The sequence below is a fragment of the Musa acuminata genome, chromosome BXJ3-5 (assembly GCF_036884655.1).
Source record: "Musa acuminata AAA Group cultivar baxijiao chromosome BXJ3-5, Cavendish_Baxijiao_AAA, whole genome shotgun sequence".
Lineage (NCBI taxonomy): Eukaryota > Viridiplantae > Streptophyta > Magnoliopsida > Zingiberales > Musaceae > Musa > Musa acuminata.
Genome location: NC_088353.1, coordinates 36,327,733 through 36,471,911, shown reverse-complemented (window position 1 = coordinate 36,471,911; position 144,179 = coordinate 36,327,733). Strand labels below are relative to the sequence as shown.

The following is a 144,179-nucleotide window of genomic DNA, read 5'->3' as shown; positions in this document are numbered from 1 at the left end:
ATTTCATCTTCGCCGGTTGGAGCTGCTCGATCTCAGCTTGAACGAGTTCTCCGGCTCGATTCCGGTTGATCTATACCTTCCTTCGATTCTGGTTTTCGATCTCTCCTATAATATCTTCAATGGCAGTCTTCCGGCCTTCACCGGATCAACAAAATTGATGACGCTCGATGTCAGCTTCAATGCGTTCTCCGGCAGCCTTGACATGTCAATATGCAGTTCTTCTCCTGGAATTAGAATCCTTCGGCTCTCGACGAACAACTTCTACGGCCAACTCCCGGAGGACGTTGCGAACTGCAATTCTCTCGAGGAACTCTACATTGATCTGAATGAGATCTCCGGGAATCTGCCAGAGGCGCTGTTCAAGCTGTCATCTTTGAGGACACTAAATCTTCAAGAGAATCAACTATCAGGCAGATTGAGCTCAAGCTTGGGAAATCTCTCTAACCTTGAGCAGTTGGATCTCTCACTGAATTCGTTCTCAGGTTATCTTCCGGATGTCTTTGACAGATTAAACAAGCTTCAATATTTGTCTTCCCATTCCAATGGCTTTGGAGGTCATCTACCTTCTTCCTTGTCGAACTTGTCATCTCTCCGAGTGCTCAATCTGAGGAACAATTCGCTCGCTGGCGAGATCACTCTCAACTGCACGATTATGACTCGCTTGAGCTATCTTGATCTCGGAACGAACTCCTTCACCGGCCCTATTCCTTATAGCATGCATCAGTGTGCGGCGCTGCGAACTCTGAATCTTGCAAGGAACAACCTGAGCGGCGAAGTCCCGATTAGCTTCAAGAATTTTGTTTGGCTATCGTACCTCTCTCTCTCCAACAACAGCTTGTCGAACATCTCCTCGGCCATGGAGACCCTGCAGGGTCTCCCGAGACTCACCGGTTTGGTCCTCACCATGAGCTTCCATGGCAGGGAGACGATGCCAGTGGACGGGATTCAAGGATTTCGACAGATACAGCTTCTTGTTATCGCAAACTGCGGCCTTTCTGGATCAGTGCCGCCGTGGCTGGCCAACTGCACCAAATTGATGGTCTTGGATTTGTCTTGGAATCATTTGGAAGGGACGATCCCTTCATGGATGGGGAATCTTCATCACCTTTTCTACTTGGATTTGTCTAACAATTCACTCAGCGGCGAGATCCCAGAAAGTTTGGCTTATGCCAAGGGCCTCATCTCCTCCAATACTTCACAGCAAGGACCTCCAACAGAGTATTTTCCCTTCTTCATCAAAAGGAACAACAGTAGGAAGGGATTGCAGTATAACCAACTCAGCAGCTTTCCACCATCCTTGATTCTGTGCAGTAACATGCTTGACGGACCAATCCCGCCGGGGCTTGGCAACCTGAAGAGGCTCCATGCACTGGACCTAAGCAAGAACAAGCTGTCAGGGACCATACCTGATGAGTTATCGGGCATGTCAAGCTTAGAGAGCTTAGATTTGTCGCACAATGACCTCACGGGACGAATCCCTCTGTCGCTAACCAGGTTGAATTTTCTTTCCAGTTTCTGCGTCGCCTACAATAATTTGAGTGGCTCCATCCCAACCGGCGGCCAATTCTCGACCTTCTCGAGCTCCGATTTCGAGGGGAACCCAGGTCTCTGTGGCTATCACTCGAACTCTTGTTCTCATGATCTACCTGAAGCTCCGGATCAAACAGTCGGCGGTCAAAGGCAGGATAGGGGTTTGATCATTGGAACAATCGCTGGAGCTGGATTCGGAACAGCTTTTCTTCTGGTTCTCATCTACTTGTTTGTCTCAAGGACTTGGTACCGCAGGAAGGAGGACACAGTAAAGCCAATAGCGGATTGCAATGGAAGCTTAGAGGCAGGGGGGCCGAGTTTAGTGCTCCTGTTTCAGAACAAGGACAACAAGGAGCTAAGCATCAGTGACATCTTGAGATCAAGCAACAACTTCGACCAGGCCAACATCATTGGGTGTGGAGGCTTCGGACTGGTGTACAAAGCAACTCTGCCAGGGGGGAGGAACGTGGCAATCAAGCGGCTCTCCGGCGACTACGGCCAGATGGAGAGGGAGTTCCAGGCCGAGGTAGAAGCTCTTTCCAGAGCTCAACACAGCAACCTGGTTCTGCTTCAAGGTTACTGCAAGATTGGGAGTGACAGACTTCTGATCTACTCATATATGGAGAATGGAAGCTTGGACTACTGGCTTCACGAGAAGGTCGAAGGAGGATCTATGCTGGATTGGCGCAAAAGGCTTCGGATAGCACAAGGAGCAGCAAGGGGATTGGTGTACTTGCACCAGTCGTGCGATCCCCACATACTGCACCGCGACATCAAGTCGAGCAACATCCTGCTCGACGAAATGTTCGAAGCTCACCTGGCCGATTTCGGCCTTGCTCGGCTCATTCTGCCGTATGACACGCATGTCACCACGGATTTGGTCGGCACTTTGGGCTACATCCCACCTGAGTATGGCCAGTCCTCGGTTGCCACCTTCAAGGGTGACATATATAGCTTCGGCGTCGTTCTTCTGGAGTTGCTCACCGGGAAGAGGCCACTGGATATGTGCAAGCCGAAAGGTGGGAGGGAGTTGGTGTCGTGGGTTGTCCAGATGAAGAAGGAGACGAGGGAAGCAGAGGTGTTCGATCCGTGTATCCACGAGAAGGCGGTCGAGCGCCAGCTGATGCAGATGCTTGAGATCGCTTGTCTTTGCTTGAGTGACTCCCCCAAGCTGAGGCCTTCGACAAAGATGCTTGTTCAATGGCTTGATAACATTGGTGTTTGAGTAAGGTTATCTTCTTCCATCATGCAGAATGGAGCTCTCTTTTTGTGCTTGCTGATCGCTTGAGAATGCTGGTGCATTATGTTCTGGAGTTGGATGGCTTGATAACCTTAGGTATGCACATATGTCTTTAGTTAAACATTTGATGAAATAATGAGGGGGCAGATACAGATTTTGGATTCATGGCCTGCCTTTAAGACCATGAGAAAGATCTTTACTGGGAGATCAGAAATCTTAAAAGCTCAATATAAACTTACAAGGCATTTTATCTATCTCAGTGATTTTGGTTAGGGAATAGTTACCTAGGTGGTTTCATTAAGGAACCCTTATTGAATGGGAAACCTAATATGACCTTTGATGATGATACTTTTGCAGGGGCAGGAGTTCCTTCATTACTAGTACAGGTATGTCGCAAGGAAATGATCCAAGTTACTCTCAGGAAGACGACAAAGTCTACACTGTTATCATTAAGCACTGATCTATGGTAATTGGTAGGAAGATTTCCATTAAGTAGGAGATTATAGTGACAAAGATGTTCTTCTTTGTATCTCATGTTTGGAATGTTCTTAGATTTTTTGTAATTAAGAATATCATGTAGCTTATGATGAACAAGAATATTAGCTGAAGTTGCATTCCTTTTCCTTCAATATTAAGGAACCATACTATACTATTATGTTATACTAAGTGCATGATCGAGCAATAATTAATATATATATATATACTATACTATACTATACTATACTATACTATACTATCATGTTATACTAATGTTTATAAGGACTAATAGGTAAGAAAGGTTTCTTCATTGCGTATTACATGCCCACGCTTTGTGCTGATGTGTTCGACCAACGGTCTGTGATCTTTGCGGGTACCACGTTTTCTAGTCAATCACGCTTCGGGTAGGTGAAGCGAGTAGGAAAATGAGTAATCCTCCGAATCCACCGGGTTTCGGCCGCCGCCGACCTTTACCCTTCTGTCTCGTGTTAATCGACCGGCGGTTTATTTGGTCTATCTTTTTCTGGTTTTCTTGGCGCCGCTGATCGATTGCTTTCCAACCATTGATTCGTGGAGATCTGAAACCCTTAGGAACCTTGAGGAACGAGTCCGATCGCCGCAGCCGTGCCGAAGGTGGCGGTTCCTATTTCTCAACAGCCCTAGAATTGATTGGACAAGGTTAACGACTCCGCTCTGTGGCAGGACTGGATCTTCCCGCTCTCATAATCTTCGAATCATCCTCTCTCTCTCTCTCTCTCTCTCTCTCTCTCTCTCGCTGGTTCGCTAATTCGACCAATCGGTGCCCCGTTGGTAATCTTTGAAAAGGTTTATCTTGTTTGCTTTTGAGATAATAAGGGATTGCTTTTGACAGTTCAAATACTCATTTAATCTTTTTTGGTGGGAAAACTCAAATTTTAGGATTTCGACAAGGAAAAAATGATTGAAGTTGTCGAAAGAAGAACGAAAGATTAAATCTTGCAGATTCAACTGATTTGGATCGAATGTAGGGTTCCAGTATATTGTTGGACGACGCAAAAGGTGTTCCATTTCTTGAATTCCTTGGTAAATGGTGGTGTGCTTTAGTGCCTCTTCATTTGTTTTCCGTGCAACTGGTTGTTTACACCTGAATGTGCATGCGTTATATTGTTTTGCTTGTGATAGTGTTGTTGCTTTGTTGTTTGATTGCAACGAGGTCGATCATCTTCGCATTTCTAAGTAAGGCCCAACAAATTGGAATTGAGGTCCCTTTTAACTTCATTCTTCTGCTGTCTCTGAGCGTCCAGTTCAAGGCAATGGTTGTAACGTTTCTATTTTTGAAGTCCTTCAACATATTCTTGTTGATTTACCAACCTTGCATTCTTCACAACTTATGCTTTTTCAGTACTTCTCTGGGTTGAGGTTCATTGTCAGGTTTGAAAATGATTAGTAAAGAAGTGGTCTTTCTTAATTTCCCTGTTTCTTGGTCATTCTTGTGCCTCGAGCACATTCAGTATCAACTGATGGATTCAAGCCAACTTTCTTTTAAATTAATAAGGTAGTTTACTCTCTACCAGTAACTTTGATTAAATCATAAAGCCTGGATGAAGTAAACAATATGTATGCCTCCTTTTTCCTTCTTGTAGAGTAGATTTATGGTTTACTTGCCTTAAATTTGTTGCTTAAATATTGCTCTGTATTTCTGATACTTCTTGTATGAGTTGTAGACTTTGTATATCATTGGAACTTCAGAAATTGAAAATATATATACAACAGAATAAAGTAGTTGTAGATCCTTTCTCTTTTCTGTAGCCAACTCATCTTTTAGGCTCGTGCAACAAAAACTACTAAATTATTTAGTCTCTTGGAAACATATTTTTCCATCCTCTGAAGTCATGAATTTTGAGCTTGAGATTTTGTGAGACTTTTTAACTTAATTCGTTGAAATATGGATGGAAAAGTATAATATTCCTTTTTTTTGGAATTTAAGTTTAGTTTTGTTGGAGTTCTGTTAGAATCCATCCTGTGCTTATCTTGTCGAAGCTGTATTTTTCAGGTAGTGTTTGATTACAGTTGTTGGTTTTATACTAGATGCAACTTCTACGAGTTGATGAATAAAGCAGGAAAATATGGATTATTAGGTGTTTCATTCTTTCCAGCCCTTGGGTTTCTCCTTTATTGAGGGAGGTAAGTTTTTTATCATACTCTTCCCTGATATGTGATCCATCCAGTCTTAATGTGTTTTCTTCAAATTTTTGTAATTTTCAGTCTCCTGTTGTTACTCATGTCCTTGTTGCAAATCAATCATAGAGTTCATATTTGATTAGCAAGATAACTCAAACCTAAAATATCATGCTCATTTATACCTTTATTTATCATCCTTGCTTCTGTTTTGATACGTAAGAATCATTTTGTTATATCTACTTCATCTGATGACGGGTGTTCTAAGATTTATACAATTCTTGTGGTGTCTCTGCTTGAGCTATATGGCCATTATGACTGGTTGCAGGTATGCTCTAACTTAGATGAGTGGGTTATCTCATAACATGTGTGAACGACAAGATTTAAAATCTCATGGTATACTACTTGTACCAGGTGGTATCTGCTGGAGTGTTACATGGTCAGTCTAGCGGTATACAGTGATTCAGGGCAAACCAGCCTTCAATGCCTTTAATGATACTGTTCAAGTATTGTACCGGTCCAGCTTGTGATTTTAATGGTATATTGCCTGTACCAGGGGGTCTATGCTGGACTGGTACATCGACAGTCAACTACCAGGTAATATTCAGTGATTCAGGTCAAACCAGTCTTCAATGTTTTATTTAAATCATACTAGTTAAACAGTTGATTAGTCCAGCTTGTGATTTTCAAACTGACTCAGTTGATTAGTTCAACTTAAGTTAGAATCTAGGGTTTGCTTCTGTTCAATCTTCCTTCCAAAGCTGTCAAGAAGTGGCCATCACTGAGAAGTGGAGAGAAATGTAGAACTGGAAAGAAGAGGATGAAAAAGGATGAAGAGGGTAGAAGACACTCGTTTACTGGAGGTTGTCCCTTTTTTAAGAAATGGTTGGCATAATTGGTAAATGTTACTATATTGGTCCAGCTAGGGAGCAGTATGATACCTGTGATGAAATATTAATCTTTGGCACAGGATGAATGTTTCAGATGCTCTGAAACATGAAATACTCCAGAAAATGTCTGAAACTGAAGATCCGTCTGTTGACCTACATGGATAATCTTGATAGTTGATACTAAATTATATTGTTTGAACTTAAATACTTTACCATTTCGGGTAAAGGAATTCTTCTATAAGGCTTGCCATGACTAACTATTAATTTTGGGGTCTAGAACTACTTTCTTTTCATATATTGAATATGTACATATTTTTTTTTCTTGGCTACTGCTTTTACTGGGCTTTATCTGTTGTCAGTTTTAAGCTTTCTCTAACATCAGAGGTAAAAAGACGCAGGAAGTATATACAAAATTGTGTCAGTAATTGCTTGTGCTTGCTTTCCCAATTTTTTTTTTTCATTTGTTTGTAGGTTGGATTTGCCACAACTGTATGTTTCTCTTGTTTCTTGCCGGGATGCATCTTGAAAGTTCAATCCCTGGAAAACAGTTCTTGGTTTAAATGCAATTGACAAAGCTATAAACCTCGACGTTCTCAGCATCATGGTCAGCATCAGAGTATCCAAACTCCATCAATTGAGTTCATGTGCTCATTCTCTGCTGGCTACACTGTTGTTGTTGATGCAGCTAAGGCGCACAAGACAGAGGAGCTACAGCTAAAGATGTGTCATCTTCAGAGTATCCAATCCCTGGAAAACAGTTCTTGTTTTAAATGTATTGGACAAAGCTGCAGACCTCGACGTTCTCAGCACCGTGGTCACCATCATAGTATCCAAACTCCATCAATCGAGTTCATGTGCTCATTCTCTGCTGGCTGCAGTGTTGTTGTTGATGCAGCAAGGCGCACAAGACAGAGGAGCTACGGCTGAAGATGTGGATGATGAAGCCGCAGCCACTGGGTGTCATCTTCACATGAACGTGAGACATGAATCCTTGTCCTTTTCCACAGTTTGCTCGTGCATTACAATTAACATGGCTGATGGGCATCCCCAGCGGTACGGCACACTCAATCCGAATAAAGATTGGAACATGGCTCACCACATGGTGGTCCTTTTTGACTTTGACCAGCCACGTGCACTCAAATTTTGCACGTCAGCACACACATTAAACGAACACTAGACTCTATTATCATTTTTATTTAAAATCCATAGGCCTTTATTTGTTGGAATAATTAGGTATGTCCCCAAACATGTACAAATTTTGATTGGAAGATATATATATATATATATATATATATATATATATATATATATATATATATATATATATATATATATATATATATATATATATATATATATATATATATATATATATATATATATATGGTGATTCTAAAAAAACCCATATTTTGGTTTTTTTTTTAATTTTTTTTTGTCTGTTATAGTGTTTTGGTTTGTTATAATATTTTTGGACTATTATAATGTTTTAGCCACTACAACAAAGACACCATAAAACTTCTTTTAAAATATTATAAAGAATTAAATCGATTTTAAATTTAATCGAACTAATTATAAGTTTAAAATTTTGATATCGTAATTGTTTGTAAGCAATAACAATAAAAAAAGCATGATATGATGTCATTTATGATTATTTTTTAATAATAGTTATAAAATATGATAAATATTATTAAAAAATCATAAACAATCGGAATGAAAATATTATAATAACTAAAAATAGATAAAAAAATGGTAAAAAACTAAAAAAATATTTTTGATTATTTTTAAAAATAAAGATATTATTAAAAAAATAAAAAAATATTAAAAAAATCTAAAATATTAATTTTTTTAAAGAAAATGAACCTATATAAAACTCAAATTAACATCGATATATAAATATATATGTATATATATGTATGTATATATATATGTATATATATGTATGTATATATATATGTATATATGTATATATATACATATAAATAAATATATATATACATATATACATATATACATATATATATGTATGTATATATATATGTATGTATATATATATATATGTATATATATATATATATATATATATATATATATATATATATATATATATATATGTATGTATATATATACAAATATACATATATATGTATATATATACATATATATATATGTATATATATATATATATATGTATACATATATATATATATATATGTATATATATATATATGTATACATATATACATACATATATGTATATATACATGTATAAATATGTATATATGTATATTTATACATGTATATATAAATATATGTATGTATGTATACATACGTATATGTATACATATATATACATATACATATGCATATATATACATATACATATGTATGTATGTATGTATGTATGTATGTATATTGTAAACGCTATGTAGTAAACTTTTGTATATGATATGCACACATTGCAAGTCGCAGGACCAGCAACATGCATCAACTGACACTTACGTCATCATCATTTACTTCCTCGGAAGGAGAACAATCCATCGATTCAGTCTCAATAGCAGACAACGACGTCAAGTAGCATTTAGGTTGAAGGCCACCACCGCCACCGTCGCAAGCAGCACAACCTCCCTCATCAGTTACTTCCTCGTAAGGAGAACAATCCCCCGATTCAGTCTCAATAGCAGACACCGACGTCGAGTAGCATTTACGTTGACGGCCACCACCGCCACCGCCGCAAGCAGCACAACCTCCCTCATTTCTTCTCCCAGTGGAGTACGAAGGCTTTCGCGAGCCCTTCCCTTCGCAGGTATACATAGATAGATAGGTAGTTCTTTTGTTCAATGATTGATCTCTGAGACTCCCAAAGCTGCTGTTTTGACCCTCGTCCCTTCGTTCTTGCTCCATCTCTTCAGTGCTTTCCGCCTTCGCTTTGCCCTGTTCGATCATCGTGCATTGTTGTTTATGACTCGGTCGTTGATGGAGTTCGGTAAGATCTTGATCGAAAATTGGGCTGATCTTTTCTAGAAGGGCAGTGGATTCTGCCCTGGGATGCCGAGCGCGATGCTTCTTGGAGCAGCGAGGAGGAAGGAGGAGAAAGGGCTCGACTTCGAGCCCTCGGATGACGACAGCAGGCGTAAAAATCTATCCTTGCTGTTGGGATAAAAAAGATTGGATCTTTCGTGTAAAGATTGAAGTGGAAGAACGAATTTCGCAGGCGCCGGCATGGCCGAGAGCTGCAAGAATGTCGAGAGCTCTATCTCCACGGAGGAAGAGTACGCAGTGGAGGTGCCAAAGTTTGGGGCTCAAGACAAGGATGGTTCCTGTAGGGAGAGCCTCGAGCTCCAGAAGTCGGAACGAGCGCCGCCGCACCGGCTGGCGTCGGCAATGGTGGTTCCTTTCTCGAGGCCGGCACCGTCGAAGTGGGATGATGCGCAGAAGTGGATCACAGGTCCGGCGTCGAACAGAGTCGGGAGCAAGGCTGGTGGTGGGACAATGAAGAAGAGCAGGTTGGCCGGCAACGGAGGCGGTCGTGGGACGACGGCGAAGGTTATCTTGGAAGTTGGGAGGCAAGCTAAGAAGGAAATTGGTGGAGTTAAGGGTGGGAATTGGGCGGCAGAGCCTTATGCTATGGTGGATTCAGGGATGAAACCTGCCACAACCATGGAGAATCCAGCTACTGAGATAGCTGGTAAGAAACCTCTTATGATGCTCTCTTTCTTCATTGTGTTTGATGGTGATGCTTTCTTAAATCTGCCTGCAATTTGTTCTTCTTCTCATATGAGGAGGTTGAAATCTAATGAATAGTTCAATGTGTGTCTTATCCACAAGGCAATCAGTGACCTCCTTCAGCTGGTTTGCAAGTTGCTTTGAAATAATTCTGACGATTGCATAGATTAGTCTAATTGAAATAATTTCTTTAGGAGATGAGGATTCTCTTTCTTTGGAACAAGTGTGACAAATGTATAATTAAACCTCTATAAATTAATTTGTTTTTCTGAAAAGACTTCAGAAATTCACTATAGATGTTTCAGAACTCAAGTTGGTAAAATTATATCTACCCTTAAGTTCTTGTGATGCTTGCTATATTTAAATCATGTATGAATCCTATGAATTAGTGCCAACTATAGATGCCTCAGGAACTCAAGAACACATCACATACCTTGATAATTACTCTTGCAAGCATGTTGAAAATGAGGTAATGATCTTTCTGTCTTCAAATTAGTGAGAAACTAGAACTTCAAAGGACAGCGCATTGCTTTGGATAGAGCTTTACCAAGTTGATGGAAATCCTTTCATGTTACTTTATGGTACAGTAGGTCCAGATGTATATTTAACTGATATGCAATAATAATTTTGCAGTTTGCATTAATATAAATAGCTTTCATTCTCTATTTGACTTCTGAGGGATTCTTTTATAATCAACTTTCTGCAGTCAGTCTTAGTCAGCATGATCCATTGGTGTCTGTCAAGAAAGTTGCAGCATTTATCGCTCCTACATTACCAATTAGGTCTGCGTCCATGAGGGATATGGGTACAGAAATGTTTCCTATTCCAAGCCAGGAGCCATTGCAGACAGGAAGTCCTGCAAGAGAAACTTCACCCCCAACTTCTTCTCGACCATCAACTTCAGGAAGAACAGTTCCAGCATCAACTGGCCAACTCCAAACTGCACCAGCTGCTTGCCATGATGATCTAAACAAAACACAGTCAGAAGAGGAAATATTAAAAAAAGCTTGCAGAGAAATAATGATTCTTGGCCGGCAATTGGATAATGAAAACATTGCAGCATGTGCTAGCAAAGAGGAGGAAACTGATGCATCTATTTCTCTCAAGACTATACCTCAGAATCAGTCCATGAGAAGTGTTATTGAAGCCCGTGCGGCAGCTTGGGAGGAGGCTGAACAAGCCAAGTATCTTGCTAGGTAGTTCATTGTTCAATACAAATAAAATGTCTGGTTTCTTAGAAAATCTCTTATCAAGTATGTGTTGTAGAATTAGTTGCCTTTCATGAGGATACGGATGCTGAATGCTAATTATCTCCTCAGGTTTAAACGAGAAGAGATCAAAATCTATGCCTGGAAAAATCATCAAAAAGCAAAGATTGAGGCAGAAATGAAGAAAATTGAGGTGGATACTCAGTTTCTCCACAAGATAGGGTCCTCTATAAAAACTTAATCTTACTCGAACATTTTTCTGCCAAATTAACAAATACTATGAAAAACTGAGTGCTACTTTTTGTTCTTTGTTTTAACCTCAGGATTTCACTATATTTATGAACTTTAGAAAATTCTTGTGTCAGATGTCTATAAGATTATTATTTGACTGTTTTTTTTTGTTTTTCAAAAGAAAAAATTTTCTTTAATTAAACATATATGGAATTTAGTTTGGCTGAGAATTTTCTGGACTGAGAATATATTCATTCAATCTGTTGTTTCTGGTGGCTGATCTTTCTGTTTAGCTCTTGAGAAATCCTTCCATGAGCATGTTGGATTGGATTCCAAAAACTTTGAAGGTTTTAGGTCCATTTAACTTCTGAACTATTAACAGATGTGGGAATTGCAATCTACCTTTTGAGGATGGTTTGCTCGATAGTAGTCTATTTTTCTATTTAGTCCCAAATCTGAAATTGAGGAGCTAATGGAGGTATGATTTGGTACACAGAACATAAATCTTCCGAACTAGATTTTATTCTAGTTTTACGTTCTAAAATGTATTTATAAGGAGATCTAGTTCTTGTTCAGCAGTAGATTGGCTTAGATTAATTTACGCAAATATTTTCAGCACCAACTATGTAAAATTCTTCTTATTAAGAACTAGTTTATAAGAAATGTTTCATTGAAAATACAGAAAAAAATGTTTCAAATCATCATTGTTTGTAGAATAACTGTTAGTGTAAATATTGCTGCTGCACATCTTCACAGGTTGAGGTAGAGAGAACAAGAGCTCATGCACTTGAGAGGCTGATGAACAAGGTTGCAGCAGCAAGCCACAGAGCCGAGAAAATGCGTGCCGCAGCACAAGCCCAAAGAAATTACCAAGATGCAACAACTGCAAAGCAAGCAGAGTACATTAGACGAACTGGTCGAATTCCCTCATTTTTCTACTGGAGTTGCTGCTTTAAGCCATCATCTTTACTGAAATATGATGTATTCTGATGTTATGTTCTACAGTAGAAGGTCGACCAAAAATTGTTCTTCGAAGTTTCTTATGCTGATCTTATCATAAACCACATGTTCTCTTATTTAGGAGGAGCCTTGGATTTTGCTTTTCATTTTTTTCTTCAATGGTACTTCGATTGTATTGTTTCATGAATTAGTAGTATATTTACCTTTTTTATTGTTCGAAAGAAAAATAAATAATTAAAAGGCAGTAGTGTATTTACCTTTTGCAGATGTGATTATTGTATGCCACACTGATGGTTGATGATAGCTTGATCTTATTCTTTTACTTGGTTCATTTATTCAATTGCTTGTCTGTTTACCATGGCAACTCCTTTCTGTGCAGGCTCTTTCATGCCTTCTATGTTTCTATTTTAGAAACTCAACCTTTTGTTCTTGCCTGCCAACTTTTGTTAGAAGTAAAAAATTTGTCAATTGGTGTTGATAACAATGTCAAGAGAGAGAGAGAGAGAGAGAGAGAGAGAGAGCTTAACTTGATGCATTGGGTGTATGATACTAGAAAATGAGTGAAAAGATATCGGATTCGCACTTGTATATGTCCTAATTGATGTAATGCAATCTACTCTATGCTACTGTATCATCACACGGAACATGGAGAGATGGGGGAGCTCAAGGGAGCGGGAGACGGAGGAAGAGAATCAAAAGGAGAAGATAAAGCAAAGGAAAGTTGATATGATCCATTTTTAAATAAAATTGAGCTTATGTTACGTTCAAAGGAAAAAATAGATGGAAACATCCGGTAATCGGTGTGCTTTGTGTCTCTATATATACTTAGATGAGTAAATATCAATTGATTCGAGCGACTTACTAATTTAGATTGTTCATTCTTTTACAACTTGATTAGAGCTTTGTTTCTTATTACAATGGCGTGTAACACTTTTGATCCTACAATCAAGTATAATATCATACGGTTGGTGCAATTTACCTCAATCTCTTAATAATATGGTCGATACTGTATAATAGACACCTCAAAGTCATCAGGGTGATACTTTATCATCATATTATAACTTAGTCAACATATAGAGATCCCACTATGGAGGCAATCATTTTGGATATTTTTTTGATGCGCATAACAATGCAAAATATCTATTATCTCAATACTTTAGTGTTCCTCGGGTGGCACATGATTACATGAGCCTTTGATGGCAAGTCTCATAGTCCCATATCGGGAAAATCAGGCTTGTTATCTCGTATTGAAATTATAAATAAGGGTCTAGGCTTTGAAGTTAGATGCACCACAAAAGCATCACAAGTGGCACCATAAGAAAAACCTAAGTGTTTGCTTTGGGTTTAAGTCCACACTCAGTTAAATAGTTTGAGCTTATAGTTGAGGTTTTTCTTGTTTAGTATTTTCGGGTGTTTTATGGCCTAGGAACATCTTTCTAGGGCATTTGTAATAGTCCATCTTTTATAGTAGTGATTTGCTCCTCTTTCGTTCGTAGATGTAGGTCAAGGTTAATTGATCGAACCACGTAAATCTGGTGTTCTTATCACTTTTATTCTTTTCGCTTTATTATCTTTATTGGGTTACCAAAATTATCCTTTGGTAAATTTCCTAGGGCTAGCTCTAACAAACTGGTAAATTTCCTAGGGCAACTTAAGATGGAGGCCATTCTGGTTCAAGATGGAGTTGATTTGGCATTACAGGGAGCTGAGAATATTCTAGATGGTACGTTAAAGGAAGATCTTACGGGTATGGATAAGAAGGCCCGATCCAGCATTATTCTAAATCTCTTTGACGAGGTTTTATGGGAGGTAGCTACGGAGACTACGGCTAAGAGCATGTGGGACAAGCTTAAAGCCTTGTATATGAAGAGAACAGTAGAGAATCGTCTCTACTTAAAGCAGAGTTTGTATATGCTTCGGATGACTGAAGGTACATCTATACTCTCACATCTTGATAAATTTGATTCCTTGGTTATGAATTTGGAGAATATAGATGCAAAAATTGATGATGAGGATAAGGCCCTATTACTTTTGTGTTCTTTTCCCCAATCTTTTAAGCATTTCCGTGATACTATGATTTATGGAAAAGAAATAATTTCATATTAAGAAATTAAATCTGCACTAAAATCTAAGGAGCAAATAGACAGAGATATCACTGGGGAAAGTTGAGAGAATCAGGCTGAAGGTCTGGTTGTTAGGGGGAGAATAGATAAAAAAGAATTTGACAGTAGTAGATCTAAATCCAGACATAGAAATTTAGAGTGCAGATATTGTCATAAAATGGGGCACATTTAGGCTGATTGCTTTAAATTGAAAAATAAATTAAAGCAAAAGAAAAAATTTGTTGAGAAAACTATTGAATCCCATGAAGCTAGTGTAGCAACTGATGAGAATGTTGAAAATATTTTCTCTGCTATTGATGACAGGACAAGGTCTAAAAATGAATGGATTTTAGATTCTGGTTGTTCTTATCACATGTGTTCTAATAGAGATTTGTTTTCCACGTATGAATCTTGTAATTGTGGAATTATTTTGATGGGCAATGATGTAGTATGTGATGTTGTTGGTAAAGAAACAATCCGAATTAAAATGTATGATAATATTATGAGGACGCTCACTAACGTTAGACATGTTCCTGATTTAAAAAAGAATCTCATCTCTTTAGGCACCCTAGAGGTCCTTGGGTGTAAATACACAACTGAATGTGGAGTTATGAAAGTTTCTAAAAGTGCTCTTGTTGTTATGAAAGCTTGTAGGTCTGGTAGCTTATATATTTTGCAGGGAACTACTGTCACAGGCTTAGTTACAGTCTCGTCATCATCATTATCTGATTTTAACATCACCAAATTATGGCATATGCGTTTGAGATATATGAGCAAAAAATGTTTGAGCATATTGAGCAAAAGGGGTCTACTTTGTAGACAGAGTACTGGGCCACTGAATTTTTGTAAACATTGCATTTTTGGAAAGCAGAAAAGAGTCAGCTTCAATTCTCCGGCAGTTCATAAAACGAAAGGTACTCTTGACTATATTCATTCAGACCTTTGGGGTCCAGCTCATGTTCAGTCTAAGGGTGGTGCTAGGTATATGTTGACTTTAATTATTCTAGAAAAGTTTGGGTTTATTTTTTGAAGCATAAAAATGATATTTTTTTAACCTTTAAACAATGGAAGGTTTTGATTGAGAAGCAAACAGGTAAACATATTAAGCAACTTCAAACAGATAATGACATGAACTTTTGTGAAGGTGACTTTGATGAATTCTGCAAAAATGAAGAAATTGTTCGGCAATGCACTGTTAGGATAATGCCTCAGCAAAATGGTGTGGCCGAACGTATGAACAGAACACTCTTGGAGAGAGCAAGGTGTATGATCTCAAATGCAGGGTTGACAAAGGACTTTTGGGCAGAGGCGATTAATATGGCCTGTTACATTGTCAACTGCGCTCCTTCTATAATACTTAACTTTAAAACTTCGTAGGAAGTTTGGTCAGGTACTCCTGTTGATTACTCTGATTTAAAAATTTTTGGGTGTCCAGCATACATGCATGTAAGTGAAGGAAAATTAGAGCCTCGAGCTAAAAAATACATTTTCCTTGAGTATGCTTCTGGGGTGAAAGGATACATATTATGGTGTTCTGATCCCAAATCCTCAAAATCTATAATCAGTAGAAATGTTACTTTTGATGAATTGTCTATGTTATCTTCCAAAGAGGATTCTACTAGTTGTACAAATGATAGTGTGCAGAAGTAGGTGGAGCTTGAGATTAGTAGTTCTAATTCTTTTAAGTCGAACTCTTCTACTCAAAGAATGCCAGTAGATGGTCCCGAGTCTACTGACGCAGATGATCCAGAGGAAGAGCAATATTCCATAGTCAAAGATAGACCACGGAGAGATATTCGACCACCATAAAGATATGTAAATTTGGTTGCATATGCTTTATCTGTTGCAGAAGAAACAAGTGAAGTTGGTGAGCCTACTTCCTACTCAGATGCAGTTTCTTGTGATAATTTCGCTAAGTGGTTGATTGCGATGAATGAAGAAATTGAATCTCTCCATCGGAATAGAACTTGGGATCTTGTGAAGCCGCCTTTGGGTAAGCAATTGTTGGATGCAAATGGGTCTTCAAAAGGAAGGAAGGTATTCCAGGGGTTGAAGATGCAAGGTACAAAGCATGATTGGTTGCAAAGGGCTATAGTCAGGTACATGGTGTTGATTTTAATGACGTATTTTCACCTGTTGTTAAACATAGCTCTATTCGTGTTTTGCTTGCTTTAGTTGCCATGTATGATTTGGAATTGGAGCAACTTGATGTCAAGATAGCTTTCTTACATGGTGAACTTGAAGAACAAATTTATATGGAGCAACCTCATGGATTTGAAGTTGATGGTAAGGAAGACCATGTTTTCTTATTAAAGAAATCATTGTATGGATTGAAGCAATCTCCAAAGTAGTGGTATAAGAGGTTTGATTCTTTTATGTTGGGTCATGATTACATAAGGAGCATGTATGATAGTTGTGTCTACTTTCGGAAGTTAACTGATGGCTCTTTTGTGTATTTTGTTGGGAAATCATGGGGGCGACATCACATGCGCAGCGGAAGAACAAGAAAATAAAATCCCCGATTCCCAAAAAGATATTCGTCGTCGTGCGAAGATTGGTGCGCAAAAATCCGCGAAACATGAAACTGCGTATAGAGTAGCTTGTGTTACCTAGGGAGATCGTATATCCCTGATTCCTTGCAGATCCTTAGGAGAGGGTAAAGGAGGTCAAGCGTCATTCTCTCTAGCGGTGATCCACACAGCAGGGTTGCGACGACGCTCCTCAAAAACTCCAGGCCTGATCTGAGGTGGAGAGGAAGAGGAGAATAGGAAAGGCAAGCAAAGGCTCTAGCCTATGAGGCTCTGAATCCCTCCTATTTATAGAGGTCCCTTGTCAAACCCTAATGGGTCCTCCCCTAGTGGGTATTGGATCTGCATCCAATAAGACAAGGGCTCCGTCGGATATCTCATATCCAAACCTCTACTCATTGCAATGCCTACATATATGTGTGACCCTCTAAGCCCAATATCGAGCTGGCCGTGAGTCATACCTGTTATAACTCCTTCTAACTCAGTGAATTATTATCTCTGTAATAATTCACTTGACTCATCGACTACAGAAGTACTAGGCCACTACGCCGTAGTCCCCAGATGATACAGGGGAATCCAATCCATTGGACCTGTTTGTCATCAGTTACCGTGTACCTATAATCCCTCATCCATCTAATATCCCAGAGACCGTATATCGAGCATGGTGTTGTCAGACCCATACGGTTTCTACTCGAGTCTCGCTCTTATCGGATTCTCCCGGAGAACTCTTTCTCTCTCAACCCGAATGACCCTGGCCAGGGATTTGTCTGAGCAAGAACACATGGGATATTCCTCTCATGACGCCGAGAGTAGATGATCCTCTATCGACACTCAATAGCCCTCGTAAGGTCGACTACCACTCCCAATGACCAGCTGTACTAGATTTGGGACAGCCAAACCTATAAGTCTGGTATCAAAGAGTGGAGCACTCATACAGGACATCCTTGGTGTCTTAAGTCTAAGGACCAAATACACCACTAGGACTACGGAATCGCTGTCTGACAATAAGGCATCATCAACCATCCAGCATTCCGTAAGCGGATCAATCAGTGAACTCATTCTCCAATGAGCACCTGTACTGTATCCCTAGTGTCCCTACACGAGCAGCTATGAGACCAGCTGCATCCATCATATGGATGGGTATACAGCACACCAGTCTATCCGGTTATCACGATGTCCCTCTCGAGTAACCTATGACCGGGATTATTTAGGATATGTATTTAAAGGTGAATCGATCTCATTATCGTGATCTCATCACGATCCGATTCCTATTGCATAAATCCGAGGACATCACAATATATGTATGCATTTATGCAATAGTTATAAAGTGATATACGCCAAAATATAATAAGCAAAAATATTATGTATCAAGTCACACGTGCCATCACTCACGTGATTGGCTTGCTGGGCACCTATGACTAGCAATCTCCCACTTGACCTAAAGTCAATCACCTATGTGTCTGATCCCCATCAGACCCCTGTGACGCTCAAAGACAAAATGAGACAACGGCTTTGTCAGTGGATCTGTAATGTTATCTTCGGATGGAACTTTTTCCACTGCTACATCTCCTCGGGTTACGATCTCTCTGATAAGTTGGAACCTCCTCAGAACACTTCTGATGAGACCCGGGTTCCCTTATTTGAGTAATCGCCCTATAGTTGTCGCAATATAAGGAAATCGACTTCTCGCTATCCGGAACGACTCCCAAATCTGTAATGAGCATCTTCACCCAGACTCCCTCCTTTGCTACATCTAATGCAGCAATGTACTTCGCCTCTGTGGTCGAGTCAGCAGTAGTATCTTACTTGGAACTCTTCCAGCACACTGCTCCTCCATTCAAGGTGTACACATACCCTAAATTCGACTTGCTATCATCGACATCAGACTGAAAACTTGAGTCTGTGTAGCCTTCAACCTTAAGGCTATTACCTCCATATACTAGTAAAAGATCCTTAGTCCTTCTCAAGTACTTAAGGATACACTTTACTGTTTTCCAATGCTCCAAGCCTGGATCCGCCTGATACCTGCTCGTGACACTCAGAGCATGCGCTATATCAGGCATAGTACATAGCATGGCATACATGATAGACCCTATTGCTGAGGCATAAGGTATCATATCCATGTTCGCCTTTTCTTGGAATTTTCAATGCCAAACATTTTGACAATGGTTTCTATGTACCTAGACTGGGACAAGCCAAGCATCCTCTTGGATCTATCTCTATAGATTCTAATCCCCAAGATATAGGATGCTTCCCCTAAGTCCTTCATGGAGAAGTGTCTAGATAACCAAGCCTTTACCGTGGATAGCATTCCTACGTCATTCCCAATGATCAGGATGTCATCCACATATAACACCAAAAAGGTGATAACGCTCCCACTTACCTTTCTGTATACACAAGGCTCATCTTCGTTCTTAAGGAAGTCATAAGATCTGATTGCCTCATCAAATCTTATGTTCCAACTTCGGGAAGCTTGCTTTAGTCTATAAATGGATCTAAGCAACCTACACACCTTATCTAGGCAGTTCTTGGACACGAATCCCTCAGGTTGCATCATATACACCTCCTCCTCGAGGTTCCCACTGAGGAATACGGTTTTCACATCCATCTGCCAGATCTCATAATCATAGTGTACTACAATAGCCAATAGAATTCTGATGGATTTTAGCATTGCTATGGGTGAGAAGGTTTCGTCATAATCAACACATTGCCTTTGACGATACCCCTTAGCCACTAGCCTTGCTTTATAAGTCTCTACCTTTCCATCTACTCCGATCTTTTTCTTAAAGATCCACTTGCAACCGATGGGTACAATACCTTCGGGCGCATCAACTAGGTTCCAAACCTTGTTGGAGTACATAGAATCCATCTCAGAATTCATGGCTTCTTGCCACTTCCCGGAGTCTATACTCATAATAGCCTCCTTGTAGGTCTGAGGATCAATATCCTCAACATCATCTCCTCTAATATGTCCCACATATCTCTCAGGAGGATGGGATACTCTATCAGACCTGCGTAAAGTTGAAACTTGTGTATTAGGTACCTGAACAGACTCGGGCTATAGAGTGGTGCTTGAGCTTGGTTCTATAACCTCGCTCAACTCTATCATTCTCCCACTATCTCCGCTAAGAATGTGTTCCTTCTCAAGGAACACTACTCTCTTAGCTACAAAGACCTTTTGGTCTTCGAGATGATAGAAATAATACCCATAAGTTTCCTTGGGGTATCCCACAAATTTGCATCACTCTGTCCTTGATTCTAACTTATCGGGGTTGTGTCTTTTAACGTGGGCAGAGCAGCCCCAAATCTTAACAACCTTAAGATCAGGCTTCTTCCCTTTCCATATCTCATATGGTGTTGACACTACCGACTTAGTTGGAATTCTGTTCAGAAGGTAAGCTGCAGTTTCTAGGGCATATCCCCAGAATGAGATGGGTAGGTCAGCGAAACTCATCATGGACCGTACCATATCTAATAACGTACGATTTCTCCTTTCAAAGACACCATTGAGCTGAGGTGTGTAAGGAGGTGTCCATTGGGATAATATCCCATGGTCCTTGAGGAACTGAGTAAACTCTGTACTTAAGTACTCACCTCCTCGATCTGATCGAAGAGTTTTGATACTCTTTCCATCTGGTTCTCCACCTCATTCTTATACTCTCTGAATTTCTCAAAGGCCTCGGACTTGTACTTTATTAAGTACACATATCCATACCTTGAGAAATCATCAGTAAATGTAATGAAGTAGGAGTAACCTCCAATAGCATGAGTTGATATGGGTCCACATACATCACTATGTATGAGTTCCAACAACTCAGTGGTTCTCTCTCCAGTTCAACTAAATGGAGAGTTTGTCAGTTTTCCACGAATGCAAGGCTCACAAGTTGTATATGACACATAGTCGAATGGATCTAGATATCCATCATTTAGCAACTTTTGAATCCTTCTTTCATGGATGTGACCTAGCCTACAATGCCACAGGTATGCACTGTTCACCTCATCTCGTTTCCTCTTAGAAACATTTACATTCATGATATGTGGAGTAGTGTCTAACATAAATAAACCATTATGCAATGTTCCTTTCGTGATGATCTTATCATCTAATAATATCGAACAACCATTGTTCTCAAAAACAAATTTATATCCACTAACTGTTAAACATGAAATGGAGATAATATTTTTGATAATAGAAGGAACAAAATAACATGCATCTAATGCAATAAAAGCTCCACTAGGCAGATGTAGGGAGACCTCGCCAACATCTAATACAGCAACTTTTGCTCCATTACCCATCTTGAGGTCCATCTCGCCTCTCTCTAGTCTCCTAGGCCTTGCCAGAACCTGCAACGAATTGCATATATGATAAGCACTACCGGTATCCAATACCCATGTGTTATCATAAGAGTCTGACAAATGGAGACTAATCATGAATGTACCTGAAGCTTCACCAAGCTTCTTGTTTCGCCCTTTCTGCAAGGTACTCTTTGCAGTTCCTCTTCCAGTGCCCATCTTTACCACAGTGGAAGCACTGGCCTTTGTCCTTTGTTGGGTCTTTCTTAGCAACCTTTGCTTTACCTGGTCTGCCCTTGCCCTTTCCCTTCTTAAGGGACCTTTCTGCTTTCCTTTTCTTTCTGGTCTCACCAGTGTAGAGAACTAGCTTCTCTTTCTTAATAGTACTCTCTGCCTCCCTTAACATATTGAGGAGCTCTAGGAGAGTCACCTCAAGCTTGTTCATATTAAAATTCATTATGAACTGTGAAAAGGAATCTAGTAGGGACTGAAGCACAATGTCCACACACAAGTTATCCTCTAGGACCATTCCTAGACCTGTGAGTTTCTCTATCCACTCAATCATCTTTAGGACATGGTTCTGAACCGATGTCCCATCAGTCATTCTAGCGCGGAAAAGGCTCTTGGATATCTCATATCGTTGAGTCCTTCCCTGTTCCTCAAACAATTTGCGGACATGTAGGAGAATGGATCTGGCATCCATCTTTTCATGTTGTCTCTGTAACTCAGGAGTCATAGAGCCCAACATATAGCACTGAGCAAGAGTGGAGTCATCAATGTACTTCACGTAGCGAGCGATCTCATCCTCGTTTGCCCCTTCTTCGGGCGTAGGTATCACTGTATCAAGGACGTACACAATTTTCTCTGCTGTGAGAACAATTCTCAAGTTACGGAGCCAATCTGTATAATTTGGACCAGTGAGGCGGTTGACATCAAGTATGTCACGTAAGGGATTTGAAAGCGACATTTTCTGAAAATAAAGATGCAGCAGAAATGAATAACATGTAGATTATGCAAGAAATAAACTATCAAGATATGAACTTCTATCTTAATATGCTCCCGCTATTTTACTAACGAGTCACGCGACACCCTCAGCACGTGAAACGGAAGTCTCCGGCAGACTTCTAGTGGGGATCACGATCCAATCAGCGTCTTAGTGTAACCTCGAGGGACTCGACCAATCACACTAAGCCTAAAAGGTAGGCAACTCTTACCAATCACAACTCCTTGTGATTCCCGTCCTGTTCGGCCTCCGAATCACCATGGCCTCGAGGGACTCGACCAACCATGATGCTCGGTTAAGTCAACACCTTCGTTACAAGATGAGTCTGATTTGATGATATACCCTCGAGGGACTCGACCAAGTATACCATGTTAGGATCGAGAGCACTAAGAGGGGGGGGGGTGAATTAGTGCAGCGGAAATCTTACAGCGATTAAAAAACCAAAAGCTGCGTTCGTTCAAAAAGTATTATGATGCAAAAGCAAATTCTCAGTTTGTATCTAAGTGCAGTTTGCGTCTAAGCGCAGATTGCGTCTAAGCGCAGTTTTGCGTCTAAGCGCAGTTTACGTCTAAACTTAGATTTACGTCTAAACGCAGTTTTACGTCTGAACGCAGATTTACGTCTAAACGCAGATTTACGTCTAAACGCAGATTTATGTCTAAACTCAGATTTACGTCTAAACGTAGATTTACGTCTAAACGCAGTTTTATGTCTAAACGCAGATTTACGTCTAAACGCAGTTTTACGTCTATACGCAGATTTACGTCTAAACTTTGAAACTCGTTTGTATACTCGCAGAAAGCAGTATGCAGTTGAAATCAAGACGTAAACGTAAACTGAGATATGATGATTGTGCGAGGAAAGCCGATTTACGTCTGAATGCAGTTTTACGTCTAAATGTTGAAACTCGTTCGTAAAATTGTAGAGGACAGTTTGCAGTTATCAATAGGATCAAAATGTAAGGGTAAACTGCAAAGAAGCTCGTTCGTAAAAGCACGGAAGACAGTTCTGCAGAATCAAACGTAAACGTAAACTGTAATGTATGAAAATACGAATTTACGTCTGAATGCAGATTCGGAAGAACAGCACTTAGAACTTGTTCGTGAAAGCGCAGAGAGCAGTAGTAATGAAGGAGGTTTGCAGTAATGATAAAGTGCTCGAGAATAAACGCAAACCAGAGATTTAAAGTGGTTCGGTCAGCCTTGACCTACTCCACTTTTGGCTTCCTCCACCGACGAGGTTGCCGACGTCAACTAGGTGCCTTCCTTCAATGGGCGAAGGCTAACTGCCCTTTTACAGTTTCTCTCCTTTTGACAGGCTCAGGAGACAACCTTTACAAACCTTTCTCTCCTCACTTTACAACTGAAAACTTGAAGAACAGAAGGAGGAGACTTAAAGGCTTTACAACACTTTTGAGCTCTTAGAATCACAGAAAAGATCAAGATTTCGGTGTAGGTCTGTCTCTTTTCAGTGCTGAATGGGTGGGGTATTTATAGGCCCCAACCCAATTCAAAATTCGAGCTCAAAACGATCAAATCGATCAAATCCCAGAATTCTGGGATCAGGCGGTTGCACCTCTTGACTGGAGAGGTGGCACCGCCTGGCAAAGCTCGAAGACTGAGCTCAGGCGATTGCTTCTCTCTGCCAGAGCTCGAAGACTGAGCTCGATGGTTCCATCACCTGGCAGAGCTCGAAGACTGAGCTTGGTGGTTGCATCACCTGGCAGAGCTCGAAACTGAGCTCGGTGGTTGCATCACCTGGCAGAGCTCGAAACTGAGCTCAGGCTGATGCACCTCTTTGCCAGAGCTCGAAGACTGAGCTTGGTGATTGCATCACCTGGCAGAGCTCGAGACTGAGCTCAGGCTGATGCACCTCTCTGCCAGAGCTCGAAGACTGAGCTCGATGGTTGCATCGCCTGGCAGAGCTCGAAACTTGAGCTCTGGCGGTGCTACCTCTTGGCAGAGGAGGTTGCACCGCCCAGTCTAGCTCGAAGACTGAGCTCTGGGCGGTTGCACCTCTCGGCTGGGGCGGTTGCACCTCCCAGCCTCGCAGCCCTGGCGGTTGCACCTCCTGGCTGGGGCGGTTGCACCTCCCAACCCCACAGCCCAGGCGGTTGCACCTCCTGGTGCAATCAGGGTCCGAATGGTTCGCTCCATTCGGCCCAATTTGAATCTTTTCAGGGGCCCAATTGCCCCAAGATTAAGCTAATGGGATCACCTCCCATTTTCATGCTTAATCATCATGCTAACTACGATTAACTCTAAGACAACTTCTGCAGCTTTGCTCCGATGCGTCAATCGCTTCTTCCGGCGAGTTTCCGGCCAACTTCCGTCGATCATCCGATAAACCCTCGGTGATCCTTCTGTGGACATCCGGCATACTCCTGGACTTTGCGACGATCCACTTGGTGGGTTCCGACGAGCTTCGCTTGGCAAGCTTCTGGACTTCTCGGATCTGTTCTCGCTGAACCTCCGACGACCGTCCGAACTTCCGTCGAACTCTCGAACTCCCAACGTGATCATGATCTTGACTCCGGCGCAACACCTGCTGCTTGTCTAAGTTTCATCGTAGTTAATCCTGCACAACAAAACAAAACTTCAATCGAGACAATTAATCCTAAGCAATTAACCAAGTTGTCCGACATGTCATTGGTCCCTCGACGCTTCGTCCGATTCTTCGGCGCATCGTCCTCTCGTGCAGCCTATTGCCCAATCGGCCAGTTGACTCCGCAACTCCGATATCCTTGGCACAATACCCGCTCTTCTTGGCCCGATGCCCGAGTCCATGACCCGAAGCCTTCTGTCGATACGTCGACCGATCCACCGGCCCGACGTCCAATCTTCTGACATGTTCCTTCGGCACAATATGATTTTCCTGCTTTAATTGTCTCATCCTGATCGAAGCATCCTGCGTCACTCAAAACGCAGATTAAATCATAAACATATATCAAGTAGTTTCATCATCAAAATACGAGATTCAACAATCTCCCCCTTTTTGATGATGACAACCACTTGATGACGGAGTTAAGCTTAACTCCCGGAGTTTAAACAAACTCCCCCTATCAATATGCCATATTGATAGAACCTTGAATTCAAACTGAATTCAAGTCATTGCAATATTCATCATGAATACTTGCAACACGACAACATGAACTTATGCATAAACTTATGCATCACATGTCATGTCATCAACATACTTCTCCCCCTTTGTCATCAACAAAAAGGAGAAGTACTACAATCAAGTGTGTGTGATATTGGTTCAACTCATTGCATGAAAATCATAATATCAAGTTTTATCATCATGCAATCTTGGAGCTAGAAGATTTAGCAAGTGTTATATCATGCTTAGAACATTCATGCTATCAAGTTTTAGATATGCAAGTTTTATAGCATATAAGATAGCACTTTTGGTAATGTTCAAGATAGCAAGTTCTATATCATGCAAGCTGGCAAATTAGAGATGTTCAAGAAGGCAACTCTTGCTTCTTGAAAATTTTGCTCACTTTGCTAGATGCGCAAGTTAGCATTTTTGCCTCTTGAGATAGGCAAGATAGCACATTTGCTTCTTTTGAGATAGCAACTTTTTGCTTCTCTTTAGACCAACAAGCTAGCAATTTTTATGATATACAAGTTTCACAATATATAAGCTAGCAAAAATTTCGAAAGCAAATGCAAGATAAATTTCTTGTGTAAGCTCATGATTCTTGCTTCCTATTGCAATGTGCAAATTGCAAGTTTTGCTTCTTGAGATATTCAAGATAGTGATGTTCAAGAAGACAATTTTTCTTCTTGAAATAAGCAAGTTAGCAATCTTTGCTTCTTAAAATAGGCAAGCTAGCAATCAAGTTTTTGCATCTTCTTGACTTGTACAAGCTAACTATCTCCCCCTTTGTCATTGTAAAAATGAAAGAGAGAATACAGTTTTGTAGTTCTCTTTTCCTTTTAGAATGATTTCAAAATCATGACAAATGATGAATAATCAAGTTATGAATGTCAAGATAATTTTTCATCATGAATATTTTATCATTGCATGTATTATTATCATAAATTGAAGTATTACATGCATGATATCATATCACCATTTATAATTACATTAATATTTCAATATAACAATTTCTTCTCAAAATGTGTAACTTGGCACTCATAGCATTTTAAATCATGATTTACATCACATCATATTTAGAAGGCACAAGTATTGCATGCATAATTGTACATCATAAATGTTTCATATCATGATGGTATCAATTTTGTCAAATTATATCCTACCATGCATGATCAAAACTTCTCCCCATTTTATCATTGAAAACAAGAAGAAAGTAGGGGGAAGAGCATAAAAGTGTTAAATATTTCAATCATTTCAAGGCATTTATATCATAGATCAAGTCATGATTCGTAATTCATCATAAAGCAGATTAGTTTTCAATCATCACATAAGGCATTTAAGGAATTTTTGAAACATAAGAGAATGATTAAATTAAGCATACAATGTTTCAATCCAATTTAAGTCATGAATATCAATGTTTTCATATTGTGAGTATCAATTCATGACTACCACAAGATATTATTTGTGACTTCAATTTTGCAAGATCAAAATTATGATTTAGATAAAACTTATTCAAATTAAATCATTAACTTGAAGTTCATAATCAAGTCATTAAAATTAATTTCGAGATTCATAAAATATCATGAAATCATTAATCTCGATCAAATGGGAAAAGCATTTTTTAAGAGATTCTTTTTCATCTAAGCATGCCTTAGTCTTTATATGCCAAATTAAGATAAGCATAAGGCAAAGAAATCTTGTATTATAAGATATATGATATCAAGGCTTATGATTCATTTGAAGAGATATAGTACAAGGAGCAACTTGAAACATTCTTATCAAAGATCACATTTTAAAATATTCCAAGTTTCAAGATATCAAAATGACACTTCATTGAATTGCATTTCATTTAAAAAACTCCTTTTTGATAAATGTAGGGAGCATAATGAACGATCTTGATTTATAAAGAGCTTCATGTTATAATTATCAAGATCATGATTATGATTATTCTCTTTAGCAAAGAATCACAAAAGCACTTCATTTTTGCATAAGAAATCTCATTGTATTATGATTTATAAATTCTTTTTCTGCACATGAATCATAGGAGATATGAATGTGAAACAAATCTTTACAAGAAAAAACACTATCATTCATATTTCAAGATGGAGTTTATAAGCATGAATCATTTCATCAAATCCATTTTAGAAAAATATTTTTCATAAGTGTATGAGAAAATCTGATTGTTAGGATATAAATTGTTAAGTGAATCCGAAAATGAAATTAACATTTTCATATATTCAGACATGATTTTTGCTATAGATCTTGAAATTAAATCAAGAAGATCAAACAAGCTCATGATCATGGATAACTTAAAATCACATGCATAAAATTGTTAATAACCATTTCATATTACATCTTTATGCATTACTTTAAATCAAACGTGATTTCATTCAACAATGTTAATTAAACATGATACACATTATTACTTCTTAACCATGATCAAAATCATTTTGTTTATCATAAAATATGCAATTATTTTCGAAATTATCAGCATGATCATAATTTTTGTATTTTTATTTTTAAACATGTAATTTTCAAGAAAATTAATTCTAAACTAAAAAAGAAAATATATCATGAAAGCATCAAGTAATTTCAAAATAAACCAAAGGCATTTTAATTACCTCGACGTCGTAGGCTGGTAAGGCGTATTTTGTCGCCTCGCTTTTGTTGACTTTCTCGTCTTCAGATGAGCTCGATTCATCCCAATTTTTGTTCTTCTTCTTGCGTTTAAAGCAAGTAGTTCGATTGCTTTTTAATTTTCGTTTCATTTGTAGTTTAAGTTCACTATCACTTGAGCTTATGCTCGAGTGGTCTTCAAATGTTCTATGTCCCAAATCCTTCCTGTTCTTTGGAAGGTTGGTTTGTTCATCATTGTCCTCATCACTTGAGTCATCGCTCAAGTGGCATTCATTTGTCCAGAGTTCCAAATCCTTCCTGTTCTTTGGAAGGTGGTTCTCAAGTTCTTCACGTGCATTGCACGTCATTTCATATGTGATCAATGAACCAATTAGTTCTTCAAGTGGTAAGTTGTTTAGATTTTTAGCTTCTTGTATTGTAGTTACTTTTGAATCCCACCTTTTAGAAAGAGAACGCAAAATCTTGTTTACGAGTTCAAAATCCGAAAAATATTTTCCAAGAGCTCTTAAACTATTGACGACATCCGTGAAACGGGTGTACATGTCGCCTATAGTCTCGCTTGGTTGCATTTGAAAAAACTCAAAATCATGCAATAAAAAGTTAACTTTCGAGTGTTTGACTCTACTAGTTCCCTCGTGCGTGATTTCAAGAATTCGCCAAATGTCAAAAGCCGTTTCACACGTAGAAATCCGATTGAACTCATTTTTGTCCAATGCGCAAAATAAGGCATTCATAGCCTTTGCGTTTAAAGAAAAATTCTTCTTCTCCAAAACCGACCATTCGTTCATCGATTTGGAGGGAAGTTGAAAACCGTTTTCAATGATACTCCATAAGTCTAAATTCGTAGAAATCAAGAAAACTCTCATTCGAGTTTTCCAATAAGTGTAGTCCAATCCGTTAAACAATGGTGGACGAAAGATCGAAAAGCCCTCTTGAAGAGCCATTTCTCTCAGGTGTAAATCCGAAATGAGAAATACCCCGCTCTGATACCAATTGTTAGGATCGAGAGCACTAAGAGGGGGGGTGAATTAGTGCAGCGGAAATCTTACAGCGATTAAAAAACCAAAAGCTGCGTTCGTTCAAAAAGTATTATGATGCAAAAGCAAATTCTCAGTTTGTACCTAAGTGCAGTTTGCGTCTAAGCGCAGATTGCGTCTAAGCGCAGTTTTGCGTCTAAGCGCAGTTTTGCGTCTAAGCGCAGTTTACGTCTAAACTCGGATTTACGTCTAAACGCAGTTTTACGTCTAAACGCAGATTTACGTCTAAACGCAGATTTACGTCTAAACGCAGATTTACGTCTAAACTCAGATTTACGTCTAAACTCAGATTTACGTCTAAACGTAGATTTACGTCTAAATGCAGTTTTACGTCTAAACGCAGATTTACGTCTAAATGCAGTTTTAAGTCTAGACGCAGATTTACGTCTAAACTTTGAAACTCGTTTGTATACTCGCAGAAAGCAGTATGCAGTTGAAATCAAGACGTAAACGTAAACTGAGATATGATGATTGTGCGAGGAAAGCCGATTTACGTCTGAATGCAGTTTTACGTCTAAATGTTGAAACTCGTTCGTAAAATTGTAGAGGACAGTTTGCAGTTATCAATAGGATCAAAATGTAAGGGTAAACTGCAAAGAAGCTCGTTCGTAAAAGCACGGAAGACAGTTCTGCAGAATCAAACGTAAACGTAAACTGTAATGTATGAAAATACGAATTTACGTCTGAATGCAGATTCGGAAGAACAGCACTTAGAACTTGTTCGTGAAAGCGCAGAGAGCAGTAGTAATGAAGGAGGTTTGCAGTAATGATAAAGTGCTCGAGAATAAACGCAAACCAGAGATTTAGAGTGGTTCGGTCAGCCTTGACCTACTCCACTTTTGGCTACCTACTCCACTTTTGGCTTCCTCCACCGACGAGGTTGCCGACGTCAACTAGGTGCCTTCCTTCAATGGGCGAAGGCTAACTGCCCTTTTACAGTTTCTCTCCTTTTGACAGGCTTAGGAGACAACCTTTACAGACCTTTCTCTCCTCACTTTACAACTGAAAACTTGAAGAACAGAAGGAGGAGACTTAAAGGCTTTACAACACTTTTGAGCTCTTAGAATCACAGAAAAGATCAAGATTTCGGTGTAGGTCTGTCTCTTTTCAGTGCTGAATGGGTGGGGTATTTATAGGCCCCAACCCAATTCAAAATTCGAGCTCAAAACGATCAAATCGATCAAATCCCAGAATTCTGGGATCAGGCGGTTGCACCTCTTGACTGGAGAGGTGGCACCGCCTGGCAGAGCTCGAAGACTGAGCTCAGGCGATTGCTTCTCTCTGCCAGAGCTCGAAGACTGAGCTCGATGGTTCCATCACCTGGCAGAGCTCGAAGACTGAGCTTGGTGGTTGCATCACCTGGCAGAGCTCGAAACTGAGCTCGGTGGTTGCATCACCTGGCAGAGCTCGAAACTGAGCTCAGGCTGATGCACCTCTCTGCCAGAGCTCGAAGACTGAGCTTGGTGATTGCATCACCTGGCAGAGCTCGAGACTGAGCTCAGGCTGATGCACCTCTCTGCCAGAGCTCGAAGACTGAGCTCGATGGTTGCATCGCCTGGCAGAGCTCGAAACTTGAGCTCTGGCGGTGCTACCTCTTGGCAGAGGAGGTTGCACCGCCCAGTCTAGCTCGAAGACTGAGCTCTGGGCGGTTGCACCTCTCGGCTGGGGCGGTTGCACCTCCCAGCCTCGCAGCCCTGGCGGTTGCACCTCCTGGTTGGGGCGGTTGCACCTCCCAACCCCACAGCCCAGGCGGTTGCACCTCCTGGCTGGGGCGGTTGCACCTCCTGGTGCAATCAGGGTCCGAATGGTTCGCTCCATTCGGCCCAATTTGAATCTTTTCAGGGGCCCAATTGCCCCAAGATTAAGCTAATGGGATCACCTCCCATTTTCATGCTTAATCATCATGCTAACTACGATTAACTCTAAGACAACTTCTGCAGCTTTGCTCCGATGCGTCAATCGCTTCTTCCGGCGAGTTTCCGGCCAACTTCCGTCGATCATCCGATAAACCCTCGGTGATCCTTCTGCGGACATCCGGCATACTCCTGGACTTTGCGACGATCCACTTGGCGGGTTCCGACGAGCTTCGCTTGGCAAGCTTCTGGACTTCTCGGATCTGTTCTCGCTGAACCTCCGACGACCGTCCGAACTTCCGTCGAACTCTCGAACTCCCAACGTGATCATGATCTTGACTCCGGCGCAACACCTGCTGCTTGTCTAAGTTTCATCGTAGTTAATCCTGCACAACAAAACAAAACTTCAATCGAGACAATTAATCCTAAGCAATTAACCAAGTTGTCCGACATGTCATTGGTCCCTCGACGCTTCGTCCGATTCTTCGGCGCATCGTCCTCTCGTGCAGCCTATTGCCCAATCGGCCAGTTGACTCCGCAACTCCGATATCCTTGGCACAATACCCGCTCTTCTTGGCCCGATGCCCGAGTCCACGGCCCGAAGCCTTCTGTCGATACGTCGACCGATCCACCGGCCCGACATCCAATCTTCTGACATGTTCCTTCGGCACAATATGATTTTCCTGCTTTAATTGTCTCATCCTGATCGAAGCATCCTGCGTCACTCAAAACGCAGATTAAATCATAAACATATATCAAGTAGTTTCATCATCAAAATACGAGATTCAACATACCATGCCCTCAGGTCACCGGTGACATCTCTATGTCGTAAGCAAGATAGCGAATCGCGATATAGGTGAGTCTCGAGGGACTCGACCAACTCAACCTACACTGGGAATCGGTTCCTACTTATAACGATGGAAGGCCACGTGGGTCAATCTAATTGCCTCACGTTTACCGACTTAATATTATCGAGAGATGTTTCTAAGATTTGGTCTCCTAATATGATATGTCACACATATACATATTTAATATATATCTACATCGCATGCAAATATATATACTTATCTAGTATGTGTATAAGCAATCACAACAGATGATCATGGACCACAACCTAATATGATTAGGCCCGAGCTAGTAGGCCTAATCACTCACATCAAGATCTATGTGTGCAATGGTGCATCTCCATGCCCTGTGATCATCCATCTCGTCCTCGTCGATATCTTGATGCATCTCCATACATCACGATCGTCCGTCTCGTGGGTCCCGCTATCGCATCCACACTCCTGTTGCGCCTCCTCATGTGATTACAACTTAATCATAGGCACGCAGGCTCGACAATAAACGAGAAATATAATGGAGGCTCGCAGACCTCAATAATAATAATCACAAGTATACACATCACACGGTCCATGATCATTCGTCCACACATCATACATCACATGTATAAATAATCATCATCATGTAGGACTACTAGATAATAATAAAAATAATAATCAACTAAACATTTTAATTAATTAATATTTTCTGAAATCAGGGATATGTAGGGAATTTTTGAATTTATAGGGGTATTTTCGTAATTTGGACAAAAGATAGAAACTGGTATTTCTCAAATTCCGAGGGGCAAAACTGTCTTTTGCCCAGAAAACCCTAATGCCCTACTCCCCTTTGCTGCCGCCGCCGCCACCTTGTTGGCGGCGGCCTGTGCGGTGGGGCGAGGGCGCTGCCCTCGCCTGCAAGTGGCTCGCCCGCTGGCGGCGCTGCTGTTGCGGGTGGGCGCCCCCTTCGGGCGCCGCTGCCTCCGCAGGGGGTGCTGTCCCGTTGGGCGGCCGCCACTATGGGGGGTGGGGGGGGGGGGGGGTTTCGCCCGTGGGAGCAGCGACGGTAGGTGCCGTTGCCCTACGGCGGCAGGCGCTGCTTCCTTGCGGTGGCTCGCGCCGCTGCCCGTGGGCTGCCAGCCCCGCCGGCAGCAAGCCTGCTGCAAGCAGGCCGCCGGCCGGCTACTGCAAACGCAGCCCCTGTGCTGCCTGCCTTCGGTTGCGCTTCACGCACGCAGATCGAGGGCAGCAACTGTTGCTGCCCTTTCTCGCTCTCGCTTTTGCGTCAACGATTTTGACGTCAATATTCTTCCTAAACATAACACACGCAGTTCAAAACCAATCATTCGCATGAACAACCTGGCTCTGATACCACTGTTGGGAAATCATGGGGGCGACATCACATGCGCAGCGGAAGAACAAGAAAACAAAATCCCCGATTCCCAAAAAGATGTTCGTCGTCGTGCGAAGATTGATGCGCAAAAATCCGCGAAACATGAAACTGCGTATAGAGTAGAATGTGTTACCTAGGGAGATCGTATATCCCTGTTTCCTTGCATATCCTTAGGAGAGGGTAAAGGAGGTCAAGCGTCCTCCTCTCTAGCGGTGATCCACACAGCAAGGTTGCGACGACGCTCCTCAAAAACTCCAGGCTTGATCTGAGGTGGAGAGGAAGAGGAGAATAGGAAAGGCAAGCAAAGGCTCTACCCTATGAGGCTCTGAATCCCTCCTATTTATAGAGGTCCCTTGTCAAACCCTAATGGGTCCTCCCCTAGTGGGTATTGGATCTGCATCCAATAAGACAAGGGCTCCGTCGGATATCTCATATCCGAACCTCTACTCATCGCAATGCCTACCATATGTGTGTGACCCTCTAGGCCCAATATCGAGCTGGCCGTGAGTCATACCTGTCAGAACTCCTTCTAACTCAGTGAATTATTATCTCTGTAATAATTCACTTGACTCATCGACTACGGAAGTACTAGGCCACTACGCCGTAGTCCCCAGACGATACAGGGGAATCCAATCCATTGGACTTGTCTGTCCTCAGTTACCATGTACCTATAATCCCTCATCCATCTAATATCCCAGAGACCGTATATCGAGCATGGTGTTGTCAGACCCATACGGTTTCTACTCGAGTCTCGCTCTTATCGGATTCTCCCGGAGAACTCTTTCTCTCTCAACCCGAATGACCCTGGCCAGGGATTTGTCTGAGCAAGAATACATGGGATATTCCTCTCATGACGCCGAGAGTGGATGATCTTCTATCGACACTCAATAGCCCTCGTAAGGTCGACTACCACTCCCAATGACCAACTGTACTAGATCTGGGACAGCTAAACCTATAAGTCTGGTATCAAAGAGTGGAGCACTCATACAGGACATCCTTTGTGTCTCAAGTCTAAGGACCAGATACACCACTAGGACTACGGAATCGCTGTATGACAATAAGGCATCATCAACCATCCAGCATTCCGTAAGCGGATCAATCAGTGAACTCATTCTCCAATGAGCACCTGTACTGTATCCCTAGTGTCCCTACACGAGCAGCTATGAGACCAGCTGCATCCATCATATGGACGGGTATACAGCACACCAGTCTATCCGGTTATCACGATGTCCCTCTCGAGTAACCTATGACCGGGATTATTTAGGATATGTATTTAAAGGTGAATCGATCTCATTATCGTGATCTCATCACGATCCGATTCTCATTGCACAAATCCAAGGACATCACAATATATGTATGCATTTATGCAATAGTTATAAAGTAATATACGCCAAAATATAATAAGTAAAAAGATTATGTATCAAGTCACACGTGCCATCACTCACGTGATTGGCTTGCTGGGCACCTATGACTAGCATATTTGTTGCTTTATGTTGATGATATGCTTATTGTAGCTAAGAATTTGTCAGAAATTCATACTTTGAAAATGCAACTGAGTAATGAATTTGAAATGAAAGATTTGGGAGCAGCTAAGAAAATTCTTGGCATGGAGATCAAAAGAGATCGAGGAGTTGGAAAATTATTTTTGACTCAGAAAAATTACCTCAAGAAAGTCTTAGAGAGGTTTAGCATGAAAAATGCTAAGCCAGTTCGTACTCCTCTTGCTAGCCATTTTCGGCTATCTACTGCTTAGTCACCACAGTCAGTTGAAGAGGAAGAATATATGGTGAAAGTTTCATATTCTAGTGCCATCGGCAGTATTATGTATGCAATGGTTTGTACTCGTCCAGATATTTCACAAGCAGTCAGTGTGGTTAGTAGATATATGTCTCACCTGGGTAAAATACATTGGCAAGCTGTGAAGTGGATTCTCAGATACTTGCAAGGGACTTCAGATGCTTGTTTGGAGTTTGGGAAAAATCGTGACACTTTGGTTGGTTTCGTCTGACTCTAATTATGCTGCGGATCTTGATAAACGAAGATCTTTGACAGATTATGTTTTTTGCGTTGGCGGTTGTGCAGTTAATTGGAAAGCTTCCTTATAACCTGTTGTGGCTTTATCTACTACAGAGGCAGAATATATGGCAGTGACAGAGGCGATCAAAGAAGTTTTATGGTTAAGAGGTTTGTTCTGCGAATTATGTCTATATCAAGGTGTTACTATAATTTACTATGATAGTCAAAGTGCTATTCATTTGACTAAAGACCAAATGTATCATGAGAGGATGAAACACATTGATGTGAAGTTTCATTTTATTCAGGATATCATTGCTGAGGGAAAGGTCCTTGTTCAGAAAATTCATACGAAGGACAATCCAACTTATATGCTTACGAAGCCTCTTCTGGTTTACAAGTTTAAGCAGTGTTTGAACTTGGTTAGTGTTTTTTATTGGTGATTGCCCATTGGGGCTTTTATGAAGACGGTGTAGCAAGTTTTGTTGGGACATGCCAAGGTGGAGATTTGTTAGTTTGGCAAGTCCCATAGTCCCACATCGAGAAAATCAGGCTTGTTATCTCCTATTGAAACTATAAATAAGGGTCTGGGCTTTGAAGTCAAAAGCACCACAAGAAAAACCTAAGTGTTTGCTTTGGGTTTAAGTCCACACCCAGTTAAATAGTTTGGGCTTATAGTTGAGGTTTTTCTTGTTTAGTATTTTCGGGTGTTTTATGGCCTAGGAACATCTTCCTAGGACATTTGTAATAGTCTCTCTTTTATAGTAGTGATTTGCTCATCTTTAGTCCGTGGATGTAGGTTAAGGTTAATTGACCGAACCACGTAAATCTGGTGTTCTTATCGCTTTTATTCTTTTCACTTTATTGTCTTTGTTGGGTTGCCAAAATTACCCTTTGGTAAATTTTCTAGGGCTAGCTCTAATAGGATCCCTAAGTATAATGCTTCTTCTAGCTTATATTATCTTTGGTAGTTTTTTAGGAGACCCTAAAAGGTTATAGGGAGGCTAAGCCTTTGCGGACGGACACGTAAAGGTACCACATAACTTAGATAAATCTAACAAATTTTGTGATAGATGGTATCAGAGTGGGATAAGTATCATTAGAAATACTTGGTATTCAAACGTAAGGGCCTTAGCAAGGTTATGTTGAGGGTAGCCAGTACGTGCAATTGTTTGAAGGAAAGATATGTAGAGATACAAGGAAAGAAGTTACTTAGAGGAGCAGATATTCGAGGTTGACATTAAGCGGAATGACTAACTCTTCATATGATAGGCACCATGAGGACATGTGAGTTAATAAGAACATATAACACACAAATATTGTGATGGTTGAATTCGAGTTATGACTTGATGTTTTCAAACAAACTTGATGGTGCTTAATACAAGTGGAGGGGCTTGACAAAGGATAAGACTGTGTAAGGAATGATGATTTACTTGATGACCGAAATAGTCTATGCAAAGCTTGCATAAATGAGGAGAATTACCGACTCAAAGTATCCGATACTTATGTAATGGTTTATATGTGGACAATAGAGTTACCATAGCCATCCCAAGACGATCAAAATTCAGTATCATAGATCATGAAAACGTTCTCTTTTGCATGGGATGGATGTATTTGTAAGATGCAAAATTATGTAATGACTTAAGCATGTTGCTAGACCTTGTAAAGTATAGTGGGGGCTATATTGACGAAGAGCTATAATCTAGTAAGTATATTGACAGTGGCAAAACAATGCATAGTTTATTCAGCAAGGTGGAGTAGTTCAAGGACATAATAATCTCTAAAACTTCTAAATGGAAAGACGCAAAAAGAAAAGTTATTCCAATGAGATAGATATGACTTCCGATCTTCCAAAGGGAGATTCATATACAATAGAACCATACATACGAGGGAGGTGCATCAAGATGGTAACTCTATAAAGCTCAATAGACTAAACAAGTGGTAAAGAGTTATCTCATAATCTTGCATGAGGTAATATGTTAATGATGCATTGTGAGAGCAAGTGAGGAAGCAGCCAAAGGCAATACCAAATGAAGACACACTTATCTCGATGAGGAGATCAAGCTCAACAATGGACTGACTCATGGTATGGTAGACACAAAGACCACCATCATCTTAATGCAAATCGCAGAGCGGAGCAACTTGGGTAGAACTTAGTAAAGTACCTAAGCCACATGAAAGAAGTTGATATAGAAGATGAAATATGAAGTAAAAGCATGAATCTTTCTTTGGACAAAGGCCAATAACATAAACTCTTATAGAGATAAGAGCAAGATCATATTATCCCTTGGGTTTCTCATTTTAATAAAAGAGATTTATCTTGCAAGATACCAAAGTCGAAAAGAGCTTCAAGGTACATGCACCTTATCTAAGTAAGGTAATTGATAGACAGACTAGGGGAGAAGCCAACTTAACTTGCAGAGATAAAGTTGGAGTCGAAAAGTTTTGGCATGGGGCAAGAGAATGTAGAGGCGAATACTCTTGAGGAATATGCCACTATGCTATCATTTAAGTTATTGCAAATGAAAGTTGTGTTCAGTAAGGATTGTACTAGGGTAGATGCCCAAGATCCAAACAATGGCATATCAATTTTTAGTGAAGTCGGTGGACTTCAAGATCTACTAGTGACAGACTATCCTAGAGTTGTGCTTCATCCGTAAGTGGCCCAAGTGTGGGTGAATGATGGTCCATTGATAAAAGAGCAAATATAAATAGAGGAGGCTAAGGCCCTATGATGTGTTGGTAGAGGTCACACATGGAAAGATTATAGTTTGAGTTCATCACACAAAGATCAAAATACAATAAAGATATTATCAAGATGTTATATAGTGTAGTGGATCATGGTGGAACAATTCAAGATAAACTAACATATATAAGAGAAGACTCATAAGAGACAATAATCTAAAGGGATGATTGAGAGTTGTTAAGAGCTCCACCTTAGTGAGAAATATAATGATAAGAAAGGTTATGGATTCAAGGAGTAAATAATATGGTATTATAGGGGTAGGTCTTCCGTACGTATATCGAATTTTGCATCAAATAGAAGCTTTGGTTATTAGTATATAGGGGTAGTATACCCTCGAGATGAATCTTCTTAGTGCAAGTATCAATGAATCCTAGGGGAGAGACTTGATCATATGAAGGTAGGTATGATTAAAACTGTTAGAGAGTATGACTATTCTAAAGCTCGTACTTGCTTAAGGGAGCCTGACATATTAGAGGACAAGGCTGAGTGAGTGAACATTAGTACCAAGGATTTAAAGGAAAACAAAATTGGCATGAGCCATACAATATAATAGCTGAGGTCATGTGTAAGAGTTATAATTTATCTTTTTATCGATCAAGGTGAACTGTATGGAAATATAAATGTGTTGAAGTAGAGGGTCAAAAGGGGTGAGAAAATACTGATGAGTTAAGATGGACTTAGCTACCCAAAATCAAGTATTAGCTAGAATAAAAATAGATTCGGAGAAGTGTCATAATACCATAAAGGTGGATCTACCAATTATGAAGACAAGAAAAGTGATACGGATATAAGACAACATATTATAATGCCACGGGCATGAAAGTGCCATAGTACCACAAAAATAAAATTTTTATGGAATCGTCGATTCCTTGCTCTCACAAAGGGAGAGCGCATGGTTGTAAAAGAGGTTGAGAAATTGAATAATGTAGTGACGAACTCTAAGTATCAAGACATGAAAAAGGACAGAAGCCAAGAAACCTTATAAGGTTAATGTCAATTGGTTTCTTATAAAAGTAGCCAAATAATATGAACTTTAAGTCAGTGTACGAGGGCTCGACCAAAGAATAAAGTTGGCAACTATTACGATCTTAATTGGGGTGGGGGGGGTGAGGAGGGGTGGGGGAAGGAGGCTGGGGAGATGGTGGGGGTGGGCGGGTGTGGTGAATTAGTACAATCGTATTTTCTAATCAATTTAAAAACTTGATAAACAAATTAATATATTTTATAAATAAATTAATATATTTTGAAAACTTGATTGATCATGTTAAAGTTGCGAATAAAGAGAATAAAATTAAGTCACAAGTAAAGAGCAAGTAAAGAGAGGCAAATTAATTTATAGTGGTTCGATCTTTCCGACCTATGTCTACTCTGATTCTTATTCCCTCAAGGTTATCAACTTTCACTATCAATCTTCTTACTAATGGGCAAATATCAACTACCATTGTTATAACTCTCTCCTTTTTTTAGGCTTGGGAGATAACCTTCACACACTTTTTATGTAAGATCTCGTAACTACTACAATTTAAAATTGTAACCATACTCAAGACGAGGAGGAGACTCATACTATGCTCAAAATGAGAGCTTATAATAATTCACTAGCTCAGGAATGGATGCTCTATCAACCAAACCTACGAGAGATACTTATGTGCCCCAAAAGCTTTAAAATTAGAGCCAAAAATTTAAATTCTCAAAATTTTTAGGTATAGGTGGTACTACTACTAACACTATGTGGTACTATTATCATAACTTTTGACACTAAAATGTACTTCTAGACTTTGACATTTTCAGCATCATAATATTTAAATTTTGGGTGGTATTATTGCTAGTTATATGTGCCCTACAAGCCAATCATGTGAGTAATGGCACGTGTGACTTGACATATAGTCTTTTTGTTTATTTTATTTTAGCATTTATTACTTTATATTGACTATTACATATATATACATATATACATATATACATATATATATACATATATATATATATAAATATATATATGTATATATATATATATATATATATATATATGTATATATATATATATATGTATATATATATATATATATATGTATATATATATATATATATATGTATATATATATGTATATATATATATACATATATATATATATATATATATGTATATATATATATTTATATATGTATATATATATGTATATATGTATATGTATATATATATATGTATATATGTATATATATATATATATATGTATATATATATGTATATATGTATATATACATATATACATATATACATATATACAAATATATATACATATATATACATATATATATATATTCATATATATACATATATATATATATATATATATATATATATATATATATATATATATATATATTCATATATATATATATATTCATATATATATATATATATTCATATATATATATATATTCATATATATATATATATTCATATATATATATATATATATATATTCATATATATATATATATATATATATATATATATATATATATATATATATATATATATATATATATATATATATTATGATATCCTTGGATCTGTGCAATGGGAATCGGATCGTTATGAGATCACGATAATGAGATCGATTCGCTTTAAACACAGATCCTAAATAATTCCGGTCATAGGTTACTCGAGAGGGACATCGAGATAACCAGATAGACTATTGTGTTGTATACTCGTCCATATGATGGATGCAACTGGTCTCATAGCTGCTCGTGTGGGGATACTAGGGATATAATACATGTGTTCATTGGGAAATAAGTTCACTGATTGATTCGCTTACGGAATGTTGGATGGTTGATGATGCATTATTGTCAGATAGTGATTCCGTGGTCCTAGTGGTGTATCTGGTCCTTAAACTTGAGATACTAAGGATATCTTGTAGCTAGGGTCATTCAGATTGAGAGAAAAAGAGTTGTTCGATTTTTAAGCACTTCATTTGAATCTCCGACATATTGCTAAATCCTCCAACATGTCGACTTCGCCATGATATTTAATATTTCAATACGATATCCAATCCTTCTAACATGATTGATGAACCTCTAACATGAAATCCATTCTTTAACACTTTTGACACAATATCCAACCCTCCTACTCGAATTTAGCCCTTCAGTGGTATGATTCTATGATCAAAGTTTTTTTCTTACGTCACTTATCTTAAATGCATATTAGTCCAATAAACTTAATTTTTATCATCAAAATTCAGGATTCAACAATCTTCCTCTTTTTGATGATAGCTAGGCTCCTCCTATCTATATATCATATTAAAAATATGATGAACTTAAATTTAAAATAATGATATTTTAGTACTAGTCTTGAATTCAAGTTGAAATAATTTGATCATAAATTCTAGTATTTTTAATAGTATTCATTACAAAATTCAGATGCATAATTTCATTTAAAAAGCATCATAAGGCATCATCATAAGTTAAAAGTATCATAACATAATTTTTTTTCTGTTTAACATCAAAAGGCAAAAACAAGCATAGTTACTACTTCTCCCCTAGAATATATAATCTATTCAAGTTGTGACAATCCAAAATACCTAAATAAAATATGAAAGTGTGCATAAAAAATGGTGAAATTCTAGTTCTGATAAAGCTTAAGACAATCCAATCGAGTTGTTATAGAATAAAAAGATGAAGAGAGTGTTGGATCTGCTAGAAGTCTTACCTTAAAGTGACTAGTAGGAGGAGAATGACTATCCCTATGTATAGGTGTATCTGGGACAAACTTAAGTGGAGGAGAGTTACTTCTCTTAGATAATCTAGTTTATATTCTATTAATTATAGTACACATCGATCTTCTTAATAGGTTTTTTTTAATAATATCAAATCCATCTAGTTTCATGAATTCTTCATATGAAAATTAAGCACTTTTTTGCTATCGTGAACGCACTTACTATATTACAATTCTTCATCCATATAGCTCATGCTATGTCCCTCAAGGTCTAGCAACATTCCGAATCTACTACATACTTCAGCCTTCTACAGACATATCCTTTTTATACTGAAGAAAAAGTTTCATGCTTCATGGTGTCAAGTTTTAATCACCTTAGGATAACCCATGGATAGTCCATTATCTGTATACAAGCTCTTATATGAGTACCAAGTTCTTCGAGTTAGTAATTCCTCTAATTTTTATGAGTTAGTATAACTCTTTTAGCCACTGAGCAACCCATCCCTTTTGTATGGTCTCATCCTTTAAATATTTGTGTATCTATCTGCAAAGGATCAACCTCCCTTAAACCTCTTATGGTCCCTTAAGGATTTACAAAAGAGAAGATGAATTAGAGCAAGTATTTAACTCATGATCCCACAAGTAGATATTTCAATAAATACTTGATAAATAATATAAATTACAAATATAGACTTTGGAAGTTTTGAACGGTCATGCAACAAATGTTCTAAAATAGTCCGACGTACCCAAAAGCCCCTATAAGTTTCCACATAACATTGCTACAAAACAATATAGTGAATTAGCCCTAGATACTATCCCAAAAACTTATCTAGTCATGTCCACCTGAGTAACTCTATGGTATTATGCTAGCTGACACTGCATCACTTTACGAAACTAGAAAATCCTCAAAATGACTGCTTGTATGATCTAGTTTTAGATAATTTTATCTATAGGTGATGATGACACACAATCATGTTTATAAGATTAAAGTAACCATAAGAGCCATTCAAAATGGAGCTGTCAAATCTACTACAAACCCTCTATATACTCTACAAAATATGAATAAAAGTAAAAGATAAAAACATACACAAACATTATATCGAAAACCTTACGTCGAAAACCTTACGTGACAATACCATGAGAATGCATATCGACCATTAAGACTTGGGTCGATTTGAGGCAATACTCACACTTGAGTGAGTCATTGCATGAGTGCAGATCATCTCCTTTGTTTCAATTCACTACAGATACTGTTTCGAGTTCATTACAGGTAGGAAAAATCCAACAGGTTTCGATGTCCACAGATCTTATAAGTTTGTTTCTCATGTCTCGTTGCATGTGCAAAAGGATTGAACTATAATCTTAGCACGTCCGAGTTGTTTCTAATACCAAGTACTACTATTATGAAGTAGCTGATGTATGTCTTTGTGAAACAGTCGGTGCTAAAGAACACTTGAACAGTGATATATAATGCGCATACCGATAACGTCGTTGAAAAATTTCTTTAAAATATGATGGAAATCAATAAATTATAGAGGATAACAGTAAAGGAGAATAGAAAAGATACTTCAAAACTAAAAGTTCATATTAAATAAGATAATAAACCTCGGATCTCTGACTTTCTTTGGGTTCTATCTTATTTCCTATCCTAATTGACTCACTAAAGCATTGCATGAGCCTTTAAAACATCGTCCTCACTCAAGACTTTTATTCGTTGACTAAGACTCTTAATCAAAAGTCTATCTATTAATATTCCAACATACTTTCTTAAATTAAACTTTATAAAAAATGAAAACCCTAAAGCTTGATACAACCTCCTTTGATGTCGTTATTGTATGTAGTGTTTTCTAGAATCTCTGAATTCTGAGTCATGCAATCTATAGCAGTCTTCCATATGTTTGATTTGTCTTATCTGTCTTAATTAATTATAAAACTCTAATTTGTTTAGAATCAATTAACAAATTTATTGAACTAATCTTGGATTACGAAGTTAATCTGATCAACATAATTATCTTCATTGATATCTAACCTCTTTATCACATAATATTCATAAGTTTTACAGCTTCTATATTTTGAATAATAATGATTTTTAATTTATCAGTACAATCTTCTTTCGAATCTTTGACGATTAGATATATAGATTTTTCTTTTTCATAGGGAGGTAAAAGTATCTGTATGCTTCTAATGAAAATAAAATCATTCATGCCAATAAAATCAATATTATCAATATGGGAGTTTAAATCGTGCTTTTTTTTGTGATCTCGTCATCTCTAATCTTAGTAAGAATACTGCTAAGGGATTTTGTTATATCCGATTAGGTATTATCTTCTTCTGCTGATAGATTTTCACTTTCTTCTAATTTTATATCATATAATGTTTTTGAATAATCTTTTAGTTTTATATCATGTAATTTTTTTATTTAATTTTAGTGTAAGAGGATTAATGTTACGATCCGATTCTGATGAGCTAACTAGTCTATCAATTTGGTTTAGTCTAAATCATTGATCAAAATATAAGTTGATAATAGTATACTCATTATGTCCTTATAAGTCAATTTTAATCTTATTCATTTTCAGACTAATCAGAGCGGTTAAAATTAATATCTATGTCTTTTATAAAAATGTTTTAAGATCTAAAAATCTATAAAATAATACTATTGTCTAGTATTGATTAAGAGATAAGATTCAGTGCTCGCTTTATCATTTTCTTTGTTAAAAACTATTTCTTCTTTCTGTCTTTGAAAGAGTGGCATAAAATCTCTATCATCTCTCATATTTTTTAAATCATACAGTATCATTTACTTTAAACATTTTGATCTGAGAAAAGTTTTCAGCATAATTTTTTATCTCCAATAATCTTTTCAGTCAAATCTGGTTAATAATGAGATCCAAAATAAATTATAAAATTATTATCCATAACTTTTTATTTTTTTGTTTCGAAGGTGACAAAACTTTTAATCTATCGATCTTTCTCTACCAACTAATCGATGACATGATGGTTCTTCCATCGATTATCTTTCTTTTGCTATAATATAATCGATCGTTTACTTTCTTAATCTTAATATCGTTATTACGATTAAGTTTGTGTCTCCTTAAATTTTCTTCTTATAATTTTTATCGCTTCAAATTTTCTATCTAAATTTTCTCTCTATTTCTTCCTCTAAACAACATTATTTCTTTCTTTAATAATCCTATTTTCTCTCTCTAGAGTACTATTTCTCTCTATAATATTATTTCTCTCTCTCAACAGTCATATTTCTCTCTACAATATTGTTTATCTCTATTTGTCTTATTTTCTCTCTCTATAGCATTATTTCTCTCTTGAAGTCTACTATTTCTCTCTATAGTAAGATCTAATCAAAGCTTTGATATCATGTTGAAATTTTTTTAAAAGGTGATGGGTATTAAGAGATCATAGAAGAATAACAATACAGGAGAATAGAAAAGATACTTAAAAACTAAAAACTCATATTAAATAAGATAACTTGTAATCTCTCATTCACCGGATCTCGAATCTTCTTTAGGCTATATATATATATATATATATATAATCAATATTCCAACAAACATGAGTATCCCCTCACAACATTGATATCTAATCAATAAATCTTTTATTATATATAATTAAAGAAGCTCTTATTCTATATTGTAAACCATTTGTACATAATAAATGTACAGAGAAAAAGAAGGCGACTAGATGTTGGGTGAAAACAAAGGGTGGATCGGCACCCACAACGGCGGCGAGACTCGGGACAGCGAGACGCCACCATAGTGTGGGGTGATGCTCCCATCGACCATGCTATAGATCCCCATGTCATGTCCGCCTCCCGGCGTGCAGTAAGTCTTGAAATCGCCTAGGTCGTCGGTGAAGTAAATGGAGTCCTTTTGGCATCCCACCAGCTTCGATGCCTCCACAGATATCGAGCTGTTGAGGCCCAAGAACAGCGATCGCCCACCCAGGCTGCTCATCTGCTGTAACTCGCCATCGGAAACGTTAAGCTTGTAGACGGTGAAGCTCTTTGTGTCGTATGTCGGCTTTCGCGAATACTTAACCACGCGCACCACGTACAGTAGATCGCCCGATGATTCTACCAGATATATTTGCCAACGGTAGTTGACCATACGTTGCTTCGGTTTGGTCGCTATCAGATGCACCTGCTGCTGAGACACATCCAACACCACCACGTCCCTTTTCCGATTGACGAGGTAGAACTGGCCTTTGTAGAATGAGGCGTCTAAGTAGTGCCACCAATCACAGTTAACTGTAGTCCATCGATCGTCACCGACCCTAGCGTAGCCCAGCATACGTCCGACGCCATAGAATGCCACCACATGGCAGTCCCTACCAGCGGAGGGGCTCGAAGACATGCACACCTTGGATACAAAAAGAGAGCGCCTGCTATCTGGTGACCAGTCTCCACTTTGATGCAAGGATGCGCCAAAGGTGTAGAGCGAAGGCAGCTCTACGCTGCCTCCGGTGAAGATGTTCACGAGTTGCATCCTTAAGTCCATGCCGACCGTCGCGATCCAACTGGCGTAGGAGCCACAACAGAATCTTCCCTGGGATTTGGGCACAGGGAGCTCGTAGATTTCGTTCTTGGAATGGCTATAGAAGCGACGACAAATATTGCTTCCCGAGGAAGGCGCGTCTATCTCCTCCTCTGCGAGCATCAGCCAAGGGAGCTGACGTGCCAGAGAAGTTTCTTCCTTCACGAGCAACCACCACGAGCGGCAGACGGATGCAAATCGAACCAAGTCGGCCGCATTGGGGAGAAGACGCTCTGCGATTTCCATCACGATGTCGACGGGGAGATTAGACCATGGTGGCCGAAGCGCCGAGCAAAGGCGTGGATCGGTGCAGCAACAAGAAGTAGCCAAGCCACTATCGCTGGACTTCCTCATCGCTGTGACACTGAAGGATAACAAGTGAAACATCTCATCGTTACCATACAAGTTATCTACATAGAGATAGAGATGGAAGCCTTTAGGAATAGTAGTTCCATTTTGAGAAGAAATCACAAAATTCTAAGTTGGTGGTAGTAGTACAATCACGCAAGCTTAATCCAACATGTAATAGGAATCAAAAAGTACTAAGATTTGCATCTCTGGTTCAGCATAGTGCCTACACCGCCTGTCTACAACTCCAAATCTGATTGTGATCTAAGTCTCAACCAGATATAGATCATGTTTCACCAATTCACTAGTTTTCTTAACCCTTCTATAGAAAAAAAAAATTATTCTTTTCTTTAGAGCCATTAATCAAATCTTCTCACCGCTTACCTAAAAAAAATCAATCGACCTTTCTTTCTTTTCAAGATCCAAAGCTAGCCAAAGATGAATGTGATCATCTCATTCACACCAAGCAAAAAATTATATATATAAGCTCAGATTCAAGGCTCACCATATAGATAAAGGGATCGAAAGATTAGTAGTAGAGTTTAAATTTCAGTAGTCTTTATCAAAATGACCTATTATGTGAAGACTCATAATGACAAACATATATAAAATTTTAGTAGGTAATGTTAGGATTAGTGAGTATTTTAGAAATCTTAATTTTATATAAACTACATGAGGAGTCCTAAATGGATCCTAACTCCTTAGTCGATTAGGATTTATATTAGGAATTCAAGTAGGAAGAATCATCAGGGAATTAGGATTTATATTAGGAATTCAAGTAGAAAGAATCATTAGAGAATTAGGATTTGTTCTTATAAATAAATCTTAAATCTTAAGCTTTTATTGAAAGGGAGAGGTAAGAGCAGTGCTCTTGAGGGTTAGATCTAAAAAAGTTGAGATAAGAAATTTTTGAATTTATATGAGAGGATGTATAAGGGGTTTTAAGCTTTTGAGTTTAAGTTAACTCAAGGGAAAGTGATTCCTTTTACTAATTTTTCTTATATAATGAAGAATTTTATTTTCTCTGTGGATATATAGGAAGTTGTCAAACCATGTTAAATCTTACCCTTTATTTTTTAATTTTTTTAATTTTTTTAATTTTTTATGTTATGCTCTCCTTTCCTAATAAAAGGAATTTTGTTTGAGTGGATATAACTCATGAGCCTTGTAATTTATCTCATATAATGAAGAATTTGATTTTCTCCGTGGATGTAAGCAAAAAGTGTTAAACCATGTTAATCTTGTATTGACTATTTGGTACGTTTTTTTATCATTTATCTTTATGATTTTTTTAATTTTGAAATGATCCTCTTCCTTCGATAATGAAATATTAGAGTAGTGACGATTAAAGATTAAACAAATATGAGCAATCAATATTAAAAGTAGCATGAGACAAAAGTATTTTTTTCTTCACAAGATACAAAAGTGGAATACTTATAAAGTGAGATATTATTGGGATTTACAAGTAATTTAGGATTCCTAAAGTTAGTTTCCAAGGGGATAAAGAATATTAATATAAAAAAGAGTATTTATGAATTTTTTATTAAAAATTAAGGTTTGATTCATTTATAAATATCTTATATATCTCTAGGTTTTCATGAGGAAAAGTAATGTGTGAGAAATATTTTGAGTATTTCTGGGTTTCTTTGGGGTGACTAAAGAGGGTGCCTTTTATGATTTCTAAAAAGAGTGAGTGAACGATGTAAACTTTTTAGAGTGAGAGTTCTACTTGACTGAGAATAAATCAAAAGTCTTGTAATTGATTTTATGTAGTAAAAATTTTAATTTTATCTATAAATTTAGATAATAAGTATTGAACCACATCAACTATATGATATTTTCTTGATTGTTAATCTCTATATTATTTTTATTTTGAAAGTCTTCTCTCCCTTCCTATACATAATGCATTCGATTCTAAGAAAACTAACTTAGGACTTATTTGATTTAAACTAAAATAGTTTAGAACAAAGATGGCTTAAACGAAGAAAGATATCTATTAACATATAATGAAAATAATGCTTCAATTGGGTGGGAGGATGACACAATTAGAGAAACCAGTACTATCGTTATTTATCGAGGGTCTAAATGCATGTAGGTATTATTTTTAGTAGCCTTATCGATCAATACAATTTTAATTGTCAAGTTAACTTACTCAACCTTAATTAATAGTATTATAACTATAAGCTAATTATGTAGTTAGATATTTTTAGCATTTCAATTTCTAAACTTAAAAAATTTATATTAAAATCCCTATAATTAGACTTTTTTAGTATCGTCGTAATCCCTAACTTAAAACATTTTATATTAAAAATTTTATAGTTATGAAAGTAAAATATTTAACCTTATTTACTATAATATCATCGGTTTTACCGACAAAAGATATAGATTGAGTTAAAATTATTATTTTTCATCATTTTCGTGTCATTCATGATATTAACAAGGCCAACTACTATGTCGATCTTGCTGACTACCACCACAATAGGCACCCACGGTGTCATCGTCTGTCACCATCATTGAAATTATTTTTTTATCCATTATTTTCTTGTCATTCATGTACGTGTTGTCATGTGCTATATCTTTCATCAGTAAACTCGATGACATTAGGATAAATGAGGCTAAATATTTTACTTTCAAAACTATAAGAATTTCAATATAAATTTTTAAGTTTAGAGACTGGGATGCTAAAGAGGTCTAACTATAGGGATTTTAATATAAATTTTTTAAGTCTAAAGACCGGGATGCTAAAAAGGTATAACTATAGGAGTAATATAAAATTAGTCCTACAACTCTCTGGTTCCAATAAACTAATTCACTAATTCAAATCTTTATCCATTTATGATGTAGGATTAAACTCAATGGGTATTATGATAATATTATTTTTTATTTTGAAAGCTAATATACTACTAATTAACCATGATTGGAATGGAATAACAATCTCATAATTACCATCAAAATCATCTATACATAATTATTTCGCTACACTAAGTTTCAAACATAGTTTATAAACATAATAACTAGTAATAATTAGTTATGTTCTCACATTTTTCTTAGTACAACTTCAACATTACTAATTATTATCACTTGAAACACTAATACTCAAGTATTCGATATGTTTCACAAGTCATTACTAACATGGAATTGTCTAATTTATTACAATTTGCTCATATAGACTTTGCTGATACTATAATACATTTTTCAGCTAATAATGTTATCTCATAGTTTTCAACTCAGCACACTCAATTATGACATCTCATGAGCATATTCCCTTCACAAAGTTACAGTTGTCTCAATATGTTTTTTTTCATAACTAAGAAATGCATTAAAGAAGTTGGTTACCAACTGTAAAACACTTAATTTCGAAATTCCGTATATACGAAGGGTTGTTTCATACACTAGTATTTATTTTGATGTTTAGGGTTTAAAAAGAACTTTAGAAACTGATGATATTTTGACAAAAACTCTATTGAAATGCTCTCTTAAACTTTGTATCCTTGGATGTATCCTTGAGTAGTGAGTTTTATTTTCAGTTCTATATCTTTATTTAAATATTACTAATTATTATCACTTGAAACACTGCTACTCAAGTATTCGATATGTTTCGCAAGTCATTACCGAATAAATTACATAACTAATATCAACATATAACACTTGAATGACAAAAGTACTTTTATATATAATAAGTAGACTATCGAAGCTAAAGAACTTAACATTATAACATAGTTTTGCTATATTATTTATAAAACACTTATTTATAGGTAATGAACAACACATTAATTTATATACACAATACTCTTTACAAAAGTACTACCAAGCAATTTAATATGACGCTATTATTATTATTATTATTATTATTATTATTATTATTATTATTATTATTATAGTTAATTTGAAGTAGTAATCAATACATTTCATAGGGTTGGATGATTTTTGAAAACTTTTCAAGGATAGTCATTGTTTTGATAATATTAATATATGAGAATATAAAATTTGAATGGGATGATAAATATGAATAAACTTATTGAGAACTTAAAACAAAGTTTACTAGGGCCTTTCTTTTGGTTTCCCTCCTATGAAGATGAATTTATAGTTTATACGATGCTTCGAACAAATGACATATAGGTGGTCAAATGTAAAATGAGAGACCTATAGCCTATGTGTTTAGACAAACTAAAAATAAATGAGAAAAGCTAATCTACTCATAATCTTGAATTGACATAAATTATGATTATGTTAATAATCTAGAGACACTCTATGCATGGACAAATATTTGAAATAATTACTCATTATAAAATTCTAAAATATTTGTTCATGCAAAAAAAATTAATATGTTTCAGAGGAGATGGTTTGATTTTCATAAATACTATCATCATATAAATGTTTATATGATCATAAATGTGTTGAGTAAAAAATAGGTTGAATATGTAGCTCATCAGTGTTCAAGGAATTTCAATGGAATTAAACTTAATAGATGTGGGATTGAAATTATTTGATAAGACATTTAAAAGATTTTTTGCTAGTATGATGACACAAAAACGTCATGAAGAAGTTCATACATTTAAGCAATAGCCAAAGAGGTTGCTCAAGGATTAAGACAAGGATTTCGAGAAGCATAAGATGATTCTCTTAAATTGCACATTTCAAATAGTCATTTGGTGAAGCAACAATTTGAAAGATGTGCATAAGTTTGAGATTTGTTATACATTAGGGAAGTATAAGATGTACAAACAGTTATGCCAAGGTTACTAATGGTGGAAAGTAAATGTTAAACACCAAGTATTAGTTGAAAAATTACAAAGAATACCTGTCCTATAAAGGAAGTGGAAGTATGTCATTATAGATTTTATAAATGGATTGCCCAAAACATAAAAAAATAATATGTTGAAATTTGAATAATTATGGATCATATCAATAAGTTTATCCACTTTCTCACTATTAACAGAAGTTATTCATTGAGAAAACTAAAAAAAATTTACTTTAGAGAATTCATTCACACCATGTAGCATCAGTTAGTATTCTATTGGATAAAGATATGAAGATCATATCTAAGTTTTAGAGAAGTCTCCAAAAGACTTGGGTGTAAAATTTGAGTTTGGTACAATTTTTAACCTAAAACCAATGAATAGTCTGAAAGGTTGAGCCAAACCAATGAACAATTGGAGAAGATGATATAAAACACTGGAGGATATCTTAGGAAGTAGGTTACTATGATCAAATATGATGAGTCTTTAACATTGTATCTTCAACAAACAATTTCCTAATTAATATAATCAATCTCAAACTCACAAATCAAAGTGAGTTTCATTAAACAATTTCTCCAACATTGTATCTTGAAATTTGAATATGATGCAATACTATATATACTTTTATTTCAAGATTAATATCATATGAATAATTAATCTTAACAATAGAAAATATTAAAATTTAAATGAATCAAATTATTAAATAAACAAGGTAGTGAAGAACCTACCCAAATTCTATAAGAAGATGCTACAACCTTCTTCTCTACCAACCTCGGTATCCTAAGCCAAGCTACAACTGGGTGAGGACCAACTTGGGGGATTTGTTAGCTTATATATAAAGTACGACTATTTAGGGTTTAAGTTATTGGGGCAAATCATAATTTGATTTAATTAATATTATATATAATTGATATAGACTAATTTAGAAAAATAATAATTAATATACATATGCATACATGTTTAAATTAGATATAAATTATTTTAAGAAATAAAATTTGATGATTACATTATCTCTATGTAATAAAAGGAATTTGGTCCTTTAAATAAAAGGGCTATGCTTACATCTTTGACCTCATCTTTTTTGGAATGATAGGATATATTTGTATATAAAAAATGGCTATGCAGAATTGAAGTTATTAGGGCATATGCTAATTTGATTTGATTTAGAATTGTCATAATGGTTATGGACCAATTTAGGAAAACAATTCATCTACATATGCATCATGTTTAATTAAATTTTGATGATTATATATTTTCTCTCATTTTCAAAAATAATTTGATCATTTTAGTAATATAATTGTAGATACATAGTTTTTGGTCTTGTTTTTTTTTTACTTTCATAGCTTTGCCCAATAAACTTTTGTCTTCCCAAAACTATTCGAGTATCTAAAATATGCCTCTTTAATATTGATAGTTTTATATGATATTATTATTTGTTGGTTATGATCCTACCTAATGGGATAAATGAGTAATTAAATTATTAAGCTTGAATTACTAATCCAAAATACTTAGTCTAAATTAATATTGATATACCCATCAAACCCTTATTGACTATTCCCTAATTTTGATGTAGAACTAAACTTGAAGGATGGAGGCTTATAAGCATAGTTTGATCTATCTCCAAGTTTTGTTACAATACAAATAAGTAGAGGTTTTTGTGATGCAAAATTACTAATCAATTTATAAATGATATTGACACAAACTCTTATTCATTTCAAGCCATATATTGATTTTCTTTTCTAGCTCTAGTAATTTACTTGTTTTTAGCTTTTTTAGCATAATCTTTTGAAAAAGATACGAGCAACTCTTGGAATATATATAGTGGATAAGAGTTTTTGTATTATTTTGGACCGATGTGAATAAAGAACTTAGTTCATGATGAAAGGACTATATTAGTATCTTGGAATATATAATTAATTTTAGAAAATAGGCTAGAATGTTGGAAAGAAGAAATTTCACATAAAGGAAAACATTTTGAGGAGAGAAGAGAGAAGAAGTAAAAAGAGACCCATGAAATATATACCTCTTTCATGTATATAATAAATAGACTACCTAATCTAATGAACTTTATAGCATAGTTTTGCTATATTATTTACAACACACTTATTTATAGGTAATTGTTTACAGTACAACATGAACAACATGTTAATTTATATATACAATACTTTGTACGAAATGAATACTAAGCAGTTTAATATGACAATATTATTAGTAGTAGTAGTAGTAGTAGTCATAGTTAATTTGAAGTGGTAATCAATACATTTCATAGGGTTGGCTGATTATTGAAAACTTTTCAAGGTTTTGACCAAATTAATGTATGAGAATATAATATTTGAATGGGATGATAAGTATGGATAAAGTTATCAAGAACTTAAAATCAAATTTACCAGGGCTTCCGATGAATTTATAGTTTATATGATGTTTCGATCTAAAAACAGGAGGTGTCCACGTATAAAATGAGAGGGTTATAGTGTATGTGTTAAAACAAATTAGAAACAAATGAGAAAAAGATATCCAATCCTGAATTAGCTTAAATTATGATTGTGTTAATAATCTAGAGATATTATGTATGGATAAATATTTAAAATATTTATTCATTATAAAATCTTCAAATATTTTTTTATGTAAAAAAAATTAATATGAGACAATGGAGATGGTTTTATTTTCTTAAAAACTATTATCCTACAAATGTTAATATGATCATAAATGTGTTGAGTAAAACATATGTAGTACCCGCAGGTGGCTCGCCTTACTTATGGGCGTAGTGGCCATCGTTGTAGTAGCATGTTAGGATCAAGAGCACTAAGAAGGAGAGGGTAAATTAGTGCAGCGGAAAACTTTCGATGATTAAAACTGCATTCGTATGATAAGAGCGATTTCGATAGAAAAGTCGATTCGTAAATCACTTTAACTTGTGATCAAGCAAGATGCAGTTAAAGCGAATCTATAAGGGCAGTTTGCAGTTATGATGGAAATCAGAATGTAAGCGCAAACTGAAATATGATGTTCATACGATAAAACTGATTTACGTCTAAACACCGATTCGAAAAATACTGAACTTTGAAACACGATCGTAAATTCGTAGAAGGCAGTAAGCTATTGAGGAGGTTTACAGTAAAGATAATATGCTCAAAGTAAATGCAAACCAGAGAGCACTACGATTTTAAAGTGGTTCGGTCAATCTTGGCCTACATCCACTTCTGGCTTCCTCCACCAACGAGGTCACCGACATCCACTAGAGGCCTTCCTTCAAAAGGCGAAGGCCAACCACCCTTTTACAGTTTCACTCCTTTTGACGGGCTTAGGAGACAACCCTTATAGAATTTTCTCTCCTCTTGAAAGATCAGAACTTGGAAGAAAAGAGGGAGAAGAACTTTTAACTCATACAACACTTTTGAGCTCTACAAATCATAGAGTAAGATCAGGATTTCGGTGGTTTTGGTTGCTCTTTCATTATTGAAAGAGTGGGGTATTTATAGGCCCCAAACCAATTTGAATTCCGAGCTCAAAATTGTCAATTCTCAGAATTTCGGGGCCTAGTAGTTGCACCGCCTGGCAGAGCTCGGAGACTGAGCCTCTGGGCGGTGCCACCGCTTGTTAGGGGCTATTGCACCTCTTGCTAGAGCTCGGAGACCGAGCTCAGGCGGTGCCACCGCCTGACTAGGGCAGTTGCACCGCCCAGCCAGAGCTCAGAGACTGAGCCCTGGGCAGTTCCACCGCTGACCCAAGCGATGCCACCTCTAGCCAAGAAATCTAGGTCCGAATGGGCTGATCCATTCGGCCCAATTTGGGTCTGTCAAGGGCCCAATTGCCCCAAGATTAAGTAAATAAGATCATCTCTCATTTCTAACTTAATCATCATGCTAACTATGAATTTCTTAAGACATTTACTACAGCTTGCTTCTGGTGCATCAATCGCTTCTTTTGGCAAGCTTCCGTCGATCATCCGATGAACCCTTGGTGATGCTCCTGTGGACTTCTGGAAAACTCCTAGACTTGCGATGATTCACTTGGTGAGTTCCGACGAGCTTCATTTGGCAAGCTCCTAGACTTCTCGGATTTGTTCCCGCAGAACCTTCGACGACCGTCCGGACTTCCGTCGAGCTCTCGAACTCCCAACGTGATCATAGTCTTGACTCCGGCGCAACTACTATTGCATGTCTTACTTTCATCGTAGTTAATCCTGCACACTTATCTCAACGTATGGATTAGATAACAAATGACAATTGACGTCATCATCAAAATCCAAGATTCAACATAACCCAACGGCCGCAAGTGCTCGCACGCAGTGGCAACGCTGCCATCTGACAGGGCAACAACAGTTGTTGCCTTTTCTCACTATTGCATCAATGATTTTGACATCAAAAGCTCATCTAGAATATAATATATACAGTTCAAAACCAATCTATCATACGAACAACCTAGCTTTGACACCACTGTAGGAAAATCTAGATATGACATTACATGCATATCGAAAGAACAAAAAACAAAAATTCTTAATATTTTTATAAATTATGTTTATCGTTGTACGAAGATTGGTGCCCAAAATCCACAAAACTGAAAACTATGTATATGAAATATTATGTTCCCTAGGGAGATTGTATATCCTTGAATTTCTACAGATCTATAAGAGAGGATGAAGAAGGTCAAGCGTCCTCCTCTCTAGTATTGATCCACATAGTAAGGCTGCGACAATGCTCCTCAAATCTCTAAGTCTGCTATTGAAGGAGGAGAATGGGAGAGGAGAATAAGAGATAACAACCAAAAAACCTCTAGCCTATGAGCCTTTGGTTCCCTCCTATTTATATAGGTCCCCTATCAACTTAACCCTAATAGATCCTGCCTTATTAAGTATTCTATCTCCATCCAACTATCTAATCATCTTAGATTAGTGGATCTTTATCTAATAATCTCTCATTGGCTCTTATTGGATCTCATCTATAGGATCCAATAGTTCAAAGGCTTATTGGATATCTAATAAGATAAGGGCTTCGACGAATATCTCATATTCGAACATCTACTCGTTGCAATACCTACCATATGTGTGTGACTCTCTATGCCCAATATCGAGATGATTGTGAGTTATACCTGTTAAAACTTCTTATGGCTCAGTGAATTATTATCTCCATAATAATTCACTCAATTCATCAACTACGGATGTACTATGCCACTACACCGTAATCTCCAGATAATACAAAGGAATCCAATCTATTGGACTTGCCTGTCCTTAGTTACTATATATCTATAGTCCATTATCTATCTAATACTCCAGAGATCATATACCAAACATGGTACTCTCATGCTTATATAGTTTCTACTCGAATCTCGTTATAATCGGATTCTCTCGAAGAACTCTTTCTCTCTCAATCCGAATGACCCTAGCCAGGGATTTGTTTGAGCAATAACATATGAGATATTCCTCTCATGACATCGAGAGCAGATGATCCTCTATCGATACTCAATAGCCCTCGTAAGGTTGGCAACCACTCCCGATGACTAGCTGTGTTAGATCTAAAATCTCCAGACTTATAAATCCAGTATCAAAGAGTAGAATACTCATACAGGATATCCTTAGTGTCTCAAGTTTAAGGATTAGATATACCACTAGGACTACGAAATCGTTGTCTGACAATAAGGCATTATTAACCATCCAGTATTCTATGAGCGGATTGAACTCATTCTCCAATGAGCACTTACATTGTATCCCCAGTGTCCCCACATGAGCAGCTATAAGACCAACCGCCTCCATCATATGTACAGGTATACAGTATACCAGTTTGTCCAGTTATCTCGATCTCCCTCTCGAGTAACCTATGATCAAAATTATTTAGGATCTATGTTTAAAGGTGGATCGGTCTCATTATCATGATTTCATCACGATCCGATTCACATTGCACATATATATGGACATCACAATATATTCAAGTAATATATAATAGAAAGTAATAAAATACTAAAATATAATAATAAGTAAAAAAATCGTGTCAAGTCACACGTGTCATCACTCACGTGATTGGCTTATAGGGCACCTATAACTAGCAATTATTTTATATCGGACTAAAAGCTAAAATTAAGAAAGAGTTAACCACACATGATATTGACTCTTAGGGATATACATATAATAAAACCTTTGTGTATGAGCAATATTGTAAGGTTTATATCCCTAGAAAGTTCAATTCTTAAGTGGAAGAGCTTATCCCACAAAGGGTCAGTGAAAATGATAAGCTTTCTAAAATTTTCAACACTACCTCAACTCATAATCGATTTAGTGATTCAACCATTAGACATCCGCAAGATAACAAAGGAAAGATAATTAGTATACCTTTGAGACAAAGCAACAACTTAGCTCGTTGCTTTAATTACCACAAGTTATGACACTTTGAACATCAATAACCATCAAGAGCCCTTAACATGAGAAATGACCTTGAAAATAATGAAATACTCAAAGATGAATCACATCTCTAAAGAAGTTGCTAGTGATGAAGACCATTTAGCTAATGAAAATGATGATGAAACTCTTGCTGTCATGAGACATATCTTAACCACACCTAAGGTAGAGAAGGATTGAAGATGAACTAATATTTTTCATACCTATATTAAAGTGAGCTACAAGAATTGAAAGGTAATCAATTAGTAGTACAAATGTCATATCGAGTCGTAAAAAGAATAAAATTAAAACTTGAAACACATCGTCAACTCTATAAGGAGGTAGCATGGGTAAATAAAGTCGCTATCCCTATTAACCAGTATTGTCTAATTCCCATTAAATTTGTAATTTATCAGGGATAAGTTTGGTATGATATCTTTTCTATGAAAGTTGATCATATACTTTTAGGACAACTATATTTCTTTAGCATGGATGCTCGCACCAACACTTATGGATTTAAACTTAAGGGAAAGAAGATTATATTAGACCCATGCAAGTCAAATAAGATTAATAACAGCTCACAAATATCACAAAAGGATAAACCCCTACATGTGTTAAATAAAAAAAATTTGAACATGAAAGCTAACAAGAGGTACTAATTTATGCTCTTATAACTAAGAAAATACAAAGATCATCACTTAAAAGGTCCTAAGACCATTTATAGGAAGTTGATAAGGTTCTTGAAGAATTTAAACATCTCACACATGAGGAATTGCCTAATGAATTACCCCCTCTTAGAGTCATTCAATATGTTATTAACTCTGTTCCTAGGTTAGCTCTTGGAAACTTGCTAGATGAACCTCGTAGAATTTATTGAGCTAAAAAGATAAATGGATGAACTCCTGCATAAAGGTTTTATTAGAGAAAGCTTTAAGTCCTTAGCTATCCTGACTATTTACACCTAATATGGATGGTAGTTAAAGAATGTGTGTAAATAGTCAAACCATTAATAAAATTATAATTAAAGTATAGGTTTCTCATACCTAGACTTGATGAAATGTTGGACATGATGGCGGGATCAAAATACTTCTCTAAAATTGATATAAGGAATGGTTATAATCATAATTATATTCATTAAGGAGATGAGTAGAAAATAGTCTCTAAGATTGGTTTATATGAATAATTAGTCATACCTTTCGGCCTTTCAAATGTACCTAGTACATTTACGAGAGTCATGACACAAGTACTTCATCTTTTCGTTATTTTCTTATCATCTATTTTGATGATATTCTCGTCTAAAGCAAAGCTAAGGATGAATATCTCCTTCACCTTCACCAAGTCCTAGAGGTCTTGAAAAGAAAACATTCTAAATCAATTTGAAGAAATATTTATTTCTATAATCTTATGCTATTTTTTCTTCGCTATGTTGTCTCTTTTGAGGGAGTTGTGGCTAACTCTGAAAAGGTTAAGGATATCAAAGATTGGCTTATCCCTACAAACATTCATGAAGTTATGAGATTTCATAGCCTAACTACCTATTATAGTGGGTTCATTTAGTCCTTTAGTACCATTATAATCCCTATTACAAATTGCATGAAGAATGATAAACTTTTATGAATCTCAAATTTTGATGATAAAATTAATTAATAAAGTTATGATCTAATGAGCGTTTGAGTGACGTAGGATTAACTTCAATCATAGAAAGGCAAATCGATTGAAGTAGGAGAATCAAACGTTGGGCCATAATGGATCATGTTAGAGATTAGACATCGAGCTGGAGGATCAGTCAATGTGCTAGAAGATGAACTTCGTGCTATAAGTTTAAGCATCGAGCCAGAAGGATTGGGTATTGCACCAAGAAGATTAGATATTGTAGGAGGTCAACATGTCGATGGATCGGGCAATACACCGAAGGAGAGGACTACTAGTCATAGGTGCCCTACAAGCCAATCACGTGAGTGATGACACGTGTGACATGACACGCAGTCTTTTTACTTATTATTATTATGGCATTCTCTCACTTTATATTACGTGTTGCATATATATTGTGATGTCCATGGATTATTATGGCATTCTCTCACTTTATATTACGTGTTGCATATATATTGTGATGTCCATGGATCTGTACAATAGGAATCGAACTGTGATGAGATTATAATAATGAGACTAATTCACTTTTAAACATAAACCCTAAATAATCATGGTTTAGGGTTATGGTATAAATGCATACCCATCCATATGATGGAGGCAGTTGATCTTATAGCCACTTGTGTGGGGACACTTGTTAGGATCGAGAGCACTAAGAGGGGGGGGGTGAATTAGTGCAGCGGAAATCTTATATTAATTTAAAAACCAAAAGCTGCGTTCGTTCAAAAACTATTATGATGCAAAAACAAATTCTCAGTTTGTATCTAGGTGCAGTTTGCGTCTAAGCGCAGATTGCGTTTAAGCGCAGTTTTGCGTCTAAGCGCAGTTTTGCGTCTAAGCGCAGTTTTGCGTCTAAACTCAGATTTACGTCTAAACGCAGATTTACGTCTAAACGCAGATTTACGTCTAAACGCAGTTTTACGTCTAAACGCAGTTTTACGTCTAAACGCAGATTTACGTCTAAACGTAGTTTTACGTCTAAACGCAGATTTACGTCTAAACGCAGATTTACGTCTAAACTTTGAAACTCGTTTGTATACTCGCAGAAGGCAGTATGCAGTTGAAATCAAGACGTAAACGTGAACTGAAATCTGACGATTGAGCGAGGAAAGCCGATTTACGTCTGAATGCAGTTTTGCGTCTAAATGTTGAAACTCGTTCGTAAAATCATAGAGGACAGATTGCAGTTATTAATAGGATTAAAATGTAAGCGTAAACTGCAAAGAAGCTCGTTCGTAAAAGCACGGAAAACAGTTCTGCAGAATCAAACGTAAACGTAAACTGTAATGTATGAAAATACGAATTTACGTCTGAATGCAGATTTGGAAGAACAGCACTTAGAATTTGTTCGTGAAAGCGCAGAGAGCAGTGGTGATGAGGGAGGTTTGCAGTAATGATAAAGTGCTCGAAAATAAACGCAAACCAGAGATTTAGAGTGGTTCGGTCAGCCTTGACCTACTCCACTTTTGGCTTCCTCCACCGATGAGGTTGCCGACGTCAACTAGGTGCCTTCCTTCAATGGGCGAAGGCCAAACTTCCCTCTTACAATTTCTCTCCTTTTGACAGGCTTAGGAGACAACCTTTACAGACCTTTCTCTCCTCACTTTACAATTGAAAACTTGAAGAACAGAAGGAGGAGACTTAAAGGCTTTACAACACTTTTGAGCTCTTAGAATCACAGAAAAGATCAAGATTTCGGTATTGGTCTGTATTTTTTCAGTGCTGAATGGGTGGGGTATTTATAGGCCCCAACCCAATTCAAAATTCGAGCTCAAAACGATCAAATCGATCAAATCCCAGAATTCTGGGATCAGGCGGTTGCACCTCTCAACTGGAGAGGTGGCACCGCCTGGCAGAGCTCGAAGACTGAGCTCAGCCGATTGCTCTTCTCTGCCAGAGCTCGAAGACTGAGCTCGATGGTTGCATCACCTGGCAGAGCTCGAAATCTGAGCTCGGTGGTTGCATCACCTGGCAGAGCTCGAAACTGAGCTCAGGCTGATGCACCTCTCTGCCAGAGCTCGAAGACTGAGCTTGGTGAATGCATCACCTGGCAGAGCTCGAGACTTAGCTCAGGCTGATGCACCTCTCTGCCAGAGCTCGAAGACTGAGCTCGGTGGTTGCATCGCCTGGCAGAGCTCGGAACTTGAGCTCTGGCGGTGCAACCTCTTGGCTGGGGCGGTTGCACCTCCCAACCCCACAGCCCAGGCGGTTGCACCTCCTGGCTGGGGCGGTTGCACCTCCTGGTGCAATCTGGGTCCGAATGGTTCACTCCATTCGGCCCACTTTGAATCTTTTCAGGGGCCCAATTGCCCCAAGATTAAGCTAATGGGATCACCTCCCATTTTCATGCTTAATCATCATGCTAACTACGATTAACTCTAAGACAACTTCTGCAGCTTTGCTCCGATGCGTCAATCGCTTCTTCCGGCGAGTTTCCGGCTAACTTCCGTCGATCAACCGATAACCCTCGGTGATCCTTCTGCGGACATCCGGCATACTCCTGGACTTTGCGACGATCCACTTGGCGAGTTCCGACGAGCTTCGCTTGGCAAGCTTCTGGACTTCTCGGATCTGTTCTCTCTGAACCTCCGACGACCGTCCGAACTTCCGTCGAACTCTCGAACTCCCAACGTGATCATGATCTTGACTCCGGCGCAACCCCTGCTGCTTGTCTTACTCTTATCGTAGTTAATCCTGCACACTTATCTCAACACATAGATTAGATAACAAATGACAATTGATTTCATCATCAAAATCCGAGATCCAACAATCTCCCCCTTTTTGATGATGACAATCAATTGATAAAGGAGTTGTCCTTAACTCCCCCTATCTATATGCCATAGTTGAGATAAGTCAACCTTGAATTCAAGACCTAAGAATTCAAGTGACGTATTGATAAGTTAGATCAGTTAAACTTATCAATGCTCCCATCATGATGCCCATCATGATGTATCTCTTCAAGAATTATGTCAAGGCATGACATACATCATCAAGTTTGTATGATAGTGTTTGTAACCATTCATCATGTAATCATATAAAGCTACGAAGGACTTTTTACATGATGCTCACATTTGAGATTTTCTAGCAAGTTTGCATTTTCTATAGAATATCAAATCAAGATATGATGCAAACTATAGCACATGTTCACATATCTCTTGGTGATGCAAGGATGGCATAACATTGTTTATAGCATCACTCAAGTATTTGCAACTATGACATATGATTATGGCAGTTCAGTTATGACATAGTGTTTATCAATTCATATGTTTATCAATTCATATGTTTCTCCCCCTTTGTCATCAACAAAAAGCATGATAGCATTATCAAGCATATAAAGGAAGTCATGACACATATATCTCTTTATTGTTTTTGCTTGACGGAGGAAAGTCATTTTCCAAAGAGTTTTCATAAGAGTGTACGGGAACATCCCATTTTTAGCATACAACCCGAAAAATGAACTTCTTACATGCATTTGGTTAAAAATATTTGTCACATAATTTGCAAAATGTTATTTGATCAAGCGTTGTCAAGGCATGTAATAGTAATAACATTCGAAAAATAATTTTGACTAGTTTAAGTATTCGGACACATCAACATTCCTAATCTCTTCTTATGTAATCAAATTATTCTTCATAGGGGTTTTGTGAAGATATCAGCTAGTTGATGTTTGGTATCAATAAACTCTATGGTTACATCATGATTAGTGACATGATCTCGTATAAGGTGATGTCTAATATCAATGTGTTTTGTTCTTGAGTGTTGTAGCTTTTGATGTAGTAACACAATTATTTCAAGTGCAGCATTATATCATATTGTATAGCAGGATTTTTATTTCAGCAAATTTTTGTTTGATATCTTGATGCATGGCATGATAGCAATCATATTAGCAATAGCAACCATATCAATGTCATACTGCTGACTTATCAACTTTCATTGGTATGTTGCTTCATATTTTCAAGGCATAGGCTTTTAGACCTTTTTAGTGTCAGTGCAAAAACCGAGATAAACAACAATAGATGTTTGCAAATATGCTTACACAAACAAAGATAATCATATCAGGGTAACATATGTACAGCATATCAGGTAACCATAAAGACAAAGTCCTTCATGAAAAACATAGGGAGTTTACAACATGTCATATCAAAAACATTAGATGTTTATACAAGCTTATTCATGAGGTGGAAGATTAAAGTGCCTAAGTAAAGAGTCAAATTGTCGATGGATTTGCTGCAGCTCGGTTAGGATTTGATCTTGTCGAAGTTCAAGCCGTTCTTGTCGTTGTTCAAATCGGTCCATCCGAATCCTGATATCTTCGATGGATGATGTGTGAGTTTGCTCAACCGGATGTATTTCCTCAAAGGGACAGATCGGAGGAGAGTGGGTACTGTGATGAGTAGAGGCTCAGATATGAGATATCCACCGGAGCCCCTATCTTATTGGATATCCAATAAGCCTCTAAATTATTGGATCTCATTGATGAGATTTAATAAGAGCTAATAAAAGATTATTAGGTAGAGACCCCACTAATCTAAGAGGCTTTGGGAATTGAATGGAGATCCAATACCGAATAAAGCATGATCCATTACGGTTAAGTTAACTAGGGGCCTCTATAAATAAGAGAGAACCAAAGGCCCATAAGCTAGGGCTTCCTGATTGTTACCTCATATTCTTCCCTCTCCTCATCCTTAGATAGCATGTGTGGATATTTGGGCAACGATTTGAGGAGCATCGTTGCAGCCCTATTGTGTGGACTACCGCTAGAGAGGAGGGCACTTAAACTCCTTCGTCCAATCCTATAGATTTGTAAGAATTCAGAGATATACGATCTCCCTGAGTAAAAATACTATCTCACATATGGATTTAAGTTTTACGGATTTTTGCATACCAACTTTCATACGACGACGAACACCTTTTCGAAAAATTTAGATTTTTTATTTTCTATTCTTTTGCTACACATGTGATGTTATCCATAATTTTTCTAATAAGGATGTTGCACCAAAAGTTTGGACAAAGCACCGAATGAACCAATAACGTGTCGAACAACATAGGATTCATGTTTGTAATCGTTTATGTCTTGATCAAAGTAGTTTAGGTTTTAATTGAGTTAGTTTTAGATGTAACCATGTTAATTTGATTATGGGACCATTAGGCTTGAATCAGGGTTGAATTAGGCATATTAAAAGGCCAATTCAGTGACCTAAAGTTGGGCCAAGCGATGGCACCGCAAGGCTAAGTGGTGGAATTGCTTGTGAGTTGGAAAGTACGAAATGTACTTTTTGTTAGGAAATATGGGGCAACATCATATGCGAAGTAGAAGAATAGAAAAATAAAATCCCAGAATTCTCGTAGAAAAGAAGGTTTTATCATCATGTAAAAATTGAGACGCAAAAACATGCGAAACCAAAAAACTACGCATAAGACAATTACCAAGGGAGATTGTATATCCCTGAAAACCTACATATCTATAGGAGAGGATGAAGGAGATCAACTGTCCTCCAGTCTAGTAGTGATCCACACGGTAGGGGCTATGAATATGCTCCTCAAATCACTGTCCAAAACTCTTCCTCGCACGCACCACGTAATCAAGAAGGGGCTACCTCTTCTTGTTGTCTACACGCCCCAAATAGGGGTTGTAGGATAAGGAGGAGAGGGAGAGAGGAGAATAGGAGGAGACAACAAGAAAGAACCTCTAGCTTATAGGTTTTTGGTTCCCTCCAATTTATAGAGGCCCCCTGTCAACTTAATCCTAATGAATTCTACCATATTGGATACGAGATCTCCATCCAACTACCAAAGCCTCTTAGATTAGTGGGTCTCTACCCAATAATCTCTTATTAGCTCTTATTGGATCTCATCCATATGATCTAATAATTCAATGGCATATTGGATATCCAATAAGACATAGGCTCCGGCAAATATCTTATATTTGAATCTCTACTCATCACAATGTCTATCATATGTGTGTGATCCTCTAAGCCTAATATCAAGCTGGCTGTGAGTCATACCTATCAGAACTCTTTCTGGCTTAGCAAATTATTATCTTCGTAATAATTCACTCAACTCATCGATTACGGAGGTACTAGGTCATTACATCGTAGTCCTCAAACGATACAAGGGAATCCAATCCATTTGGACCTGTCTATCCTCAGTTACTGTATACATATAGTTCCTCATCCATCTAATACTCCAGAGATCATATATCGAGCATAGTACTGTCAAGCCCATATGGTTTCTCCTCGAGTCTCGCTCTTATCAAATTCTCCTGTAGAACTCTTTCTCTCTCAATCTGAATGACCATATCCTCATCCATCTAATACTCCAGAGATTATATATCGAGCATAGTACTATCAAGCCCATATGGTTTCTCCTCGAGTATTGCTCTTATCAAATTCTCCTATAGAACTCTTTCTCTCTCAATCTGAATGACCCTAGCTAGGGATTTGTCTGAGTAAGAATACATGGGATATTCTTCTTATGACACTAAGAGTGAATGATTCTCTATTGACTTTCAATAGCACTTATAAGGTTGGCTACCACTCCCGATGACCAGTTGTGCTAGATTTGGAACCTCTAGACCTATAAGTCCAGTATCAAAGAGTAGAGTACTCATACAGGACATCCTTGGAGTCTCAAGTCTTAGGACCAGATATACCACTAAGACGATGAAATCGTTGTTTGATAATAAGGCATCATCAACCATCCAACATTCCGTGAGCACCTGCACTATATCCCTAGTGTCCCACATTAGTAGCTATGAGACCAGCTACATCCATCATATGGAAGGATATACAGCATACTAATATGTCCGATTATCTCGATGTCCCTCTCGAGTAACTTATGACTAAGATTATTTATGATCTATGTTTAAAGGCGAATCAATCTCATTATCATGATCTCATCATGATTCGACTCCCATTGCATAGATACATGGACATCATAATATATTAATGCAATAAGCAATATAAAATAATAATATATTAAATAATAATAATAAATAAAAAGACTATGTCAAGTCACACTTGTCATCACTCACGTGATTGGCTTGTAGGGCACCTATGACAATCACTTTTCTGAAAAACCCGATGGTGGTATCGCTCAATGTCAGGCAATGGTACCACTAGTGCATAGGGTGGCAAGCGGTGGTATTGCTAATACCCCGAAAACCCGAGGATTTGAATTTTTTGCTCTATTTCTAAAATCATTTTAGACCTATAAATACCCCACTCAATTTTGCTTGGGATAACAAGAAAAAGAGAAGAAAAAAAAATCTTGAGGATAAAAGTATTGTAAATTCTTTTAAAGTGCTGGGTTTCTTCCTCCTTAGTCTTAGAAGTCTACAAAGGAAGGAGTGAGGTCTTTTGTAAACGAGAGATATTAAAGTTTTCTCTTGAGCCTGTGAAAAGGAGAAAGAGTTATAACAAAGGTAGTTGATCTTCTCCCATTGAAAAGAAAATCGGTAGTGAAAACTAATGGCCTCGACGGAGGAGGGATCGAGAGTGGACATAGGTCAGGATGATCAAACTGCTATAAATCTAATTTGTATTTCAGTTTATATTTTTTCTTACGATCTTAGTATCTTTACGATCTTAAAAGAAAGAATAACACAACCACCAATTTTGTGACTTCCAAATTTTTTGATAATCATTTAAGGTTGCTTGTGATGCATAAGGGATAGGAATAGGTGAAGTGTTAAGTTAATAAGGATATTTTATAATATTTTTTAGCAAAAAATTAAATGAGACTTGATAAAAATATTCGATGATAAGGAGTTGTCCAAGCCTTAAGATATTAACAACATTACTTATTGCCAAATAAACTCATCCTATTTTCGTATCACCAAAACCTATGATATATTCAATTGCAAAGAAAATTAGGGTCATGACACATTAAATAGATTGAGTTCCTCTAAGAATATATATTTATCCCTAAACACTAACCAAGAGTTGAGAACAAAGTTACTGATGTACTTAGTTGAATGACACTTATCTTGCACTCTATCACCACTGAAGTAATTAGATTTGAACACATACAAGATGAGTCTATTCTTGTCCTAATTTTGAAAAGACCTATAAAACATTATTAGAAGAATCAAGATTAGACAACACACGCTTTACCATCCATGAAGAATTCTTATTTAATTAAGGGTGTTCATTTGTGTATTCCCAATGGTTCTCTTAGAGATTTCATTATTTAGGAAATGCATGTTGGAGATGCTGCAGGTCATTTTGGTCAAGAAAAAGTCATTGTCAGGATAGATTCTTTTGGCTTAGTCTCAGGGGAGATGTAGCTCGAATCATATCTTAATGTCATACCTATCAACTAGCTAAAAGAAGGAGACATAACACATGAATATATACACACCTTTGCTTGTATCTCATACTCTTCTTTGGGAGGACCTTAGCATGAATTTTGTCCTTAGGTTACTACAAACCACAAGCGATCATGATTCCATTTTTGTTATGGTGGATTGATTTAACAAAATGAGACACTTTATACCATGTAATAAAAAACTATCGAAGCTTCACATGTAGCCAAGTTATTCATAAAATAAATTGTTAGGTTACTCGATCTACCGAGTACCATTGTTTCCGATAGAGATATTAAATTCATATGTTATTTTGAAAAATCTTAAACACAAAGTCACACTCAAATAGATAGACAAACCGAAGTGGTTAATAGGATTCTAGGTCACCTTTTGTATTGTTTTATTAGTGATCATGAGTTTGTATATAATAGTTCTATCAATAGGTTTACTGATCTTAACCCTTTTGAGGTTGTCACTAGATATCAACCTCAAAAACCTATTGATTTTATTCCTATTCCTCCATAAGCTAGACTTAGTAGATAGACCTGCTAAATCCTTTGCTAAACACCTCCAAGACCTATCTATATACCAAAATTTGTAAAATGATTCATTTAAGCAATAAATTATATAAGTGTATTGTAAATGTTCATCACACATCACAAAAACTCGAGGAGAGAGGCATGATAACGATGAGTCCGACCCAAGAGATATTCGTAAGGAACCATAAAAAAGCTTTATGCTAAAATCTCTTATCCTTACAAAATCATATGAAAAATCAACTCCAATGCCTATGATCTTAATATTACTCGAGTTATCAATATTGAAGATTTGGCACCCTACAAAGAATTATAAGATAATACTTCACCTCACTTCCCAAGTATCCAACCTTCTACCTTATCACTTCTACAACCTATAATGTCTTTCCCATCTTATTATTTATAAGAGAAGAAAATAGAAAATATATAACATTTTGGATGAACAACAAGTCTCCACTCATAACGGGTGATATCAGACATTTCTTATCAAATGAAAAAAATAATCATACTTATATTGTAGATGAATACTTTCAAGATGAGAGTTGATGGAAACAAATTACATTTCAAAGATGTGAAAAGAAAAAGGATTGAACCGAATCACTTTGGATTTATAGTGAACTCCAGTTGATGTTTTAGGGTTACCATGTGGTAACATCATACACAATTAGCATCTTATCTTTTAGATCGACAATAAAATGAAAGAAGAAAATAAATGAGAGAATATTGTAATAATTATTATCTTACAAAAAAAAGAAGAGCATCATGCACAAAGAAAAAATATCAACATCATGCATAAAGAAAAAAGATTATTTTACAAAAATTTATAGGAATCTTACCTTCTCAAAACTAAGATAGATTAAAAAATATTTTAAGCAATAAAAAAATCCATCATAGTCTAACAAATTTATTCACTCTCATCTATTTATATTAATCTAAATCTTTATCTTTTGTTTCATCTAATCCTAACTATTTAAATTAATCTTATCAACGTGAACATAAAAAAAATAATTCGAATTAACTAATCTTCTATTAGACTAAACCATTTGTATCCGAATGTATAAAGAAAACGAAGGCGACTATATGCTGGGTGAAAATAAATGGTGGATCGGCACCCATAGCGGCGGCGAGACTCGGGAGAGTGAGACCCCATCATAGTGTGGGGTGATGCAACCATCCACCATGCTATAGATCCCCGTGTCACGTCCGCTTCCCGGTGCGCAGCAAGTCTTGAACTCGCTTAGGTCATCGGTGAAGTAAATGGAGTCCTTTTGGCATCCCACCAGCTTTGATGCCTCCACCGATATCGAGTTGTTGAGGCCCAAGAACAGCGACCGCCCTCCTAGGCTACTCACCTGCTGCAACTCGCCGTTGGAAACGCTCAGCTTGTAGACAACGAAGCTCTTTGTGTTGTATGTCGGCTTTGGCGAATACCTAAACACCCGCACCACGTACAGTAGATCGCCCGATGATTCCACCAGGTATATTTTCCGATGGGTGTAGTCGGTCATGAGTTGCTTCGGTTTGGTCGATATGAAATGCACCTGCCGCCGAGACACATCCAACACCACCACGTCCCCTTTCCAGTTGACCACGTAGAATTGGCCTTTGTAGAACGAGGCATCCAAGTAGGGACACCAATTGCAGCTTACTGTAGTCCATTGATCGTCGCCAACCTTAGCATAACCCAGCTTACATCCGATGCCGTAGAACGCCACCACGAGGCAGTCCCGACCAGCGGAGGGGCTTGACGACAGGCAAACCTTGGTTACAAAAAGAGAACGCTTGCGCTCTGGTGACCGGTTGCAACATTGACTGAAGGATGTACCGAAGGCGTATAGCGAAGGCAGCTCTACGCCGCCTCCAGTAAAGATGTTCACGAGATGCATCCTTGAGTCTTTGCCGACCGTCGCGATCCAACCGGCGTAGGAGCCACAACAGAATCTTCCTTGACATTTGGGCACGGGGAGCTCGTAGATTCTCTTCTTGGAACAGCTATAGAAGCGACGACAAATGTTGCTTCCCGAGGAGAGGGGGAAGTCGATCTCCTCCTCTGCGAGCATCAGCCAAGGGAGTTGACGTGCCAGAGAAGTTTCTTCCTTCACGATCGACCACCACGAGCGGCAGACGGCTGAGAATCGAAGCAAGTTGACGGCGTTGGGATGGCTCGGTGGTCGATGTGGAGATCAGACCATGGTCGCCAAAGCTCTGAGCGAAGGGATGGCTCGGTGCTGCAACAAGAAGTAGCCAAGCAGCTATGGCTGGACCTCCTCATCTCTTTGAAAGTCAAGCATGAGAAGTGACACATCTCGTCATCACCATACAATTTAGAGAGAGAGAGAGAGAGAGAGAGAGAGAGAGAGAGAGAGGCGGAAGTTGGAAGCCTTCAGGTCTACTTGTTCCTATTCGAAAAGAACTCAGAAACTTCACGGCTGGTAGGAGTAGCAGACTTCGTGGAAGCCAAATCCAACACGTTATGGGAATCAAAGAGTTGTAAGTTTTGGGTCTCTATGTATATTCAGGATTATAGTGCCCACATTTTATAGTTCATTGACTAATTAGGCTTAAATCATTGCTTAAAAATAATTAAACCTAAATTACTAATATTATATATATTAATAATTAAATTATTTTCGATATAGGGTAAATGGCTAATTATAGATTATCCATGTAATTTGACTTTATTTTTTCTCGCACTGAAAATACCGTAAGGTTTACGACTGAGTATATGCAGTATTTTCATCAGAAAAGTCAATGACATGAAGAGAAATTGAGTTAAATATTTTATTTTTGTAAGTCTAAAGATCTTAATATAACTTTTAAAAATGTCAAGATCAGATTGATAAGGATAACTAATTACAAGGATAATCTATAATTAGCCCTAGGCTAACCTTCGAGGGTATTACAATGAGTCGAATATTATATTTTGAATGTTAGCATACTAGTAATTGACTTTGATTGCTATATGATTATAATCTCACGAAACAAAAACTATCTTACCATCAAAATCATATGTGAGCAAAATTATTTTACTACATACTCAATTTCAAAGTTAGTTTAGAAACATAATAATTAGTTCTGTTCGCACATTTTGTTTATTGTAACTTAGACATTACTACTTATTATAACACTACTACCCGAAGTATTCAACATATAACACTCCAATGGCAATCATAATAAAGTACTTTTAAATATATTAAACATACTACACAATGCAGTGAAGTTAATTTTACTCTCTAAATTAAATAGCTATTGTAATTAAATTGCATCTAAGTTTTGATAGTGATTAACAAGAGAATGTTACAATTCTCTAAACCATGATTCCACTGTCTATTCGGGCTAATTATAGATTACCCTCTATAATTAGTTATCTTCAACACTCCAATCTATATACTTTCAAAAGTTATATTGAGATCCCTATGCTTATAAAAGTGAAACATTTAATCTCATTTCTACTTATGTCGTTGTCTCTATTGATGGAAAAACCATAAGGTTTAGTACTAAGTACTAATAACTTTGCCTCACTTCGATTTAAAATGGAGATACTAAAGATAGCTAATTACTTGTAATTACATCCTATAATTATAAGTATGATCTTAAATTTTGGGGATGTTACAAGCATGATCTTGATATAAGTCTTTAAGTTTTGTTGCAATATGAACAATTAGAGATTTTGTGATGCAGAATAATTGATGAATTTATATAAGATAAATTTTTTATTATAAAGATCTTATTCACTTCATATATAGATATTTGAGAAATTCATAAGTATCGCCATTTTTTATAAATATCTCACTAGGATGTTTGGATGTTTATAAATATCCCACTAAATTGATGGATCAAGGCAAATATTTCTGAGTATCCCTTAAGCTTAGGTGTAAAGTTTATTTTGTAAAAAGTACTTTCTTGAGTTGTAAGGTTTATTCTATGTAAAAAAGGAAATGCTAATGTTTAATCTTAAACCTTCTAAAAAAAAATTACAAGAGTAATTAATATTTTTTCATTGAAGGTATGATCGAGATAATAAAATTTGTATCTCTGTAGTATTTTCATAAAGAGATGGAGAGTTGACATTTATAAGAAAGATCCAACCCCTATAATGATTTGTATCTCTATAATATTTTGATCGATCTATCGCATGGAGAAGCGAGTTCAAATATTTTACTTTCATACGTATAAGAATATTAATATAATTTTCAAAACTAGAAGTATCAAGATGTCAAAAATAACTAATTACAAAAGATCAAGATCAGGACTTCAAGACTGCTGCATCATTTATAGATGGTCTCGTATCGTTCCATTTTATGATTGCACCTTCAAAAGAGTCACGTCGTCAAGACGATTGCGCTTTCAAGAGCACATCTTCAGCATGGTAGTCTTGGTAAGACGACCATGTTTGTTTCCCAGGTCTCTGCTTCGTTAAGATGGATGTACTGCTCCAAAAAGATCACACCTTACCAAGATGGCTATGCCCAAGATGAGCGTACCATCAAAACGACCATGCCATCTAGACAACCACATCGTCAAGTCGAGCGCGCCTCCAAGTTTCGTGCTTCGTCAAGATGGTCATCCCTTCAAGGCGATTCCAAGTCTTTACTGGCTACAACAGTACTTGTGTCCCCATTCACCGTACCCGCCTATGATACCCGGAGGATCTGCCTTCTTCCTCACCCCTCGGATGCCAGTCATGGCTTCGTCCATCGTTTGCGGTTTCATCCGCAGGCCGCGACGTCATCACCGCCCGAGGCTTCGGCAGCCGTCCGTTGTATCGTCGCCGCCCGAGGTCACTGCTGCCTGCGTTGCGCCGTTGTTGCCGCTACTGTGCTGCCTTGGCGGACACAACTGCTGCCAAGTGAGTTGTAATAGCTTTAGTCAGAAGGCCCACAGGTGGGACCGTAATGCCACCAAGCTTATCAAAATATTTAATGCCTCCCCAGATGAACTGATGCCCTGTTCTTGTTTCCCCTCTTCTAACTCTCTTTGTTATCTGCTCTCAGTTTAATCCTATTAAGTAGCCACTCTTCAAAGAGAAAATAAGAATTACGAAAAGTGACTTTTTTCTTCATCTTTTGGTCAGATTTTTATGCTTTTATATTGTTTGATACAGTCAAATTTGATTGACAAAATGACTTCAAGAGATTCATCTAACTTGACATATTTTTGGAGAATTGTTTCATAATAAGAAATTTTATGTAGAAAATGGTTTATTCATCTAACTCTTATGTTGTGTTTGTATTAAACACACACACACACATATATATATATATAGATGATTACTAGAATGGTAAAAGATCAAGACTTCAGAACGTTGACTTGGGTTGAAATCTTGAGGGGGAGAAATTAACCTTTTTTGAGTTTTGCTGTGATAGAGAAGGAAAGGGCGTGGAATTCTGACCTTTGTGGGTTAGAATCGATGAGCCTCCTGAAGAGGAGATCGGAATTAACTTGAAGGGGAGAAGGAAGGAGATAGAGATTGAAATGAAGTAGATAAGGAAGGAGAGTTCTTCACTTCATTGAAATGAAACATAACATTAGAACTGATCTATTCTATTTATATTCAATCTGAGTTCAATTATCTGCCTAAAGAAGTTCGTATTCTGACTCCCTGCAGTTGCTTATCCCGACCACCATCTCAAGAAGATCATCATAAAAATGCATCAGAGTCATCAGCTTCAGCTGGTACATTGTCCCTCTCAAAGTCATTCTAGACTCTCCAAATCAACTATCATCTTCACATAATAGTTTCAACATAATTGCTGCTTCTCCGATAGATCCAATCAAAGAAAGCTTCTTTATCTGTACAAACAGCTTCTGTATGTTGGCATCCAGTAGTCCGGTCTGTTGCTCTCTCGATGGACTTGAGGGATGGAAGCAACGGGAACCAAGCAAAGCCCTCTACTCCTCAGATCGTACTTCGCTTCTGCCTTCTCCTTCCTCTCCGGTTCTCCCCATGAATTCTGCTCCTGAAATGGACCACTACAAGATGAGCTATCAATGGCCTCTGTAAGAACTATATAGGATACTTATCTCTCTCTCTCTTTACTCTTTGGTACCTTACTAGCACTTGATTTCAGGTATGGTGCACTTAGCAACTGCATGAGCATGACCAGAGTTATTATCAGACTGATTCCTGCAATTTAGAGCTACGACTTGTATTGTTGAGCTTGAATCTCTAAATATTGGAGATGTTACCTGTACTTGCTTCTGTAAAACTGTGATGCAAGTGATGGTTTCCATTAGCACAGAAGCTTGATCTGTCTGATAAATGTCAGAAGAGAAGGTTGGATGAGTCTGTGGCATTTATATCTGCAGTTGAACAATCTGGTGGAATTGGTCTTTACCTTCCCGAATGGTGACACAAGCTGCTGCAGAGCACTCACCTTTGCTGCTATCTTTACTTTGGGCTCCTGCAACTGATTCCAACATCAGAACGTTACCTTCCAAGAACTTTGCTACTGAAAACCCCACAAACAAACATGTCGTTGTTGACTGACCTTTTGAGATGAAACCATGGAGCCGTCGGGCTTCGGCTTCTTGAGGTGTGTCTCTGAACTGTCTTCGGATCTTTTCTTCTTCCCTTCAGTTGCCCTACTGACCTTGCCATTGCCTGTTATCTGAAACGACGAACGAGGGTTTTACCTTGAAGCAGCAATGTTCGATCAATGGGAATTACATGAAGGACAGAAGAATTAGTGGGTGGGTGGAACTCACCGTTGAGCTTTGGCACCTGTTTCCGTCGCACGAATCCGAGCCGTTTACAGAAGGCTTCATGTTTAAGCATCCGGCAAAAGAGATTTGGTCCGACAGATTTCTCCTGTTCGACCATGGCATATCGGACTCGTCGAGGCCGATCGGCCTCCGAAAGAACGGCGTGTCTGTTCCTTTCATACTGTGGTCGTAAGATGGGGGATAGCTTGTACTGTTTCCTCCTTCGTGCTTGGCACGCGAAGCATCGGAGGCCGAGTGGTGAGCCACCGGAGGACGACGATCGATGGAAACTGCGCATGTCGATGGTGCGATGTACTGATGTAGTTGTGGGTTGGGAGGAGAGATGGACCAGTTGGTGACCAAATCTGACAGGTTATTTGGCAGTCCATCGCAGCTACTTAGATGCTTCTCCAAGCAGTTCAGCGAGGATGGACTCAGTTCCCAACTGGAACTCAGCACTTCAAGAGAGCTCTCTCCGTCTTCATGGCTGCTGCTGCGAGCCTTCCCGTTCGTTCCGACGTTTCTGAAACATCCAAACCTACCTTTTTAGTTCAAGAAGAAGATGAATTCGTTCCACCGATAGTAAGCTCAATCAGAAGGCTACAGCCACACTTACAGTAGAAGTTGGCTCCATGTATGGTTCTCCACCGGCGCCCCCACGAGTTCAGCGGATGAGGAGTCCATGCTGAGGGCAGAGTGGGTGGATGCATTGGTGAACGACGTGGTGTTGGAGATCGACGACCTATCAGCGTCATCATACGACGACGAGCTGGCGTGGACATACCCCTGCGGCAGCGGCCACCGCCTCATGGTATTCCAAGAGGAGAAGGGGCTCGCGTGGATCTCCCACCAGTGGCCGGCCGCCGTCACCGAGCTGGCCACCGAGGCCTCGGGGCCTTCTTCAGCCATGGCATGCATGCTTTAGCTGGAGACTTGGGTTTATAAGTAGAGAATAGCCATTCAAAGAGAGATAATGGTACTCCTGCGACACGAAATTAAGGGCTCGACGACTCACGAAAACATCTCCGAATATAGAGATAAGTATGTGGACATCCAAAACAATTGTGGCAGAGTGGGAGATGGAGGAGGTGGGACAGGGGAAGTGTGCAGAACTCGTGTTCTTCCCACTTAGCTTGTGAGGAATTATTATCGCAGGTTGGAAGGGGTCCATGAAGGTGTTAGCTCCATCGGGTTGTAGGTGGTGTTACATCTCTTTCTCCCACCCAACACACCTAAGGGAGAATATTATTAGCTTTCCATCCAACATCACTAATCTGATCTTTCTAACCAGTGTGCTCAGTTAAACGAAAATGATAACCATGAATAGCTGTGTTAATCTGATCATTGGTGTGGCGTACCTGTTGATGCCTTTAACCTTTTACTGTTGACAGCTTCAAGTGTTTCACATATATATACTTCCATTTCCTCTGAAACAAGAGATGGAGTTGAACTGCTTCCTTTACGAAGCACGTACTTGTACGTGCATGGGTATGTATGTTTATTATTGGCACGCAGACATTGCCTTGAGATGGAGTTGAACCTAACTAAGAAACCCTATCACAACCCAAAGTAAAGAAGCGAAGTACAAGATTGGAGTACGATTGACCGTTTGGTATATTACCACTCGCTCCAGGAATTCAAGAACAGCCTGGAAATCTGATGGTGCAAGTGCAGTTTTCCATGAGAAGTGGAGAAAGAAAAAGGCACGTCCAGAGAGAGCAGAAGAATCTAAGTTGAAGGTGAGGTGGTAGCTGAAAGGAGTGCAAGAATGATGCCGTATAATCCAAAGATCACTCCGAGTTCTCGTAGCAGCAAAATTATGGCACAAGAAGAACAACCTGCAAGCTTTGGAGATGAGTGACACTAATGACACTAATGACAGTCTTAACTCTCGCTAAAATTCATGGACAGAAGGACAAGATTTGCTGCAGAATAATACAACATAATCTCACCACAATCTAGTTATAGTCATCTCTGATGTTTCCTGCCGTGGAAGAACAGAGAATGAGACGAAGAAATGGGAGAGAGCTTTGAAGCTGCAGAATTCCTTCATGGACCAAGTGGCAACCATGGAGGGAGCAGAGCTTAGTGCAAGATGATGCTCCAGTTGGCCTCGCTTCGTTCACCTAGTCAATGTCCCCTACCAGAGGAACAAGTGTGACTCCTCCATTTCCCTTCATCACCCCATCAATCCACAAAGCAAAATGCTCAAAGTTAGGGGCAGCTTTTTTTACTTACTTTCATGCTAATATTCGCGAAGAACATCGAACCATGGGGGGATGATCAGTGAGCCCTAAAATCATAACTTGAGCATATGTTTATCTAAGTGTAAACCAAATTGATTTCTTTCTTTTCAATCTTTATATTAAGCAATGGCATGGCTAGGAAGTGGTCATAATTGAGTGGTGGCTTCCCACCTCAACCTTAGGCTCCCTGACATCTACTTCCACTAGAACTCGCTTTCAGACACTTGCAAGCTTCTGTCTCTCTCCAAAGGCAGTTTTCAGAGCCAGGGTTTCCAGCTTCTCCATCATCATCCACATGCATCGGTGCCCTAAATATTTTGTTAGAAGACAAAAGCCAAGCTGACTCTATTAATCACATCAGTTTAATGCAAGCCTTGAGGATGACTATAAGCTTGAACACCTCTGCACATACATTTCATAAACTAAACAAAAAGGAATGTTGTAATATGGACGTTGATAGAGAAATAATAGTGTTGCCAACTCACTCTGCCTCTAGCATGCGGAAGCAACCTAAATAAAGGGATGGGCAACTCCCACTAACCTCAGTAGCCACCAACAAGAGAACAATCCATCGACCCTTACTAAACCCCCGAAAAAAGGCTAACAAGGCTCATTTCTCGCCTTCCGTCCACTGACATCCTCAATCACAACTAGGGGAAGACTCGCATGCACAAATTAAAACTCGACGATATGGCTCGACTTTTCCAGCTTCTCCTTCCAAATGAACAGCACAGAGGGCCATCTTTGCTTGTCCCGAATAGGCCAATAACCCAAGCAAAATATGTCATCGCGATCATTCTATCATGATGCTTTGGAGGATATATCCATTAGCTGTCACCATTAATGATCACCGAAACAAGGTAAGGAGCACCGTAATTCATTATCGGCTTCATGCCATTAACCACTCAAGTATAAAAGCCAAAGCCCCAGAGCCAAACAAGGGCAAGCAAGCTCCACTTATACTCTTATGAGCTTTACTAAACTCTCTTTACTTCATCACATTACTAACTAAAGCATCGGAGGGGTCGGGTTGCCACTATTAATGATCACCCAAACAAGATAAAAAGCACCCTAATCTGTCATCGACTTCACGCCACCAACCGCTCAAGTATTAAAGCCAAAACCCCTGAGCTAAACAAGGGCAAGCGGGTTCTACCTGTACTCTCATGAGCTTTCTTAAACCTTCTCATTCTCAATACTACTGACTGAAATATTGGAGGGGTTGACTCACGACATCCCTGACGTTGACATTTATGCAAGACCTTAGCACTGCTAAGGTGTTTATCAGGAAGATACAGAGCACCCTTTGGACAGCTTCAGATCAATATAGGCCAACAACACCTCAGGAATCCATCTATCACTTCGACTTCTCACCCATGTCATACCCTTGAGACCCACATGGACCCCTCTAATGGACCGACACCTTCAAGACTAAACCAGGTCTTACTGATTCTCCAAGGCAATAACAAACGTAAACCCATCTCTCTCTCTCTCTCTCTCTCTCTCTAGTGTTCCACAATGGCTTGATGATATATATTGAGCATGCATAGCTTGCACTGCAGTGTGCATGAGCTGCTTGCATGGTGACTTGAAAACCATCTCATATTTGTCGAAGTTTGCATGACAATGATCAAGTTTGTTATGTTAGATCGACAAGTGGCAGCGTCGTCCCTCTAAAACATTTGCATCCATCCATGTCAAGCAATGGCTTTAGCAAGATAAACAACACAAAATCTCTCACCATCGCACCAATCCCTCGGCACATTAGGGCAAATTAATGCAACCAAAAGCCTAATGAGGCCATTATCTTCCTCAGTGGAACCCTTTTGTCGTGTAGTTCGAGCATTAAAGCTTGGGGAGCTTCACCCAGAGATGCACAACTGTCCACTGCAAGAGGTAGGAGGAAGAGACAAAGGAGGATCATACAGCAATAAGCACGCGAGACCTTCCAAAATGGAAAAGCTACACGACATATGAAATTAAGAGCAGGGGGAAGAGGAGAAGGTGTTGTTTACTTAATCACCAGCAACATAAGGAGAGCTTTATTCTAACACATGTTGACCCTGGTTTTAGGGTTTACAAAGCCTTTCTTTTGCTCATCACTTTGCCATTGGAGAAAGCATGGAAGGAGTTGTTTATCTCTGCAACCTTATCTTTTCAAATGCCGACTTCCCACTAAGGTTGGTAGGAGTGGGAGCTCCATGTAGGGTTGATGGAGACAAGAAAGGCTTCATGTGTGAGCCCGGTGGTGGTGGTGGTGGTGGTGGTGGTGTATGAATAGTGTTATTGTTAAAGGAGCTTTAATAGGTGGGATGACATAAAGGTGTGGATGTGGTGGTGAGATGATGAGGTGGACTTTGGGCTGAAGAGGGATTTGATGGTCTCAAGTGCATGGGTGAAGTCTGAGGGGAAGAAAGTCAAAAGGTCAAGTCGACATTTGGAATTGGAGTGATGAGTGCAATTAGTTTGCTCAAATTGATTAAGCCATCTATTGATTATAAGGGATTAACAATTTCCCATATCAGTATCAAATGTGTATATAAATACAAATTTGTGTGGCAATCCAAATTTCTCCAAATTTAGTGATTTTTGAAATTTTCTCATATTATTTTATATATGCTATTTTAGTTCATATATGTTAATTGATCATTAGCATAATGATGTTAAATATAAATTGATACTCATACCCCTTTTCAAAAATATTGAAATATATGATAGGTTAAATAATTGATGAAAGCAAAATAGAATATATTTCTTTTAGGTATTATAAAGTTTTAATATTAGTTAATGATTAATATTAGTTAATATAAGTGGGCTGAGCCTTTTCCTCTTCCGCTCTGCTCATTAAAGCTCAGAGGCTAAATTGAGCTGGGCATACACTCTAGAAAAGCCCAGCCCAATGAAGCACGCATATCCCCTTCCCTGAGCGTCTTTTGCGATGATTAATTTCGGCTCGGGCTAATTATAATCACTTTAAAAAATTATAATATTTATGTTTATAAAAATAAAATATTTAACCTTATTTATTCTAGTGATTGATTTTATTGATAGAAAATATAAATCGAATCAAAATTATTTTTTTATCATTATTTATATGTCATTAGTGATATCGATAAGGTCGACCACTACGTCGTTCTCGTCGATCACCACCACAATACTTACCCACAATATCATCGTTTATTATTATTATTAAAATTATCTTTTTATTTATATTTTTCATGTCATTCATATAGGTATTGTCACATATTATATTTTTTATCGGTAAAATTTAAATATATATTTTTTATAATCATAAAATTTTTAATATAATTTTTTTAAGTTTAAGGATGAGATAGAAAAGAGCATTAATTAAAAAAATAAATATAAATTTTTTAAATCTAAAAATCCGGAGGCTAAAAATGGTAATCAGCCCTCTTGGCGTCACCGAGCTCGACAATGGCGAGCAATGTTCCCGCCATCGAGGCACGCCTGCATACGCTCCTACCGTCCGTTGCTGTCTTTGGTTGGCATCATCAGCGGAGCAGATTTCGAAACCCTAATCGGCAGCCCCTCCCTTTTCTTCGACTACCTCGTGGGCCGATGACAATAATGCCGTGGCCCGAGGTGCCGCCCTGGACCCGTTCAAGTCCTCTTGCTCCTCGGTGGAACGTCGAGACCCACAAATCGGTCGTAGAGGGCTAGCGAGGAGGTAGAGGGGGATGAAGACGGCAGAGAGAGTGAGACCAAGGTCGACGACCCGGCCCTACCATCTCCGGCTATCGATTCCTCACCCACGTTAGGAGCTCTAGCAGCGGTTTCACCGCAGGATCGGCGGAGATGCTGTTGCTCCCGACATCTTTGGGGTTGGCCGTGAGGACGACGCGGAAAGGAGGTAGTTTTCTAAGCAGCGGGAATTGGAGAGGGCGGAAAAGCTGGAGGAGGCAAAGCGGGATCCGGAAAAGAGGCTCATAGTCTCCAAAAAGCATTCTTGTAAGGCTTCCATCAGCAGACTTTGTGGGCGTGAAGGTCCATGATGTGTTGAAGGAGAAGAGGAGGCAACAGAAACATGCTTAGAAATGGAAGGAGATACTCAAGAACACAGAGAGGTTAGGGTATATGGAGAAGAGGGATAAGAAGCTCTTGTGCCCGGGGTTCAAGAATTGCGAAGTGGAATATGCCAAAGAAAAAACTGTTGCATGTACAAATTGCCCATGGTTTTGAAGTCTAATAAAGAAGAGGTAATGCAGGCTTTTTCTTGTCTTTCTGCCATGTTATCTGGCAAGTTTCAGCATTTAACAGTGGATCCAAGTCAGTATTGTTATTAGCTAAATGAATTCGTGTCTGTTTGGTTATTATTGAAAAACTGATGCCAGTTCTAGTATTTACCTAGAGTTAATGTACTTTCTTAACCTGCAGTAGAAAAGATTCAAAATTTTTATTTTGTGTGACTTCTAGTGTTCTTGGTCTTGCTATGATATGTGGGAATATATATGGAATTAAAAATTACTTTCTCCCAATACAAAAAATTGAATGTTCTGTTGTAAATACTCAAGGCATGAGACCTTCGTACCATTGAATTCCATTTTTGTGTAGCTTATCTTTTGTGATTATAAGTTGATTGAGTCTCTTGCCATGACATGGAAGTGTTCAATTCGCAAGCAGCAGGAAGGTGTTGTTATGTTAAACTTAAAACTCATGTTTTAGACTTGTGATACCCATTAGTGAGTGAGGCCTGGAAGTAGAAGCTTTATACATGCGGCGAAGCTAGAGAGAGGTAGCGAATATGGAAATAGCTACTTAATCTTTATAAATGATTATCGTTGGTCATCGTTCTGATTCCAAGCATGGATGCCGAACCATTTTGTTAACTTGTATGTTCACTAGTCCACCTTGGCTTGCAACGGTTCCTGAGTCAGAGAAAACCAGGGAGGACTTAAACAAATGGCATTGGGATGACCAACTTCTATGGATTTTTGCCTCTAATGGTGAGAGTAGAAAAGGAAAACCCTGGGGAAACATTTGAAGACAATCGATGAGGTATTCATGGAGGACTTATTCTTCTTTTTCTTTCCTTTTTTTCTGATCTGGTTGGTCTGGTCTGCTTGCATAATTTGGCACACTGGTTTTCACTGGATCTATACCAATACAATTAGGGGCTGGGCATGGGTCCAGCACTGGTATTTGATACCTTGGTTTTAAGTGGTCTGTAAAGGTTCCTGACAAGGTTCGTCGTACCGTACCATACCGGCGTTTCGACCCGAGCTCGGTACCGGTACGGTACGGTATATCGCTCGGTACACCCAAGTGTACCGAGCGGTACACTCACGTGGACTGAGCAGTGTTACTGTACAGTACTCGATACGGTACGGGACGGTCCGCGTACCGCTGGCCTATCGACCGGTACGTACCGCCCGTACCGGGCGGTACAGTCCGGTACGGCAAACCTTGGTTCCTGAGAGTTGTTTTATTTTTTCTATAGCTTATAACACACTATGTTTATAGTCTAGAGGAACTTTACTGTTTGCCCCAATATGATTATTGTATGCCAAGAAGACGATACCTTATGCAATCAAACATTTAAATCCATCCATACAGATATTACATAAAATATCATAATTGTAGTTACATCTTTCTCAAATAACCACATTACATGAACAATTGAGCTCTCTGGTTATGCAAAATGTTGGCAGTTAGAACCAATTTTAGTTTATTATTCTAGCCTAAGATTTTAAGTTGTTTTTGGAATTGTTATATGAAATTAGGAATACTTGGCTATCATTTATTGTCAACGATCCTCTCTGCTTGCTTATGATATGCGGATGAATAAAATCGAGCTATTGCATTTATTGTCAAGGAGACACTGCAGTGGTGCTGGCCAATGGTTAATGAGATTCCATTTTATCTTAGCAGTACTATAATAGCAGTGTAGCAAATTGTCAAGGAGACACTGCAGTGGTGCTGGCCCACGATTAATGAGATTCCATTTTATCTTCTTCTTTTCTATTGTTTGTTCCCTCTTTCTTTTTCTTTTTCTCTCTGTTGACTTGCAAACTATACCTAAACAATTTGCTACACTGCTATTATAGTACTGCTACAGTGTCATGATAAGTTTCTATAGTACTATTTCTAGTACATTAGCTTTGCTATAGTACTGGTTATAGTGCTTTTCTTGTACCTTTTATATTACTGCTATAGAGTATCTATTGCAAAAAAATTTAGCACCATATTTTATTTTGTTTAAACTTTAAAGTTCGTTATCAGGTCTACTTTGATTAGTACTCCATCTCTCACAGAACCCTCCTCCATCCTGAAAATTTAACTAAGAAAGTCCAGCACAACCTTTCCAATCTTCCTCATGTATCTTGACTTGCATAGAAATCCTCTGTTACACTTTTATCTTGCATCGTTTGTGAATCCAAATTTTAATTTAGTATTACTCTACCAAAATCCTTGTTCTTCCTTTATAGTCATGCCAACGCTTGTGATTTTAGTAGCTTTTTTTAAGGCTCCCTTTCAGATGTCCTGTTTATTAGAGTTAGTTGATGTCTATATGAGTTTTATGTTGCACATCTCTTACGGTGAACACAAATAGTGATTGTCTTTTATGATACCATTAGTTTATCTATAAAACCCTAGCTTCTAAGAATTTTCTAGTGAAAGCTTGGTGATTGTTGTGATTTACCTCCCTCAGCATGATTGGTGCCTTTAGTTTTCTGCACTTTGGTGAAAATGCTTTATGCTGTTATGCTAACATTAAGCATACACAAGACACTAGTTTTTCTTTTATAAATTTCACTGGACTATTGGATATATGTGGTAACATTCTTTTGCATAGCCAAGAACCTAGTATGTCTTATATTAGTGCCTGTAGTGAACCAGATGGTCCCTCATGTGCTTCCATTTGTTTATCATAGCAAGACTATCGATCATATGTACCAGCAATAAATGGATGCATATATGTGGTGATATGGTGTATGAATACAGTTATGCCAAGAAAGTAGAGATCTCTCTTTTGGCTTGTTTCCAAGACTGGAAGGGAATCAGCAATGGTCACATTATATTGTGGTAGATACAGATGTTTGGATATAGGTTGGTAGATACAGATGTTTGGATTTAGGTCTTAGTGTTATGACAAGTTCCAAAGCATCATGTATTAGCCATGGCATGTTACTGTTCCTCAGATGTGCTGAAATTGAAAACTTCTGATCATGTGACAAGAGCCATATGTGGATTGATCAAGTCCCTGCAGGTACATTTCACATTGTACTGTGCAGGATGAACATAGACACACAGAGTATGAGTGACAACCTAATTAAACTGTGCTGTTCATAGGTTACATAGGTGGGTATAGTGCCAGTAAACTACCATAAATTAAATATATACTGTAGTATAATACTCTATCCAAACCCTAGGAGAAAAAGAAAAGATAATATTAATTATACCTATTATACATATCTGGTTGTTTGTTGCCCAGTATAAGCCGACAATAACTCAGATCATCGATTGCCAAGTCAAATCACCATTATTGATATGAGATCAGTCAAATTGGTAAGTAAGCACCATAAAGGAAGTCATGTGATGATGAATTTTTTCTCATACACCTGTTGTGAAATAAATTGACAGACATTTCTGAAAGTATAACTCAATTAAAGAAATTTGTGCCATATTAGGTGTAGGTTTATTCCTGTCAATGGTTTTCTCCTTTATTATAGACACCATGATCACTCTATTGTTCTCATGTAAAACTGGAAAACTATAGTTTCTTATTCTATTTTCTCCATTGTTAAACTGTCACCTTCTCTTTTACCAACTCTGGCTTTATATATGATGACAGCTATTTTAACTGCTTTGCTGATATTGAAAGCTAATGATGTTTGTGTTCAATAATGAAAGTCAGCAGAGCTCATGGAATAATCATGATTTGCAACACCAAATAAATGTCTGCTATTTTAAGAAACATTTATATTTCATTGACCATCTTTTTTCTGAGATAGTTGTGTATAACTACTGTGGTTTAGATTACTAATTATTAGTTGTTGTCTCATACAAGTTAAAATGAAACGACCACCCCTCATTTGTTTTGCAAGATCTTTTCTTATCCTTTTTTTTTTTTTGTGAACTTAGGAGTCTGGATTTCAAATTTCAAGGACACCATCTACAAGGACCAAAGAAGGGTTTGTCTCACCAGATAACCTTGACTCAGATAAAGCTGACTTAATGTTGTTATTTGGAGCATTGAGCAATCCAGTTTCACTTCAGACACATATGAGTAACTTATGACTTGAAGAAAATCAATCAAAAAATTAATGTAGTTAAGGAACAAGATGCAAAAGATTAATGTGGTTGAGATGGGAATGTTGAGGTAGATATATGTGATTAATAGAAAATATATTAATAAAAACTATTGTCATCAGTGAATAATTAGGTGCGATGATGAGATGAAATGATTCAAATTAATGGTGTCATAGGAGGTAGAGGAAGACCTAAGAAAACTTAGTTAGAAATGATAAAGAGATATTACCTCAAATGGAGCCAACACCAGAAGAAGATTCATGCACTCAACACTAAATAGTTGCGGATTACTGCTTATTGTTGTTGTTTGTAATACAAAGAAAGAAATGTTTCAATTGCATTAAGCCAAATTTTATGGTTTACATGACAGTTGCTATTGAGCTTTGTACGAATTTCTCTTGGCAGTTTTGAGAGATACAATCTGAAAATATGAATGACTCCAAAAAAAGTCTCGGCAGCATTGCAAATGTCTATCTGCACCTACTGAATTTCTGATTAGTGTGGTTTACTGCCTGCAGAAATCCATTGGCCCCATTTCCAGCAGCATCTAAAAGATGGTCAGAATCATTAACAATATGCGTCGTCATGTGTACATCTGACGATGCCCATGGAAGGTGATGGGTGGTCCTGAGAACTTGTGGCTCTGATCCTGCTTTGTGGTCCACATGTTGTTGCTTGTGTTGTTTATGAAACAACAAATCAGTACATCAGTTGCTCAGAAGGACATGTAATTTTATGTAGTCATTCTTGCCTTTCAGAACTGTCCTATGGCAATTTTTTATCTCAACAAACACTCTCTACCCTTCTCATCTTCCTCGTTATCCAACTAATTCCTCCAAACAGAGAAAAGTCATTGATCCTCTTTGAACGTTAGATGGTAGTTCCTTGGTTTAATCACTTGAACACAATCTTTTGTAACCTTGAACATTATCTGAACATGTTATTTCTTTTGAAGTTATAGTGGTTGGATATTCTGTGAACTGCCAAATAGTGTCTTACTAATTGATGATTTAGCAGGCAATATAGGGAATTTACCATGATTGAAGTCAACTCAATAGAATTTGCCATGGTCAGACATCATGTAGCCATTCTGAAGTAACAATAGAATGTTATCAGACTACTTACTTGTCTTTAAGTCGATTCGATAGTGAAGTGGTGCTTCTATCTGTTGCTCTGCGATTGAATAGCTTTTCTCTTGGATGTGTCTTTGCCTGGATGTTAAGCATACCATTGATGGTTGTTGATGGCTGGGAACAGCAACCTGTATACTGTTTCATGTCTCACTGATGTTTTCTGTGGTTGTTTAGATTCAAACAAGAACAGCCAAAGACAAAGCAGATAAAGGTTGATATCAAGTGTATTGATTTCACCAAATGGGTTATGCCAGAGGACAAAGCAGGAAGGCCAACAAGTAATTACTGTTAAACCAGTTTTATTAGGTTATATTTGATTTAGGAAGCTTCCATTTAGAACCACAGTTTGCTCATTTCCTTGTATGCTTTTTGACTGATTCCATGAAGATTGGCTACAGGGGGAAGAGGACAGCAGCATGAATGCACAATGGAGGACAGTCTTCTGAGCTGAGCTGAGCTGAGGCGAAGTCATGATGGCATTGTGGCGGTGGGGAGGAGCGGATTGCAGTGGCGTTCCTTTCGTTCCCACTCCGGGCAAAAAGCTTTGAGCCTTTGCTGTCGGTCTGTGAAAGCAGAATCGCAGAGAAGACACGAAGATGAAGGCAAACTGGTTTCCCGCTGCATGCACTCGACGATTTGTCGTCGTGGGGTCTCCTCGAGCCTCAGTGCCATGCAACGTGCTCTTCCATGTCTCTCGCCGGCCAACCTCTGAGAACTCTCTCTCTCTCTCTCTCTCTCTCCCACATTGCCATCTAATTGCTATCATAGCACCAAATCAGAATGATAAGTAGCCTTGTAGAATATTTCCCCAAACTGCATATGATTAAGGTCTTCCTACTATAAACAATTGTCGCTTCAAATACTATCTTGATTTTGGATATTTGTCGTTTTACTTTTTCTCTTTATACATTTATTTACTTGAGCATGAAAAGGAACATTGGCTGATGATCAATTTGACGTTAACAACATCATCGGATGGATTGGCAGCAGCTGCGACAATTCTCCTTTTGATTTGTTTTCCCAGCAATAGCCTGCATCCGTCCTGCCCACCATCACTCCCGTCTGCAGCAACTCCCATCATTCCTTCTGCTGCTGACCCCTCTTTAATGCCGACAAAAAGAACTATGCTCTGCACAGATTTAGGTTCATGGAAAGAACACCCAGCTTTCCTTTTTTCCCTCTCTTTTCTCTTTTCTCTTTCTCTCCTTCGTTTTAATTAATATGTCGAGATTCCCAGCTCAGTTTACTTGTTTCTCATGGCTCCCTTTAATGTCATTTAACACCTCTTTGATACATTTATGTATGTATATACACGCATATATCTATCTATCTATCTATCTATCTATCAGTAATTTGAGCCTCTTGGCAGAAACTATTTGTCCAGGGCAGTTCAAGGGCTAATGTCAGGGTTGGGTTGCGAAACCAGAGAAGGCATCTTCTTCTTCCCTTGTTTCAGAAAAGGAGGTTGGAGTACAGTCCTATCAACCTATCTGCAATGGATTCAACATGGTTGGCAATCAACAGTGATGCAGTTGCTGCTCTAATCCACCATGTGAGACTGCCCATTCAACGGATAAGGTAATGAGTTGATGAGCTAGATTTTGCTGTGGTTCACCCTTGGTTTCGGTCTCCTGCATGCATGCTTGCATGCAGTTCATGTTGCCCGGTGCTCCTCCCATACCTATCATGAACTTACAAGATGATGGATAGAGAGACATCCAAACTAAAGCTGTTCCATCTCATTATTATTATTATTCCAGTTTGCTTTCTTTTACCTCTCTCCTAACATTTTGCTTTCTCAGTGAACAAGCTATAGGCCATAAAGAGAAGACCTCACAGCTCCGAAGTCCACAAAGTCCAAAGACCTTGGCACCAACCCTACCATCCCTTTCTTTATTAGGTCTGCCCAATTCTGCAAGGAGGCAGGAAGAATTTTCAGAAGTAGCCAGCGACTGACTAGGCTTTGAAGTACTCAACTGAAAAGAAACCAATGAATACTTTTTGCCTCTTTGTTCGGTTCTATTCTTTCACACAATGTCTCATGTGACTGTGCTACAGCAGCATCCACCCACCATCCTTCCCTATGTTACAACACAACACCTGTGTGAACTCAGCTTGGTTTCCAAAAAGTTATTGCTGGTTGTGATTGATTTCAAAAGGCCAAGACACCAATTTAACTGTGTAACAATGTTGTGCTCCCAGGCCTGCCTTGTAGGGTTTCAGGACTTGGTGGTGAAGTCAGTTCATAGTTTATCCCAACAATGGATAGGCACCCACACAGTTGACTTTGTGACAAGAAAGATATGAGGTTTGACACATTCAAAGCATTAGTAGTATAATGAATCTGATAGAAAAATCCTCTCACTCAAAACCAGAAAGGGATAGAAAAGGGCAGTTCACAACACAAAAAGAGGCTTGAAACCAGAGTGGTAAAGAAATCCTGTGTTCAGAGATTCTATAGCTGTTCTCTTGGCTGCACAAATCTCTCTCTCTCTCTCTCTCTCTCTCTCTCTCTCTCTCTCTCTCTGTCCTGCCATTGCCCTATCCCTGTCCCTTGTGTGGTGAGTCAAAAGTTCTGCCCGGGTGCAATAATCATGTTTATTTGGAGGAAAGTGTAGTGAAACCCTCTCTTTTCAGGTGGAGGAATAGAAAGCATATCATAGACAGCCCAGCAGAAATTTTTTTGTCTTCTCTCTCTCTCTTTACTCATTAAATCCTCCTAATAATGTCTGCTCGTGATCTTAGTAATCCTCGACAGTCCCAACGATGTTTAGATGCCCGATGTTGTCAATGCTTATGTTTTATGCACATGGTTTCGTCATGATCTTGAATTGTGCATGCTTTTTCCCTGTTAATTCTTCTATTACAAGCTATAAATATGTTCCAAACCTGCGAGGAAGAGAAGACAAGTGAGCGAGATGGGAGACTTTGGGAGAAATAGTGGTGCGGTGAGACAGTACACAAGATCTAAGGTTCCTCGGTTGAGATGGACTCCTGACCTGCACCACTGCTTCGTTAAAGCCATTGAAAGGCTTGGAGGCCAAGAGAGTATGGCTTCCGCTTCAATCATCGATGAGTTCTTCCTGTGGTCTGCCTGCCTTCCTCATTGCTTTCCTCCTTGTCTGCAGAGGCCACACCGAAGCTCGTGCTTCAGATGATGGATGTCAGAGGTTTGACTATATCACATGTGAAGAGTCATCTCCAGGTAGGATTCGATCTTCCAATGCATCTTTTGATCTCTTCATGGTTTCTGATATAGAAAGGTATGGTTCTGTTCAGATGTATAGAAGCTTGAGGAATGACATGGGCAGGCAAGGTAAGATGATGTGCCTTCTTCTATCTTCTTCTTGCCATAAACATTTGTGTCCCACTGTAATTTCTTCTTCCTTCCCTTCACTGCTGGTATGAGGTGGGAAGAAGCCTAACACACTATCTCAACTTGCTTGTCATTAGAATTGCAAGCGAGAAAGCACCTGTGCTTTGACAATGATGGCAACGGTGATGAGCCAAGTGATGATGCTTCATGCACCGACTCAAAGCCCACTACGGAGTTCCAGTCTCGGTTCCTGTACGCTACTCTCCCTCCTGTGAAAAGGTTGGCAAGCTATCGTCGAGCTTTTTGATCTCCACTTCCAACAGTGACCGTCACATTGTGAACAGATTACCGAGTCATCTTCTCAGCACACTTTGCCCTAATCTTTGCTCATCCCTTACTAATAGACAATGTAGCCAAGGCGTGGTGGAGAGAGTCACCTCCTGGTCCTGCTATGACACTTGCATGCAAGCCTTGGGTGTCGAGGGTGGAGCACAGGAGCAAGGCCTCTGGTGGCAGAAAGATGCTGCTCCCACCAAGGCCTTTCATCATCCAGCTCCCAAGCTCAAAGTTCCAGGATCTAACAGACAATGCAACCAAGGCGTGGTGGAGAGAGTGTCCTCCTGGTCCTGCTATGACACTTGCATGCAAGCCTTGGGCATCGAGGGCGGAGCACAGGAGGAAGGCCTCTGGTGGCATAAAGATGCTGTTCCCGCCATGGCCTTTCATCATCCAGCTCCCAAGCTCAAAGTTCCAGGATCTAGGGCAGAAGAACCCATCCCTTTTCAGGTAAATCAAAAGGCGAGGAACAACCCTGCAATCCCAGTGTTCTTCACACTGTAAAGCTTTTCTTCCTGATCCTCGTAGTGTTCTTTAGCTTTATCATCTCCTGCAGTGACTCTTTCTTGACCATCTTGCTTAAGTTTCCTTTGTTGATCTCTTGACATGACCATGACCTGCAGTGGAACTTGGCTTTTCACTGTTCTTTTAGAGGGAGACTGTTGCCCCTACATGTACTATATACCCTTTATGACCACAATATTCTTCCTGATTTCATTCTTGGTTTCTAAATCTAAATGCTAATACCAACTTCCTGCATTGCATTTCTGTTAGTATGTTGGATCATTATTATACTTATGCAAAGGCATCCACATATCTGTAATCCAAAAGGATAAAGACACACAAACACAACAAGCTATGTAAGTGAACTACAGTGAATGTGCTGCTTAAAAGATGTACATTGGAGTCCCACCTATGGTAGATTTGTCATGTATAATTATGATAGACAAGTCAGTCTATGGTTAGACTATAATGATTGAGTAATAGAAAGAAATCTTATTGGTAGTCACAGCATGATAATTTAATTCTGTCATAATTTCACTTAATTCAACTTTTAACCTATCTAAATCTTTACTAGTAGTCATAACTATGAATATGATGGATGACCACAAAGGAAGTGATATGACTATGTTATGCTCCTCGTGACTTCCCAGCTCTGAGTAAAGCAAAGAGGACTAACTGTAATCAGTAAAATCTAAGCAAATAGATTACCTCCAATCTCCCATTTCCTTTTTCTTCTTCTTCTTCTTCTTCTTCTTCTTCTTCTTCTTCTCTTTGTAAGAGTTCCTTGAAGCATGATTGAACATTGAGTGAAAGGCTTATCATTCATGGAAGTGTTATTCAACCAGTTTATTTGACTTTTGAAAAGCTGATGACAGGCCAACATTCTAAATCACAAGCAGCATTGCCAAAAGAGCTTCAAAGATGGATTCTACAAGTGCCCAGCAATCAACGAGGAGACATTGGAAGGTGAAGAACCCCACGACTGTTCGTTGTCGCTGTCCTTATCGTTGTGTTCCACTCCAAGGAGCGCCGTGGCGAGCAAAGCAAGTCTTGGCTTCTTTTCTTCCTCAGGTAGAAGCATTACTGAATGCTCAGGTTGCTGTGATGGTGGCCAGAGAGTTAATTTGGAGCTCTCCATGTCTATCTGCGGCTCTTAAAGAGAGCTACTTGTAGATCTGTATCTTCACCTCAGGCTCACCCTGTTGTTTGTGCCATTGCGAGACAATGGTTGTATTGGAACACATAGATGGATTAATTGGAGCTACTGAGCTATTAGAACAGCATACTTGCCAAAAAGCTACTGCTGTGAATGGTGGCTGCATTTTTACTGTGTAGTGTTTTGCTACATTTTGGTTGTATTATCTCTTTCTCTAAGAAATAAAACATTATATTTCTGTATAACAACACAACCTCACCTTCATGCCAGTCTTTTCTCACTAATTATAGTTTCTACACTGTTTTGTTAGTCCCTACCAAAAGTGTTTTGAGTAGGTTCAGATCCTTTCTTTACTACATAGTAGCACTCATTTCAATGTGTGATCCACATCTATCCCACTTTGAGAAACTTTGAGATGAGTGCACGCAATTGATCACTCATAAATTCACTATGTGAGGTAGGATGTATGCCTAGTATTCACATGTATTACAAGGCAATTAAGACAAGCAGGAAACAAAAAAAATGAAGAGTTGAAATACTTCAAAAGCACTTCAGAAAACATGGATAAAGGTGTCAACACAGTTTAGGTTTTAGGGTTTCTTGGCACTGTGCCAAGAGCTCTGATCATGTCATTAATCATTGGAAACCATAAAGAGGGTTTTCAATCATTCTACATTGCCCTACTCAGAAGTAGTGTTATGTTCTGAACCAGAATAGAATCATTGGTCAATTGCTGATACTGTTCTACCACGGAAGGTACACGAAGGTGCTCAAGAAAAGCACTCCCATCTTCCACATCAACCTTGCTGTCTTCCAAGTATTCAAATTCTATAGTCAGTGCGAGCTATAATGGCACATCCTAAATGCCAAGAGAAAATTTACATTTATAGTGTGATAATCACATAAAACCCACTTTATGGTTTAGAGGAGATGATAAGTGTCATCATTGCTGTTCTTTATTTGATCCCATCCATGATCATTGCTAACAAATAAAGATTGACATAGGACTAACAAATACAAGATTTAGTATTCTCTATCTCTTCTTGATACAGAATATTAATGGAATAAGAAGGAAACAGCGAACTCTATAGACATGTCATCAAATGGCAAAAAATGAAGCCCTGGAGGAAAAAACAGTGACCTTACGTCATCTTAATTATTCACCTCAGCTAATCTAAGATGCCAAGAATTTAAATGCCTCCTTGTGACCTTTATATCAGCAACAAGGATCATGCGCAGAGCTAAGGCTTGGTAGTGATAAGTTCAACTGGAAGAACAGATACTGCAGACACTAATGATCCATGTGATACACCTGAAACCGGTTGTAGTTCTACCAGCAGACACCTGAAGATCATAAATGGCAACATAAATATATAAACTGCACAACTACGAAATATGATGGTACAATGACAAATCATGCATAACAAACTTATGTACTCCTGCTGATATAAAGGTAGTAGCTTCTATTTTGTGCAAACAGAGGCCGAGAAGTACCCATTAGGCTGGTGATAATGACCTTTGAATTTCCAAGATTCTAGGAAGGTAGGCCTTAAAAGCTTGTAGGCTTCCCATTAATGACCAGCCATCAGATTATTCCTAGACACATGGACTCCTGCTGGCTCATAAGGCTTACTTTTGAGAGATGTAACATCACTAGGAAAGGGAAGGAGTTGAATCAGCATAACAAGCTAATATAGCTCATATTTATTTTTCAGGTCAACAGTACAAATAGACAGAAGGATCAATTACACAAGGGACTCTTATCCTTAGTAAATCTCATACACTCCTTTGTGACATGACTTCTTTGCTCGAAAAAGATTGTCAACCAATAAGTATCGGTACAAATTCAAGGTAAAGAGAGTAGAAGAGAAACTAAACATAGGATTTGAATTAGTAATTGAAATACATATTTAAGACATGGGCAAACATCAAAGGCATATCTCACTGAATCAAATGCAAAAGGGAATCATTTTCAATCAAACATCACAATGTATTCACCACTATGATGGATGAGCATAAGAATATAGAGTAGAGACTATGATAAACAGATAATGCAAAGTGGGGCAAAGAATTCTCACTGGCCATGACAAGAGAAAGACGTGACTGGCGAGTAGAGATGATAATGAAGTATAAGACAACATAGGGTACAAGCAAAATTTTGTGGTTTCTGCCAATACATACATGATATGCCACTCTTTTGGCCATGGCTCATCTTACCGATCTGTACCAATATACCGATTAGTCATCAGTGTGGTATGTACAGATGTACTAACACACGGTATGGTAAGGTACCGATAGAATGATATGTACTACTTATACTGGTCTCCTATTGGATTGGTATGTACTGCTCGTACCGAGCGGTCCATCGTGGTATGGTGGACCTTGCTTTTCGCAAACAATCTATCTACTTGAATATTTGCAATATGTCAATCTCAATAAGGTACCATGTACAATTACAATCTCTGTAGTTATATGTGTAGGTAAACCATTTTTAGATAACAAAACACAAACAAAAAACCACAAAAAGGCTTCACTGAAGCAGGAGAGAACTACTTATGATACAAGGGAACTCCAAATATAGACTAAGTAGCCTTAATTACTTTGTTGGAAGATATTAATACAAAGACCAAAATTTTATCTCTAGCTCCTTTCTTCGCATATTGTCTCCGTTTTTCCTTCAACAAGTAGTTGCCAGTAGTGTATATTGTTGCTCTGTATACTCCTTTTAATTCCTCAAAGTTCAATTTACTTTACTAATCTATTAGGAAGCAGAGAACAACCAGCAGAGTGGGATAAAAGTCTTATTGGACAGTGATCTATAGTTCATCAACAACTTCTCAAAGAACAACTATATTCAAAGATACTCATATGATGTTAAGAGACAATTCCGCACTTATCTACCGATCCAAATCAAAAATGGAATTTGAGGTGAAAGAAGTTACCTTTCTTTTATACCAACTCTATAAGAATGGATCTTTTGCGGCTAGCATCCAGTGACAATGTCCGACAATCATGCAACAAATTGAGCGACTTAGATTCAACTTCCTGCCACCAATAATCTTAAACTAGAAGATACCAGCATAAGGGATTCGATACCAGAACAGGAATCTGAGTTGAACAACGGGAAGCAGAAGGTCACGAGGCACGAGATTAGGGTTCCAAAGAACAGGGCTTAGATGCAATTAGGGTCATTCAGGGTCGCCGGAGACTAGTTGGAAAGAGACCTCGTTCCGGAAGCGAGCTATGGATCCGCGGGGGAGGAAGGCGGGGCGAGGATTCCGCGACCGCCTTCCCGTCGGCCAGAGACACGAGTCAACTTCGACTTCGACCGGTGGTTTCCTTATGACAAGCTGAGCTGCTCGGAACCACACAGCGAACACCGAAACATGGGAAACATCGACGTGGCCTCCACATTTATCTACGTGTATTCGACGATGACGTCACATCGATATAATGCCCTCTTTCGTAACTCAAGTCGGCATCAAAGTCGTGCAAAGAGAAAGATTACATTTAAAGCTCTGAAGGTTAAAAATAAATAAAAATAACAAGTAATTTCCGAGGTGTCACTCAAAAATTACGTGGATAAGATATAATTTGTAATTTTCTCATTTTTCTTAATTTTTTTATCACTATCATTGCATCTAAAAAAATTTAAACTCATAAATAGGATATAAATTGATTTGGATAAATTCTCAAAAGAAATTTAATTTAATTATTATTTTTAGAGAGCTCCTAACTTATTTCATTCAAATAATTTCTGTCATTCGCCCCATCGATCGCGGCCCCAATATGGTCGTCTCCACGCTTCGCCTCCGGCGTTGCTTCGGCCTCGGCCCATGTCGTCTCCGCCCCTCGCCTTCGACGTCGCCTCCGTAACCATCTAAAAGCTTGTGTTGGCTCCATCTTCCTCTCACCTCGAATGCTAACATGACATATGGGTCGATCAAATGACAAATATCCAATAGCACTCATCTGGTGTTTAATTGTCGTTTTGGCCTTTTCTTCTCTCCATGATTTCCTGATCATACCATTTGATATCATATTGTTTTTGTTTTTCTTAATAATATAAAATGATATATTTTACGCGATATTTTTGTACGATACTGATTCCACAGATTGTCCAAAGATTCCACCTTTTAAGCTCTAATCTGCAATTAAAAGGACCCATCAGCATCGAAGACAATAATGTCGAGGGGGAGGATGTCATGCAGGAGAAGAAGAAGAAGAAGAAGAAGAAGAAGAAGAAGGTGAGCCATAGGATATGTGGGACAACTTGGGACAGTTGGCTATCAACTTCATGCAGTGATTTGCCTGTTGAGAGAAGATGACCCTGAATTGATATGATGCAGGTTGTGCGGGCCTTCTCTCCCACACAACACGGGAATTCTGCGACATCTTATCAAATATCAGATCAGCTGCCACTGGATCCTCATCCATCAACAATCAAAGAACACAAGGCAGCTCTTCCAACCTTGAAATCGAGTTACTCATGGTGACCAACAGCAAATACGGTGAAAGTAGGTGTCTGTCGGTCCGAGAACTGTTATCCTCTTACTGTGCATTCAGTTTCAGCTTCACCAGGACAATCTGCAAGTGGAACAGCCCATACTCTACTTGGTGCCCTTTATGTGTTTGTTGATATTCTTCTTACATTTTGTGATAGTTGTTGCCAGTCCCTGTCACCATTAATTCCCTCCTGTGCAGAGTTCAGTACGACATATGAGCTCCTGGTTCCATCTTCACCTGTTCATTTGTGCTTCGTAATTTTGTGCTGACCCCCTTTTTCCCCTTTTCTTTGTTCAGCTATTGTTCCCTCACTTCCTCTTCTTGGCTAACAGCATAGATTTCACAGCTCAAGGCATCTGAATTGTCTAATTCCTTTTCATTTTCCTGTTTCAGGGAACTCCTACAGATAATTTCTTCTGTTTTCCTCCAGCGCACCACTCCTATTGTACTCCTTCTATTTCAAGTACCTTTTCTCTAGTTAGGTCTAGGGTTTAGCTAGCATAATATTCTGCGCTTCTCACTTCTCTTGCTAGAGAGAGAGAGCTCTTGGTAGTTTCCGTTTCTTGGTCTTTCGTTTGCTTTTCTTTTCTAATATTTCTTTTTTGACCTTTCTTTATGATCATAATTGGCTCTTACTCTTTCTTGTTTTTTCATTTTCTTACTTTCTAGTGACGCATTGCATATTTGTTAATCATGGTTTATGTTCTTCAGCCTCCTGGTTACACTGATACGTGAGAAGGTTATTATTGGTTTGGTCCTGGTAATGATGCTAGCGGTTTTGGTTTTGTTTCGGAGACTATGATGCAATTCTGAAATCAACGAACAATCTAGGATCCTTAATTATAGATCCTACCATGAAGCATGTTTTGCTTCTATTTTTGGCACTCTGTTTTAGTCTCCTTCGGAGTGACCTCGGTAGGAATGTCTCTGCTATAAGACCTCCTACAGTGCACATTGGAGCTCTTTTTTCCCACAATTCCACCATTGGAAGAGTTGCCAAGGTTGCCATTGATGCTGCAGTGAGCGATGTCAATGCAGACCCGAGTGTTCTCCAAGGCACGAAGCTGGTTGCTGAAATGCAAGACTCCAATTGCAACAGTTTCATTGGTATTGTTCAAGGTACCACCACACTAAGTTTCTATTTTGTGAAAAGCCTTCATCTATTATAACAAAATGAACTTATTATTTGTTACTAATTCCTCACACAGCATTGCAGTTCATGGAGACAGACATTGTCGCAATCATTGGTCCGCAATCTTCCGTAATTGCACATGTCATTTCACATGTTGCAAACGATCTGCAAGTCCCTCTTCTTTCCTTTGCGGCGACAGATCCTACACTTTCTTCATTGCAATATCCCTTTTTTGTCCGAACAACCCATAGCGATCTCTTTCAAATGGCTGCTGTAGCTGAACTAGTTGACTATTACCAGTGGAGCCAGGTGATAGCCATATTCGTCGATGATGATTATGGTAGAAATGGAATAAATTCTCTAGGTGATAAGCTTTCAGAGAAGCGCTACCAGATATCCTACAAGGCTGCATTGCAACCCGGGGCTACAAGGGGTGACATCATGGATTTGTTGGTTAAAGTTGCGCTGATGGCTTCACGGATTATTGTCGTACATGTGAATCCAAGCATCGGTATTGAAGTTTTCGCCACAGCAAGATATCTAGGTATGGTGTCAAATGGGTATGTTTGGATAGCAACAGATTGGCTTTCTTCAATTTTAGATTCTTCAACTCCACTGGATACAGCAATTTTGGACACAATGCAAGGAGTTCTTGTATTGCGACAGCACACTGTAGATTCAAAACTCAAGAACACTCTAACTTCAAGATGGAGCCAGTTGACCAAGAACGGCACAACTGAGAACTTCCATCTTAACTCTTATGGTCTATATGCTTATGACACAGTGTGGCTGGTTTCTCATGCATTGGATGCCTTTTTCAATGATGGTGGATCGATTTCATTTTCAAATTTCTCAAATCTGCATGATGCTGAGGGAAGGAATTTACACCTCGAAGCAATGAGTGTGTTTGATGGGGGCCAGATATTGCTGAACAAGATTCATAATGTGAATTTTGATGGTGTTACTGGGAAAGTCCAGTTCGACTCTGAAGCGAACCTCATTCACCCTGCTTATGATATCCTCAATATGCTAGGAACTGGATGGCGAACAATCGGTTACTGGACAAACTACTCTGGATTGTCAATTATGTCACCTGAAGAACTGTATATGAATCCAGCAAATAGTTCCAGTGCAAATCAACAACTGTATAGTGTCATTTGGCCTGGGGAGGTGATAACAAAGCCTCGTGGTTGGGTTTTCCCTAATAATGGGAAAGAGTTAAGAATTGTTGTTCCTAACAGAGTAAGTTACCGGGAATTTGTTTCAGTAGAGCCAGATAACGATGGCGTGAAGGGATACTGCATAGATGTCTTTACTGCTGCCATAAACTTGCTTCCATACCCTGTCCCATACAAGTTCATACCTTTTGGAAATGGCCATGAGAATCCCAATTATGCTATGCTTGCTGAGATGGTTGCGTCAGGTGTAAGTATTAAACAGAAAATAATTTGGTAACTTAATGTGAATTTCCTGCAGAGTTTGAATTTTGTGATTACTGATCCTGTAACTTCGCCTGTTGTAGGACTTTGATGCTGCTATAGGCGATATAGCCATAGTTACAAATCGAACAAAGATTGTTGATTTTACCCAGCCATATATCGAATCAGGGCTTGTCATATTGGCTCCTATAGAAAAGCTCAACTCAGATGCTTGGGCTTTCTTGCAGCCATTCACAGTGGCGATGTGGTGTGTCACTGGGTTATCCTTACTCATAATAGGAATAGCCGTTTGGATCCTTGAGCACAGGATCAACGATGAATTCCGTGGGCCTCCAAAAAAACAGCTAGTTACAGTCTTTTGGTGAGTTTAGACAAGAAACTGCAATCACAGCTATCTTAACTTTTTCTTTACACATCCTGCTGCATTGATCATCAAGTGAAACTATTTGGCCATTTGGTTGTTTATTTTGTGGAAGATTTTTGTATTCATATCACCACTGGATTTTTAATCTTTGTCACCCAAAGGCTTATGCAGTAATCATCTCATCAGATTAGTCAATGGTCTTTTAGGAATATACTAGTACATGTATTATGAGTTATCAAATATTTAGCATATTGAACTTGGAAGTATATTTCTTAGCATAATATTCATATGGTGCTGCCCTATATGTCATACAGAGTACTATCAAAGGCTGAGCAAACTTGGTAATATATCAGTTATCATGTTGCATGATTGCAAAAGAATTGTCTGAAATACATGTACCAGCAAATATGTACATTGCTATCATTGGTAGCATAACAATGATTGGTCGTTAGACTATCTTTATTTTCTTTATGCCAAAAGGTTTGTTGTTATGTAAAGAATACTAGCTAATTAACTCAGTGTACAAACTTAATCTTCTAAGATCATTTGTAATGAATTCTGCAGAATAGTCAAAGAAATTGCCCTAGATGATGCTTGATTAATGACATGATTCAGTAAAGTAGTTATTGGTTTGTTTGCTAGATGTAGTGCACTAACTATAGGATGTGCAAGGTAACTCCTAAGAAGTGGACATTGTGACATGTTATACATCTTATTTTGCAAATGGTGAAATTGTGGCTATCGATTTTATTGTTTGTTATATCTAACGAAGTGGGCCTTTTTTGTTTTTTAATAGCCATTTCGAACTGTATGATTAATTGGATAATTCTCTTGGTCATTCTTGTCTTTTGGTATCCATCAACCTTTGCAGTTACAATGTACAATTTGTTTCAATCAAGTCTGTTAATGTGCATATGAACTTACTGTGTTACGTGGAGCTGAAACATTATGACAAGAAATTCATTCTAAGTCCAGTTTAACAATCATTGGTTCTAGCAGGGCAATTGAAGCTAACTGATGTGATCTTCAATGTCTTTGCAGGTTCAGCTTCTCGACACTGTTTTTCGCTCATAGTGAGTGAAGTCTACTCACTTTTTAGTTACTTTTATAAGCCAAAAGATATATTTTTGACTTCATAGATTAATGTTGTCTTTCTCTTCACAGGAGAAAATACTATGAGTACTCTTGGGCGTGTAGTTCTGATAATATGGCTTTTTCTGGTTTTAATTCTTCAATCCAGTTACACAGCTAGTCTGACGTCAATTCTCACTGTGCAACAACTATCATCACCTGTAAAAAGCATTGACAGTTTAATTGCTAGTAATGAGCCTATTGGGTTTCAAGTTGGCTCATTTACTGAGAACTATCTTGTTGAGGAGCTTGGCATTTCAAGATCCAGATTGAAAGCACTTGGTACCCCAAATGATTATGTTAGAGCCCTTGAGCTAGGCCCCAAAAAAGGAGGTGTTGCCGCTGTGGTGGATGAACGCCCCTATATCGAACTATTTCTCTCAATCCAATGCGAGTTTGCCATAGTAGGCTCAGAATTTACCAAAAATGGCTGGGGGTTTGTAAGTATCTTCAGATGTCAAGTTTCATAGATATCTCTTTTTGCTGTGCTCTCTCTTGGTTTTGAAGTGCTTGTGATATTAATTTCCGCTGCTCATAGTTTATGAATGTCATGTGGTACATCGAAAGCAAAGTTTGTAGGGAACACATATGCATGATCCATTTGGGCAACATATAAGTTAGTTCCTGATACTGATTCAAAACTTTCATGAATTATCATTCACATTTGTGAAAGTTTTGCTTTAAAACCCCTGTTAAATTAGTGGTGAATCTTATATGCCTAGGCTATTAGGCTCATGCACATATTGTCAAAGAAAGATTAGTGATCAACACTTAGATGAAGATGAAGATTTATGTGAGACACAAAGCTTTAATGCTAAAAGGGCAACAAATTACTTTTTTTTTTCTCCTGGTACTGTGTTGTGAACAATTTGTAAGTATAAACAGTTAAATCTTGACTTCTATAATATGGATATTAGAATCCCATTGAAGTGCTGACAGGAAGCAGAGGTTGCAAAAAACTTTTCTCTTGGAAACATAAGTACATCTATCTTATATAACAAACTTGCTCAATATACTTTTTGTGTACTTAGATCTTGATTCCTACTGGTTCATGATATTTTGATTGCTGGATTACTATATTCAGTTCGTAGGATCCATACTAGTTATTATCTCATAAACTAGTTGATTGGCATCTATCATCCTTTTCGATAAAAATGGTGATTTTTGTGCTAAAAAATTATTATAAATGTTATATAACTTCTGTTAGCACAACAAGGACATCACTATTCATTGGTTTTCTGCAATTTGGAATTTGTTTAAGTATTGTGGCCTTTTTGGGTTTTTTTTTTCCCTTCCTTTTAGCTAGTCGGAGAACTTTGGCTGATGCAAGAATCAAATATTGTCTTGCCTGAATTGACCTTTAGATTCAACATGTCAATTTTAGCAGTTCTAGCTGAATCAAAGAAAAAAATGGTTTTATTGTCTCCATGGCTTCCAAGAAAATTTCTGTGGCACAGCTGAAGGCTGAAGGTGAAGCACACTAGTTTCAGTTTACATGTATGCAAGACAATCTTTTGTTCAAATGCATGTCATCATAATTATACTGAATACATTATTAGATGCACAACTGCACCCTATTCTCCTAATGATACAAGAAATAAATATGCTTGCCTTAATCCTGGGTGATCATTTATCATGTTTGTCCAAGTTTTGTGCAGTATTTTCTTTCCTAATGGCTCTTAGCAACTCTCTGCCACTTCAGTTTGTACGACTCTTAGCTGATGCCTATCATCTCAACCCAGGCATTCCCCAGGGACTCCCCTTTAGCTGTGGATTTGTCCACTAATATCCTTACACTATCAGAAAATGGCGATCTCCAAAGAATTCATGACAAGTGGCTTACTGGAAGAAGTTTGTGCAGCTCCCAAACGAGCGAGCTTGAGTCTGACCGCCTCCAACTTAATAGCTTCTGGGGATTGTTTCTGATATGTGGAATGACATGTACTGTTGCAATGTTCGTATACTTTGCGATCATGGTGCACCAGTACATTCGCCACTACCCCTTGGAGGAAAGTGACTCTTCCGACCATGGAAGCTCAAAATCTGGGTGCAGCCTGCAGAGATTCTTCTCCTTCATCGATGAGAAGGAAGAAGATGTGAAGAGCAGGTCAAAGAGCAGGAAGATGTTGCAGGCAGGAAACACTAGTCTTGATAGTGAAAGCCATAACATTTTTTAGCTCAAACAAGAGTTTTTTGGGTTTGAATGCTACAAGAACTCCATAACTGTGAATTGCTGTGGCAATATACGAGAGGCCAAATCAAGATTTTCTTCAGAAAGTTTGAGAATCAAGATATTATTTTCTATGACAGTTTAGACCGAAAGAGGAGTGTCAAGGTAAAGATGAGATCCATTATACTGCATGTGTGATTCAGTTCATGCCTGACTGGTTCTGGATTAGATTTCACTGGGATGTTTCCAATGCATGTGAACAAAGATGTGTGATTCAGTTCATGCCTGACTGGTTCCATTAGATTCAGTTCATGTCCTACCTATGCTCATAGCAGGTGGAGTGAATTGTATCAGCAGCACAAACTGATACAATGGTGATTGTGGCAGGAAGCCCAGTTGAGCTGCTCCCCTCACAACAGCAATTCCAAAGAGTGGAAGGATCACATATCACACAGATGATTGATATGGTCAGTCATGGCTTCACCGCCAACTTGCGAAGCCCTGCTTGTGCTCATGAAACATGCATCAGAAACTTAGGCCATTTCACTGCTTCAGATTTGAGCTTGAATGGAGGAGTGTTTCTACCTTGTGTTAGGTTCACTCATAGAATAAGAGTAACACATTATAGTGCCATCACTGCATCCATTTCTTGTCATCAGACAAGAAAGTGCATGCTTCCTGTCTTTGGAAGATGATCACATACCCTAACAATATCATGGAATCTTGGATGAGATTTTAACTGAGCAGTACCACCTGCAACTAAGCCAACAGTCTGTAATCCTCCATGAACTATAAACCATTCAACGTCCATGTTAAAGAAATATACTGAAGCAGTGGTTGGTGGTGTGAGCAATTCCTCTGCAATCGGGTGAAGGATCTGAGTTGTTGTCAGCCACCGTTGCTGAAACATTGTCATCAAGGATTTTTCCGTTCACTACTGAAGACACCTTCATAAGACTGCAGGCCAGTATCCATATGAAGACACCTCCAAGCTTCATGGAGACAGAGAAGAATGTCAAGAGCACAGATTTTGATCTGTGTGAGAGAGATGTGTTTACATAAAAAGCTCCATCCTTAACTTTCAGTTGATGTTATTATTATTATTATTATCTAAGAACTCAAAAGAGCAAAACTACTTAAAGATCTCTTTACAGCCATCGAGAAAGATACATAGGAGAGTCCATCTTGATTGCCATCCTGATTACAGATTGCCCAAGTTCCCTGCATTTTGATGTCTTAGGAAAATATCATGTCAGGGTAGAAGAGAGTACCACTGAAATGATCATCATCATCATCATGTCTCTTCACAGCTATCCACCCAGGGATTCCTTCCACCAATTAAGAACGTCATCGCAATTTCGAGTGGGCATAAATCACCTTGGAAGTTTGTAGAGATATCATGTTATTCGGAGAACAATGATCGGTTTCAGAAGTGGAGAATCGGAGACTTATCATGATAGTTTTTTCTGGGAGCCATTTATAGATACAGGACATACTACAGTTCGTCAAAAAGAGTCGTATGTCAGAAATGATGGCTTGCAGCTGCCATGGTCAATGGTTGTTGCTGGGAGCCATTGACCATCTGAACAATGGCCTGTGCATTAGTTTGGAGCCGAAAGCTCCTTCATTTATGTGCTTCAGCAGTCTTGAGTGCTTCCACCATGGATAGGTTGTGAGTTTGGCAGACACAATAGCCAGCTGCCATCAAAGTATTGCTAGGAGAAAAGAAGGCGAAGCCGATACCTGCAGGAGAGTCGGGTGAAAGAAAGGATTCATCACATTTTAATGTAAAAGACAGAACACCCATCCCGAGAAGAGGAATTATGAGGATTCATGATCCTTATCCCCTCAGGCAGTAAATATGGTTCCATGGTTTTATTCATGAGAGCTAAAGCTCTAAATATTTAAAGCACAAGGACTAGTAGTACAACGGTTGCAAAACTTGGCCTCGTTCCTATTGAGCCGAAAGAGCCCAAAGAGAATAGAAAAGAAGACTGAGAATACAACTAGAAATAGATTTTGAATACCCTTCACCTTTAGCCAGCGAAGACCGAGAATCAAAGTGCTTGAATCTGATTCTGATCCCAGTTTTATTCTGATGTCCAAAATGAAAAGAGGAAGGGCAGCTAAGGAAGATGTAGGCATAAGAGGTTTTCAAATAGATGTCAGATGTTGCAGCTTTCGCTTTCAATTGGATGTTTGTGGATGTGTGCAGAGAGATAAAGAGGTTGGGAGATCATTCCAACAAGATTTCTCTAACAAGTTTTACCTTGCGCGAAATCGAAAGGTACGAAATCTCATCTTTGTCAATCCTTATCCTTCAATTTCGCTTTGATGAATTGATAGGCGTCACTTGAAGAGAGAGTCAAAAGGGTTGGACTGTTATATTCATAAATCATATATCATCACTAGGAAGCCTAGAAACGTAAAACCTCGTAATTCAATCAACTAGAAAATAATAAAACAACAACTCCAGCTTAGAGAGAATCCAACCATTAGAGTTCAAAAGATCAAAAATACAAGAACAAGATGTCATATCCCCTGTATTTACTATGGCGGCTAGAAAGTGATAGAAAGGTTATTAATCCGAGGATTAGTCTATATGTTACCGATTATTTTTCTAAATCTAGATTTAATATCTTTTATGAGAGAGTTAACGTTGGACCCAGAAAGATTGGTGAGCTGATAATCAATTCAAGGATGAAAATCTTCATATTTGGCTATTTGGCTTTTAAGATACAAATCCGATGTCAATTTTATGAAGGATTAGGAAGATAGCACAAATAAATCTTTTAATTATAAAGAGATTCCTCAACCCAAGACTCCCTCAATCATTGGGTTTGATGAAAGTATCTTGATTAATGAGTTCATCCTAGAGGAAGAGTCAATATTCTAAAAGAAGTTATGAGCAATCTGGCTCATATAAGAAAGAATTGAATCCGAAATATTATAATTAAAGAGGAGATGTGTTGGAATAGAGTTAGTTAATCACCAAATTGATAAGAATTATTATTTTTTACCTAAGAAATAAGATATTTGTATCAATTCTAGACTTTAGATGCGGCCTTATCAATCAAGATATTACGATGACTTTAGGAAAAACAACTAAAGAACTAGAAGACACCCAAATATTTGAAGGAGGACTAGGTAACTTCCTTGATTCCCATCATATGGTAGAGTGTCTTGTAGAGGAAAAGCAATACTCTAAAAAATAGATGTTGGATTTGTGATGATTGATCTTAAGATTGGTAAGTTGTTAAAAGATTTTGAGAGTTTTCAGGATATTATAACAATATTTATTATTAGCACAAAAGACTAATAGTAAGTCGTCGATGAATATTAGATAGGTTAGTTTCACACCTTTCAGGTTGAAGGGGGTGATTTGGTTCCTATTAACAAACATCAAAATAAGAAAAGAAAGAATCGATTGAGCAAAAATAAATAAGGAGAAAGTGGATATTCTTGCCTAATACTCTTCTGAAAACCAATGCGAAATTAAACCATTTATCAAACAAGTGAAGGATGAAAAAGTAAGTATTGATCTATTCAATGAAAGTAGAGAAAAAGTTCATAAAGGAAAAAACATTAAAAATAACTTTTCTGATATCTAAATTAAGAATGACTAGGGGGTGACCTACTCCAAGATTTAGACTAAGTGTGGACCAATTCAGTAGCTATCCGAATTGAATATGTTTACCATGTATAAAAGCTGATTGTTCGGAACAAGTCATAAAGGAAAGGCTTAATATGGTTGGTTAGAATTTTAGATTAAAGTTTATAGATTGCATTATAAGTCAAAATCCTTTTTCACGAAGGAATTATCTTTTTTAAAATTGAAAACTAGCTTAGTTCTTCACCACTATTGGGAATAAAATAAGTGAATTGAAAAATAGAGAAAGAATGAAGGATGAAATTCTTGAGTAAGTCCTAATTAGCCTTATAAAATTTAATATTTAGTAAAGAGTAATCTTAATTTCAGAAATGATGAAGCCTTTCAAGAGAGTATAGTGAGTTGTGTTAGGAATTTTGGGTATAGTAAAGCATAAGATCGAGTCGGTAGAAAGTCCCAAGGAGAAAAGGTTAAGGATATGAGAAGTATTAGAGATAACAAGTCCACTTTCATCCTTAATGTGGATTATGATATTCCTTTTATACCTAAAAGAAGTCATCCTATATAAAAAAACTTAATATTTGTATAACTATACTCAAGCCTAAGTATTTTAGCACGGGACCACTATTTAAAATCAAATAAGTGATCGAGAGCGGATCAAAATCAAATAAACAATCAAAATTCTGTTTGATCTCTAGATCAATTAGCTCAACTAGGATAAATTTGATTGAAACTTTCATATTGGGAGCATGTTGTATGTCTCCTCCTCGAGGGAGACACTAAGAGAAAAAAGATATTGGTACAGAGAAAGCATAGTATTGAATGACCTATAATCAAGTTGTCAAAGATATTGGCCATACTAATATAGACCTTCTTATCCTTAGACTGGTAATTCTCAAAATGAAAGGGCCAAGGAGTTGTGGGATAAAGAGAGGTATGCCTAATGACAATGAGAATAAGAAAATAGTCAGAGTGAAGCCCACGGATGTAAAAACTAAGGTATCACATAATAAAGACATTGAGACATTATTGATAAGAATTTAATTAAGGCGAGTAGTAATTCTATCTTTAGCAAAATTATTGTTACTCTAAGTTAAATGATTACTAGAGAAATTCAGATCGATCAAACCACTATGGAAAAAAAAAATTAAACTTCAAAAGAAATCGTTTAAAGGGAAAAGGACAATAACCTAATTTCTCTTCAGGAGAGAAAATAAAATTCAGATCTTCTCACAAAAACCATGGCACATCGTAGAGAAAATCAATAGTATGAAATAAATCTCATAATAACTTATGAATAGAAAGTAAGTTACTTATGGATAGAAGTCAAAGAGATGTGTTTTCATATTGCATAATCATATTTAGAGCTTGGTGTTTCTTACAAGTGTCGCTTTATACATGATATGCTTCCATAAGACCAAGATATTTACAGACCTTCTAAAGGTAGTAGTAAATTCACTTTGCTAGTGTCTTCCCGTTTATTAGATAAAAGACTTTAAGGAGTTCCCTTACAAGTGAGTTTCTACCTATACTACCATAGGTTATAAGAGCAAATCAAATTAAATAAGATTTTCTAATAGCCCTTTTTGTGGGCTTCTATGTAGTTCTAAGATAAAAGTATCATGAAGATATCTTATAAGAGGAGAGAGATGCAAAGAGGTCCGAACACTTGAGATTTAAAAATCTTTTTTTTTTCTTCTTGTTATGATGTTTTAAAGAGAGGAGGAAGTAATTGAGACTTTCCTGAATATGCCTACTTCAGATCTTAGAGTTCTCCACAGTTTATTGAGTAGTCCACTTGTCCTCTATCTTATCATCAAATAGGTCAACAACTTTAGCAAGGACACCAACCTCTACAGCTTACCAAAAGGTTATAGTCAGCTATTGAGGGCCAAGGAGAGGGATGCTTGTTCTCGGTAGAGGCTTTGTCAGAAGCTTATGCCAAGAAGTGAAAAGAATCCTCATTGAAAGCAAGAATACGTGAGGAGGGGGTGAGGGTGTTAAGGGAGGCGAAGAAGGGATTGGTTAGAGGGAGGGAGAGATTAGAGTTTGCAAGGGATCTTCCAAAGGATGATGATACCATATTACTTTGACACGATCATTCCCAAGAGCAAGTGGCATGCCTTAGGCCTAACAACGACGACAACTTCAAAAAACTAGCTTGATCTTTGTCGAAGAACAAACTCATTAACATTGTAAAAGGAGGCTATGGAAGAGGGCAACTAGTTGGCAGGTCAAAATGGATAGATGCATTGGAGATATGCATTAGGGTAAGAGAGGCACTAATTGAGGGACTACGACTCTGACTCGTCTCAGGATGATCTAATGGTACCATCGTAGGGCTTGAGAGCCTCAATTGAACCAGGCACATAAAGTATGGTATAGGCATAGGGTTCAAATGAGATGAAACAGAGATAGATCTTTTACCTTTGTCGAAATGGAATGGATTAAACTTAGGTTTCATATGAGAGATGATGAAAGACGACTTCTTCTTCAGCTCAAAGAGGTGATTCCCTAAGGTTGAAGGAAACTATCAAAAGCAATATAAACTCACATCTCTTTTTTTTTTCTTAATTTTTTAGAAAATATTAAACTAGCTTACAAAACCTAAATAATTATTTTTTCTATTTTTAAACCTTAAAAATATTTTTTAAATTTATTTTAACGCTTTAAAATGATAAAATTAATTTATTTTTTAATTTATTCAATTTAAGGTGAATTTATCTTCATTATAGGATAAAAACTATCTGAGTTTTCTAAGATATGGATATAATTTTATTTTTACAAGTTGGATTATATTATTTTTTTAATGAGCCTATCTTTAAATAGGACCCCAAAAATAATATAACTTATATCTCATATTTTTAATAATAATTAAATTATGAAGAAACCTTATAAATAATTTTCAAATGTTTTAATGATCATTTTTTCTATTTTTAAACCTTTAAAATATTTTTTATATTTATCTCAATCCTTTAAAAGTATAAAATTATATTATGTTCAAATTTTATCTAATTTAATATGAAATTATCCCTTTGGGACAAAAGTCACTTGAATAATACTATAAAATTCTTTTTAAGGTTTTAATAATATAACAACAATAACAAAATAGTAAGTTCTAATTATTTGGGATTGGCTACGTTCATTTTTTATTGTCGTTGAGATATATAAAAAGGTCATATGTTTAGTTAAGCTTAAAGTACCTAAGTTTTTATTTATAATTTCTATTAAAATCTTTTTAGGTCTTCTTTTATCTATGTTCGTAACACTAATATTAATTATTTTATTTCTTTTAACTATAATATTCAGAGATCTCCTAAACAAATGTTCATACTATCTTAAATAATTTGTTCCCATCTTATTCTATATCAAAATGATATCTAGTTGTTCACAAATAAAAATATTTTTTTTCTTATTTTTCTTAGTAACTTCATATATCCATCTCAAAATTTCTAATACAAACTTTATATATATATTATTTATTCATTGCCCAACACTCAAAATCCATAAAAATGTTATTGGACTCACAACTATCTTATAAAATTTTTTTAATATCAAAGGTATCTAATGATCACACAACTCCTAAAGCCCCTCTTCATTTTAATCATCTTATTTTTAATTTATAAATAATCTCTTCATTTTATTAAATAATTGATCCAAGATATCTAAGATTTAACTTAAAAGACTTCTCGTCTATCTAATTTAATTATATTCTTATATCTATTTCTAGAATGACTAAAATTATATTTTATATAATCAGTTTTAGTCTTACTCAATCTAAAATATTTAGTTTGTAAGGCTTCTCCATAAGTCAAGTTTATCATTAATTCTACTTAGATTTTTATCAATTAAAATTATATCATCAATAAATAATAATTACATAGGTTTATAATATATGTGACTAGTAAATTTATCCATTATCAACGTAAAAAGGTTAGGACTTAATACAGATCCTTAATGTAATCTTATATTAATAAAAAATTTATTAGGCACATTCCCTATAGTTATAAGACTAGTAACTACATTATCATACATATCTTTAATAACATCAATATAATTAGTAGATACACCTTTTTTTTTTCTAAAACCTACCATAGTAAGTTTATAGGAATCCTATAATAAACTTTCTCTATGTAAATAAAAATCATATATAAATCTTTCTTTATCTTTCTATACTTTTTCATTAGTTGTCTTATTGAATACAAAGCTTCTGTGATTGATCTTCCTAGCATAAAATCAAATTAATTATTAAAATTATTTGCTTTAAACCTTTGCCTACTTTCAATAACTTTTTTCCAAACTTTCACTTATGATTTTAATTTTTCTATAATTTAAATATTTTTATATGTCATTATTATTTTTTTAAATTAATACTAAAAAACTCTTTCTTCCTTTATTAGGTATTTTTTCTGAATTTCATAATTTTGTTAAATAAGCTAGTTAACCAAGTTACTCTCTTATCTCTAAACTTTTATAGATCTCACTAGGATACCATCAAGCCCCACACTCTTTAGCTATTTTCATATTCTTTAAAATATTTACTCAGCCTTTAGCTATTTTCATTAGCTCTAATTTTATAAATAAATATATAATTATTAAATCTATCACAATTATTGATCATTAAATCTATCTCTTGTATGAAATATTTATTAAATAATTTAGAAGAAATATTTTTATTTTTTCTTATTTAATCTTATTATCATTAATAAGTATTTTTTGATCTTCGCCTTTAACATATATAATACTGTCTAAGTTCTTACACTTTCCTTTTCACTTTAACAATTTGATATATATCTTTTTCACTATTTTTAGTATTCAATTTATTATAAAAATATAATAAGCTTTATGCCTTATCATATTACCTATTTTTATCTTTTTAATTCTTTATATATTTTAAAAATTTTCTCATTTTTATAATTTTGTTGATCTTTAAAATATTATCTTTTAGTAAATTTTTTTTGAACTTCCTTGCACCAACACCAACACTCTTTTAAATTTACACTTCTACCTTTAATTTTATCAAGAATCTCTTTTATTAAGTTCTTAAACTTATTAGCCATCGTAGTCTAAATAATATCAATATTATCCTAATCTAAGTTCCAAGTCATTTTCATTTCTATCTTATTTCTAAAAGTGTTTATATTATTATCTTTAAAATTTTACTATTGAACTATAAAAAAAATTATAGTATTTACATTATCATCTTCAAGATTTTAAGAATATAAACAAATTTTTAATGTTTAAGTTATATTATTTTTGAGTTCTATACAAACAATAGTATGTCTTCATTCAACAAAAGTGCAACGCAAATATATTTTTATTTAAAAATATTAAAATTTTTATGAAGCTTTGAAAATATATAATTAACAAACTTTTCAATTTTTAGTAATTAAGAAACCTATTTTCGACTAATTCAAGGTTAAAATTTTTATTTTGTTTTGTCTTTGATCAATTTATTCTGAAATTACAATATTATAATTGTGTTATTATTTTTATAATATATATTTATAATTTTAAGATTAATTTATCTTCTCGTGCTTTCCATATTATTTATAATAGTAATAGTAATATTAAACGACACTATATTAATAACAGTAATAAATTTATATTCTTTACTTTATTTCGTATTAATTTACTTTATCGTGGTGTCACTCCTCGCTCCTCCCGTCTCCTACTCGTATCACTCCCCCGACTCCGTCCCTCCATGGCTATCACCGTCGTCTCTTCCATCGCTTTTGCCCTCCCAATCAGATGCCATGTTCGCCAGACCAAAATCTTCGGCGCGTCGCTTTCCCGTCCCGTTCCTCGCGCCGCCGCCCGCCCCGCTCGCCTCGGTTTCAGGTAGATCCTCATCTCGTTTCTACGCTCCGCGTGCGTAGATCCCCGAGACGGGGTTCTTGATTCGATTGCTTCTCGTCCTGGGACTGATTGGTCACTACATTCTCCTATTTCTTGTTCTATTTAACCCTACTTTTTCCTTTTCTCTTGTCTCTTGTGATTCGTATGGCGTGGGCACTTGATTCGCATGGAGATGCCGCAAAGAAAGCCCCTTTTATGAGGGTTTTTACTGATACAGAGCTTGTTTAGGCCCTTTTTAGTGTTCCGATGATTGTGAACTTCTAACTTCGCAAGAACATGACCCTTTCGAGGTGTTTGTTATATTCTTTTTTGCCTTGGGAGATTTTTCTCATGGCAACTAAATTCCTTACCCATACCGTGAAAATCCCATTTGCCCCTCCCTCCCCTATTCATTTCAGCACTTCCACCGTTGACTTCCTTCCTAGAAAGAATAAAAAATCTTTTATATATTTTTTTTCTAGAAAGTCAATGGATTTGCATACTTCAAGCTTTAGGTTTAAGGTTAAAGGTAGCAAGGACCCTGTCTCGTGCCAACCTGTGGTGCTGGTCCTCGTGGAGATTGGTATGTCAGATATATCAATATGGACCGATTTTAAAAAAAAATAGCTAGAAAATAATTTAAAAAATAAGATTTTTTATCCTAATTTAATGATATTTTTATTTCAATAAGAATAATGACTAGAAAGACACTAATCACTATTAATTTGTTGTATTAGTTAAAATTAATCCTGACTTTGTCTTGAAAGTATGATAATGGACGTATTTGAGCCTAATATTAAGAAAAATACACTAATCAATCTTAATTATTCATAATTTTAAGTTATAACTATCTAATTGTGTCAAATGATAATTAAAATGTGGAAAGAACATAAACACCTTTAATTGAAGAGAATGTCTATCAAATCTCATATTTGAATCCCTCCAATTGAATCTTTCCAAGTTTTGATGAGCTCTAATCACCTATTAGGATGCTTAATGGAGAAAGACAGTGAGAAAGAGTGAATGAGTGAGTGAGACAGACAAGGAGGAAGAGTGTGAGTGAGGGGGAGTGAGAGCGGAGGGAGGGGGTCTTAAAAGAGGGAAACCAGGGGTCCACCCTTGATTTGACCCGATTGAACCGGTTCAATGAAAATCAGACCATTACCGATTGATACCGGTTGGTAATGGCTGAGTTTCGACCATATCAGGCGATATAGGGGACGTACCAGGCGAGACAGCCCCTGCTTTTTGTGTACAACCTGAAACCGGCTGGTCGGCGTACTGATCATCGACCAGACCGGTATGTACCCACCCATTTCATGCCATTTCGGGTAGTACCACAGTCATTAACAGATACTGTGGAAATTCCGATAGTTTCACATTAAAAGAATAACTGGTATGAATGGCATGAATAGTCTATTAATAAACTGTATCTAAAGACTTTGCTCCATGTTACATATGTTCTTTTAGCTAGTAGGTTTTTTGACCCTTGTAATTGACCCAATAGCACCTTCACTTGCCTTTCTCTGTGCCCTATGATACATCATACATGTCAAATGTTTCTTCTGTCATTATTCAACATTTTTTAAATGTACTTAGTTTTTTCTTTCTGTTGTTGTGTATTTTTTAATACTTCATCTGACATTTACCATTATGAGGTATTATGTCTCGACATCTATGCATTTATTTGCATGGAGAAATCATGTGTACACAAAAATTATTCATAACACTCCTAAGGCATTCTGTTAGTAATCCTAGTATAAGTAAGATTAATCGAGTAAACAAACAGCTTCTGAGTGATCCAATTTCTGTCCTAAGAGCATCTCATTCTATTCCTTCTAGAAGTAAGTCTTGAGGCCTCCAAATCACTAGAGAAGCCGATGGCTCCGGTTCGAGGCTAATTTGATTTGATGAAGAGATAAGCCAGTGGCTCTTATGAAAGTCCGCAACAAGCTTTGAATAGAAAAGGAATATTTAGAAGTGCACATATTATATAAGAAAAAGTAAAGTAAACAAACTCCTTTATCTAAACTTTAAGAAACATATGATTTAAACTCCTATATCTAAACTTTAAGATTTAAAGTAAACAAACTCCTGTTTGTTTAGTTTAACATTCTTGGATAACACTGGTGTTGTTAGGGTCGTATAATCCACAATTTCGATTTTATGATCTGGATAAAAATTAATCTTTTTCGAACTTGACCATATGGCCCATATCAAAATTAATCTTTCTAACCTGGATATTATGAGAAAATCTAGATCTTGAAGGATCAGATGATCCTTTGGTGGATTGTGCTACTCGAATCATAGATTGCCCAGTCCAAACCCTCTCGTGTTGTAGAGGTAGGAGAGGGGGAAGAGATGGAGGGGAGCATAGTGCCACTAGATTTTGCTGCTTGTTGCTTGCTGCTGTGTCCAATCTCGAGAGAGAAAGGGAAACAGGAAAGCTGCTGGATTTTGTAAGATCGACATCCCTTTATATTTCATCCCATCTAATAGGTAATTTAAACAGAGCCTCGGAATACTTGCATGAGAACCATCACCTGCATTGGATCCTACCCAGTAGGTGCTTTCAATAGGATCTTAGATTAGCTGCATGAGCAATGTTCAATTGAAGAAGAGAAGAATAGAAGCGAGGAGAAGAGGAGATGAGAATCCAGCACTTATGGCATCTATAGGCAGATTTGTTTACACCTTTTTAGAGGTGAAACCATCAAGTTTGATCAACCATTCACATTGTAATTTTATGAAAACTGCCATCAAATTTCAAAATAGCTCAATCTGCCTCAAAACTTTTACCTAATTGAGCACATCTAGCATATTCTTTCAACACCGAGAGGCAAAGGGAATATATTTGCATAGGGATCAAAGTATACAGGATGTTCATGCATCTTTTCCTTGCTCATATTCATACATATCTGGATAAATATGTATTTTTCATTCTTGTAAATATCTTTTTAAAATATCTTACAGTTGACAATCCAAATCTACTTGTATCCTACAACAATTTTCGATCCAATCCCAATCTTTTCAACATTGGTTGGTACAGGTCAGCATATATTTTTTATACATGTCAGGATGTGACGATGATTAGAGGATTCCATAACATCTCTTTGTTTGAGCATTGATCCTTAGATGAACTTTAGCCTAATGGAAACATGCATTTAGTTGTTGTATTTTCTGTCGGTAATACAGGCAGATGGTTGTTTATTAGCTTGCTACACACTTTGCTAGCAGAATTTTTAGATTCAATAAAGAGAACATTTTTCTAGACCAAATGATACTCATTTTCATGTACATATCAGTAGTACTTTCTATAGAAACATTACCTCTTCATCAACTATGATAGATAATAACAAGGCTTTTCACTCTCCAGACCGGGAAATGCTCCAAACTTTGATATGAACCGCTGGGTGGCAATAGTGTTTGCTTCAGATAGTTCTAATACAGAACCTACTGCCAATGAGAAAGTTGATAGCAGCTCAAATGTTGGAGATGGCCCTCCACTGCCTACCATCTTGGCTGGTGTGGTTGTCTTCCTGCTCTTCTGTTGGGCTGTTGGTTCCATTGTCCTGTGGCTCGTTGGTCTAATTGTGAATCCGCCTTCCTCCTAAGATAAGTTCTCATTTCTCTCTCTGCAACTTTATGTAACATGTATTACTTATGGATCTTGTATTATTACTTCACTAGGTGAGACACCATATCCTGAGCCAGGAGCACCGTTTTTAAATAAGAGGGCATTTCTAGTAAATGAGAAGGATATAATTGTGATGATAATACATATTTGGGTTGGTTGAATCTAATCTTATTAAGATATTCTAAGATTTTAGGATCAAAATCTGTCATGATGTCATAACTTAGATCCCAAATTAACTAGTGACAGGCAGATGAGTGCCACACCACATCCCTCTACATGGTTTGGTTCAAATCAAAACCGAATAATTAGAGTCAAATCAGGTTTGCAGTTCAATGGCTATGAATCGAATCAGAATTGGTGCCATATGATTCGATTTCGGCTCCAAAAAAATTAGAATCAGGAATTGACGATTTCAAATCGGTTAAATAAGAACAAATAAAAAAATATAAGTTTATAAGTTAAAATCAATTATTCAAATCCAAATTAATGATTCAAATTGGAATCGAAATTAAATCGATGATTTTTTTTTGTTCAGAATCAAAATAGTCTTAAATGGGTTCGATTTCGGATCTAAATTCGATAGAATCATCTGAACCAACTCGTTTCCTTCGGTTCGGGTTCTAAATCTGACCAAACCGAAATAAGTCGTCACCCCGAACCCTCCACTGGCCCCTCGCTGGTCGCTACGTAAGTCTGTCCACGAAACAGCCTTTCGAGCCAAGGGAAATTACGCTACGATTCAACACACGAGTGGAGCCCCGCCGCGCCCAACGGCTATATTCCTCCAGTCTAATAACTACAATCAACACCACTGTCTCCGCCACAGGAGCACACGCTCCTGTAACGGTCACCTCGCGCTGCCTCCTCCCCCCTTCCCCGCCGCATTAAACACCGTGTACACACTCTCTTGCCCTCTCCTGCTCGCTGATCTCTCTCCCTCCTTTTGTCCCTCTTTGCTTGATTCGCGAAACCTGAAAGAGAAATCAGAGATGGAAGCGGCGAAGGTGCAGCACGTGAGCAAGGCGTCGTCCGACGAGCTCCTCCGCAAGTTCGCCGAGATCGACGCCGATCCCCCGGCGCGCGCCCCCGCCCACCTCCTCCGCGGGCCGATCGTCGTCCGGAAGAAGTCCCGGCGCGCCGTCTCGGCCCTCTCCGCTCGGGAACTCTCCTCCCCCAGCGACGAGGCGATCAGGGCGACGAGGAGGAGGAGGAGGAGGAGCAGCGGCGGGTTGGGGGAGTGGAAGTCCCTCCTTCCCATCTCCAACCGCAGGCCCGCGTCCCTGCTCCGTAGGATGGGGATCCGACGGTCGGAGGATGGCGGCGCCTCCGGTATCGCGCTCTTTCTCGCCGCCGCCCTCGAAAAGGTGAAGTGCCGGCCGTTTGCATCTCCATACATTTTGTATTTGCCCTAAATATATGTATATATATATATATATATGTATATATATATATATATATGTATATATATATATATGTACATGTATATATATATATATGTATGTATATATAAATGTACATGTATATATATATATATGTATGTATATATATATATATATATATGTATATATATATATATGTGTGTGTATGTATATATATGAAAAATTACATTATAACCCCTGCAAATTAAGGACGTAAATGTAATTTACCAGCTTTCTGCTGAATATTCTCTTTAATTTCTTATAAATAATCTGCTAAAAAGTTCCTCCGCTAATCAATCCTTGTGTCCTTTTGCTCTCGTAGACTTGGCGAAAGACTGTGGAAGGTGCATCGAAGATGTTCGTAGAAAAGCAGCGCCAGAATCACGTTCGTCTTATCAGCGACATGGTCTAGATCGGATCACAGTATAAACCCTCTAAATCCCTATTCTTTTCCTCTCAATTCCATATCTTGATCCAAGTAAAGGCCTTGTTTCTGCAATGTTGCCCTAGAAGGAGTCATTTCATTTACTGCAGATGAAATTTGTGTTCCTAGCTTCTATTCTCGTACATCATGATGTAGGATAATGTAGAAATTATGAAACTTGTGCACTAGATTTGACTAATGCATATATATTTGGAACAATTTTTATTGAACTGACTACTAGTTTCATAATCTCCTACCATCTCTAACTGTTCCAAGGAACACAGAAATGGAGTTGGGATGGATCATACATCTTATGATCCCTCTTAGAAAGCTTGTAGGAAAGGGGAATCCATAATATGTCACTATACTTGAAACATTCCATCATTCCCCTCTTTCTATAATCCCCTTTAGAAAGACAACCGAGTCCAAAAAATGCCTTAAGGTTGAGAGAGGTTTTAGTGACTTTCACTTCTTGAACTCAGCATAATGTGTCTATAAGCTGCACTTAAATGTTACCATCATGATGTCATCAATACCCTTCTCCATTCCTTTTGATCCACAGTTGTATGCATACAGAGGTATTCTCCTCCTTCAGCAACTCCCTAACTTCATCAATACCATCAAGATGTACATCTTTCTCCCTCCTCATTTTGTTTGCTGCTTTTCCCATTTTCCCAAAATTCTTTAAATCTTACAGACAGATAACTTAAAGATTGAAATGGTGGATGCATTGGCATCAATATAAAATATTTGTGTTTTCTTTCAGGAAATAGAGTTACTATGAACTCAAGACAGTAAAACACCATCCAGTATGCTCTGAAATCTTCAGCAAGCATCAAACATAGTTCTTGAGAGGTTAGAACTAAGTTTCTCAAAGAACATCTTCCACAAAAAAGAGCCAATAGGATCAACACAGTTCCAGTTGGAAGCTGGAATTAGGCAGACCCATATCATCAAAAACACCATCTAGGAACACAAAACTATGTAGTTACAAAAACATAGAATTGAAGAACACCAAAATGTATAATGTTACCATGTTTATGATGTCTGCATTGAATCTTTTGCCTTTGGCAATTAGGATTTATTACATAGGAAACCTGAGAGGTCGGAATTGTTACATAGGAAAACTTGAGCAGAACACTGAGAGAAGCCAATAGAAGCATATAGCAATTCACTGGTTGTAATATGAGAATGGAATACTAATAGCAGAGATAAGTTGATTCATTCATTCAATCAAATAAATCAAAAGCTAAAAGAACAGAAGAAAACCAAGAGCACTGCTGTCTGTCTATAAACTACAATCTCAGCTTCTGTAGATTGGCATCTTAGTCAACCCCATCATGGATTATTACACTTATAGGAGTCCCTCCTGTACATATGCATCTAAAAGAACACAAGATTCTTGCAATATATAACTAAACCAGATTATTAAATACATATCAAGCAATACACAAAGGTCATCTTAAAATCCTCTGTGATCTCTCAATTCATGAGGTTGGTGATTGGTATTAGTAGTGTTTTTTAAGCTTCTCTTGCACTCGATTCATCTTCTTTGTCGAAATATCACTTCTAGGCATACTGATATTAATGGAGTTCTAACATAAGATTTCGAGCTCTGAAAGATGGTATTCTATTTCTAGATTTCGAGTTCTAACACATCAACAAGTTCATTTTTTTCTAAAGATAAAAGAGCACAACTAAACAAGATGAGAATTTTCCATTCATGTATATCCACTACTAATAGCTCTTAATAATTGCTTCTACAAGTATCATATATATGCATATACATATATATAATAATATTAATAATAATAATAATAATAATAATATTAATAATATTAATAATAATAATATTATTATTATTAATCTCTAACTTAGAGTTGGCGTAAACCAAGCCGGTCCCAACGCGTCCGTAGTCGTCACCCAGTGGCAAGGCAACAACCTGCATCTCCCTTCCTCCATCTGCACCACCTCCGTCCTGTGATGCAGCGCGTCCACCTCGCCGCGAACTGCACGAAAGCAAGCGTACCTTCCCTCGCACTCGATCGCGGCCGACGCAACCTGGTTTTCCGTCAGCAACAGCGGGCACTCGCCGTCGTCCTCCAGCTTCGCCCACCTCATCCTCCGCCCATCCGAGTCCAGCTTGAAGAAATCCATGCTCGCCTTCTCCCCAATCCCACCGCCCTCCTCCACCCGCCGCATGCAGTTCGTCACCAGCAGCAGCTCCCCTCCCACCACTCCGAAGGAGCAGTAATGGAAGTCCCCGGGCACCCGTAGCGAGGGGACGAGCTCAGCCCGCAGCCGAGGGTGGTCCATGGCGCAGACCACCACGCTCCCATCGATCCCGACGAGGTACAGCTTGTCACGGTACATGGTGAGGGAGTCGATGCCGCAGGTCAACGTGGAGTCGACCAACGTCCACGCCTCGTCCGCCCACCTGCAGCACAGGAACCGCGGCGACAAGTAGCTGGTGACGGTCACGATGCAGTCGCCGGCGCCTTCGCCCGGCGCAGCGAAGGCGGAGCAGAGCAGTATGTGCTGTATCATGTCGTAGTTGACCTTCCCGCTGACGCCGACGTGCCTGCGGTAGATGTACTCGCCGTCCTCGTGGCGTTCGAAGTGGAAGGTGGTGAAGTCGGGGAGGCGAGTTATAGCGGGGAGGCGGACGAAGGCGTTGGTGACCGGGTTGAGGAGGGAGACGGAGAAGGATCGGTCCATCGTGAGGAGCCAACCATGGGAAGACCCGTAGGTGACTCGTCCTCGGAGTTGCGGCGAGCTGAGGCTGTAGATTTGGTGGGTGGAGAGGCTGAAGAACGAGCGAGCGCCACTGTCGGGGTTGTAAGGAAGCAGCAGCCACGGTATGCGTTGAGTGAAGCTCGATGGCGGCGCCGCAGACCGCCACGACTTGCAGACGGCACGAAGGCGGACGTAATCGGAGATGTCGATCATCTTGTCGGAGACCATCTTGATGAGCTCCTGTGGCAGCTCGGTCCAGGCCGGCCTCGTTGCTTGGGAAGAAGCCATTCCCGAAGTTGTTCCGTTCCAAGTGTTGGTAGTGATGGTTCTGTTTTAATGATGTATGCTCTCTCTCTCTCTCTCTCTCTCTCTCTCTCTCTCTCTCACTCACTCTCACTATAAACCAAGAAACATTGTTGAGCAGAAGGAGCTAATTAGACAAGCGAGAAGCCATACATGTAGAAGAAGGCAGGTTGCAGAGGGAGGAGGGATGGTTTGCCGAGTACGGGGAGGATAACTTCCAGCTTCGTAATGCCACCAAATGGTGTAGTATCAGTTAGCATGGAGGCATCTGTCTCCGCGCTCCGCTCCACGTCTCGGCCGACCATAAAAGCCGCCATCCTCCATCAGGAGAGACGCATGCAATGAACGTGAACCGAGTTAATCCACACCACGATCATGGCAGACATAGATAGATAGATAGCTCCATGAAATCAATAAATACATTACTTGAAGCTAGAAGAGTCGACCTCGATCATGCATCTGAAGAGCACGAGTGGGTGGGAATGGGCTTCTAATAATCTCGTCATCTTTATCCTGATGAGATCAACAAGTTTGTGCTCGAAACATGACAACCATAAAGGCGGCAGGCACATCGATAAACCCCTCTCTGGGACTCGAATTACAAAGGAGAGACCACATAATATATAAAGAATGTCGAGTAGGTAAAGTTTGGAAAGAAGAAGACTTGTCCGACAAGGGTGGGGGGAAAGGAATTATAATCTTCCAACCTTCAGTCCAAAGAAAATTGGCAAAAAAAGGACAACAAATTATACTCATATACTGCACACAAATAGAATTAAGAACCTGACCTGAACGATCTACCCAATCTATGCCTTGAATCTACAGCACATACAACCAACACTTTTTTATGAAAATTTCCAAATGTTTGCACTTCGAAAGAAAGCCTGCTTTGGGATACCATCTAGAAGGCCCTCCAGTTATCAGAACCTTGCTTTGGGGAATGGCCTCCAGAGGGCTTGAAAGGGCCGGTTGTGCCGAAGGGATCGGCATCATCAAAAGATTCAAAACCCCTTCCGCGGCCGAATTCCCGGCTGCTGCTAACTGAGTCAAACCTCGCAAGTGTTTCAGGGCGAGAGCTGCTGATGGAGTCAAACCTAGAGAAGGTCTCATGCGCAGGGAAAGGACCACTGTCGTTTGTAGCAAAGGAGTCGAATCTGCCAAAGCTGCTGAAACCATAGTCGTCTCGTCCATCATTAAACCTTGATGGTGAAGCAGAGTTGAACAACGGAGAACTTGGAACGGAATCCTCAAAAAACAAGTTCTTCTTCCCCTTTTCAAAAACACTACTAGCACTTGGAGAGTCTGCTTTCATTGAATCAAAGTGGGACATGAAGGCATTCCGAGTGCTGCTCTCATAATCAGTCTCCTGCATGGTTAACAACTTAATGAAACACATCGAACGACAAAACTGTTTTCTGTTTTGCAAGGGGCGACTCACATAAGACAAAGATAAAAAAATCATTGTTTACCTTCCATACTGAATCAGTATCATCGAAAGTCCATGGCTCATCATTATACTTGTCTCCGGAAATAGTGGATTCGGAACCGACTTGATCGCTGCACAAGTAATTATTTTAAGATTCTCTTGATCAAGAATAACAACAGATGAATTTGTCAACGAAATTTGAAGAAATTTTATTTGTTGAAGCTATGAAGCTACATTTTGCCCGGACCAATATGTACCGCACGATGCAGTATGTACTGGTCCAATTGCCTGTCTGGTTGGTGGCACGGACCATAGCACGCGCCTCCCAACTTATGCAGAAAGATGCTAAAAAAGATCATATGTGGAAACAAGAGTCTGTCCTTTAGCATGTATATTTCAGTTTAGCTTAGATGCACTCCAAATGTATCATACACAGACAATGAAGTTAGAACATCAACAAGCAACAAAGCATAAGATCACACAATTTCATTGTTAGAGCATGGGGGACACTTCAAATTTTCTGAAATCAAAGGTGAATATATGTCAAGGGGAATGCAGATAAATATACAGCACTAGTTGACAGGATTCGATACTGCTAAATATAAAGCTACAAAATCAGAACTAGCAGTTCTCTGATAACCAATAACTGATGAACAAAATGATAACCCTAGACATTTACAACTTGTGTATTACATGTCAACCATAAAGAGAAACATTGAATAATGAACTAGAAAATACACAGAGATCGATGTGTGCGCTTAACAATGAAATTTATACAGAGAGATAAACCATGCTGAAGCAACTAAATATTGAATATCTTACCAACTGCTGAAAATCTGTAGTTCCTTCACAACAGATTCAATATCAAATAAAGAATAAAAATTGAAGAGAAAAGAGGATACAAGTACCTATGACTTTCTTTTGTGCGTGGTGAAACATCATGTATTCCAAAATGGGTCGAGTTAAATGGACTTTCTATGGTACTTCTTCCAGGACTACTAGTGGGGCTTCTTGTTGATCCTTCTTCACCGTTATCATAGGCCAACCCATTCATATGTTCATTAATACCATCAAGCTTTTCATTCCTGCCACCAACATTCTGAGAAGATGCAATGGGGGAATTATCATCTATAGAGGATTTATCATCCCAGATTGATGGGGATTTAGGTTCTCCAGTTGAAACAGTATTGACAACTCCAGAAGTAAGATCCTTTATAATTGAAAATCCTGGACAATCAAATAATTACAACATTATATTAGTCAAAGAAGTTCCTCAAATATCAAACAAAAGTGACAAAATCCATAAGCCAATAAACCATGCATCCCAGTCATATTCCAGAAAATTGCAAATCAATGGGCTTTTACTTAAAAGGCAAGCAAAGATACCTTCATCATCAAATTTATCCCAATCTTCATCCCATTCAGCCACCATATCTAGTGGTCCAGATTCCCAGCCTTTAAATAATTAAACAAGAAACAAAATTAGCATTGATCAGAACATAATGGAGAAAAAAAGCTTTACTAGGGAAAAGAAAGTTTCTCCAAGTGCACAAGTTGGAAACAAATAATACTTCAAACAGAAAAAAACTATGAGTTGCTTTGCATGTTCAGATTCAATACTGAGAACTACTAGAACTGATTTTTCTCCTTTTATCACTTTATTGATTGTGTGCTATGGATAACAAACCAATCTGATCTATCATTGCAACAGTATCATTATGAGCAAAGTAAACCATCTGTCAGGATGCCTCTTAACATTGCTGGGATTCTCAACTATGTATGTAAGAAATTTTTTACTTATTTTTTAATTAGGAGAATATCACTAGTCAAATTAAAAACAGTCAATTTTTTTAAAACTCCAAATAAAATCGTTTTAGGTCTCCCACTACCTGCCCTCATGCTAATCCTTAATCGCTTCACCTCATTTGAACAGGCCAGCATCTATATGCCTCCTGATTCTTAGGCTCCCTGTATTCTCCTCACAGCAGTGTTTTCAATCAATTTACCTTGTCTACGTAGGGTATCTTTTAGTCTTTGGATACATAATAGCATCTTACATGTTTTCCCACATCTTCTATTCATTTGAAGTTACACAGTTAATCATGACTATTAATTTTTTATTCTATATTTTCTAGCAACACCTGACATTCATTTCAACATCCACATTTTAACAACATCATAGAAGAATTTTGAAGAGGAGAAGACTTGTGAATTCATAAATACATATGGAGACCAGGTAGACAACACTCTGAACAACAAGGACTCGCAGTATGCAGTTCAGATTTCCCAAATGTCCACATCAAGATTAAACAACACCACAAGCAACATGTGCAAAGAGAATGATAGGTACCAAAGGGGAGCTCAATTGATGTAGTTGATTTAACATGAACACCATATTGCTTGCAACGTTCGTTAAGTCCTTTCTCTAACTCCTCAAGATCCGATTGTATTCTATCAACACGAACCTGTAAATGAATGTTTAAATTTAATAATCATGGTCAGGTGTGTGTAAAATAATTAAGCAAACACAAAGCCTGCCTGAAGCAATCCATCAGCACTGCCACCTTGTTCCATCTTAATTGTGGCATTATGCAGCTCCATCTTTCTTTCCTATAAAATAAATTGCAAAAGCTCAAGGACATAGATAAATAAAAATCCAGAATAGAATACCACAGAGATAGGCAAAAAGCTTTGCTTTCTATGTCTTTTCTAACATATCTTGAGGTGTATACCTGAATGTCACGATACTTGGCCTCTTCAATTGCCAGCTTTGAAGCTATCTCTCCAACTTGTTTGTACTTCTCTTCATACTTCTTTGCTAATAACTCAACCTGGATAAAGTACATCCAATACAAAACAATTCAAAGAAAGGGGAATGCCATCTAAAGGACATACTGAGGTCCTAGATGATGGATAAAGTGTTTTCTGAATGAAAGAAATTGACTAAAAAAATGTAATAGTGAAGAAAATGAAAACCTGCTAGATGACCAACATATCAAATGTAAATGAAAGTTTACCATTATATTACAATAAATTACAAAATGTTGTCCAAATATCACTACCTGTATCACAATCACAATCATTTACCCTATTGTAACATCTATCAATTTTATCTGCCTAAGCCAAGTATGCTCACCAGCATATCATAAGCCAGACATAACTTCTATGATGATATCTTGATTTACGAGTAAATTTGTTTCAAGAATGCAAGGCATGCCAAGAGGCTATGAAACAGAATACTTCGAATTGCTTGTCATATCCATATTGGTACGTACCAAATAAGTTATTTCTAGGTTATTTCTCGGACATGCATATGATATCTTGGGGAAGTAGAATATTTTAATGATACTTAGGAAATACTTCATGGATACTTTCTGCAAAAACTTGATTTTTATATTATAGAGTTCAATGTACGATTAAATACATTAGTTGTTTATACCAAACATCTGTGATTAAATACATTAGTTACTTGTTTATACTAAACATCAATGATTAATAAAAAGAGAGAATGATCTTAATTTATTATATATTCTTACTATCTTTTACATGTTTTTTTAATCCTATATGACAAAAATATATATCCTTCAAGATGAACAAATAAGAGAGCCAGTTAATTGCTTATTATCTACTCTTATTGATGATATATGACTGTCTATTCTAATGATATAAACATAAGCCAAATTTTGTCATATATAATATTTATGATAAAATATTTTTTGTTGATGTACTTGCTGTGTTTTATCATAGTTCTTAAAGTTTGATTTATAAGCATCTGCATATCATGATGTGTTAGTACCCTATATCCATACTGATCCTCCATAGCCACGCCAAAAAATAACTATGTTCAAAATATAAGTATGATGGCATACTGAATGCTTTGTTCATAAAACACCATTGTGGAGAATCTTACTCTGACTTCTTGTGACAACCAGAAAATTAATCCATGATCATGTGAACTATTCTTTGCCTCCTTCAATGGAAGAGGCATTAGTCATAGTTTGTGAGCGAGCCTCAGTGCTACGATAAGGATGCACTTTAAGAACTTGGGTGACGATGGTTTGAATCATAAAAACAACCTCCTTACTTTCAAGGAAAAAGACTGCATATATCAAACCTTCCCAAACCCTACATTGGCAAGAACCTCATGCATTGGATTATCTGTTTGCCAATGGTCACAGTTCGCATGGTCAAATATATCCTTCTAGTAGAGTCTAATTGTTTAGAGATAAATATACTAGTAATACGGACAATAGAATTGGCAACTGATTTTGAAGTCACTTTATGATTGAACAAAATTTGAGATCAGAAAAGGGTAGAAGCTTCCTTTTGCCTCTTATTTATCCTTTTCTCTGACAGTTTTGAATTAACATGTTTGGCACAATTCAAATACTAAACAACACAAACACTCTGAATCTTCATTATGGTCTATTAGAAAATTGCAATTTCAAGATAAGAAAATTGCAATTGCATAGAACATGGTACAGTTGCGCACAGCATATGCTGAAAATCCTAATTCACATGCATAGGGGACAACGTTAGTTGGTTCATTATTTTAGGACTTGGTACATGTACACTTGGTTGTAAAATTAGATAAGACATCTTGGATAGACTTACTAATTAACCACGCACCTAAAAGGGTCAATAAAAATTAATAATTTATTTTCCTAAAACAACTGTAGTATAGGGCTTCAAAGCCACAAACTTATTGTTTTTTTTCTTTATTATTCTGAGATATCCTTGAAGGGTTAAAAATGCAAGAATGTGTAAGAATTTCATTTATCTATAATTGGTTTATATCTACGGGAACAAATAACATCAATGAGATTTAATTCCAATTTCAGTGTTTTGGATTGCATATGACTCAGTAAGCAAAAAAATCATGACTTGAGACAAGGAACCTGAACCGGGTTCCAAGGTGACAGGGATACCAGTAAGTATGATTTCCAGCAATCAACTATGCCATAGAAGCATTATAAAAGAACCAGACTGGACTCCACAGGCAACAGTGGGAAAACAACATTAAGCTAAAACCAACATATAGGGCTACTAAGAACATTTTTGTGACAATGCTTCTCCTAAAACAATTTTCAGAGGAAAAACGGAATATTGTGAAAAAATATAAAACACAGAAGATAAGACAAAAAGGCATGGTAAGACATTTTTTCTCCTTCAATTACAAGCACCAAAAATTAACCATGTTGGTGAAAATTGTAATACCTCACGCCTATCAGCAGATGCCCTTTCTGTGATCTCATTTAATCGATTATCACATCTACTCTTGTAAAGAACCTAAAACACAAATAACAAAACACTAACAGATGAATATTAAATGGAGAGGAAGATCTCTATCAGGTAGCTAGACAATAGAGCAAAAGGTAATGTTAGAGACCATAACATTCAATTAGCAAGAAACTACTGAAAATGTAAGAAGGTAAAAACAGTATACTGAGGTAAGGTCATCGAGTATTGAGCTATACAAAGATCATAATGTAGCTCTACTTTTTACATTTTTTGTTTAATCTCATACATTTAGGGAAACCACATAATCGTGACTTTTTCGAGCACAATTCACATGTCACTGTTCACTTCCTTCAAAGGCTTGGTTAAACTTTCCATGCTATATAAGCTCTATCATGAACCAGTTTCTTTCTGGTTCCCCATCTATAAGTAACCATAGATATTAAACTGTACTCGAAACTCATCATTGATAAAAAGATATCTTTTATTCTCATATAGTAACTTTTTACATCCATCACAATGTCATTAACCAAACGAGTTTATTCAATTAGTAAAAAAGTGAAATAACACTTACATATTACCAGTTACCAAATCTAAATATAAATTGTCACTATTACTAAATGAACTTTTTTTCCATACCTTAGACTAGTCAATGCAAAATGTAACTTATTGTTAAAAAAGCACATGCAGACAATGATCAGAAGACTCACAAGTTCTTGCATCTTGGTGCGATAAAATTCAATCTTCTCCTTTGAATCCAGGATCTGTTTTTCCACTTCTTGAACCTGAAACAAAGAAATTTCTGAAAATCAATTCCATGTCTCAGACAGAACTTGGAAATTTATAAATATTCGAAAATACAATACAGGAACATGTTACATGAGTACATTGAATTAATAATGAAAAATACTTCCATGAACAAGAAGTTTAACAGACATTACCAAGCATATCATGTGAGGTATCAAACAGAATATGACATCTGATTTCTAAACAGCATTAAGTTATTAATTGTGAGCACTGTATTTGAAGCCCATGCCTGCAAAGTACTGCACCATTTTGTATGGTGGTTTATGTATAATGATGGGTACAAATTTGTCAAATGGACCTACCAGAAATGGCCACCACTCGAATCTAATACAAACACCAGCTAACCCTAAAAGAGTGAGAGTTGTGCATGATGATGTTGCTCTGTTGCACCCAAATGTCAGAGCATCAATCATTTTGAAACAGCACTTTACTTGCAGAGGTGGGAACAAGGACCATCGTACCATGCAGACCAGTGGTCTTGGTACATGGATGGACCAGTATGAACCAGTCAGTTTCAACATACTGTATGTTGGTATGCTGGTACATACAGGCTTTCGGAAAAAGGCTTAAAAATGGCAAAAAATTCACAAAAAATCCTTTTAAGGTTTCTTACCCATATTTAATGATAATTTTACTGTATTTAATTAAGAATAGACTGCATATGAGGCATAAATAAATGCATAGAGTTATGACTAACCCTAAATACCCCAATTTGGGCCTAAATGTAAGTCAATAGACTAATTGGGACTAATGCAAGAAAATAATCTTAATCATGTTTAATCTTTGTAAATATGCATTAATACACCTTTCATTATTTTAAATGATAAATAAAATATATAAATAAGCTAAATACCTTCAAATTGCAGAGAAATTCCACTAATCCCAAGTTCTAATCCCTTTTTCATCCAAATCAATAGCTTGATTACCACTGATCACCAATTAGGAACTTTAATCAAAAGCAAGAGTGAGAGAAAGAGTAAGAAAGAGAGTGAAGAAAAGAAAAAGGGGATTTAAACCTCAAAAGAGAGTCCAATGGTCAAACTTGACCTGATTTGGATCGGTATCGGTCAATTTTTGATTGGTATGGCCCCTATCAACCAATACAGCATGAGTTTCGACCATATCTGTTGTTACATCACCCGTACTGATCGATATCTAACCCTTTTCTGAGCCCGAAATGGGATGGTCCACGTCCTAATCAACTGGCAGACCAATACATATTCCTCGTTTCATAACATTTCAAGCAGTACATCAAACATTATGTGAGAATACCCGTATTGACCCTCCCAAACTCGTGTATAGTTTTGCGGCTTTTGCCTTTTATAGGGTGTGAAGTTAGCATATCATGGTGATTGCTTTATGACATGGGCGACCAAGTTCGACTCATGGAAGTCGTTTCTACTTGCATAGGCAATACAACATACATTTATCACCCAATGCACTAAGTGACGCCTTCTTTAACAACAATATGATTCTATATTGTACATGTAAAGATTATTTGAAAGAAAAGATCACTTCTAAGGATTTTATCACATTGACGAGAAAAAAGAACCTATTTCCTCTCTACATGAATGTCTTGCAAGGGTACTTGAGAACAAGAAGAATGCAACTTTAACATCTCAAGCAAGAAAGAAAAAGTCACATCAAAAAAGATAGAGAACATGTCGTAACATATGAATCTGATAATTCCACTCAATGAAGCAAGCAAAACCTAAACAACAGATCCAAATAATAGATATGGAAAACAAAATAAGGAGAACAAGGGGTATCCACTAAAACATGATCGATAGAAATAAAAGTGATAAGGATGAGTTAATGCTATCCGAATGGAGATTCGATTTATAATCCAGGATAACTTTAAAACAATAATCAATACACTAAAAAGAGAATGGAGAAAAGAAAGCTAGCAAAATTATGAATATATATATAAATATTATAACTGATTGTAACTTTTATGTTATTGCTTATGGAAAAGCTAAGTGTTCTCTCCATGGCTCGAATTCAACTTTGTTCCATGTTGAAGCTTAAGAATCGGCACGAGATCACTACATAAGTAATAATATAATGGAAGACACTACGAACAGTGAAACATCAAGCGTTGGAGTTGGCTTGGGAAATGAATCTCGAGTATGCCTCACTTAAATTAAAAATCAGACTGTTGTGTGAGCAAAGGTTGTACTTACTGTCAGTGATTTAAAAAGCGCTAGGCGCCAAAAGCCGCTAAGGTCCAAAAACGTCCGAGGCGCTAGGTGCTCGCCCGAACGAAGCGAGGCATTAAAATATAAAAATATATAATATAATTATTTAAAATTTAAAATTAAAATATTCTATTAAATTAAGAAAATCTATTAACAGTATTGAAAATTAATAATTTCAAATAAACCTAACAATATTAACAGTATACTGTATACTGTTAACAGAAGGAGAAGAAGGAAGTGTAATAGGGTGCTGAGCCTGCTAATTGAGAAAAGAGGAAGCGGCAGCGACAGCTGAGTGTAAGAAGGCAGCAGCAACGGCGAGCGGCGACAGCGGCAGCGGTAAGCGACAACAGCGGGAGCGGGAACAGGAGTAGGAGCGACGAGCAGCGGGAGGCGCGAGCGGCGACAGCGAAAGCGTTTGCGAGCAGCGGCAGCAGGAGAGACGAGCAGCGGGAGGCGCGAGCGGCAACAGCGGCAGCGTTTGCGAGCAGTGACAGTGGCGAGTAGTGGGATCGGGATTAGGATCGGGAGCGGCAGCGGCAACGAGGGTTAGGGTTGGGTTGTCACTGATATCAGTTTTAGTTGGTTCGATTGAACCAACTAACCACCAGAGACCGAACCAGGACCGAACCAGACCTAAAATCCTGGTTCGATCGCCTTGGTTAACCCAAGCGCTGGCCCGAAGCACCCAACGCCTGGTCTCGAGCGAGCGCCCAGGCGGCGCCTCTTTGAAGCGCGCCGCCTAGAAGATTGGCGAGGCGCTCGGGCCTCGCCTCGCCTCGCTCGAGCGCCTAGGCGAGCGCCCGAGCGCCTTTTTAAAACGCTGCTTACTGCTTTAAATACGATGCTAAACATAAACATAATAATGTGAAATTCCTAATCAGTATCTTCAATTAAAAAGAGGGAAATTACTTTATTGTCAGCATTTGACCATTCCTGGTACTTTGGAGTTGTAAGTTGTTCATCCTTGCCAAAGTTGTTTACCATGTGATTATCTAGCCCAGGTTTTCCCAAGTTTTGCTGCGCTGAATGCATGGCACCAGGAATCTGTGATGGGACAGGAGTTTGCATTGGAGGCCTTGGTCCAGCTGCTGGCATTACAGGACGATATCCAGGGAGACCTTGGTGTGGTAATCCTAACCAGAATTATCATTAGCTTAGCACAAGAATGATGGAAATGAATCTGAAAAACCAAAGAAAATATTGCCAAAATATGTCAGTACCTGGTTGCCAAGTTGGAACACCATAAGCAGCTGAAGGCATACCCGCAGCTCGTAGTAACGTTTCATCATACATAATGGCACTTGGAAGAACTGATGGCAAGGGACGCCCTTCTCGGTATCTTTCCATTAGATAGAGAGCAATACAGAACTCTCTCAAAGAAAGCATGCTGTCATTATCTTGGTCAGATAAGTCCCACACCTGCTTTAAGACCTCTGACAAACCAAAAGAACAAACGGTATAACCAATAAGGCAAGGGTAAAAGATGTAACTTATAATGCAGTCTTTATCCTTGGCCCAACAGCCTGACATCACCTAAGTGGCCTAACCATAAGTTAGCATGCCTACATCCTGCGTGAGACTATACATGTAAATGCAACTTCTGACATTTTCCTACCAATCAAGGTCTGGTGTGGGCTAATCATCATGAGCCGGCTTGTAAAGAACTCAATAAAGGGCCCATTCTGTGATGTTCTTATTCACACAGGCACAAGACCAATTTGCAATGTTATCATTTCTAAAGGTCATGATCAATCTAGGAATGGATACAATCTTTCCTCTGTTGGCACGCTCGACATTGAGTATTGACTTGCATAACTTAAGGAATTAGTAACCCTTGTAGATCTTGGGTGTTGTAAGAAACCTTTCTGTCCCTTAAGGAAATTATTAAGTTGCCTGGATAAATGCAGAAAAACGATAAAAACACAAAAAGCAAGAGACAAGCAGTAGTTGAGTACTGTTAAAATTAAATCAAATAACATGATATGATCGATTCAGTAAAATTAAAATGCAAAGCATAGCCACCATGAGTTTAGAAATGAGGACTGCAACAAGTCACTTTTACGCTTTGCTTTAGGGAAAACATATTGACAACTTCTATAAGTAACTTCATTCACTCTTTGTAATAGAAATCTTATAAAGAAACATTTAACTGCAATTTGATGGCTACCTCTAGGGAGCTTCCAACTCAAGAACAAGGTCCATGTCTGTTCACCCGTAATTTTTCCATCTCTGTCCTTGTCTACTGTGACAAATACATTAGTGTACTTCTTAATGTCAGCTTGAGTTATCTTTGGCCATTGAGTCTGCGACTGATTTGAAGCTGGATTCACAGATCCAGCTGTAACATTAGGTGCAGCCATTGCTGAGTTCATCTTTAAATTATCAAGTTGATTTTGCTTAACATTAGACTGAGTCTGTTGAAGCTGACTACCAGCAGAAGGAAGTGACCGAGTAATCTGAGTAGGATCAAGCTGTCCAGGCCTAATCGAACTTTGAGTTCCAACAATCACTGAGGCAGTACTGGATGAATTAGAGATGCTGTTTACCGAGAAGCCAAGTGTATTAGAACTTAACTTTGGCTGAGAAGTAACAGAAAAAACATCACCTCCAAAGAAAGGTTCAAAAGAATGATCATTTCCAGATGCCAGAGCCTTTGACTCATTGGGTTTAGATGATGGTAAGATCTGATCAGGAGGCTTTGCCACAAATTGTGTTTGTGGTCTAGAAGGTGCCCCACTCATGCCTAAGAGTCCTAAACTAACGCCTCCCTGGTTTTGAGAAGGGATAGTGCCCCTGATAGGAGTCTGAGATGCCCCCCCAACTGATACTACATTCAAATTACCACCACGCCAATTGTTTGACAGGTTTGAGTTATTTGAGTTTGGCAAAGGTGGCCCTGCAACACTACCTCCTCCAACCAATCCTGAATTACCACCCTGCACTGGAGTTGAAGCAGCAGGATGTGTCGCTTGAGGTGGCCTCATGACATTGCTATTTGCAGTTGGGAAGAACTGTTGATTCATAAATGAATTTTGAGGTGCTTGTGTTGGCCTGAAACCAAGATTTTGAGGTGAATTTGCTGCTATCGAACCAAACTGATTAGTAGGTGGTCGCAAAGAATTAGTTGGAACTGTAGGAGTAGTTGTAGAATTTGACTGAGGTGCAGGGGAAGATGCAAGATTTATCTTTGGAGCAGGAATCTTAGCTGCAGCTGGGCCAAATAATGCTGACTTTACAATTTCTGGTGTTAGCTGACGACCACTTTGAGCCACAGTGACCAGTTTCAGGGCATTAAAGAAATCTGAACGTCCAAGGAAACCAGTTCGGTTCTGATCAGCATACATCCAAACCTACATAAACACAGGAAGATACTCCATCCATGAGTAAACTATGTCAAAATATAATTGCCAGAAGATTTTGAAGCAAACATGGTGAATTCACATTCAACTCTGTTATTATACACCAAAAGTTCTCATACCCACATGCAAAACCAGAGAATAATAATAAGAGAGACTTGGTATACTCAAACTAAAGAAACAGAGCATATTTTGCCCAAGATTTTAGCTAAATGGACATTGTCACTTATCAAGTATAATCAACCTATGTTAGAAACTTTGAATGAGGAATGAAGCCATTCCTAGACAATAAGTGAAGTGAAACTTCTTGAGGTGAGTAGTCCAAGGTAATGCTCCATACCCCTAACCCCTAGCATAAAGTGAAACTAGCCTATCCAGATCTGTCTCAAGACCTAGAATCAGGTGCCAGTACAGTTGGATTGAGCCAATATATGAGCATCATACAAGCCCATTTTACCTCAAACAGAACCAATCCAATCCAAGGCCATTTTATATAAGGGTTTTTGCTTTTTGAGAATCCGTCTCAAAGACTCGCCAATTGCCAACACCTTACCTTTTTGCCAGAGAAAAGGAAGATAGGTCAAAGATAATGAGAAGACATGAGAGCATCAGGAGGATCATCTAAAGTAAGCATTTCATTTTTTTGTGGAAGGCTTTCATCACTTGGTGTTTCTCTTTCTTTATTTACTTTATTTTATTTTTCATTTTTTTGGTTTCTTCCCTGCCTTGGCTAGCCGGGACAACATGGCATCCAACATTTATGGTGGCCGGATGGTACCCCTGATTGCTAGAACTAGAATAGTTGGCATAAAATGCCTCATTGGCTGTTTTTCTAAAAGCAGTGTCTATTGACTGGTGAAAGATTCAGCATAGATAAAGGCATAAGAACTGGATTTAAGATTATCATTATTGACCAATAAATATTTTGAACATCTACGATCAAGTCTACTACAATGGAAAAACAATTAAATTGACAGAACGTTATGAACAAATCCTGAAGGCATCTCAAGTGTGAATTTATCATCTTAGCACGGTATCATCAGTTATTCCATGATTAGCTCTAAAAGCAACTAAAATAGTCACTAATTAATAGTTTAGGCTTCGATGACAATTAACAACTCAAAAAGGTGATCAATTATTGTCAAATAAAGTACCACAAGCAACATCCACACCACTTAGCTGATTTGTTACAAATCATAGCCAATTGAGCCAAGTCAGCATGTGCCAGATCACATGCATGCAAGCTAGAAATAGGCTGTAGGAATGTTCTCTACTTCACTGTCATGGTACATCCTACACCATAGAACACAGTAGCACAGGATTGAAACATTATTTCAAATCCTACTACATTATAATCATTCACATGTCCATATGAACAAAATTCCAATTCGAAGAGCACAACTGCTTGCCAAGCCACACCATTCAAGAATGTTATCCATTCAATAAAAAAAGTCACCTAGCAAATAAGAGACAATTCGTAGAAGTCTTTTCTTGATATTCTCTCTCTCCAATGCTTTTGATGGAGAAAGACAAAACACTAAAGAATCTTCATCTTTTAACATGTAAAACTCAATCAAATTAAAAAGTATAGAAATATGATTGCCCATATTGCCCATTCTCATAAGTTGGAACTTTGAAACATTATCATATTGTTTCTCTTTTATTTGTTCTTCTCTATATGTTGTTGTACCTTCATATTTTTATCCTTGCCAAAATGAATACTTGGACAGGTGTTTATATCAGAGTTTCTATGGCAATGGCCATACAGTGCTATCAACGGATGCACCTTTCCCCCAAGGTATGAGGGACATGTTTTCAAGAAAAAAAAAAAAACAAATCTAAAGAAGATTCTATCTTTTCTCTTGTACTATAGTGGAGAAAAGAGATAAAAGACCTCACTCTATTTCTTTTTTCAACACTATGACAGAAGCTTTCCTTACCCTTTTTACCTCTGTGAACATCTACATCTGGTTCTTCTCTTCCTCTATTCTTTCTTCCCTTTGTTACATTCTTCTGATCTTATTTCAGTTAGGGTTGCTAGCAGGGTTTTGAATACCGGTCCGTATCGACGTACCGAGCTCTACTCGGTATGGTGCGTACCGATATATATCATTGGTCCGCTAGGACGTACCGATGGTACACCCTAAAACCTTAAAAATACCTTCACCTACTACGCCAGGGCATATCGATCGGTATGCCTCGATAACGATCAAAATACAAAGTAGTAATGGTCGAAATCTGGGGCGGTACCGGTCAGTACACCTCGGTACCGATCAAAACACTAGTACTACCCTGTAGAGGACGGTTTGCGTACCGGTATCCTCTCGGACCGATACATACCACCTGTACCGAGTAGTACACATAGAAATTGAGAACCCTGGTTGCTAGTAATAACCTAAACCATAATTTTTTCTAGTTTCTACCATTATACTTAAGGTGACATTGGTTTATAATGATTTTCCCATTATACCTAAACCACATAGTCACATTCAGAACATTGTGCAACCCTTTCTTTTTGAAAACCTTAGAGCTTGGAGGTGCTAGCTTGCCTACACAACCAAAGGCTATCACCATTTCCCTCAGGTTTTGGGTGAGACCAAATTGTAAAAACACATTGCGACTACTGCAGCAAACCAACAAAATGCATGATAAATTCATTAACTTGGAAGTAATCCTTGGATCTTAGACCTCTGGGTAATACACTTGTGGTTGTTCAAACTTCAAAGTGTTTATATAGAATGATTTCTAACGAAACATCCCTAGATCCCTCATAGGCAAAGCCTTGTGCACATCTTTTTTTTCAACTAAACAGAACATAGTATATGCATCACCAGTAACTATAATATTTGAATAAATAAGTTTGACTCAGATGTTCATTTACTGTTTCAACTTGTCCCCGTTTGTTCCACACCATATTTGTTCCAGATTGTCTCAAAAAGTGTCCAACATTAGCTAAATGGTAGGACTCGATTTATGGACTTCAGGAGAGGTTTTATCACATTTTCTTATGTTTATTAGTCAAGTAAAATGTTGAGCTTTTTTTTTGGTTAATTGGTTTGTCTGAATGGTTAGAAAGAACATTGTTTAAATCAGAAAGCATGTCACCACCTTCAGCTAGAATCTTCTAAGATCATATAAACCTTGAAGTGCTAACCAAATTGAACCATTTTCTTGCATGTTGTCCTCGATCAGTCATATCCACAACTTATCATAACTACAAATACTTTATGTTGTATCCTTCCTATGACACTCTAAGCTCATACTAAACCACTACCTACCAATTGATAATACCCTTACCACAGTGAGCAAAAACCCAAAGAAAGAAGGCAATTTGTATGGATACCTGACAGCCAATGTAAAGCTTCCATCAGACAATTTGTCTATAGGGTTTTACCAAAAAAGAAACAATTAGGGCAGATGGGAATTAGCGAAACAAAAGAAAAGGCATATCAGAAGAGGAGAAAACAACAATGACAACACAAGAAAAAGTAGCAAACCAAGAAGAATATAACCAATTGAAGATTATAGCATTCATCCACAGGATGATCAAATGTGTAAGTTAAGAAACTAGGAGATCCTGGAAAAACTTGATTTCAAATAATATGCAACATAAGTTAACAGAACCTTCCATGAGCATAGAAAATAAAACACAAAATGAATAAAATCGAAAAGAAATATCAACAACGTAGGCAACTCTTAGCTACATGCCATATAAATTCCAAAGGAAAGCCAACAACACAAATAGAATCAAACATAAAAACAAACAAAGACATATGCAGGCATCTTAGATACATGGATAAAAACAGGACAAAAATTTAACTTTCCAACAATGCAACAAAAAGCACTAATATGATGTCTACCTCATGAAAATCTGATAACAATTTAACTGGTAATACTTCTTTAAGGAACTGACTGAAAACCTTAGTATAAACATAGATAGTTTAGGCATTCAAAATTTTGAACTTATAACTAGACACTAGAAAACTTAGATACAACCATACAGCATAATGGTTAAGGAGCAATTATTCTTAAATCATTTTAAACTGCATAAAAAATAAAAGCTTTCAACTAGTGATACAGTGGAAAAGCTCATGTACTTGAAGGAATTCTGAATTTGAATACCGAACCAAACAAATTGAAGACCGAACTCAAAGAAACTCCTGCTGGACAAAGAAATGTTTTCGAAAATATTGGGTAGGGCAAGCGAGCAGTTCGATCGTCCAAGCCATATATTCTCACAGGCCCTCCGTGTAGGTGGTTCAACGGTTTTCCACCCAGAAAAACGATTTTCGTGAAAAACTTGGAACACATTTGCAATATTTTTGACAAAAAAAGTAAGTTCAAATTCTATAGAAGTAAAAGATGAATTCCATTCAAATAGAGACCCTGAACCAAGACCGCGATCACAGAGCCCATCCAAAAAGAAGCCTCGTGCGAATCCCACCAGAACCAACAGAACCCTAGCAAGATCTGCCAAGAAACAACAAATATTCAAATAAAGAGACAGAATCCAACCTGAGCTAAGACGTTCCTGGGAAGATTGGAACCCTGAAGGAATGCAACCGCCTCGTCGCCGCTAACCTTTCCATCCCGATCCAAATCTGCACGCTTGAAGTACTCTTCAAACACGTCCATCGCCGCCGCCGCCGCCAAGGACACTTCCCGACCGAGAATTCCCGGATCAGAGATCCGTCCCGAAGCAACCCAGGAAAATGGATTTAAGCGAGGGACCAATCGCCGGACTGGCGGAAGGGGTCGATCGAGAGCAGGGCTTGGACGGAGACCAGAAAGGACGCCCAGGCGATGGATCGGAGATTAGGGCTCTTGGATTGGAGGGGGTTTAATCCTCGGGATGGGTGGAGGATCGCTTTGGCTCTCGATCTGGATGTGTTCTTTTTTATTTCGGGGCCGCCTTATAAAGACGAACATGATAATTATTAGCAGTAATAATTATATGGCAAAATTGCATATCGATCCCTCTGAATCGTACAATTAAAAAAGTGGATTTTTCTATATACATCCTCAAAGATTCTAAAAATAATGTATATAATCCCTATAAATTTTGATATAGCATATTTTTTATATATATATATATATATATATATATATATATATATATATATATATATATATATATATATATATATATATATATATATCCTCCACTTATGTCCCATAATTTAACAAATTACTAAACAAGGGAAAGGTGTTCAAAGGATTCATGTGGATTTTGCAAAGAAAATTTTTTACGTGAAACATATATATTTTTAGAGGTAGTTTGTCAAGGAAAAATAATTATTTTAAAAAATTCTCAATTAATATTTATAAATAAATTTTCATAAAAGTTTCCTTCACTTACTGTTGTTCTCATTACTCACATCCGCTTCTTTTGCCTCGCACCAATGCCCTCCCTCTCCTCCTCTTTCTCTCTCTACTATTGTCGTCGTCCTCACTTGTAATTTTTATTGTCAAGGTTTACGATCGAAAGTGAAAGTAAATATAGGAACAATAGGGTAGAAGCATAGACGACCAAGGATAGAATAAATGATTAAGACAAAGGATAAGGGTAAAATCATGAAAAAAGAAATTAATTATTTTTAAAAACAATAGAAATTTTTTTAAAAAAATATCCTATTCTTAGTTTGATGCCTCTTCTTTGTTAATGTTCTTATCTCACATGTATATAGTGAGAGGAATGAGCTATGAGAGATGAATTTTGTATCCAATTTAGGGTGCACCACATGTTCTTTTAAAAATAAAACTACTAACCAAAATTACAAGTAACTAAGTGAAAGTTAATATTAGTATTACAAATGATCATTAATATACATCATGATATTTTTATTGAGATATCTAAATTAATTAGTATAATGTTGTATGAGTAATAAATATCATGTTCGAATTCATGTATGACATTTGATGTAATAATTTTTTTTAATTTAAAAAATATATATTATGCTGAAACCAATCTGATTCATATTTGGAGAGTTGTTACAATTTATAATATGAGTTTATATTTGAGAATTGGAATAAAAGTTTCTAAACATATTTCAAAAGAATATTCATCCTTATATATTTTAATATAGCTCAAAAATAATAAATTTCATCCCCATAATTTTTCTGCTCATTAATATTAATAATATTATTATTTATTATTATTATTATTATTATTATTATTATTATTATTATTATTATTATATACCATCCTTCCCATATTTCCTTTCATTTAACAAAATACTAAGGCTTTAACAGGATTAATGTGGAAGCTAATTCAAAGGTCTTAGTCTGTGAATATTCTCCTCCATGGAACATGAACATGAACGTGATTCGATATATTTTTAGTTCGATAAATATATTTGTCAATGTTTATACCATACATGTATATAGAACTAGAAGAATAGGGTTATTAACTTGCTTGTAAACTATGTCAGAATTTGTAAAGATGTTATTGAAGAGGAGACTTACTCTGAATAAATTCTGATGTAAGTGATGAACTTTGTACCAGATTTAGGAAACAATATATTTCTTTTAAGTAAAAGAATTAAACTGCTAGCCAGATGACAAACCTAATAATTATCTACAATGGCCATGTAATTTGTTGTGCACTGCTATTCACTAGCACATTTAGATGTAATCTAAATCATTCAATAAGGATGTTGAAGTTAGTCATGAGAAAAATTCTTAGGCTTCAATGCTTTTAATTTTTTTTTTCTTTATTATTTTGGTTTTCTAGACAGTTGGGGATGGAGGATCTCAAACCATGGTTGCTTCTGTGTGGGTAGGCTCATTTGCCTTCTTGTCTCCTTTATTGTATGGTAGTTGTCATCCATGGGTAGGAAATAGTGAAGCAAGTGTTGTGTCATTCCATTCCTTGACTGAAGCTAATTGAGCACTAAAACAAGAATTCAAATCATTCCTTGCATGCCATTGATTGTGGAGTTGTCAGCTGACTTTGATTAAAGACCATTTATTATTTTTATCTTACACTAGCAAGTTCTTACTGAAGATCTGATAACATATGTTATCTATTCCAGAGGAATTACACTCACAAAGCTATTGGAGTTATTGTCTTACAATTCTCAAGATCAGAAAATTTTGTGGTCTCTGATAAAATCATGGTCATATGTCTGGTAATAATATCTTAGGGGTTTAATGGTTTCATATGTCTTGGGCATTGACCTTTATTGGATTCTTGCATGCATTGGTGTGTTTCTGCCCCTGAGACTGAAATGTGCCCCCATTAATCTTTTGATAACTTCATTGAAGATTTTGGTGGCAGCTTCTTCTAATTGAAAGGTGATCTTATGTGTTCTTGTTCTTCCTCCAAGATCAATATCAGCCTGCATGTCAGTTATGACACTTCCTGATCTTAATCCTGTATCCTATTAGAATTAGAATTGGACAAAATTTTGAATTGACTTATAAGGATTTAATGTGCATATTATTATTAATATGCTAATGAGTCAGTTATCTCATCCAACCAAATTAGTCTCAAAATTAATGGAGTCTTGATTTGCTAGATGAGAAATTCTTTCTACTTTTTGCCTTTAATTACCACCTCATACTGTATAATTATGATTCTAGTCTTTGTTTGTTCCTGTTTATCTGAAGAAGCTTGTCACCATGTATATTTGAAACACAAAAAAAAATCATAAAGTAAAAACAAAAGGATTCAGCTGCATGTTAGGCTTCAAAATTTTGTTTGTAAAAAAGCTGCATGACTAAACTGTGGTATTCTTTTAATGTGATAGTATCTCTTCATGAGATCAAATAGAGGCAAACAAGTCTCCAATCCAAGAAAACAGCAGCAATCAAGTTCTTTTGTTTGGACAACTAAACACAAGAGGGTTTGCAATGGAAGCTTCTTAACTTGGTCTTAATGAATGTAAGCTTAAGTTTTATACACACATATGATGGTATTTTTTGCTCAAAACACAGACCCATCCATAAAGAACAAAAGATAAAAATGACATGTATCTATTGTATATTCTACATATTGCACAGGGACTAACTGGATAAGCTTATATATTTTTTGAAGCATCAAATGACTTCTGATTTGTCTGGTTCACCCGAAATCTTCAGACTAACCCTTTTTTTCCATTGCTTAAATCTTCTGTAGAAACATAAGCATCACTATAAATATTTGCACGCAAGCCCACTGTGGTAAATTTTCAATGAAATCCATATCACAAACCAATAAGAAAGTCATTGGATCTGCCCAAAGGTCGACAAATGACAGCTTCTCGTATCTCAAAAGTACTACACATGATCACAAACTTCAAACACAATGCAAAGGTGGTTGTCCAAAACACACAGATCATACCTCCTTATGCAAAGCCTTTGTGCTCAACCAATGAAAACAACCAAGTGCTGTTTCTTTGCAGCATGTCGTCATGGGTCAGTTGAAGTGCTAAGTTGTGTGCTGACAGAAAAAGGTTTTAGCATCACCGATTTGATAGGCATCACAGCAGTATGACACCTAGATTCTACTTTATAGAAAGATTTAATTGGTAGAGGACCATCATGGAAGCGCTAGCCATCACTGCTGCACAAACAAACACCCTTCTTCCTTGGTCTACAGACAAAGAACTCACTGCTGACCAGTTTTGCACCTTTGGATTGGTGCAGCTACGGAAATCATTAGTTCAAATACTCCTTCCATAAGCACCTTAATCGTCAGATCTTCATTTCCTCGGATAAAATGATAAAACACACAGATGTAACAAATTCAGGTCATTCTTTTCAAGATGATGTGAGGCTGCTTACGATGCTTTGCAGATTTGCTTCTTGTTTTTTTGGTCCTCACTGTAAGCATTTCCACATGCTCTGGAGATCAGTCCCTACTATGAGTTTGCAATGCATGAACAAACTTCGGATCAATAAGCACAGAAATATCATGTTGTTGTTTCAAAAGAATTTCCTGAAATGGTCAAGATAGTGCGGTGCTGCTCCATGAGGACTTGGTGTTTGGTTGAGCAACAGGATGAACAGAAAGTCTGATTGTATGAGCATCTGTTGATTTGTGCACATCAATGCATTCCTTCAGGTCTTCCTCACATGTTAACAGGACCCACTCCGAGTCATCATCCAGATACTTGATGCCTACTAAAGCAGTATCACCTATGTTAAACCGCCTCTGGATCTCTTGCTTTAACTCTTGGAAGCCCCAAGTTGGCTGTACTCTGAATATAACTTTTTCTTCCCCAAAAATTGCTTTGACCTTAAGAAAATCACATCTATTCATCAGCGGAAAAGACATAGTTCCTGAAGAATGATGATCAATATGAAACTTCTGATTCAGGGTTCTAACCACAGATTTTGGTGCCACCTCAGGTTGGGAATGGAATTCAATGTGGCTTTGAACTTTCTCAAGCATGTTACTCTGATTCTCTTCCACTGAAGTATTTTGTCTGAATGAAAATTCATGAGCATCAATGCACTTCCTTTGCTCACTGGAATAGCCCTGACTTGAATTAGAGTTTTGACTACATGAGGAAGAGGAAAGGGAATTTGATCCAGATGTCCGTGAGATTAATCTACTTTCTAGCTGTTGGTTTGCATTCGAGAAGTCTGGAAGATCATTTTGCTTTGACAATGAAAATGTGGTACCAGTTGCTAAGTTGTTTTCTGACCAAGTGGCTTTTATGAAGTTTTCATAGAGGGAACTGAACTGGACGGCTCCTCCAGGACCATGGACGGAGTCTATAACCACTTGCAGTTTCCTTAAGGAGTGACCAACCTTCTTGATCTTCCGTGAAGGCCAACGAGTAATTCCATGTTGCCTACATATTCTTTTAAGTGTAGTAGGGCACACTGAAAAGAAGCAAAAAATATTGATCTTAACAACAATAGATGTGTCAACATTCAAGGCAGGTCATCCTATTAGGTGGCAAAGCAGTAATGATGTCGAACTATTTTTATTAACTTATGCAGGCACATAAGCTAACCAATCCACGTTATGACGGATGAACCTGACAGCAGTAGTAACATTTTTCATATAAATGCAAAAAATGTTTCGTCATTTACCTCTATATTTAACCACAAGTGGAAGTAGAATGAAATCTGAAATGATGAACTCAATGCAGTTATTTTAATCAGAGATGCAAGGTTCATTATGGAACATTACATGAAGTATACTAAAAAAGTATGTAACGTTAGAGCTAAAACAATAGCAAACCTATCAGGTTAAGCAACTAAAACATACAATAGCATTATTAATTCACTGACTGATAGTAAAATGCAAACTTTCTAAGAATATATTGTAGGATTGGAAATCTGTTTTTTGTGCTTTCAGTGATAAAGAGAAGATGGGTTTAAAACATGATCAAACAAGGACTACACAATTTCATGTGAACAAACACACACATGGTATTCATAAATGGCAAATTCATCTTGTTTCAACTTTCTGTGTATGCTTATTTAACCAAAATTCAGAGTAAAGAATATATTTCACTTCTTGTGATTACTTGTCTCTAGATATTATTCACTCATCTGGGAATATGGAACAAGCACAAATTCGTTATTCTAATAATATTAGTACCTACATGTCCAGGCTCTTTTGGAGCTTAGCTTGGTCTCCATCTAATGATACCATGGGCAGTTTAGCTAATTATCTAATTTTGCTATCTAAAACT

The 144,179-nt window shown here is 37.7% G+C and overlaps 11 protein-coding genes and 3 long non-coding RNA genes across 35 annotated transcripts in view; 7 read left to right on the top strand and 7 right to left on the bottom strand.

Annotated features, from left to right (window-relative positions):
- Positions 1-3,399, top strand: part of LOC135584314 (phytosulfokine receptor 1-like) — a 5,000-nt gene extending 1,601 nt beyond the window's left edge. For all 4 annotated transcript variants that reach the window (XM_065151722.1, XM_065151721.1, XM_065151720.1 and 1 more), the window contains exons 2-3: positions 1-2,866; positions 3,128-3,399. The exon at positions 1-2,866 is cut by the window's left edge and continues 650 nt beyond it. In XM_065151722.1, coding sequence (XP_065007794.1) covers positions 1-2,755 — 2,755 coding nt within the window. In that variant the 3' untranslated portion in view covers positions 2,756-2,866; positions 3,128-3,399. The remainder of the gene's footprint in view (positions 2,867-3,127) is intronic.
- Positions 3,400-3,753: 354 nt separating this feature from the next.
- LOC135638016 (uncharacterized) lies at positions 3,754-7,483 on the top strand. 9 transcript variants are annotated; one of them, XR_010496472.1, is made up of 6 exons: positions 3,754-4,072; positions 4,166-4,309; positions 5,280-5,732; positions 5,819-6,001; positions 6,766-6,898; positions 6,980-7,483. It is a non-coding gene; the product is annotated as an uncharacterized LOC135638016 (long non-coding RNA). The 9 variants fall into 9 exon arrangements; XR_010496473.1 differs by having other exon boundaries at positions 3,756-4,072; positions 5,280-5,410; positions 5,706-6,001; XR_010496474.1 differs by having other exon boundaries at positions 3,754-4,057; positions 4,166-4,285; positions 5,280-6,001.
- Positions 7,484-8,772: 1,289 nt separating this feature from the next.
- On the top strand, positions 8,773-12,593 carry LOC103985964 (uncharacterized). The gene is made up of 6 exons (XM_065150866.1): positions 8,773-9,097; positions 9,204-9,424; positions 9,506-9,979; positions 10,724-11,213; positions 11,337-11,418; positions 12,213-12,593. The coding sequence occupies exons 2-6, from the start codon at positions 9,340-9,342 to the stop codon at positions 12,444-12,446; spliced, it is 1,365 nt and encodes a 454-aa protein (XP_065006938.1). The 5' UTR covers positions 8,773-9,097; positions 9,204-9,339; the 3' UTR covers positions 12,447-12,593.
- A 32,752-nt stretch (positions 12,594-45,345) lies between these two features.
- On the bottom strand, positions 45,346-46,554 carry LOC135638396 (probable F-box protein At1g44080). The gene has a single exon (XM_065151513.1). It carries the CDS (start codon positions 46,552-46,554, stop codon positions 45,346-45,348), a length of 1,209 nt encoding a protein of 402 aa, XP_065007585.1.
- Positions 46,555-69,087: 22,533 nt separating this feature from the next.
- LOC135638182 (uncharacterized) lies at positions 69,088-70,447 on the bottom strand. Its single transcript, XM_065151175.1, has one exon. It carries the CDS (start codon positions 70,200-70,202, stop codon positions 69,219-69,221), a length of 984 nt encoding a protein of 327 aa, XP_065007247.1. The 5' UTR covers positions 70,203-70,447; the 3' UTR covers positions 69,088-69,218.
- Positions 70,448-73,625: 3,178 nt separating this feature from the next.
- On the bottom strand, positions 73,626-76,092 carry LOC103985768 (transcription factor bHLH111). Of its 4 annotated transcripts, none has more exons than XM_009403591.3 (7): positions 75,464-76,092; positions 74,851-75,370; positions 74,634-74,753; positions 74,481-74,552; positions 74,332-74,397; positions 74,193-74,231; positions 73,626-74,115 (listed from the first exon to the last, which is right to left on the bottom strand). In XM_009403591.3, the coding sequence occupies exons 1-7, from the start codon at positions 75,763-75,765 to the stop codon at positions 74,035-74,037; spliced, it is 1,200 nt and encodes a 399-aa protein (XP_009401866.2). In that variant the 5' UTR covers positions 75,766-76,092; the 3' UTR covers positions 73,626-74,034. The 4 variants fall into 4 exon arrangements, with proteins under 4 accessions (XP_009401866.2, XP_009401865.2, XP_009401864.2 ...); XM_009403590.3 differs by having other exon boundaries at positions 73,626-74,096; XM_009403589.3 differs by having other exon boundaries at positions 73,626-74,102; positions 74,481-74,546; positions 75,464-76,091.
- Positions 76,093-80,562: 4,470 nt separating this feature from the next.
- On the top strand, positions 80,563-87,421 carry LOC135638625 (uncharacterized). Its single transcript, XR_010496682.1, has 3 exons — positions 80,563-81,310; positions 85,883-86,775; positions 86,896-87,421. It is a non-coding gene; the product is annotated as an uncharacterized LOC135638625 (long non-coding RNA).
- A 1,695-nt stretch (positions 87,422-89,116) lies between these two features.
- On the top strand, positions 89,117-91,992 carry LOC103985966 (myb family transcription factor MOF1). The gene is made up of 6 exons (XM_009403818.3): positions 89,117-89,545; positions 89,626-89,702; positions 89,777-89,813; positions 89,951-90,092; positions 90,218-90,599; positions 91,529-91,992. Exons 1-6 carry the CDS (start codon positions 89,416-89,418, stop codon positions 91,808-91,810), a joined length of 1,050 nt encoding a protein of 349 aa, XP_009402093.3. The 5' UTR covers positions 89,117-89,415; the 3' UTR covers positions 91,811-91,992.
- Positions 91,993-92,747: 755 nt separating this feature from the next.
- Positions 92,748-95,173, bottom strand: LOC135637582 (uncharacterized). 2 transcript variants are annotated; one of them, XR_010496330.1, is made up of 3 exons: positions 94,906-95,173; positions 94,752-94,792; positions 92,748-93,153 (listed from the first exon to the last, which is right to left on the bottom strand). It is a non-coding gene; the product is annotated as an uncharacterized LOC135637582 (long non-coding RNA). The 2 variants fall into 2 exon arrangements; XR_010496329.1 differs by having other exon boundaries at positions 94,752-95,173.
- A 411-nt stretch (positions 95,174-95,584) lies between these two features.
- On the top strand, positions 95,585-103,734 carry LOC135585631 (glutamate receptor 3.1-like). 5 transcript variants are annotated; one of them, XM_065152381.1, is made up of 8 exons: positions 95,585-95,681; positions 95,925-96,056; positions 96,159-97,434; positions 97,524-98,872; positions 98,970-99,247; positions 100,292-100,323; positions 100,415-100,821; positions 102,124-103,734. In XM_065152381.1, exons 3-8 carry the CDS (start codon positions 97,170-97,172, stop codon positions 102,556-102,558), a joined length of 2,766 nt encoding a protein of 921 aa, XP_065008453.1. In that variant the 5' UTR covers positions 95,585-95,681; positions 95,925-96,056; positions 96,159-97,169; the 3' UTR covers positions 102,559-103,734. The 5 variants fall into 5 exon arrangements, with proteins under 5 accessions (XP_065008453.1, XP_065008457.1, XP_065008456.1 ...); XM_065152385.1 differs by having other exon boundaries at positions 95,592-96,056; positions 96,159-96,326; positions 97,027-97,434; XM_065152384.1 differs by having other exon boundaries at positions 95,592-96,056; positions 96,159-96,864; positions 97,027-97,434.
- Positions 103,735-116,173: 12,439 nt separating this feature from the next.
- Positions 116,174-117,708, top strand: LOC135637764 (uncharacterized). The gene is made up of 2 exons (XM_065150538.1): positions 116,174-117,000; positions 117,377-117,708. Exons 1-2 carry the CDS (start codon positions 116,626-116,628, stop codon positions 117,464-117,466), a joined length of 465 nt encoding a protein of 154 aa, XP_065006610.1. The 5' UTR covers positions 116,174-116,625; the 3' UTR covers positions 117,467-117,708.
- Positions 117,709-119,101: 1,393 nt separating this feature from the next.
- On the bottom strand, positions 119,102-120,956 carry LOC135637763 (F-box protein SKIP23-like). The gene has a single exon (XM_065150537.1). It carries the CDS (start codon positions 120,500-120,502, stop codon positions 119,348-119,350), a length of 1,155 nt encoding a protein of 384 aa, XP_065006609.1. The 5' UTR covers positions 120,503-120,956; the 3' UTR covers positions 119,102-119,347.
- Positions 120,957-121,088: 132 nt separating this feature from the next.
- Positions 121,089-138,438, bottom strand: LOC135637762 (uncharacterized). 2 transcript variants are annotated; one of them, XM_065150535.1, is made up of 13 exons: positions 138,061-138,438; positions 132,357-133,539; positions 131,410-131,622; positions 131,171-131,322; positions 127,892-127,966; positions 127,161-127,232; positions 124,676-124,774; positions 124,482-124,553; positions 124,294-124,408; positions 123,330-123,398; positions 122,852-123,170; positions 121,987-122,074; positions 121,089-121,883 (listed from the first exon to the last, which is right to left on the bottom strand). In XM_065150535.1, the coding sequence occupies exons 1-13, from the start codon at positions 138,178-138,180 to the stop codon at positions 121,419-121,421; spliced, it is 3,042 nt and encodes a 1,013-aa protein (XP_065006607.1). In that variant the 5' UTR covers positions 138,181-138,438; the 3' UTR covers positions 121,089-121,418. The 2 variants fall into 2 exon arrangements, with proteins under 2 accessions (XP_065006607.1, XP_065006606.1); XM_065150534.1 differs by having other exon boundaries at positions 131,099-131,322; positions 138,061-138,437.
- Positions 138,439-141,332: 2,894 nt separating this feature from the next.
- Positions 141,333-144,179, bottom strand: part of LOC135638116 (protein NLP1-like) — a 5,917-nt gene continuing 3,070 nt past the window's right edge. The window contains exons 5-6 of one of the 2 annotated variants that reach the window (XM_065151081.1): positions 142,856-143,358; positions 141,333-142,765 (exon numbers count right to left, since the gene is read on the bottom strand). In XM_065151081.1, the coding sequence (XP_065007153.1) occupies positions 142,475-142,765; positions 142,856-143,358 (794 nt within the window). In that variant the 3' untranslated portion in view covers positions 141,333-142,474. Of the gene's footprint in view, positions 143,359-144,179 lie in introns of both variants that reach the window. The other variant, XM_065151080.1, reaches the window with a different exon arrangement.

Excerpts from the sequence above, each read along its gene's own strand:
- LOC103985964 (XM_065150866.1), top strand. The coding sequence starts at position 9,340 with ATGCCGAGCGCGATGCTTCTTGGAGCAGCGAGGAGGAAGGAGGAGAAA. Across the intron at positions 9,980-10,723 it reads TCCAGCTACTGAGATAGCTG|TCAGTCTTAGTCAGCATGAT; the intron begins GTAAGAAACCTC and ends AACTTTCTGCAG. Across the intron at positions 11,419-12,212 it reads CAGAAATGAAGAAAATTGAG|GTTGAGGTAGAGAGAACAAG; the intron begins GTGGATACTCAG and ends ACATCTTCACAG.
- LOC135638396 (XM_065151513.1), bottom strand. The coding sequence starts at position 46,554 with ATGAGGAAGTCCAGCGATAGTGGCTTGGCTACTTCTTGTTGCTGCACC.
- LOC135638182 (XM_065151175.1), bottom strand. The coding sequence starts at position 70,202 with ATGCTCGCAGAGGAGGAGATCGACTTCCCCCTCTCCTCGGGAAGCAAC.
- LOC103985768 (XM_009403588.3), bottom strand. The coding sequence starts at position 75,765 with ATGCATGCCATGGCTGAAGAAGGCCCCGAGGCCTCGGTGGCCAGCTCG. Across the intron at positions 74,754-74,850 it reads ACAGGTGCCAAAGCTCAACG|ATAACAGGCAATGGCAAGGT; the intron begins GTGAGTTCCACC and ends TCGTCGTTTCAG. Across the intron at positions 74,553-74,633 it reads CCATGGTTTCATCTCAAAAG|TTGCAGGAGCCCAAAGTAAA; the intron begins GTCAGTCAACAA and ends TGTTGGAATCAG.
- LOC103985966 (XM_009403818.3), top strand. The coding sequence starts at position 89,416 with ATGGGAGACTTTGGGAGAAATAGTGGTGCGGTGAGACAGTACACAAGA. Across the intron at positions 90,093-90,217 it reads ACTCTCCCTCCTGTGAAAAG|ACAATGTAGCCAAGGCGTGG; the intron begins GTTGGCAAGCTA and ends CCTTACTAATAG. Across the intron at positions 90,600-91,528 it reads AAGAACCCATCCCTTTTCAG|GCCAACATTCTAAATCACAA; the intron begins GTAAATCAAAAG and ends AGCTGATGACAG.
- LOC135585631 (XM_065152381.1), top strand. The coding sequence starts at position 97,170 with ATGAAGCATGTTTTGCTTCTATTTTTGGCACTCTGTTTTAGTCTCCTT. Across the intron at positions 99,248-100,291 it reads CAGCTAGTTACAGTCTTTTG|GTTCAGCTTCTCGACACTGT; the intron begins GTGAGTTTAGAC and ends ATGTCTTTGCAG. Across the intron at positions 100,324-100,414 it reads GACACTGTTTTTCGCTCATA|GAGAAAATACTATGAGTACT; the intron begins GTGAGTGAAGTC and ends TTCTCTTCACAG.
- LOC135637764 (XM_065150538.1), top strand. The coding sequence starts at position 116,626 with ATGGAAGCGGCGAAGGTGCAGCACGTGAGCAAGGCGTCGTCCGACGAG. Across the intron at positions 117,001-117,376 it reads TCGCCGCCGCCCTCGAAAAG|ACTTGGCGAAAGACTGTGGA; the intron begins GTGAAGTGCCGG and ends TTGCTCTCGTAG.
- LOC135637763 (XM_065150537.1), bottom strand. The coding sequence starts at position 120,502 with ATGGCTTCTTCCCAAGCAACGAGGCCGGCCTGGACCGAGCTGCCACAG.
- LOC135637762 (XM_065150534.1), bottom strand. The coding sequence starts at position 138,180 with ATGGACGTGTTTGAAGAGTACTTCAAGCGTGCAGATTTGGATCGGGAT. Across the intron at positions 131,323-131,409 it reads TGTTCCAACTTGGCAACCAG|GATTACCACACCAAGGTCTC; the intron begins GTACTGACATAT and ends AATTCTGGTTAG. Across the intron at positions 121,884-121,986 it reads ATACTGATTCAGTATGGAAG|GAGACTGATTATGAGAGCAG; the intron begins GTAAACAATGAT and ends TTAACCATGCAG.